The sequence below is a fragment of the Drosophila ficusphila genome, unplaced genomic scaffold (assembly GCF_018152265.1).
Source record: "Drosophila ficusphila isolate 14025-0441.05 unplaced genomic scaffold, ASM1815226v1 contig_412, whole genome shotgun sequence".
Taxonomy (NCBI): Eukaryota; Metazoa; Arthropoda; class Insecta; order Diptera; family Drosophilidae; genus Drosophila; species Drosophila ficusphila.
The window spans coordinates 3,741,855-3,883,599 of NW_025064326.1; the positions used below are offsets into that span (position 1 = coordinate 3,741,855).

General features: G+C 39.7%; 13 protein-coding genes and 1 non-coding gene across 18 annotated transcripts; 7 read left to right on the top strand and 7 right to left on the bottom strand.

Annotated features, from left to right (window-relative positions):
* Positions 1–14,287: 14,287 nt before the first annotated feature.
* On the top strand, positions 14,288–18,020 carry LOC108094110. The gene is made up of 3 exons (XR_006245446.1): positions 14,288–14,526; positions 17,681–17,815; positions 17,875–18,020. It is a non-coding gene; the product is annotated as an uncharacterized LOC108094110 (transcript).
* Positions 18,021–20,623: 2,603 nt separating this feature from the next.
* Positions 20,624–21,170, bottom strand: LOC108094123. The gene has a single exon (XM_017194545.1). It carries the CDS (start codon positions 21,102–21,104, stop codon positions 20,718–20,720), a length of 387 nt encoding a protein of 128 aa, XP_017050034.1. The 5' UTR covers positions 21,105–21,170; the 3' UTR covers positions 20,624–20,717.
* A 467-nt stretch (positions 21,171–21,637) lies between these two features.
* LOC108094161 (glucose-fructose oxidoreductase domain-containing protein 1) lies at positions 21,638–23,044 on the top strand. The gene has a single exon (XM_017194608.2). It carries the CDS (start codon positions 21,697–21,699, stop codon positions 22,849–22,851), a length of 1,155 nt encoding a protein of 384 aa, XP_017050097.1. The 5' UTR covers positions 21,638–21,696; the 3' UTR covers positions 22,852–23,044.
* A 245-nt stretch (positions 23,045–23,289) lies between these two features.
* LOC108094160 (ATP-binding cassette sub-family G member 1) lies at positions 23,290–41,496 on the bottom strand. 2 transcript variants are annotated; one of them, XM_017194606.2, is made up of 12 exons: positions 41,479–41,496; positions 32,209–32,622; positions 32,024–32,141; positions 30,713–30,908; positions 30,426–30,571; positions 29,162–29,400; positions 28,955–29,095; positions 28,319–28,605; positions 26,252–26,420; positions 25,123–25,223; positions 24,249–24,407; positions 23,290–24,183 (listed from the first exon to the last, which is right to left on the bottom strand). In XM_017194606.2, exons 2-12 carry the CDS (start codon positions 32,579–32,581, stop codon positions 23,839–23,841), a joined length of 2,274 nt encoding a protein of 757 aa, XP_017050095.1. In that variant the 5' UTR covers positions 32,582–32,622; positions 41,479–41,496; the 3' UTR covers positions 23,290–23,838. The 2 variants fall into 2 exon arrangements, with proteins under 2 accessions (XP_017050095.1, XP_017050094.1); XM_017194605.2 differs by lacking the exon at positions 41,479–41,496 and adding an exon at positions 36,120–36,659.
* Positions 41,497–41,845: 349 nt separating this feature from the next.
* Positions 41,846–42,821, top strand: LOC108094141 (rRNA-processing protein UTP23 homolog). Its single transcript, XM_017194573.2, has 3 exons — positions 41,846–42,024; positions 42,081–42,281; positions 42,351–42,821. The coding sequence occupies exons 1-3, from the start codon at positions 41,905–41,907 to the stop codon at positions 42,762–42,764; spliced, it is 735 nt and encodes a 244-aa protein (XP_017050062.1). The 5' UTR covers positions 41,846–41,904; the 3' UTR covers positions 42,765–42,821.
* Positions 42,822–43,115: 294 nt separating this feature from the next.
* Positions 43,116–44,355, bottom strand: LOC108094140 (dehydrogenase/reductase SDR family member 7). The gene has a single exon (XM_017194572.2). It carries the CDS (start codon positions 44,191–44,193, stop codon positions 43,228–43,230), a length of 966 nt encoding a protein of 321 aa, XP_017050061.1. The 5' UTR covers positions 44,194–44,355; the 3' UTR covers positions 43,116–43,227.
* A 294-nt stretch (positions 44,356–44,649) lies between these two features.
* LOC108094143 (exosome complex component RRP40) lies at positions 44,650–45,530 on the bottom strand. Its single transcript, XM_017194574.2, has one exon. The coding sequence runs from the start codon at positions 45,396–45,398 to the stop codon at positions 44,700–44,702; it is 699 nt and encodes a 232-aa protein (XP_017050063.1). The 5' UTR covers positions 45,399–45,530; the 3' UTR covers positions 44,650–44,699.
* Positions 45,531–46,549: 1,019 nt separating this feature from the next.
* Positions 46,550–49,413, top strand: LOC108094139 (enolase). Its single transcript, XM_017194571.2, has 2 exons — positions 46,550–46,682; positions 47,712–49,413. Exon 2 carries the CDS (start codon positions 47,725–47,727, stop codon positions 49,024–49,026), a length of 1,302 nt encoding a protein of 433 aa, XP_017050060.1. The 5' UTR covers positions 46,550–46,682; positions 47,712–47,724; the 3' UTR covers positions 49,027–49,413.
* Positions 49,414–50,140: 727 nt separating this feature from the next.
* LOC108094167 (mitochondrial carrier protein Rim2) lies at positions 50,141–59,159 on the top strand. Of its 4 annotated transcripts, none has more exons than XM_017194619.2 (7): positions 50,141–50,682; positions 56,090–56,315; positions 56,513–56,583; positions 56,658–56,789; positions 57,050–57,323; positions 57,387–57,604; positions 58,118–59,159. In XM_017194619.2, exons 1-7 carry the CDS (start codon positions 50,636–50,638, stop codon positions 58,242–58,244), a joined length of 1,095 nt encoding a protein of 364 aa, XP_017050108.1. In that variant the 5' UTR covers positions 50,141–50,635; the 3' UTR covers positions 58,245–59,159. The 4 variants fall into 4 exon arrangements, with proteins under 4 accessions (XP_017050108.1, XP_017050109.1, XP_017050110.1 ...); XM_017194620.2 differs by having other exon boundaries at positions 56,090–56,294; XM_017194621.2 differs by lacking the exon at positions 50,141–50,682 and having other exon boundaries at positions 56,095–56,250.
* A 464-nt stretch (positions 59,160–59,623) lies between these two features.
* Positions 59,624–63,978, top strand: LOC108094165 (WD repeat-containing and planar cell polarity effector protein fritz). Its single transcript, XM_017194617.2, has 7 exons — positions 59,624–60,341; positions 61,068–61,368; positions 61,421–62,371; positions 62,432–62,940; positions 63,004–63,401; positions 63,460–63,619; positions 63,677–63,978. Exons 1-7 carry the CDS (start codon positions 59,927–59,929, stop codon positions 63,790–63,792), a joined length of 2,850 nt encoding a protein of 949 aa, XP_017050106.1. The 5' UTR covers positions 59,624–59,926; the 3' UTR covers positions 63,793–63,978.
* Positions 63,888–64,733, bottom strand: LOC108094166 (39S ribosomal protein L48, mitochondrial). Its single transcript, XM_017194618.1, has 3 exons — positions 64,644–64,733; positions 64,484–64,582; positions 63,888–64,416 (listed from the first exon to the last, which is right to left on the bottom strand). The coding sequence occupies exons 1-3, from the start codon at positions 64,653–64,655 to the stop codon at positions 63,982–63,984; spliced, it is 546 nt and encodes a 181-aa protein (XP_017050107.1). The 5' UTR covers positions 64,656–64,733; the 3' UTR covers positions 63,888–63,981.
* Positions 64,734–64,945: 212 nt separating this feature from the next.
* On the top strand, positions 64,946–68,349 carry LOC108094111 (transmembrane protein 87A). Its single transcript, XM_043207928.1, has 10 exons — positions 64,946–65,150; positions 65,247–65,307; positions 65,381–65,466; positions 65,528–65,716; positions 66,107–66,259; positions 66,312–66,595; positions 66,731–66,946; positions 67,008–67,128; positions 67,202–67,355; positions 67,416–68,349. Exons 1-10 carry the CDS (start codon positions 65,043–65,045, stop codon positions 67,640–67,642), a joined length of 1,599 nt encoding a protein of 532 aa, XP_043063863.1. The 5' UTR covers positions 64,946–65,042; the 3' UTR covers positions 67,643–68,349.
* Positions 68,350–68,510: 161 nt separating this feature from the next.
* Positions 68,511–70,567, bottom strand: LOC108094164 (F-actin-capping protein subunit beta). The gene is made up of 2 exons (XM_017194616.2): positions 70,356–70,567; positions 68,511–70,091 (listed from the first exon to the last, which is right to left on the bottom strand). The coding sequence occupies exons 1-2, from the start codon at positions 70,356–70,358 to the stop codon at positions 69,264–69,266; spliced, it is 831 nt and encodes a 276-aa protein (XP_017050105.1). The 5' UTR covers positions 70,359–70,567; the 3' UTR covers positions 68,511–69,263.
* A 4,411-nt stretch (positions 70,568–74,978) lies between these two features.
* On the bottom strand, positions 74,979–119,196 carry LOC108094150 (zinc finger protein chinmo). The gene is given in 8 exon segments (XM_043207966.1): positions 74,979–79,929; positions 80,008–80,155; positions 80,648–81,495; positions 81,965–82,182; positions 85,981–86,668; positions 90,538–90,600; positions 116,719–117,753; positions 118,876–119,196. Coding segments are annotated over 5 exon segments (2,598 nt in total). The 5' UTR covers positions 86,099–86,668; positions 90,538–90,600; positions 116,719–117,753; positions 118,876–119,196; the 3' UTR covers positions 74,979–78,663.
* Between the last annotated feature and the right edge of the window lie 22,549 nt (positions 119,197–141,745).

Genomic DNA, 141,745 nt, shown 5'->3' on the forward strand with positions numbered 1-141,745 from the left:
TGGGAAACAAATTAGTTTTTTATGTGGCTTCACTTCCATGTTATGTTAGTTAACTTTAGTTCGAAGCAAAGTTTTCAAATGAAATTAAGTAAAGGTTAGAAATACCCGACAGTTTGAGGCACATCTCAGTCGAAAGGATAAAAGAAGTCTTTATGTAACGATAATTAATTTATAAATTTACTTTGTGGGCTTGCCAATCCATTGGCATTCCTCCTTGTCCACTGATAATTTACTTGATTTCTAATTTGTGTTTGCATTTCAATATTTCCATATTCCTTATTACTTTTTGCCTTGCTTTTGCCCATTTTGTCATCCGGTTTTGGCCCACATTCGGTAGCCAAGATTTTCGTTTACCCCCTTCTCCTAGTAAATATTGTAAATTATTTTGGCAAAAAGCCAGCCATCTGAATTTGGAATTCAGAAACGAATTAAATTGGCAAGCTCAATGGCTTGTCCTGCTTTTCTCCACTTCTGAAGGACATTCTCAGCCTTTGCCTTCTTTTAATTTCGTTGAAATGTCGCGTGCATCTCGACTCGGCTCTTCTTTCCCTCAGGGAAGAATCGACCATAATAAAGTCGCCTCAGTCTGGAGAAAGGCCTTTCTTTTTGGGTGAAAAGGGGGAAAATGCCGGAGGGGAGGAGCGTGGTTGTGGCATGCAAAATTTGTAGTTTCTGCCTGGTCTCGGTTTCGCTTCTTTTATCGCAGCTCTCGTTTTTTTTTTTTTTTTTTTGGCTCAAAATGGTTTACGGCTACGTGAGGAGAAAATTTGGGGAAGCGAGCATGTGTGTCTCTGTCTCCTTCTCTCTCGTATCCCCGTCTCTTTTCCACTCTTAGCATATTGACAGTGGGATTGGAAAATACGCATTCAAAATACGAGAGCGACACCAAATATTCACTTGGCGAATTGACTTAAGACCATTCTTCTCCGCTCGCTTTTCTCTTTTATCCTGCTCACGATTTTCCCGCTTGTGTTTGCTGACGTTTTCCGATTCCTTTGTTTTTCCAGCGTAGAGTTGCGGGAAATCGAGGGGGAGGAGAATGTATGGCATTGAGTCACGTGCCAATTCATCGATGAAGAGGATGTTGATGAAAAATCATCTTCATTGACGTCCTTGGGATTCCTTCGCACTCGTGAGTTGGGATACCAAATGCCCTAAAACTATTATTCAGAACTTAAAGAGATAACCAACACAAAACCATACGAGTAGAAGAAGTTAAAAGATGATAAAAGTCGTTCTTAAATTCATTCTCCTTTCGATTCAGTGGCTTACCGAATAATCGATTAAAAACAAACAAAACCCCCAGGCGAATTGGAAAATCGGCTAAGAATTGTGACAGGATATTGTCGGAATCGCATTGGTAAGCGTCGGAAAAACCTAGATGAAAAGCTGCCAAATATGCCAAAATGAAATCCGAGCAGTGACACTGAAATCGATCAATTTAAATTGAAGCCTGCGGCCAACGAAATTGGGCTTGCTTTCATTTGTCTCCGTCAAACAAAAAAAATCCACTGGATTCTAAACACAACACTAGTATTAAAGCTGTCATTTCTGTTTTCCACGTATCCATTTCAATTTCCATTTCCCAATGCCACGCCCTCACCCGCATCGCCGCCCGCAGTGTTTGTTCCTATAATTTGTTGATTAAATAGCTCAGTCGCGGATATAGGGGTATATATCATCGGGGAAAGGGGGCGATTCGGTGGGCGAGTGGTCGCTGCAGCAGGTTTAAATTATTTACCGATGGCCACAAATGAAATGTTCCTATTTCCCGGCTTTCCCTCCCTGTATCTCTGTATAATTTCTGCTGGTTTTTGGCATTTTCCAATTAATTCGGAAATTGTTTTTCCCATTTGTATCTGCACTCCTCTTCTCATTAACGTTACTTGTGTTTTGCAGCTGCATTTGTGTTTTGGCTTTTGTTTAATGTTGATTCTAAATGACCACTAATTTGTTTTTGGTTTGGTTTAACTACAAATAAAAGTTATAGAGTACAACCTGATTGTTTGCTGAGCTCATATATATTGTACTAGTTTTTTAAATGGTATTCCGGCAAAAGCATGTTTCTTTAATTTTATTTAAGGTAACTCCATGGAAGGTCTTGTCACTTACTTTTTGTGGTAAATTACAAACCAGACAGTGAATAATTTCCTACAATTTAAGGAGCGTTTCAGACATCCACCTACCTTTTATCATCCGCCTTTGCATTCCTTGACATTTAACTCTCGTCTGTTTCCATTCCATTTAACTTTTGTCTTTTTCCCAATTACAAATTCATAGACACCAAAGTTGATTGCTCCACCGGCCGAGTTTCCCCGCCTTTCACACCTGTCCTGCCTTTTTGGCCATGAATAATTCGAGGTTGTCCGCTGACAAATTGTTTGGCTCGTTAAATGTTGGCCACAAATTCGCAGCGAATTATGCAAATTTCAATGAAACGGACAACCATCCTGAAGACTCGTTGATTCCTTAAAGCCATCATAATTTCGCAGAACCTTTCGCCTTCACATTTTGGTTCTATATTTTAAGAACAGACTTCTTAAATTGTATCCCTGGCTTTCTGTTTCTACCGAATCGGCCACCATAAATAATTTTTAATGATGTGAAAATGTGCTCGCAACCACTTCTCCTATAATTAATGTTAACTTCCTGTTAAGGAAACGCAGGGTGAAAAGGAAAGAGGAAAACTCGATGGCAAGCCGCAAAGAAAATTAAAGTGGAAAGGCCGCTGAAAGGTGAGTAACAACATGTGTTTGAAACCTTTTCCGGAAATGAAAACAACTCTGAGGGAAAGCCTTTTTTTCTTTCCTTCTTCAACCATTTGAAATTTTATTTTTCCACCTGTTTGTATTTTCCGTTTTCTTGACACCAATTCAATCAGAGTCCCCACTGCAGTATTTCCTGCCTCCCAAAACCTCCAACATCCTTTCTACTTCTTAAATTACTTTGACATTTTCGCACTTTCTTTGGCTCTGCTACTTTTATTTAGAAATAATTTCCGCTGCATTTTTCGCAAAGAAAGAAACTGTCGAGGAAGCGGAGAGGTGATTGTGAGCGGGGTAATAAGTCCAAGGTGGAAGGGAAAACTCTAACGAGTAATGTGCATTCATTTGTATCCAGAACTCTGAGTAAATGGTAAGAAGTTCCCTTTGTCAGCGAACAGAATTTAATGCAATTGAAAGGGCAATTTCCGCGGAGGAAAGATGTTTGAAGCGAATTGAAAGGAACAATTCTTTCTGGAGCCTTGAACTTCACTTCAGTACTTCGCCTCCAAATTAACAGCTCTCCACGCTGCAATAATTTCTGAAACGATCCCGACGAGGACTACAAGTTCGAGTCCCTGTAGATCCACATCCTTATCCAGTTTCCATTAAGCATCCCCCAATGGGCAAAAGACCGCATTGCAGTTCGTGTCCGAGTTCCGTTTTTATGGCAGCTGGAAAAGGCGGAAAAGTGGGTGGGAAAAGGGTGGAGTGGAGGGTGGAGAAAGAAAGCGGAGAAAAGTGGAGGTGCTGGCACCTGCACATAGGTAAATTTGTCCAGCGGAGAACTAAATTCCAAACGGAAGTGACACTCTAATTGAGAGCAACGAGCCAACTGGGAGGTGTTTCTGGGTGGTGAAACTGGTGGAGAAGGGGAGCTTGAAGAGGGGAGAAAGTGGAGAGCGAGTGGAGGAGGATATGTCCACTTGATGCGGGTACTGGGAGTAGCACTAAAAAAAGTAAACTCGTTAATTGCTAAGTGCAAAACCATAAAACGGTTGTGAGGAGAAACACAGGACTCACAAGAGGTAAAGGAAAATTTGTTGGAGGGAAAACATTTTTGGTTTTTGGATAAAGAGGCCAAAATGAAAAAGAACTTGGCTTAATTATTCATAATGCGGGTTAGAAAAGGAGCAACCTTTAATTCGAGTTGAGAACTTAATGTTAAAGGCTAACAATAAAATTGATATTTATAATATAGATTGGTTACTTTAACATAAAGGTATATTCCTTGCCGCCTGACTTTAAGTCAATTGCATAACCCAAAGCCTCAGTAAAAATCTAGGAAATGTCTTTTATCTTTTTCGCTCCCAAGAAATGTTAAATTTCAAGCTGCCTTCGCAGAATTCTTGCTCGAAAAATCTGTAACCGCATATTTCTTTTCGACAAAACCTGAAATAAGATGGAAATGCGTTGCATATTTATGAATAATTCAGGAGGGAAGCTTCTACTCCTGTTTTCCTATTTGTTTTCCATAAATTGTCAGAATGTTGCCTGGATGACATCGGCACCACGTGTAAACCATTACCTCAACTATTTCCCTTCACATGCCACAAAGTTTGTCCAAAATTGGCCAATGGAATTTATTCATGTGGATGGGGATGTGGTTTCTGAAAGAAAAAGAAAGTAAAATAAAATGGAAAGCGTCATCATGCAAATCACTCACCCCCATCTCCCTATTTTCCTTCTCCCATGATTTTCCCAGTGGTCAGTTCGCAGCTGGAAAACTTCGCCCGGCGACAGCTGAAAAAATGAGTTCCATTTCATAATTATCGTGGGAGGTTGCCAAGGACCTCGGGGAAATTGAAAATGAGAATGAGAAGGTCCTTTCACACAGTTCAGCTGTGACATTTTTATTAAATTTCCTCCACTTTTCCTCTCAGCAGGATGTGGGTTTTCTCAGAGTTTTAATTAAAGAACAATCAGCGCGAGTTTGTTCCAAGTAATATATCAAAATTTCTTCTTGCTTCAATTGAATTTTGGGGTGTGATGAATGTGAAAAAGGAAAAGAGGAAGTGATTAATGAAGGGGAAATAGTAGCCAAAAGGTTGCTAAAATATTACTAAAACAAACCCGATGGAAAATGAAAAATAAACAACTTCAGTTTCTCTCGTAAACTTCATACATTTATTTTACTTTTAATAAATTTCGCCACACGAACCTCTTTTATTCCTGTCACACATCTCAAGATGAAACTCGTGTTTTCCCCGTTTTTATGATTTGTTGTTCAAAAGTTTATGACTCATCTTGTGATTTCACTCCGGCTTTCGAGTTTATTTACAATTTATGACAGAAGGTAAAGCCAAATCCGGTCCAAGGCTGCCAGAATCAGGACAACCAGTAATCAGAGATTAAAGGGGGAAGCAAGGGGAAAACCGGAAGGATTGCCCTTCGCCAAATCGTTTTGGTGGTTTAACTTTGGCTGAATTTTTAAACACTTCATCAGCAGAGTGCAATCACTTTGAAAATATTCTTCAAGCAGGAAGGAAATGAGATAAACTGAAGCAACAATTAACCCAACAGAACCACAACATCAAAGTCAAAAGAAAATGGAAAGAAAAGCTGGAGAAGAGAAAATTAATTATCAATTGAGGCTACGAAAATGCAATGAAAATGGATGAAAAACGGATTGCAGATACGTTTCTCTTTGAAAAAACAAATGTGCGACGCAATAAACATGAAAACCCAATCACAGAGCAATTTATTGGCAACAGAAATTTCTTTTAACCAAAGAAAGAAAATAATTTTGGACAGAAAGTGGTTAAAAGAAAGTCTAGCACAAGTTCTATAATTAACTTATGATGTTTAAATAAGTAAGAACAACTAGCTCGTGGACGGGGCTAGTGGGGCGTGGCTATCCGTTCTTGACGCAATTACCGAATCAGGCAAATTTAATTGCTGCTGCCTTGAAGATTAGAGCGAAGTCCTCGGAGGCAAGAGGAAACCGAGTAGGAAAACTGCGGCTGTTTACCAGTTGATTATCGTCCTTGTCGGCTGTCTCCGCTGCTTGTCCTGCTCCTGTTTGTGACGTGGATTGCTCGTGGTCGTCCTGGTTGGATGTCCTGTGGAAACTGCGGACTGGAAACTGGCCATTGTTAGTCAGTTTCTCCTCCACTCAGTTCCGTATTCAAGCTTTGAGTTTCTTCTTAAGTTAAGGAGAAAGAAATACAGCATTCAGCTTAATTTTCTTACGATTGAAATATAAAGTAATTCTTATAATAAACCTTATTTATAAAATTATGAATACGTTTTAAAATTAATAATAGCTTCAGCACAATGCTAGATAGAGTGTTCTGCTGATTTAACCATTGCTATCTACCCGAATCCTCTCTCACCTGATTCCAATTTGAGTGCAAAGCAAGCCCGCATGACATTTCATATATGGTATTCCCATATGGAGGCCTTCGTCCTTTGGCCCTGCTGTTTGCCAATTTGGTCAGAACTGTGCAGCTGGCCAAATGAAATCCGCAGGCACCTCTTCCCTTCACGCCTTTCCCCTTTAAGCCCCGACTAATTCCCGTTGCCGTGATTTGCAAACACTTTAAATATGCGAGCACAGGAAATAGGTGGGGAAATTCCAGAACACATTTCCCCCGTAATCCTTATGTGGTTGGGTCGGCTATTAACGCCGGGCAGTCAGGGATTATTGGTTCCCTAGCAGCAGGGATTAAAACAGTGGGGCAGGATCACTCCCACTCATAACTGTTTCAGCTTTTGCCCCGAATGTGGAAATGCTCGTAGCACAGTTCCACATCGAAGTGAATTGGGATATCAATTATTTATTCATACGAGGAAGTGCAGGAGGAACCCCGTTTCTCGGCTTTTCAATTTACAATACACTGCAGCCGCTGGTCACGCCCCCAATTTGTGCAGTAGGCGCAACATCCTTCCGCTCTCGAGGTCGGCCATCTGAACCGGAAGCACAATTGCGGGGGGAGGGGAAACGGAAATCGGAGAGGGGAAAATTGCGGTTGAGCAGCGATTTAAGCGCCTCAAATGCAATCGAGTGTTAATCCCACACTGATAATGGGAGATAATTAATAGGAGGAGCGGGTAAATTAAGCATATATGTTTGTAGTTCGATCTGATGCCCTTCAAGCGGTCTTTAGAGTTCGCCTTGGCCCACAATGGAAATGTTTAGCAAACTTTATTCAGCCATCAAACGGTTTCCGTGCCATTTCCCTTTTCCATTCGCTCTCGAGGATCTCAATCCGCCAAGCAGGTCAAGTGAAATGCGCTCTACAAACTTTTCTCCTTCTACAGGACCAGCCTTTTCCCACTTTTCTTTTCCACACACAACACATCAAACAGGGAACACAGAGAAACAAAGGAGTCCAAGTAGAGGGAAAGTGGAACTTGCGACCTGATTCTGGGCTTCTCCTACTTGGACACGTTCTGATGCAGATGTGTGTGTCTAAGGAATTATGCCACGCCTCCTACGCCCTTCTTTTAAGCCTAACCGCCACTCTCAAATTTATGCAGAACTTACCAGCATTATTGCTATGAAATATTTTGATAAATGCCGCCAATTAAGTGAAAGCTTGACAGGAAATGGATTTCCCAGGAAACTGAGAAAAAAAGTTGGAAAGGAGGGGAAGGGGGAGTTTCCCATATCGATTCTGATTCGGATTCAGCTATGGAGGATGTTGGTCTGCATTGGGGATTTGGCCTTTAATGCTCACCATTTATTTTAACACCCAGCGAGAGTCAAAGCCCAAAGCTCAAATGTATTGCGATTACATAGGGAGAAATAACTTTGTATAATGAACAAATTCGTACTTATGTACATTATATTGCTATTGAGTTTATTAATGAAAAGTTTTCATGGAAAAAAAAATGTTTATACTTTGTAGACCTGCAGTTAAAGTATTATTACAATTTTTATGTTGTTTTTGGTAAGTGTGGTATGTGTTTCTTTGGATATTTTTCTACTTTGAGCCACCGCCTGTGGCGTAAATATCTGATTAGGCTCAGCCCACAAAAACTGCTCCTCTTTGTTGTTTTCCTTCACAATTTTTCCTTTTCTAGGGACCCACTGAAAGCACAAAGAAAATGGTGAAAATAATCTTGGGAAACATCTGGAGGAAGGCGGGGGAAAACAGGAGAAGGCTGCTCCCTTTACGATTGAGGACAAGGTTAAGCATTCGGCAGTAAAATGGCAACTTATTGTTTGGAATTGCCAAGAAAGAGGGGGAAAGGTAGAAAATGCTTCATTCTTGGGGTTTTCCTTAGGGGAAATGCAGTGGAGAGAGGTAAAAACTGCTGTTTTCAGGAAATATTGAAAATGTTTGACCAATCACATCGATTATTCTGGAAATAGTCTGCACAATTAGTTGCCTTATTGATATCTGAGGTTTGCTGTTGGTTCAGCACTGTCTTCCCCAATTTGTCCTACGGTTTTCCTCTCCTCAAAGGATCCACTTGACCATGTCCTGTTTTCAGCATCCTCGTGCTGTGGTTTCTGTGGTCATCCTGCCACTTGGTTTCCATTCCTGACAGTCCACTTCTGTTGTGTTCCTGTAATTGTCCTTGTCTGTGTCAGTTATCCTTTGTCCTGGCTTGTTGCGTCTTTGTGTGGTTTTCTAATAGCTGATGGAAATAATTTGCTCATTTTATGCCAGTACTCCTCCGATGTGTTTGACACATCAAAGGGAACTATTTAATTCAATTAAATGATGCACAAACTGTATATCGGCAACTAGAATACATAATTGTTTAATTTTTATGCAAAATTTCTTACTTATTTCTGAATTTTCTTTAATGAGAATAAAGGTTGTAAATTAAACTCAGCCAAGTTCATTTTCCTGGGATGACAATTATTACTTTTTAATGAGCAATTTCCCTCCACGTGGCTGTCGTTAAGTTGGCCCCAAAAACCTGGCCCACGAGTCAGCAAAACTTGCAACACTTGCACAAACTTTTCAACAACTTCGAAATGAACTCGATAAAATGGCCAAATCATGGTGGAATTTGAGGACATCTTGGCAGGATTACCGCAGCAGTCATAAAGGCAAATGATGGCTAAATAAAAATGGTAAACTGCAGTTGCCAACTCACGAAAATGTCCTGTGGTGTCCTGTGCTGTCCTGTCTGCGTTTAAATTACGCCTCCATTTGGGCCTGAGGTCAGCGGTCCTGGGGAGGCTTTTCAGGATGAGCAAGTGCCACATGGCCGCAGAGTGGGCTCCAAGTCGAGCTGTGGTCTGCCCCTCAAGCAGTTTGTGCCGCAGACCGAAGACAAACTTAAACTTCAGGAAAACTTCGGTTTTTGCTAACATGTTGCGGCTGAGAAAATGTCGTCAGATGGAAAACTTGGCGAAATTTTGAGATGCACTTGACTCAAATGGAATATAACGAAAATTTAAAATCCTCCATCAGACTTTATTATACCCTTGCAGAGCAAAGGGTATTATAATTTCAGTCAGAAGTTTGCAACGCAGTGAAGGAGACACCTCAGACCCCATAAAGTATATATATTCTTGATCAGCATCACCATCTGAATCGAAATATGTATGTACGTCTGTCCGTCTGTCCGTCTGTCCGTCTGTCCGTCTGTCTGTCTGTCCTCCTGTCGGTTTCTATGTAAACTAGTCTCTCAGTTTTAAAGCTATCTCGCTGAAACTTTCCCAAAAGTTGTGTAGTTGTTGCACGCAGTATATATGTCGGAACGAGCCGGATCGGGCGACTATATCGGATAGCTCCCATACAAGAGAATGAAATAAAAAATGTTTACACCGTTGTTTTTGATCAGATCGACTTGACTCCTTCCAGATGGCGTTTTCTAACTGCTATTGAATTTCGGATTAAATTTTATCAAAATCGGATAACTCTATCATATAGCTGCCATAGGAGAGATCAAAAAATATATATATAAATAATGGAAAAAAATTATAATGTCGTTGTTTTTAATGCCACGAGCATGATTTTTGGAACATAAAGTTTTTTAAATACTCTTAAGTTGAGAAAAAATTTCATAAAAATCGGAGTACTATATCATAGAGCTGCCATAGGAAAGATCGAAAAATCTATATAGAAATAACGGAAATATAATTATAACCTCGTTGTTTTTCATCAGACAATAATGATTTTTGGAATATAGAGTTTTCTAATGAGTCTTGAGTTACAAATTAAATTTCATTAAAATCGGACGACTATATTATATAGCTGTCATATGAACAATATGGAAAATTAATAGAAAAATCCTCATAGCTTCGATGCTCTTTAGCTTTTATGTATTTTGTTCGGCATATTTAGTAACTGCAAGGGTATATAAGCTTCGGCTTGCCGAAGCTAGCTTCCTTTCTTGTTTTTAATATGAATTCGGAATGCTTAAAATATGAATATGAAATGGACTTCAAAATAGAAAATGGATTTTTTGCAAAAGAATAAGTAAATTTTCCATTATGCAAATATTTAATAATGCATCTTCGTCAAAAAGAAATCTCTAAGCAAATAATTTTTTTGTATTTGCAATATTCAATGGCTTGAATCCGATAGGATAAAATATTCCCATTCATTAAATCCCATAAAATCCTTAAAGCAAAACAACAATTTTTACAGTCTGCCAATTGAAAAATCTTTTTCAATAAAAGTATAGAATTTCCCTCCCTCTCTCATTTTCCTTTCAGCTGGAAGCGTTTCCAATAATCCTTTGTGCATACGCAAAGCAAACAAAACTTTTGATTGTTCTTTAATCTTTTACTTGCAAGCTGAGATTTTTGCGCCAAAAGAGAGTGGCGCATGAGTTAAGTCGCTAAATAAATCAGTTTATGCAACTGCAAATGGAGTTTGTAATGCAAGTCCGTTTGCCAAGTAAAAAGGATTTCGCAACAGCAGCCTTGGGCATGTTTATCCTTCACTTTTCTCCCGCTTCAACCATTTCGAAAAGCTAAAGAGACCGCGGGGAGAAATTAAGACAATTGTCGATCCGCTTCGATGCCTCGAGTCATTTCGTCGACGGAAAATCTTTTCTCATTTTCCCCATCCGAGACTTTGACATCGCCACTTGCATACGAAATGAAAATCTTGCTTTTTGCTAATTGGCGGATACAGAAACTTAAGTTTCACCAATGAGTTTAGCCAGGATCGGAGTTTTGAGTTTCGGCAACTTTTAATCTGAACTCTGAACTTATACAAGGCGTTTGCATTTTTTATAAAGCATTAAATGTTCATAACCAAGTTTGAAGAGCAAGAAACTGTTGACCGAAAAGTGGCTAGAGTATTTATGTTGTAAAAATGTTGAAGTGAAACTACCAAAAAATAGAAATAATTAAAGGGAAAATTATTACAAATCAATTTTTTTTTTGTCTCCTATATCCTAAGAGCTATCAGTTTATTTTTTCTATTTAAATGGTGTCCCAATTCCGTTTTGTTTATCCTTTTTAAATGGCTGAGGATTTGCCAATTTTGTTCTTAACCAGCAAAGTGCACAACGATTGGCGTCGCGTGACAGAATCTCCTTTTGGCCCGAAGGCAGTCGGCCAACTAATCCAATAAGTTCCACCAGCACTATCCTAATGAGCCATTCTATTTGCCAAGCCCCCAGTTGAGCTTGAGCCTCCCGATAGTTTCTCCAGCCGAAAGCAAAAGCTTCCACATCCTGTTGCTGGAGGATAAACTTTTCTACGCCGCCTTCCGACGGACTCAAAGTTACATTTAATGAACCATCAGGACACACCACTCCGGGCATCCTGCAGATTGAGAGGAAAAGGGGGAAAAGCGGGGAAGACAATCCCCAGAAGTTAACTTGCAATTTTGCATGTCGCGCAATTAGGCAAAAGTTAAATTGCTTGTCATAAATGTAAAATTTGCAACACAAAAATTGACTTAAGTGAGTGCAGAAGCTCCGGCTCGAAATAAATTTAAGCGGCTTTTGAATTTAAATTGCACTCATAAGCGTTGTAACTCCTTGAGCTGTAAAAAGCGCTGAGCCACGCCCCCTCCGCCCATAAAGATTATGAAAAGTCGTAAAAGGCCAAAAATATGAATGCGATAGTCGTAGTCAGAGCGGGTCCCGAAAATGGCTCAAATAAAATAAAACAGCAGACTCATGCAGAAAAGTCAGCGCCGCCGACATTTTGTGACATTTTCCGCTGTCAGCACGCGAAAATTTCTGGAGTGGCGATGTGGGCTCTGATGGGTGTTACACTTAAAGAAAAAAGGTGTAGTAACTAGAAGTTGTGTTCAAATTTCTGCGATATTCGAAGCTGGAGTTTATTGGGAGGAGAAATCATAAAATATTTGCATAAAACATCATATATTCCATTTTGTTCTGCCAGAATATCTAACCTTTATCTAATACTTTTCAAAGTGTTCTTGTGGTAGTTACCAAGCTCTGGAGGAAGGCTTAAAATATGCGCCGCTGGCTCAACATTTTGTCATATTTTCCTGCTTAGCCGCTACAAGAAGCTGGCTTCATTATGGAACAGCTTGAATCTCCCTGCATAAAGTATGAAATTAAAAAGCTGGCCAAAAAAGAAGTCAACGAGTGACAGCAAAAGTTGCAAAGCGTCGACAAAAGCGGAAAATAGAAGCCAGCAGAGAGCAACAATTTTTGTTGACTTGCTGGTGGCTCTGGTTTGGTGTATGTCTTCGGGGTCGATGGCAAGGGGTAATGGGTGTGGGGGGAAATGGGGGGAAATGGGAAACGGGGGCTTAGGTCACACCTGTGTCAGTGTGTTAGTGCTGTGTTCAAGTTGGAACTTAACGTGTTCAGCTTGTCCGGAGCATTTTGCAGCCCCAAAGTCATGGTTAGTTGAACTTTTCATTGTTGCCGTGAACAGTGGCTGCACTGTGGGAATTGTACATCACAAACTTTTTGCACAGGTACACAAGGAAAACTGCATACTAAATAAATTCATAAATAGTTCTATTATACAATACCTAATATCAGTGAAACTTATTGTCTTAGATTAATGCCCAAAGGCAATACATACTTTTTCCAAAAAAAATGTTTACTACAATAATAAAATTATGTTGATTCGCCTAACATTGTTTGAATTTTATTCATTGCCCAGATGAGCTATTCTATTGTTGTCTACAAATTTAAAGGACGAACCGCTATAGCTTCTGCTGGCCGAAATTTAAGGTGACATTTCCGAGATACACAACAAGGTGGTTTTATTTCTTCTAGACAAATAAACTTACGCACCGAATATGCAAGCGAAACAATCCACAGGCGGCAATAAAACTCCGAGAGGTAAAAACGCAAGGAGAAACATCAACAAACACGGTCAGCTTGTGGAAGGGGCTCGAATATCAGATGGTTTACAGCCTTTGTTTATTTATGATGGAACCAGAGAGCCTGCCATTCCGGCGCACCACTCAAATTAAAGGACCCGCAAAAAATGAGATTTTCGAACACAACATTCCCGGGGCGGCAGGAAAAGCTTTCACCTGCAATTTACTCGGTTGCACTTGCTATAAAACGAAAATTTCATGTGGCCTATCCAAAAAAATAAGAGCAGGGAAATAATAGAGCCGGAGTCCTTTCACTACGATTAGGGTTGCCGCCCATTTTACATTTTTTTTCCGTACTTGCTGGACGAATATTTGCCGTAAATTCCGAACCATTTCCATTTTGCACGAAAACGTGACTGAGTTTTCCGAACGCCGCCCCTCCGAAAATCCCCGCCCACTGGCTTCCGTTTTTCCGGAGCCTCCGGCATAGGAAACTGTAAATAAATTTTATTTTTCGGTCCACCAGCAAAGTGCATGGAAAGGTCCGGATTGCCGGGCAGAAAAGTGCGGGCCCAAAGCCTTAAAAACGAAACTTTATCTGCATTTAGTACATAAATAATCGAGAGCCTCGCAACGAGGATTTTGGAAGGTGAAAAGGCTTTTAGCAGGTTTCTGGTCGAGAGGGTCCTGCTAATTTGTTTTGGATTGATGGACTTGCATTTTGCATAAGTAAGTGTTGCGTTCCCGATTAATCGAAATCCCTCAGAAGGCCTTGAACTGGCAGTCCGGTCGATTACAAAAACTGAAAAGTAAGTTGTCTGTAAAGCTGTCACCTCGAGCGAAAATGAAGCGATTTGTGGATATCCATTTTACCGAAGAGTATTTACTAATCGAGGAGGAGTTCGCTGCGCTGGAGAACCCCAGTGATAAAACTAATGCAAGCAGCCCAAAAAAGAATCAGGTTAGTTTAAATTTCAGATATATTACCCATCAATACGTTGGATAGGATGACTTGCAAAAAGTCAAACAGGATATTGTAATAATATTTTAATTGTATTCATTATAGGAACAAGAAAATGAGTTAAGTGCATCCGAAAACATAGCAGAACCAACTAAATTAGACTCCTTCAACTTTAGTAACCTTTACGAGACTGAGGAAGATAATAGTGATTGCCTGGATTTTCATGACCTCAGTCTTTCGCTTCCGAATGTTTCCATTCGCGAGCAACGGCGACTGGCATCAGTGATCAGGAAAAAGAACCTTGGCTGGCAGAAACGCCATCAAAAGCGTCTTAAGAAAATCTGGCAAGACCAATTATCTGAAGAATCATCAAAAGATTAAAAGGTTTTTTAACCACTGCACTTCATTAAAATATTTTTGCCACACAGCACATAGCTTCATGGCGATAATAAATGTTGATGAAATAGAATAACCTCCAACTGAATAAAAATACCAATTACGCCGAAACTAAATTGATTTTATGAAATATTCTTAAATACCTTTAAAAATAATTGGCAATTCAACAAGAAATATGTGCAGACAATAGCCAACTATGTGTTACCCAATGCCAAATAATTGTTAACAGGTGAGTGCAGAACGTAATTGCAATTTGCGCAGCGTCATTCAGATAATTAAGTGAGTTTTAACTTGTGCACACACACAATATGTTCATGTCACATCGGCGATGTCAAACGAAAGGCAATGAAGCACTTTAAATGCAAAACTCACAATTGGCCGGTCAAGCCGGCAGAAATCATTTAACGAGCTTGCCAAATTGCCTTATGGAAAATGTTGGAAAAGCAAGGGGAAATGCATTCCCACAGACGAATGTCAGGATGTCCAGCTTGTGTCAGGATGCATTGATTTATGTCCTGCAGAAGGGTTGGCAAAGGGGGGGAAGTAACATGAATCTTCATTTGCGAATTGCATTTTATATGGATGTCCTGCCTGACATACCGTCAAGTATTTGTGCCTACAAAACAGGCACAGATTTACAGTCAGGGTCAAGAAAGTAGTTGTAAGTAGTAAAGGGAATCCAATAAATACAGTTTATGACTTATATTTCAATTTTATTTTATATTTTATTTTTACAGGTTGTCAAAATAACAAATTATAACTAGGAAATTAGATTTCCTCTATTTTCTTGACCACAGCTGTAGGTGAGCATTTCAATTAGTGCATCGGATCCAGACTCTTCATTCTGCTCCACCGAGGGGATCCCACCTTCTTCGAGCTCAGATAAAGCAAGTGGCCAGCTTTATTTATATATATGCGAATGCAAATACATGTTTTTGTGTGCACTTTGTAGGGTCGCTCCAGTGCAACTTAATATGCAGGACGAGATCCTTGCTAATGGGATTCCCTTAGACAATCCGGAACTCACCCGACTGTAAAATTTCTTGTTTTGATATGTTTATGTGTCTGTGTAAATAGAATTTTCCAGTTGCCAGCAAAAGGCACTGTATTTTGTCATAGACATTGGCTTCTCCACTCTCCCTTAATTATTTAATGGAGTTGTCTTCGGGAAATGTTTCCCAAATTTAATTAATTTTGCCTTGCAGAAGGGCAAACATTGTTAGGACTCATATTTTACGATTTATGGTAGTCCGATTTAACAAAAGGGCGTACACTAAACTGCCTGAGGTTAGTTCTAAGTGAAATTAGATTTATTTTTATTTTATTGACATAACTTTGTAGTTTTTGCCAAACAAGATAACCAAAAACTCCAGCGAGTACTTGAGTCAGTTACATGTATTAAATTATGGAGCTGTCTTTCAATTACATTGTAAAATCCAACCCTACAAAAATTGCATTCCTGGAGCTTGCAAAGCCAGATTCATGGGACTCGGTGAAATTTTCATGCAGTTAACTATGAAGGTAATGTCTTCATAACTTCGTGTTATTTGCTTAATGAAATTCCCCCCGACGGCAAGGCACAGCCTGTGCTCCACTCCTCTCGTCCTTAGACGAGTCTGAGCTTTGGCTTATTGAAATGCTGAACGCTGGGACCTCGACCACCCTCTCGGAAAAGCCTTTCTAAGCCCCAATCCACCCGCAGGCCCACTTAAGTCATCCCCTTTTCAGCTACAACAATGCAAATATTATTCCTTGACACCAGCTGTTGAAGAGGCGACTTCGCCAGCTGCTGTCACAGGATCCTGGCTGCGGAGGATGGTTGGGAGGCACTTCAATTTCGTTGCTAATAACTTGTTGCATAACCAGAAATCCCCAATGCCTGCCATGAAGCACTTAATCAAGCTAATAAAAATTGATGGCTGGCACGCAAACAATTTGTTTTTTGACTGCCAACAGGATGATGAGTCAAATCTGAGAGAAGCTTTCCTGGGACTTGTGAAATGTGCTGTCAATTTAAAACTTGCAATGAATTCGTTTAATTGAGAAAGATTTTGGTTGATGACATTTCAAAGGTTTGACAGTCAGATGTCAGATTATGAATTTGTTTTCAGAACATTTTTGAACAAAATCTTTGTTTGGAAAGTAGGTTTAATAATGTGAGCTCTTTTCAAAAATTAAGTATTACATAATTAATTATTATTTATTTATTATAATTTATTCTATTTAAACATACTTTTCTACTTCACCTGAAGTCGAATTGACTTTTGTTGACTTCAAATAAATGGAACATTTTTCACTGACACTTACCTTACCTAACTTCTATGTCAAATCGATAATTCAACACCGTTTTAATAACGCTAATGGGTCATTAAAGATAAGGACACCATCTCTTCTTTATTGCAGGACATTTGTTATCGTTGGACTCCATTGTCACTTTCCGTTGTTCACTTGTTGGTTTTATTTACATTAGTTGCATCGACAGGAGCTGTCCATTTTATATCGCCGGACAGTTGGAAATGTTTCGACCTCCTCGTGGTTTTTTTCCAAAGCTGACATGGCTTATCCTGAAGGCTTGTCTATTTGGATCTTGGATACTCGGAGTGTTTCCCTTTAGATTCGATTCTCGAAGAAAACAACTGCGGGCCTCCTGGTGGCTTTTTCACTACGGCTTAATTATTAAATGCGTATTTTTCTGCATGACGGTGTACAAACTTGTTCTATCTATAAAAGAGTTTACACATGATGCTTTTGACCGCAATCCGTTACTGAAACAGATATACCAACAGTTCGAACTAATCATACTTTTCGCGAACTGCGCGATATACTTTTTGAACTCTTGGAGGAGCAACGAGATGCTGGAGATCGACAACGAACTTTTAGGTTTGCAATGCAGAGATTTTGATGGTCGAAATATTAAAAACTGCCCCAAAATCAACTATTTCGTGATCGTAAAAACTTTCTCTGTGATATTCCAAGGTTGTACTCTCTTTTCAACCCGCTCTAAAACGCCAGGAAGTGTGTTCACAAAACTTATGTGTACGCTTTCTTCCCTTCCACTGGTGGGTCTTCAATTTATTGTAATGCATTTCCATTTAAATGTTCTGCTAATTTACCGATATGTGTGGCTGATTAACGGACAACTGAGAAAATTAGCTAACCAAACAAAAATAGACCTTGATGAAACATCTTTAAAAATTCGCAAACTTCTCACCGTGTACAACAAACTTTTACGGCTTTATCAAAAAATTGTATTAGCTTATGATATCCAGATTATAATCGTATTATCGGTTTACTCAATTTACAATATTGTAATAATATATTTTGTGATTGTACTTGCAATTAGTCTAGGTCGGATTAATACCTTTTTTGTGGCTTTTCCACAGTTGTTTATGAATATTTTGGATTTTTGGTTGAATATTGTCGTATTCGATCTCGCCGAAGAGGCTGGTAAAGAAACCTCAACCGCCTTGAAACTGTTTACTGATCTACATCACAGACATAAAGAACTTGAGAGAAGTGTGAGTATTAACACATCGACATGTATTTCTTAAATTCATTTTTTTACCATTTTCAACAGTTGAATGAATTTGCTTGGCTTTGCAGTCACCGTAAATTTGAGTTTCAATTATTTGGACTCTTTATGATAAACTATGACTTGGGCTTTGATATGGTCATCACCAGTTTTCTTTACTTGGTTTACTTGGTACAGTTTGATTATATGCATTTGTAAAACGAATATTCCTTTTATATAATACTATTGCTCAACTAGATATATAATCATAAATAATTACTAAGGTTATATGTTAAACTTTTGAATCTTTCCATAAAAAATATTTGTTCTCAACTGCTCAAGCGTGTTTTTTTCCAACTTCTTCACAACAATTTCCCATTTAGCGAAGGACTACGTGTGGTATGATTATTTGGCTGCCCGGATCGTGACATCCGCGTGACTGCCGCGACATATACTTTCCCCAATTCGTGAGTGATACGTGATTGGAAATAATTTAAGCTGCTGCGATAAACCAATTTGCGCAAATTTAAGATGAAAGAGGCGACGGACGGGCAACAGCCACGGCCACAGCGAACACACACATAAAATGGAAGCATTTTCACAACTGTCATTGAAATGTCAACATAAATCTACTGACATCCAGTGCCAGGTTCTCGCACTCGCACTCGCGCTCGTCCTGCTGCTCCTTTCTCCATTTCTCCGTCGCTTTCCCCAGCGACTTTTGCGCGCTGCGTGACGTAAATGCTGATGAATATTTCTCATCTGTTGGCTGCGGCTCTCCAGCTGAAGTGGGTGGCGAATGGGCTGGCTAGTGGTGCTGCTGGGGCTTCCCTGCAGTTTTGTTATATGTCCTGAAAATCCATAGCTCATCTGCACTTTGAAAAATATTATTTAAAATGGTTAAGGAACATCAGAAATAATTGCCATTACAAAAGCGAGGTTAAAAATGGATAATAAATCATAAACATGATCTGTCCCTATTTCAATCTTTAAATATAGTTAAGTAAGCTTATGCTGCAATCCTGAATTTTAGAAGATATCATATTTACCTTTATTACTTTTTGAATATAATACACACGATATTTTGGCAAGTGTAGGAGCATAGATGAAGAGGGGAGGCGGGTTGTGTCTCCCAGCAGCGAAATGGGCTTGTCAGTTTTGATGAACTATCTTTGGCTGCTCTGGTCGTCCTGTTTCGCTGCTAATGCTAATGCCTCTGACAGAGATCTATGTGCGGTCTGATTCATCCGAGTCCCAGTCTCAGTCTCAGTCTCGGTCTCAGTCTCAGTCGCAGACTCGGTTTCCTTTCGGGCTGCAGACCTCAAGATGAGGTCACGTACAACTGCGTCGACGTCCGCTTGTTTGGCTTATTAAATGTTTAGTTGTCCTGCCTCCGATTGCAGACATTTTCGGTCGTCGTCCTGCCCCTGCCTGCATTTAGTATTAATCTGGCTTAAATGTGATTAATGTCTGGTTTGCACAAAGGTTTCCTGCGTTTCCCTCAAGAGCCGTGCGGTCTGACAAAGCCTCAGATAAACTAAGCCGGGATCAGCAAGTGTAATCAATATTGCCATTAACATTCAGAATTCAATTAGGATTCGTGTCTGGGGGCCTTTTGGGCGTTTGGGACATGTATCTGATAACTTTTAACTGCTTAATGGTTTGTGGCTGCTTCCATTTATTGATAGCTTGCTGCAAGACGTTAATTACTAGGACAACGAAAATCGATTTAATTAGGTTTTAACTATCTGCCAGGGAAACTTTACATTAAGTGATAGTGACCCATTACGTTTGTATCTAAAATTTGGTAGTGTATTTATTTCAAGCCAAACATCTCCCCTTAATCAAATACTGAATCCCTCTGTGATGGAAAATAATCCAATAGCTGTCTCAATATTCCCCCATTGCCTCGGGTGAGTTTTACCCCCGCGCTGTGATTTCCCTGTCAAAGGAACCCCCTCGATTGCACCTTTAATGGCGCCATAACTTAGTGGCAATATCTTGTGCCCTGTGGCCACCGAGAGCAACATTCATTAGCTGTTCGCCGAAGCCGCTGGGTTTGCTTTAAAGTTGATTGTTTGCCAGCTGCTGCTGTGCACTTTGTGGTTTAATTAAAGCCCAAGAATTGGGCTTGAATCCGTGGAGTGTGGGGAGATGGCAGACAGGCGGCAGCTGCCTTAAACCAAATTACACTAATTGGGTTACCATATGACAGGGCAATGCGTCGACTGTGACATTTGTTTGCCATGGCTTGCCAATGCTTGCATTATGTCCGCCCACATCCTTCGCCCGCACAAACACGAGCACACAACAACACACACACAAATGCGCGGTAAAGGCAGACACTTGCCAAAAAAACTAATCTGAAAGCTAGAATAGTTCCTATGAAATATTTACTTTGACTCCAAATCCAAATTAATACGCGAAAAATATTATTAACTAAATGAAATGTTTTCAAACCTTTTTTAGTTTTTAATTGCGTAATTTTAGGGAATTTTTTTAAGTGTCACTTAAGCCCAGTCGTCAGTAAGTCCTTTACTCCACTGAGCGTTTGCATTCGCAGCTGCCAGCTTGTAATAAGCTGCAGAATCATTTTCCGCATGCCGGCTGCTTTGACAGCTGCAATAGCACACATGGCTCAAAGGGTCGAAAACGGCCCAAACCGGGGCAGGGGACCACGGGGAGTTGGCTAACTGTCGACCGCATTCCAAATGGAACCTAACGGAGTCTGGCTCACTTAATTTAGTGGACGGCGTTAGGTCTTTAAATGCCGGGTTTTATTTTGTTTAGTAGGATAACATCTGTTTCAGCCCAATTAGCTAGGGAAATCTGCAGTTTTCATTTATTTTATTCGAAAACATACTTCAAACGTCAATGGCTATTGAATTTAAACCCATTTAAGCCAATCATCAAACTTCAACTGCCGGCTCCATGGACAAGGACCTGCTGTTCACACTTTCTGCGGAGGACATTATGTCCTCCAGCATTCGATTGAGGGATTCGGAGCCCAGGGCGTAGTTTTGTTTATTGGCACTGCGATTGTGCATTGCATCTATGTAGACGTGACTGGAATCCGGTTCACTGCTAAAAATGTGCTGCAGGACATTGCAGATCCGTTCGGAGCCGAGAATCTTGGGTTCATCTATGGTCAATCCATCGATCACCGCCGTTTCCAAGTGCCCCGAAATCTTTGCAGGCGACTCCTCCTCGTTGACCCTCTTAAGAAACCAAATCGCCGGAGCGGATGCAAGGATACCCGCTGAAATCGTAGTCAGCCATTCGGTAAACACAATCATTGGATACGTGTTTCTATTGATTTTGATTCGAAACTTAATTTTGATTTGAAGTCTAGTCTTTAAAAGTTTGTTTCGAGTGCTTAGATTTGCTTAGGTTTTAAAAACTCAAAAAAAAAATCATGGTTTAATCTTCAGCATATTTTATTTCGTTGAAATGAAAAAGCGGCGAAATAAATTTTGGGCCACAGCGATAAAAAGTATTCCACAAAGAACTTTCAATTGTTACGTTCACTATAAAATATATTTGAATTTGGCGGTTATTAAAAGGAGTTGCCACATGGACACAAAATTATGTGTATTACAGTCCACCAAAAACCTAGACAAATTTATTTAAAAATATTTATTTAAATAATTTTGAGATATACATAAACAATTTATAGCATGAAATAAATACAAACAAATATTGCAAGCTATTTCAACGATAATCCATCCAACAGATACTTCCACCTTCAGTCAGCTGTTCAAAAAAGATGAAAATCAACCTGCGTGAGTATCGATAAAAACAAGCCAGATTTGGCTGAAAAAAAGCTAAGCTGGCAACCCTCAGATTGAGAAAATAAACATTCGTTTTTGATTCACCAAAACTTAAGAAATGCTGCCGGGAGTTGGTGTATTCGGAACTGGAGAGATAGCCAATGTGCTGGTGCCTCTGCTGCGGGAAAAAGGATTCGAGGTGCGGGCCATTTGGGGCAGGACCCTGAAAGAGGCCAAGGAGACGGCGTCCACGCAGAACGTGCAGTTCCACACGAACGTGATCGACGATGTCCTGCTCCGGAAGGACGTGGACCTGGTGTTCATCGTTTGCCAGCCCTTTTTGCACGCGGAGATCTCGGTGAAGGCTCTGGGAATCGGAAAGCATGTGGTGTGCGACAAGCCAGCTGGACTACACCAGCAGGATGCGCTGAAAATGGTGCGGGCCTCTCAGTATTATCCCACTCTGATTTCGCTGGTCAATCATCCGCTGCGGTTCCTGCCCGCCTTCACCCACATGCGTCGCTGCCTGCAGGAGGAGCTTATCGGCTCCATTGGCGACGTGGTGCTCATGGATGTGCGCGTCCAGATGGGCACTCTGTTCCCCGAGAAATACAACTGGATGTGCGACGCCCAAATGGGCGGTGGTGCCCTGAATCTGGTGGGATCCGTGGTGGATCTGGTCACTTTCCTGCTGCAACAGCAGGCCATTCGGGTCCATGGAGTTCTTCGTTCCTACACCAAAACCACTGCGGCCATAAATGGCATCAGGCAGATCACTGCGCCGGACTTCTGCAACTTCCAAATGGAGTTGGCCACTGGAACGCTGGTCACAGTGGCTCTGCACAGTCACACAGTGCCTGCGAAAGCCTTCTCCCAGGAGGTTCTCATCTACGGCAGCAAGGGACACCTGGTGGTTCGTGGCGGAGATCTATTCGTTCTGAAGGAGGGACAACCCAAGGAGGAAGCTGTCTACGTGGACGTTCAGGATCTGCACTTCGCCACCAACAACTCTTTGTTGCCGCGACCCTATATCAAGGGACTCTGCAAGATGGTGGGTGCTCTGAAGGAAGCCTTCGGCAGCAAGGAGTCCTCCTGGGTGAAGGCGCCCGTTTCAACAGCGGCCACCTTTGAAGACGGCCTGTATGTGCAGGCCGTGGTCGAGGCAATCCGGAAATCCAACGAAACCCGGCAGTGGCAACGGGTTCAGTTGTCCACCGACAGTCCCCTGAATCATGATCAAATCATTCGATATGCGCGCATGTCCACAATGTAAGGGAATCGGAGTTAAGTGCAATATCTAAAGGATTCCAATATATATTTTTTTATATAATGTACGTGTTTAGTCTGTAAGCATTTAACTGATTGGGGCTTTCAAGCCTGAATCACCACCATCAAGGTATTTAACTTATTTGTACGGCATTTTCATTCTGAAACTAATAAAATTGATTTATTTGTTAGGCTCGAAATGTGGTCATTTACTTAATTGTTTTTATATCCAGGTATACAAATGATAATTAAGAACTGCATTGGCAACTTGATTAATGCTTCACTTGTATAATTTGCACTTTTTGTGACAATATAAATTACATTTTAGTTTCGATTTGTACTATGTGTCAAGCGTATTAATATGTATAATGGTTATATGATACTTGGATTGATATCAGGAACTTTATAACCAGTCGAACGCCAAATGAAATCAAATTACAAATGATAAGTAATCAATTTAACCAGACAATTTATTACGAAATCAAGATAATCAAAAACTAAAGCATTTGCTACACGAACTAAACATTATGTTCCACATTGAAATAATTCGAACTTAGCACTAAAACTAAAACTAAGGAGACAAAACAAAATGTTGATCACAAATGTATCTTTGTTGCGGACTTATAAACGTATGGATGAATATTCAAGATTTGGCATAGCTGGAATTCTCCGCGGGATCGGGAACCCAGCTCAGTTGATGAAGTTTACTAGGCAAGATGATAACTGGGGGTTAAAATTGTGTGTTTGTGTTACGTTTCCTTCTTGTTTTTGGTATATCAGCACTTAAACTGGAGTAAACTACCCTAAAGCCTTCTTGCGTACAATGTTTCAGAGATTACATAAATAAATACCTTAGCTAACTTCGGATGGGTCAATCAATTAAAAAAATAAAAGGAAATTTTATAAATTCAGTGTCGATCTTAAAACTAGAGATTAAAAGACACCCGATTATTTACAGAAGGATTAAAACCTCGAGTAGAATATCCCAGGTATCCTATCGTCTGTTGAGCTTGTGCCACAATGTGATGAGGGTCAGGACGTGCATGACCCCGATCACGGTTCCCATCAGGATGAGGCAGTCGGACATGTGCACGTCCGAGATCATCATGTACTTGAGGAAGACCTTCGGGCTGCGGAAGTGGCAGTACATCGCCGTCTCGGGGCACTCCAGGAAGGGTCGATCCATGCCGTAGATGGCGTTCAGTGCCCCGTGGAATCCGGCTCGGAAGTAACTCAGGTGCCACATCCATCGGAAAAGGGGCGTTATGTCAATATAGCGTGTGCAGAATCCGAACACGGAGAACATCACAGCCAGAATGGGTCCCAGAAAAACGGCAAGCTAATGCAGGAAGATCAATCATAATTAATTTGCTTTGCGGTTGGCTGCTGGAGTGCTTAACCCACCTTAGTCGGCAGCGTGGCTCCCACGAAAAAGCCCCAGGCCTGGGCACTTAATGAGGCCATTATTCCCAGCAGCATGAAGTAGTAGATCCGGAATGAATCCACCACATCGTTGCCAGTGAGGTGTACGCTGATGACAATGTACATGGCGGTACAGAGACTCTGTAGTATATATAAAAAATATATTAGATAGTTAGCTCTGACAATTAAACTTGAATTATAAATATTTAATGTATCAATGCACATGAAAAATGGTATTGTACAAATTAAATAGCTTAAATAATTTATATTGATATAAATATAATAAATGAAAGTCATTATGTTGATAAATAATGATTAAATTTGTTTAACTTTTGATTTATGACACTTTAAAGCTAATTGATTGGAAACAAATCTTTTCGCGCTTATTTTAGGTTTATTGAACAATTGGGTATATCCAATTATGAGAGAGCTGCCTCTGAATTACCAGTGCTATTGGAATTTACAGCTTGAGATTTACAAAGAAATGTTTCCCTTTCATAACTCAATTTGCACAGCCATCAATCTCGAAAACAATAGAGCCCACAAAAGAAATGCTTTGTGGTATGCGCAGAAAAAATAGTAAAAATTTCTCTCTATATGTAGTACACCAGAATATTGGAACAATCGCTGCAAAATTACAGGTAGTCCTCAGCCGTCAAGCTTACGCGATTCTGTCACGCAAATGAAACGCAACTCGGACATCGGCGATTTCACATCGTTAATTTGACTTAATGACCGAACGGCAATTCATTTGAGCAGCCACCTATGAAAGCTTAGCTTTGAATGATGATTAATGATGCCACCGCTGAGTTCTGATCGGCTTAGTTAGTTATCCAATAATGATGGCAAGGCTTACCTGGAAGGGTATTTCGAAGGAGATCAGCGAGAGGAAGTAGGGACCCAGTTTGTACCAGCGGTTGAAGTGCTCCCGTGTCAGCATGTCAATTTCGAGCGGAACTGCGAATAAATTAATTGATAAACGCGACTTAGATTTAATTCGATGCGATGTGATGCCCGATCACGAAGGCGAGGGTATTATATTATACATATGTAGGTCAGGTCAGTAAACCGAAACCGGTAAAGCCGACTCCCCCGACTCCTCAGATGTCTCCTGTCTGCAGTAATTTATTGAAAAGCGCGTTGAGAATCGCCGGAGAACCGGTTTTATTATTCGATAATCTCAAGCCTGTGTCTCTTGACCGTATCTCTTGTATTTTATAATTATCTGCTTATTGGCTTTCAGGATCGCCTTTTTTTCGGGAGTGAGAAATTCAATTTTCGGTAATTTACATGGAAATTATAAATGACAAAGTGGTTCGAATAAGATCTGATATCGCCAAGCAAATTTTCAAGCCGGCCTTGTTGCTGAGGTTAATGTCTTCAATTATTTGTTTTAATTAAGTCAATTTTTGACGATTTTTTTTAATTTAAAAGGGGAATTAAATGTATATGAACTTTACAGGAGTCAACAGGCTTTTTGACCCACAATTACTCTGTTTAAAAACAAACATAAACGCAACAAGTTTTTAATAAGAATATTATAATTAAGCTTCCTAAAGTTATTATCACAAAAATCTCTAAGCGGTATTCTACAGACTAAGTCCAGCTAATTATCTTCTATCTAAGCTAGTAATCTTGTTTCCTTTTGGCCAATTAAGACCCGAAAAACTTTTGTTCAAATGCAAAAACTTATTGGCCAATCCGCATTCCACGAAAAAATAAATAGATAAAATAAAAGCCATTGGCAGGTTAGAATGCGGCAAGCCAGAGACAAAGCAAATAAATAGATATTGCACAAGAACAGCTGCAGCTTTTTTTTGCCAAATTTGGTGACAAATTTTTGCATAATTTTACCAGCCGCGAAAACTGTTGAATGAAAAAAGGAGAGGCCGAGGCACAGGCACTCGAAACCACTCGAGAACCACTTGGAAAAAAGCTCTGGGGTGAATTATCTTGGGGGTTCGAGTGGCCAAGCAGCTACTTACATGTCAAGACCACAGCCATTTTGCCGGTGTAGACCAAGAGCAGAGTGGAGCCGTAGAGATAGACGTAATTGCCCAGCACACTCTGGGCATTGTTGCCCACGTTCATGTACAGATATCCAAAGACGACTCCAATGAAAATGTGCGAGAATATGCGGGCCAGCAGCAAAAACTGAAAGAGATACGGGGCATTAAGATACAAGATACTAATCAGGTAAGTTATGCTTAGTAACTTGATTTTTTCTCTTTAATTGTAATAGTAATTTAATGAACAGTCAGTTTTTTTTTGTTACAGCCAGTTCCAAGAATTTTCGTTAGTGGCTTTTGTATGCCTTGTAAAACTTAAATAGTTTTTTTTCCCAAAGTAAGACAAAGATAAATGTTTTCACTTTAAATGACACGTTAAGGGCTGGTTTCTCAAGGTAGTGCTAAAATTTGCCATGTTGAAAAAATTACAAGTGTCAGAGTAAATGGTAGGCTTTTATTTACAAAACAGTAAAAGGAAAAGTGGGATGTTACGACTGTTTATTAATATAAGTATGCATTAGCATTGACATTCAGTACTTAAAATATCTTCTGAAGGTTCCCATTTATGATGGCTATTATTTTGACCAGTGCTGTTCCCTTGAGTGTGGGCAGCCGGCAAAGCAATAGAGAAACAAACGCTCGTGCAGTCGTGGATGTTGGCCATTAGAACACTCTAAAACAAAAATCTATGTGAAGGCTGCGTGGTGGTGGCATTACTTTTTGAGTTACGACCCGCTCGAGTGGGCCCAAAGATTCTCGATGTCGCCTTTTGGCCGGCTTCTGTGACACTAGCAAGTCAATATGGACTCGAGAGGTGCTAAACGATCCAACCACACACTTGAGGTCTTGAGTGCAGTGTGTATGCAGATCCACATTAATCGTGTGCAGTCACAGTCACATAAAGACGACTTAACTCGCTAATTGCTCGTCCCACAAACTGTTCAATTTCACATTTTAAGCGTATGCCAAGTGCTAATTGTGCACATTCAAATGATAAACGTCAGCCATCAATCTCAGTGGCACTTCTGATTACAAAGTAATTTATTTATTTATTTGTTATGGTAAATATTTGATCGCCTACTCTGACTCATTTGTTTTCTAATAGTGCCAAGAGGCAGATAAATATTTGGGAAGAGCTCAAAAACGTGACAACTACGAAACATGTTTAATGAAATATTTGCATATCAACTTAATACTCGCCTGGGCGAAGTATTGTTCAGTTGTGAAAAAGCGCTTTACACAATTGGAATTTCAGAGAAATCGTAACAATTATTTACATGAATTACTTGCAGAGCTCACAATTAAAACCTTACCTAATTTCCCACAAAAAACTATATTTATGATGATTATATGTTTAAGCATACAACTTTTGGAAACCCTCAGCCATCTCCATTTCAAAATGTAGTTAGTGCCCTATTATAAGCCACATGCATGATCTTATATCACCATTAAAGACATGCACAAGTGCCATTTTCTTGGGATCTTCTTTTTTTGTTTGCGAAATCCGAAAGCGTGGCAAAGCGGCGAACCTTCCCAAAAAAAAATGTTATAATACTTAATGTGTACTACGGCAACAAAATGGTAATGTTCAACTGGGCCGTAATTACTCACAAAAAAATTAAACAAAAAATAAAAAGCGGCTCTTTAGGAGATTAGCCATTAAGAATTACGCAGAAAACGAGATCAGCAGCAACTGGATTCACTTTTTTCGAGGACGCCGAACCAATTACCAAATCAACTTGACAGATCATCAACGCTTAACGCCACAGCCCTAACCGGCTTTAAAGCCTAATTGCTGCCCACTTAATGCATTCAGTTTGTTGCAGTGCACTCGGGCTCTTATAAGTTAAATTTTTAATATTTCGAAAAGCAGGGTAGCAAACGTTACTTTGTTAATATTAACTTTTATATAGGACTGGTTGAATTAAGCGTACATTTATTTAGCAATGCAATCAACTGATTTTGTTGTAGGACAAGGCTAGTGCGCGTCATTGAAGCCGGGGCTGTATTTTTTACTTTTATTACTATATTTTGTATACTCACGTAGCTGCGTTTGGCACAGATCAAGATGCGCTGCATCAGGAGGAGGTATTGCATGAGGAACGAGGCCGATCTGGTGGCATTCGACGGCTTGGCAAGCTCTTTTTCGTTGGCAAGTGGCTGCTGCAGTTGGTTTTTCTCCAGGTGATCTTGGTCCACCGGCTCCGTGGGACCGCTGAGTGCCTTGATCTCCTCCAGAGCCAATTCCTGCGGCGACGCTTTCACATAATCGTAGCTGGAGAATTGCGACAGCGCAACTGACTTTCCCAGCGTCTTGCCGCCAATCTTGTCTGCAATTCGCGGGAAAAGGGGAAGCGAAAATTAGAGAAAGTACATAATAGAGCATTTGCCATTTCCCTTGGACAAACTGTGTACCCAAGAAAACCACGAAGTAGATACAGAAAGATAGATACGAATAAAACCAAACCCGTGAAACACCTTAACTTTTACAAGGCAGACTTTGGTAGCCTCTGTAAAAATATTGGCATGTACATGAAGATGGTATCAGGCCGCTGACTATAAAATTATACCCGTAAAGTTTCATTCAAACTTTTAATTTAAGAACCGGTAGTAAGCACGCAAACTATTATATATGTATATAGTATAGCATATATAGCATGGCAACCGAACAGAACCTACCTGTAATTGTTGCCACGAGGCGAGTCATATCGGCACTGCTCATATAGCGATAGCGATCGACATCCTCGTAATACTTTTTATTGGCCGCGTGGATTAGTTCATTCAGATCACGTTGATGCTCGCCCACGGCCACTTCCAGCACTGAAATCCCGATGCAAATGGATTGTTATATAGGTATACAGATACAGATTTTTAATTCACACTTACGATAGTCCGCCGGGTTGTGATAACTCGGGCAGACGAGCTGCTGGTCGGCGAGGAAGGGAACCAACTCCCTGACAGGACCCTGGTACATGCAGTGGCCATCCACCACGGTGTAGAGCTTGTCGAACATCTCGAAGATCAGGGCACTCGGCTGGTGGATCGTACACACTATCGTGTGGCCCTGCGAGGCGAGTTTCTTCAGCAGAGCCACGCAGGAACTGCACGAGGAGCTGTCCAAGCCACTGGAATACCAAGATAAAACAACCAGAACGACCCAAAAATTAATTAAAGTTTTAGAGTGACTCAACGTGGTTTAATTGCCAGCAACCTAACCTTTGGAAAGTTAACGAACAAAACCCCCATTAAACAGTGAGTAAAAACCGAGAAAGACAAAAAGAACATTACGAATTGGGCAATCTGAAACTTTTATGGTAGGTGAGATTGCGTTGCTTGAACTTGAAACGAAATTAACTGAAAGTAGCAAACGAGTTTGTTCCCGAAATCCATTAACGGATGCAATTCAAGCGGCATTACACAGATTCGATCGACCTGCAGTATACAATTCATTAAACAAGATCAAAGAACGAGTTTAATTAGATATGATTGACAGGTCGAGTATTTCTTTTAAGAAAATTGCTTATTAATGTATACAAATGCCGTAATTTTGTTTGCTATGCAAATTTTCATTGCTTTTAAGATCAAGTCCATCGGTGCTTGGTACTTCCAGAAGCTGACTGAATCAAGAATTCATACAAGAACTTTATCCAAGTCGTTCTAGGTCACCATGTCACTTAATCCCCAGACGATGTTTGATATAAGTACGAAACCCTTAATTGCTGCAACAAACAATTAAAACAATCTCTGCTTGTTCCCATCAATAACCATTAAAACAATTTTCAACTAATGAACGACTCAATAGATTGCTTATTATATGCGATACAATTCAGTCATTAAAATAATAATCAATAGCAAGACACATTCCCTATTCAACAAATTTAAATAAAAACCCGCTTTCTGCTTACTGAAAGCCACCTAAATGGAAAATGGAAACTAATGTGCGGATCGAGTGGGCAATATAGACAATTGATAAGCCCTAATGTCATTTAGACGGGGACAAACTTGACTTGTGGGTCAGCCCTGAGTTTGCTATTATTTTTTGCTGAATTTCCGCTAGGCAAAGTTTGCTCATCATCCTCATTATCGCGATGATGACGATCATTATCACGGCTATTCTAATTACATAAGTCTGCTATATAGAGTCACTTACGTCGTCGGCTCGTCCAGATATAGTACGGGAGGATTACTTATCAGCTCCAGGGCAATGGCGAGTCGCTTCTTCTGTCCTCCGGAAAGCTTTCCCGTGGGCACATTATAGCGATGATCCAGACCCAGCAGCGATAAGATGTGTTTGATCTGGGAAAGATAGCAAAATATTCAAGATAAGGCAATTCTAAATAATAAATAATAAGGTAATTCTGTATAAAAAATAAAATTCCCTTCAAGCTGTTATCAAACCAAAACAAATGTATATAATATCAAAGAACGATCTCTTACCAGATCCATTTTGTACGCCTTGGTGACCTTGAAGCCCAACTTCAGATGGGCCGCCAGAAGCATTATCTCCCCCACCATGAGTTGGGGTCGCAGGAGATCGTCCTGGTGGATATAGCAGAGCATCTGGCGGAATCTCTCCGAGCTGGGCGACATTGGCTTTCCATTCACTCGTATATTGCCCGACACTCCAGTGGAACTTTAGAAAAAGCAACGAAGAGGTAAATAAAGAGTGAAAATGTGTCGAAGAAAAACGGAATGATAATCAGCAAACACAGCAATTAAAATAATTATAATAGCGTACACGAGTTCAACATACAATGGGGCTGAAAAAAAAATCTCAATAGGCGTCTGGAACGGCGAAGTGAACCGAACTATATATATAGTACATACTTTCAAGTTCATAGTTTACTGACCGATAACGTTTAGCAATAAATCTCGTGTGCCGCTGGAGAATTAAACTTTACCACCACATTCATTACTTTAATCATGGCAATTACACGAAAGCGGCAATTGCCAAGTTTTGTTTCAAAAACAAAATTAAAAAGTTTCCGCCCCTACATGTGCAGCTCGTATAGAAGCTAAATCAAGTCTAGAATGTTTATATACAAATGCTGTAATAACTGTCAGTTGGCCATCAAAAATCTTTGCGATTAAGTAGCTGCAAGTATTTCCTTTTAGATGCGGTCAGTGACTCAGACAATATTATATTTATTTCCACCCCGGTCTGAAGTCCTATTTATGCAATGGGTGAGAACTTGAACTGCCGGAGGAAGTGATGCGATTATGTCCGGGATGGAATGCCAATCGCAGAATAATTAAATCATGCGATTGTGATTCATATTTTAGAAATATGCACAGCAAAATAAACAACATTATTCACTCAAAGGGTTTTTAGATTGGAAAAGTAATATAAAATTATATTTTATCATCATCCTTTTAAAATAACCCCAAGTAATAGCCATTTTAATGAGAAGGTGAATAAGTGTGCATTGTATAAGTACGGTGATTGTAAAAAAGGTCAGGATTGAGTAAAATTCCGCAAATGAGACCCACTTAGGCCCTTTAATCTTTAGCCCACCTATATATAAACTAAATAATATAGTAACCAATTGCAGCTGTTTCACTTGCCGACACTTGAACAATGTGTTGATTGATTGAACGATCGCGACGTCTGCAGTTTATGTGAATACTCGATGTGTCCAATGTGTAATTAAACGGCATGAAACCAGCACTTGCACACTCAGCGATATAACCATAAATTAACCCGAAGCTGTCTGAGGAAAATTGATTTTTCGTAAAGGGGAGACTCACCTAAAACCGGACATCACATTCAAAAGCGTACTTTTGCCGGCTCCGGAAGGACCCATAATGGCAGTGAGTTCGCCTGAACGAAAGCTGCCATTGAGACCATGGAGGATTTCCTTGGTAACTGTAATAGTTAAAATAAAAATATTTATTTAAAAAGGTTTATTAGTTTGCTTGACTAAAGAGCCTACCAAATTTTCTTTCTGGAAAAGAGAACTTTCTCACAGTGTATCGCACGTCGGAGAACTCGATGTCCACTGGATCGCAGTGGTCGAAATTGGCATGAGCCACCGCCTGGTGATAGTTTGGCTTTTGGAATCCGTTCAGATCGTTCGTCACCTTGGTGGTCAGCTCTGAGGACCCTCTGGACGAGGTCGAAGAGGTCTCATCGATGGACAGCTCCGAGCTGGCGGCGGTGGTGCAACAGTTGATGCCCAGGCAACCGCTGTCGTGGCTATCATGATGACCTTTGTGGCTGCCCCCGGAACTGCTGCTTGCATCACTATTTGCACCACCGACACAGCAGGCGGCGTCCGAAGCCTTGATATCTGGCAAGAGTGTCATGTTTTCGCTGATTTCTCAATATTTCTGATTAGTAAAATACTCTGAAAGAAGAGACAAACAAAAAAGCATATTCAAATTTATTGCAAACTGAGCAAAGGTTCAAGAAACAAGGAAGATTAGTCTTATCACCGCAGACTCGTTTAAATGCGAGTAAATAAAACAAACTTTGAAATGCATCTTCTACTAAGTCTAATATTAATTGAAGTTCTTTCCTACTAGTTATTTGTTTTATCTGTATTCAGATTACACATCCGTAATTAAGGGCCTCTCAACAGTTTTCCCCGTGTGTAAAGAATTATAATAGCAGCTCTGGAATTAACGACCTGTTTGTTCGTTGGGGCGTTAACTTCATTTATAGTTGATATTTGCTTAACAACAATTTTGTTTGCAGCAAGCAAATTAATTTTTTGAGGGCGTTTACGCTTTTCGCAATTCAGTTAGACACTTTGTAGTCGTACTGCAGTTGCCCAACCAAAAAAACTTCTCAGATGCGTCACAAAACAACTTTATTCTTTTTACACATTATATTTTTTTCATTTTGCTCTTACTGAGAACTTCTCAGGGCTTTTGTTTAAGCCTGTCTCGAACAAAGAAAGTTGCTGTAATGTAAAAATAAATTATAAAAGATGAGTGTGCTTCGTTGAGTAAAGTCTGTCAGACTGATGGATAGACAATTTGTTGTAGACTGAGAGTCTGAAGAATTTCTCCATTAAAATGGGAATTATACATAAGGTATTCTGACGGGTGTATTTACAAACTGGGTTCAAAGACCAAGGAATGTAACCAAATTAAACTTTTGCTTGTCATCTTCCATAGTTTCTCTTCTTCGTCTCGATGACTCCACAATATGCAAAAATAGCCACTCAAAAGTGGAATAAAATTCAAAACTTACTATGAAAAAACGGTGCCAATAGCAAATATTGATGTTTAACTTGGATGAAATTAGAATTAATTTATAGTTGATTATTCTCTAGTTAGCTAATGTTTGCTAATTTTATGTACCCTTGACTTAGGTCAGTACTTTTCTGCCCGATTTAAGGTTTGCTAATTGGTTATTCAAACAAATAGAAAGGAATCGCCTAGAACGTTGTTTGCGTTTGGAAAGGTTCTAATAATAAAAGAGAATGTTTTGGGAATCATGTAAAATAAAAGTCATTGTCCCTTTTGTGGAATATATCTTACATTATCTCGAAACCTTGGCCCAAACTGGAATATCTAGGCTATGCAGCCTATTGTGTTTCCATATATGCACTCATGCAAATTAGCTTTACAAAGTTCTTTCGATTCGGAGACACTTCAAATGCTATTTTTTATTTACAACCAATAACTTCGGGCGGCTCTTTTTAGCCGAGTTGCCTATACATAGATTTTGCATTTGTGTTTGGCCAACAAGTTTCGAGTGGGTAACTGATATTGACTTTGATGTAAAGAGTTTGTGTCTGGCTTGTTAACTGAATGACAAACCAAACAAAATCGGAACCAAAGGAAACCAGTTTTTTACAAAAAGAATGGCACGAAAAAAACTGCAAACTCATTTTCAAGATTTTTCGCAGTCTTAAATTAGCCGAAAAAACTAAATCGGATCAAGTCTAGAGGCGCGGTCTGATCTTGGTGCAAAATAGAAGTTCAACTGGTTCTGTCTTGAGTGCGATTCCAGTGCAGTTTCATTGAGTTCACAATTTCCATCGATTGGGAGACGGCTTTCAATTGGGTTCAGCATATGGTCGCCAATTTATGAATTTGGTCGAATGCCATAATTATATACATAGACATTTTTGGCCTGGGCTTGTCAGTGCATACTTAATTCGAATCATTACAGTGTGGAATGCTTTGAATAAGCAATTGTTACTAACATATTTTAGCACTCTTATTTTAACATCATTAATTCAGTTTTCCTCTATGATTCACACATTAATTGCGTATGCACTTTAATACCTAAAGATCGTGACATAGCTTTATAAGCGGCTCAGAAGCACCGAAACGAAACTATGAGAATCCGGGTATCCATTTATTTTTTGGAAAGCTCCCGTCGCAAAGGTCGTTGGGACCTTTAGACACTCTGGCTGTTCATAACTCATTCAATGCAAATTGTTATTTTACTCGCCGACATGCAAATACATAAAACTCGAAAAAAATCGAAAAACGCTCGCCATTTCAATTAAAGTCACGAAACTGAGAAATCATGAACAACTTCAGTACAAAAATAAAAGTATAAGAGAACTACAATAGAATGAGGCAATTGATCGTTTTGGTTTGGTTACTGCAAAGCCCGGCGATAAAAAAAAAAAAAAAAAAAAAAACAGAACGAAGAAAAAACTGAGTCGCGCATTACGTATACGACCCCTGGAGCCACTATTGCCTTGCGATAAAGAAAAGTGACATCGCCAAGGCCAGCACGTGGTGAGCTAAATAATGTTAATGGATCAGGGTTTATCTCAGCCAGTAGTCTGGGGGAGTCTGTCAAACAAATGTGCAAAAGAATGAGTTCTATGGCAACGTCGCAGTAGCCGGCAAAATTTTAAGTTTGTTTTGATTTTCAATATTTGCTTTGCCTTTTCGAGCTTCATTTTTTATCTGGTTTCGAGTGTCAGTCAGCCAATGACCGCTATATTCGGTTTGTTTATAATTTACGAGTGCATTAGTTGACTTTTGTTTGTTCGTGAGTTGTTATACTGTTTTGTCTCCGTAATTGGGCGAAATTAAGACGATTGAATGGGAATTGGAAAGGGGAAAGCCCCTAGGGACTCAAAATACAAAATCAAACTGAGATTTTTAAGAGACAACAAATTACACCAACTGCTTTTCAAACAAATTAGAAACACATGGCAGATTAAACATAGAAGTGAATAAATTAGCATAACACAATTCCCGACTCGCCGACTGTTGCAACTTGAAATTCAATGCACAAGTCATGAATAAGTTTGCCGAAGCAGAGTGATATAACTAGAAAAGCAGCCGCTTGTAGGATCGCATAATCGAGTGGGAGTGGGTCGCACGATAAAGAAAACTCAGCCGATTAGAGTCGATTTTCGAGCGATGGCCTACATTTTCCAGTTTCAAGTTCTGTATGCGGCGATAGTGCAGTGATTTGGAAAGGCAAGCGAAGTATGCAGAGTAAGCGGGAAAGCTTTTGTTCCAAGAAAGGCGAACTAATTTATGCAGCTGATACACAAAGCGAAATCAGAACTTTGTTATCAAAACGTTACAATTTTAAAATAATAATGTTTAAAACATTTTAAATAGGGATGAGGCATACAAATTTTTTACCGAACACTAAATTTGTATAGCTCAAAAAATAATGTGATCTCGAAAACTGCACTTTCGTTAAAATAAACCTATGTATATATTTACAATATTATTTATTTGTGTAAGTGCTTCCAATTTTTTCTGAGTGTTAAAGAAACGTTTAGTATTCGTCTGTTCTTTTTCTACACAATTCTTCTGGTGATTCAACTCGCTCCTGCACTCCACTCTTCCCAAAGCTTTCTTTCTTTCTTCTTTTACTGGGTCAAAAGGTAATTTAGCGGTGTTAACGAACCTGTTGACTGCAAGTTCTTCAGTTGTTCTTTCTTCGATTTTGGATTTTTTAAGCTCCGCCTACTTTTCTATTTGCGGTTATAGTATACAAAGATTTTGGTTTCTGCTCGAGAACCGAGGTGATGCGACGTCAAATTGAACACAGAACAAACTTTATGAATGAAAACACATAATCAAACAACAATGTTTTTAGGTATTCGCAATCCAATTGTATCGCGGAATAATTGCAGTCCTCTTAATTAACCTTTCATTAACATATAAACGAACACGCGATGATTGTTTTATTGTTGTTAGGCGCACTTCTCGGTTTTTGTTTTTCTAATTTGATTTCGTTGCACTTTCTTCACATTTTTCCGTTCGGACTGCTTTTGCTCCGGCTTTTGCCTCTGCTTCCATTGAACTTATGCAGATGGGCAGCGACGCGTAAATTAATTTCAATTGCGTCTGCTATACATAATGTGCTTCGATTTTCTGTCTGCCTCGATTTTCCCCGATTCTGGCTATATGTACATATAGCTGCATGTGCGTCCGCGTCGCTCGCTGCCGATCAACTAAACGGCGGAGCGCTCTCCGCGAGGCTTTTATAAGACCCCCATTCCGAACCCGACTCAGCTGCTCCACCGCGCCAGCTGTTGATCGCTACCGATCTCTCTGTTTCCCCGGGAAACTCTCCTCTCTCTTGCCGGCTGCTTACGTTTCCTGTTACGTTACGGGATTACTCCCAACTCCAACACCTGGCATTCCAAAAAGCTTTTGGGTATATTCATTTTAACCTCACCAAAGAAAGTTATGGGTACAGAAATTACCTTTATCAATTCATTAGATACAAGATGACATTTATCAAGATAGTAATCATTTTAAAAGAATGTCTATAATTACATTAATGGTGATATAAGCCAGATTCAAATTACTTTTCATTAAACATACACATGTATTGCTAAAGAAAGGGTAATAAATAATTAAGGTAAATAACTTTCAATTAGTTTTTGCATATGATTATAGCATTAATGGTAATTAAACCGTGACCTCTATTACGATCCCGTTATGCTTTACGTACTACGTAAGAGGGGAATCGCTCTCTTGGGTAAATCTCCCGATTTCTTTCTGGTTTTTTCACCAAGCATTGTTGCGTGGTTTGCACAAGTCAAAGTCAAGTTTTTCCTATGACGCTGACTGCGTTTTAGTTCACAATAGCTTTTTTTTCTGTTAATCATTTTGCGGTATTGTTGATTTATGTAAAAATGTGGAAAATTGCGGTTTCTTTGGGACTTTGAGTTTAGTAAAATAGGGATCATGGTTATTTGGGTTTTATCGACCAACAATTAAAACTGGTACCCAGTATTTATAATCATTTATTGACATTAAAGTATTGATTTTGCAATTATTGGTTTTTGCAGGGCTAGCTTGTTCGTTTGGGGGATTTACGGGAGAAGATGGAGCTGGAAGCACTTAATTGGGTTCAGAATAGCTCACTTAATTGCTTAGCATTTATACAAGTTTTTACTGGGTTATTCTTATTCTATCAGAAAAACCTTGTTTAAACAATTTAAATACCTTAGGTTTAATTATTTGAATCAATAAAGTCTTTTAAAGAAAATTCTTTAATTGTCGGTACTTATTCGGATTATCAATTTGTGGTTGTTTTTTCAATTTTTATTGATTAAAGTCTTATTGAATGATGTATGTAGCTAGTGTGTCATTTAGTAGTACATTGTGTTTTATGAAGATTTGTATTCCCTCATAATACGATTGGAATACTGAATAGATTTTTATCTCCTAAGCCTACTTAATTTTCTGATCAGTCGGGCTCGAACTATTCCCTTAAATTGAACTGTGGGCACCCTTCATTATTAATAGATTCCGACACGATCCAGCCAAAGATCAAAGATCTGGCCCTACCTTTAAATCCCTAATCACCCCTCGTTTTTTGCTAATACATTGTTGTTTTATACAGATGCTAAGCTTGCAATTAAGCGAAGAAAATATTGTTAGTGGGTCATATGAAAATATCTTAAATTGAAGGGCTGGCATTTGATTGGGCCATAGATTTTAATTTTTTTATAATTGAGGTGATTTAACTGGGTTCGTGAACTTAGCTAGAAATTACTGGCCAACACTCGGATGAATTGCGCAGTTTTCTAGCTCCGCATAGTCAGTAATTAATATCGCCGAGATAAAGTACAAAGATAGCGATCCGAAGCTCTGATAATGCAGTTATTTGCCCTGCTTATCAGGACCCAATTATGTGGGTGTTTGTTACCGGCAATATTTGCTGATACTCTTGTTTTTGTGCATCCGCTGATTAGGCTACCAACTACGCCCAAAACAAAACACTTGCTGCACGTCCCACGAACTTTGGCCAGGTGGGAGCCCAGGTATACTATCATCCAACCCCCAGCTAATATACTCCATATGATGATTTATGCATCTGCAATGTGTGGATTCCCTCGGCATACGAATTAATTTGTAATTGGCAGCTCGTTATTTTCCCTTTCAGCGTGGGTTTGAGTAGCTTTACTCGAGATTTCGTTGAAGTTCAATGGTGAGTCAGATTGAATTAAAAGGGGTTACTACAAATAATCAAAACTTGATTGACACATTTATTTTGAATCAGTTTAATTTGGTATTCAAAATCAGAGGTAGCATTTTTTGACCAATTATTTGTTTATTATGTCTGGAAGTTGGTGATAAAGCTGCCTTATCAGTATGGCCCAACTTATAATTAAATATTTTGAAAGCTATCAAAATATGTATTTATATATTATATGAAGCAAACAAACAAAACAAAACAAAATTTAATATTTTAAACCAAAATTGTTTACAGTTTGTTTACATTTTTTACGACTTAAATTTGTAAACATTAAAGATTTTCCGTTAAGCAGTTGTTGATAAACAGCGAAACTATATTCACCCACTCGCATTATATTTATGAGCTAGTTTTCCATTCCCCTATTCTCGAACCATATTCGTAAACCCAAAACTTGTAATTTTCAAATGAGGCATTTCTGAATAATTTATCTCTTACCTTTTTTCTCAAGCTTTTTTAATGTGAAAAAGCGAATAAGCTTTAAACAAATTACGGTTTGTTGACAGTTTTTAAACTACGCAAGCAAGAGATCACGTTGAAGATGTTGATGACGATGATAATGTTGAATGGCGCTATATGTCCGCCGAACTGATTAGACATCGCGTGTCCCATGTGAGGGAAAACCTTTTGGGTGTAGTGAAAGATGTATATATTCTACACTTTTATTAAATATTTATATAAGACCACTATCCCTCAGAGGTGACACGATGCCAGAGCGTGCTTTTCATAAATGCTGCTCTCTTCCAGTACAAATCTTTCCAATTAAGGGTTCAATCTCGGTTCAAGATCAGCTACTTTTTGCAAAATAGGAAATAATCTGAGCGACACTTTTTTTTAGCTCAAAACAAAAACTCTTAGCTGATAGCGAAATTTGAATCGAAAACTGCGGACAGCAGACAATAAACAAGTGAACATGAGAAGTCTTTCCTTATGCCCGGCCAGAAATCGCAAGAAAATAAAATCGCATTATTAAAAGTCCACTTTGGACGCAAAATGTTTTTCTAATGAGAGGCATAAACCAAAATCCACTATAAATATTTATAGGTATTGGTATATAGCCAGAACAAAATCGGCTTACGTACCATATGCACAGCAAACACCATTTGGCAACTAATTAAGGTTCTGGCGGATCGAGGGGAATCGGAACCGAAAGTCTGGCTTTCTGTCTCTAAGCCTGATTGGCATGCATACACTGCAACAAAAGGGAGGCAGGGGATCCCGATTGGCGTGACGTTAGATGAATGTGGACATATCAATGAATGGATAAGTTTATTAAGAGACGGGGCTACTTGACATTTTGGTCTGCTCCAACTTGTCGGGATTGCGGATTCTCGGCGATCGTGACGATGGTAACGTAGTCCAAAGTTGAATGAATTATATGATCCGATGCTATATAGTTCAGTGCTTGGATGTGGGTGCGTTAATAGTTTATGGGAACGGATTTTAACGAACCGTAAATTATAATGCTATAATGGCAAAAATAGCGTAAAGCATTAATGCTTTATGGCCTTTGGGAGCCTTTCAGTTTCATAACATACCATGGTCATTAAATCATGTGTTATTTAAATAGTTTGATGAAGAAAATATAGTTTTTAATAAGAAATATGCAAATGCCTGTTAAAATAAGCACCACGACAAATCAATTTCTGTTAAGTGCTTCCCCAAGCCAAATTACAATAGATATTCCTATTAACCCAAACACGATGCAAATTGTGGGTTCTTTCCATAACCACCCAACCACCTCATATCACCTCCCCTCTGGGTTTCTTTATTATTATGCGTCACTTTCTTTCCAATCCACCAAAAAAACAAAAAAAAGAACTGCCGAAAACCCACCGGAAAGACAACGAAAAAAGGACTGAATTGAAATCAGAATTCCAGACACGCGAGGCATGACAGAACTTTATAATTAAGCCAAATTTTCTTATACCGAAAGGTGTATTCAAAAAGGAATATGAGTACGCAACCGATTTGCATATGAATATCAATATGCTTTTGGTCATTTCATTGTGTTTCACAACCAGAAAGTTGAATAAACTGCAGAGAAAAGGGAAGACGTGTAAGGCGATGATGATCCATCTCGAGAACCCTAGATCCCAGAGGTGGTTGCACCCACCACTCAACCTTCAACCGATGCCAGCTGTCAATGGCCCAACCTTCAGAGATTATTGCTGGAAAAGCGAGGAAAAACAATACTGGATCACACAGCTGCTGCAACCGGCTGCTTTATCGACATGACATTATAGGCAAACTTGACCAATATTCTTTATCGTGCACGGAGAAAAACCCATCAGTGATTTATATAATTTTTCGATATTAACTTTGAATCTAAACCCTAGATAAACCCTAGCACATGTACTAGTGTATTAAAGTTATTCATTAAGTTTAGTTTACACGTTTTTTTAAGTGCAAAAAAAAAACAGAAGCAGAAGCTTAAGACCCTCGGCTAAAACCAATCAGCATGATTAGCAAAAAAAAAGTCCATCAATTGAATGCCAATTGAGCAGATTAAAGAAAAACAAAAAGGAAAATGACCAAAGAGGAAAAACAACAGAGGGTGAGTATGGCAATAGAAAAAGTATAGGGTGAGAGGGAATCGCAGCTTGGAAAACTTTATATACGCCGTAAGCAAATACAAATAAAAGAAAATCGAAATATATATTGAAATTGTAAGCGACCGGTATTCCTATGAATAACCGAATTACGCATCAAGAAGTTCAAAAGTCTTTTTTCACAAAAACATATATATGTACATATATTGCTAGTTAATTACAAAAGTCATTAAGGTTTACTCGTTGCTCCACTGACTTGTTAGCTACTAATGACTTTCACATTTATTCAAACACTTTCAATATGCACTGCCACTTTGAATTATAAAAAGAGACGTTGAAAAAGGTTTCACTATAGCGCTACTTGATGCGCTTGTAACTGCAGCGGAAGAACAACTAACTATGTGAAAGGAAATGAAAACAAAACGAGAAGGGTGTGCAACTTTTTAAGAGGGTTGAAAATGCATTCTCTGATAACTTGTCAAAGGGCGCCAAATGTTAAAAAATTTGAATTTCGCTAACAGAACACTGTAAGTTAAAGTGTGCTGTTAGGCACGGTTGATTTGAAACAGCTGTCTTTTGACGCTGCGCAGCACTGTCATCCCACGCTGTTTTTGTTTTTATGGGCAAATTCGTAAAAAAATTGAAACATGAAAATATCACGTTTTAAGAAGTCCCACAAAACTCTGGTGTTTTTTGCCAGCAACTTCGACTATCGGGAACCGTACCAGGTTCTTATTGATGCCACTTTTTGTCAGGCTGCGTTGCAGGTGTGATTTACCGCATTAAAACTTGTTGATTTCTTAATGTATATTTTATTTTACAGCAAAAAATTGGCATAGATGAGCAGATAAAGAAGTACTTTCAGTGTGGAGTTAAGCTACTGACCACCCAGTGTGTTATCTTGGAGGCGGAGTCCCTCGGAGCTCCTCTCACTGGGGCCACTTCCATCGTCAAGCGATTCCATGTCCACAAATGCGGACACGAGGGAAAACCAGTGCCTGCTTCAGAATGCATTAAGACAATGGTAAATAATGCACTTAATGCCCAACTGTGGGGTACAATTAACTTAATAAATTACTCCCTTTTCCTTTAGACCAAGGACAATCGCTATGTAGTGGCTTCACAAGATCGTCAGTTGCAGGAGAGTCTTCGCAAGATTCCCGGACGTTGCCTTCTGTATCTGCACAAGGCCACTCCAGTTTTGGAAGCCCCATCTAAAGCCTCCAAAAAATGGGTGCAACGAAGAGCCAAGAACCTTATGCTGGGCAAGCAGGTCGAGAAAATCGATTACATGAAGGAAAAACAAGGTCTTAAGCCCGCTGATACTGCACCAAAACTCAAGAAGCACAAAGGACCGAAGAACCCCAATCCTTTATCCTGCAAAAAGAGCAAAAAGGAGAAAGCCGAACCAACACTTAAAGGAGTTCAGAACACCACAATAACGAAGGCGAAACGAAAACGAGTCAAGATTCCAGCTCATGTCAAGGCAGCGTTAGGAACAGATTAGATTAAAATTGGTTTAACAAGCAGATAAATATAAGATAAAAAAGTAAACTGCAGACTAGCACAAAAATTTTGAAATGTAAATGGTCATGAGGACAAGATTAGACTAATTGTCGATTCTATAATTGCAGAAAAATGGCTGTACTTAAACCAGTTTTATTATTGATTACCTACTAGTTAATTGAACTCAATTTAGTACTGAACTACAGATAGTTAGCTTACGATCTTAGAAGTAGAAAGAACAAAAATCTTGATTAGCTTACCATAATATCTCCCTCACTCTCCAATTGCATCAAAGAAACTGTTTGACTCCCACTGTGCCTGTCCAGATTATCGCAATTAAAGCGCACACCCATCTTAATCTCATGTTAATATATTCTTTATGTAGTTAAACATTGTACAGTAGTATAAAAGGTGACTGAGAACCATTTGGAGGAGGGAGAGGGCGAGGCGTCCGACGGATCCACTTACAGTTTACCCTCGCGAATCTTGTTCAGCGTCTTCTCTGTCATAAACTGAGCCAGGATCTTGGTCAGCGTTGGATTTCTGGCGCAGTAGGCCAATAGGTTCACCGGGAACAATCCACACCAGGTGAGATCCATCTTATTGGCCAAGGCCACAGCGAAAAGTTCGCCACATCTCTGAGCAGTCATGCGCTTCTGATTAGCGGTACTCTGGCCCACTTTTCCGCCCTGAGAACCCGTGAAGGCCTCCTGCAGGAAATCTGTGGCAATGGGCCCCGGTGCAAAGAGGGTTACATCCAGCTTACGCATCTCCACCTTCAGCGAAAGCAGGTAGGCATTCAGTGCGTGTTTGGCCGCACAATAAGTCGGTGAAAATGGAACTGGACTAAAGCCGGCGATGCTGGATGTGGCAGCCAAATGCCCTCTTCCGCCATTTTGTTCCACGAAGTACCGCACCACAAGCCGGCTAAGATGCACCACGGAGAAAACATCCAGTTCGAACAGTTCCCGATCCACCTCGATCTCGATTTCGGTCCAACTGGCTCGTTGGGATCTTCCGGCATTATTCACCAAAACATCCAGTCGATGAAAGTGGTTGAGCACCGTGTTAAGGTGTGTTTTGTGCTGATCCAGATCCAGCATGTCCATGGGAATAATAAGCACATCTTTGGTGGCCAGGAGGCCCCTAGCTGCAGCTAGACATTCCTCCTGCACCTCCTCTAATTTCTCCACTCTGCGGGCACTGAGCACCAACTTAACTCCATGTTTGGCCAAGCTGAGGGCTAATGTTCGGCCAATTCCGCTCGAGGCACCTGTTATCCAAACCACCTGTCCACGCATCGACGACAGGGAGACTCCAAAGCGAGATTTGTACCACAGGGCCACATTGCAGTCAAGCAGGATCCAGAGGAGCACATAGCCCACATAGTAGAGCACCAGCAGGAGCAGCAGAAATTCCAGAAAGGTCATTTCGACGGACTTTCGTGGCGCTGGTGGGTCGGAGAAACCTTTGTCCTCTGCCGCAACGGAGAACACTGAAAGCTGATTTTCACCCACAAAGAAATCGGTACTAAGTGGGTCCAAACGATCAGCTGCTCGCGGGCATCAGAGTTGGCGCAGTGAATCTGATAAGAAAAAGTTTCTAGCCTAAAAAATAAACTTAATTTTGCCATAAGCTTATAAGTTGTAATAAGCTTTAATAAAATGTAATTTCTAGGTATAAATATTAGCTCTTGAATTTAATATTATTTATTTAAATGTTTGTTTTTTAAGTATATATGTACATACACATTTCATGCATATGTGATTACCACCTGTCGTCAGCTCATCTCTGACGAAGACTGTTGAGAATCGTTTATGTAAACCAAATAAGTTTCCAACACTCCCCCTTTGCGGCATTAGTCTCATCAAAATTAAATCCAACACTTTGGCTATGTTTCTTTTAATATAAAATGTAAGTACACTAAGAACTAATCCTAAGCCTGCAGGAAGTCACCGAGGTTGTCGCATATTTTGTCGATTTCCGCACAGCCCGTTTGCTCCAGAGCCACAATGGCATTGGCCAGGGCAATGGTTTCCTTCAGGGAGTGGGCCTTCAGCCAGATCCTTCCATTGACTCCCACCGCGATCTCGTAGGGCAGTTCGCGGGTCAGAGCCGCGAGGACGGGGCAATTCTCCCGCAGAAGCATCCTGCCCAGATTCAAGCTGCACTTAAAAAAGAATCCCTCGGCGAGGACGCCCAGCTTGCCACGTTTGCCCACGGAGTTGACGCACACCAATTCCGGTTCTATATCTGCACTGGCATTCAGAACTCTTGCGTAGATTAAATCGCCGGGATTCAAGTCCGGACGGTTCTTCTTGGTAGCCGCTTCAAAGGCCAGGTAGGAAATGGAGGCCGTATCTGCTGCTCCGATATCCACGCGATACAGATCACCAGCCTTGGAACGAACTATGCCCAGGACCAGATCTCCTCGTGCTGGAATATATCTCCTCTGGTAGTTGTCCACCCAAAAAGTACTCGGTTCCTTGTGACGCAGAGGACCCGCTTTGCTGGCCACCACCGTTTCGTCCTGTCGGCGCAGTCCCGGTCCCAGGATCACCCGCTTGCTCTTGGCCAACTCCTCAATGGCCGTTATTCTTTCGCCGGGCATAACTATTGTGCTGGTTGTCGTCATTTTTATAGATATTTCTCCAAAACTTAGGAACTCCAAACAAAAAATCCGCGTGTGTCGTTCAAAACATATGGGCGGCAGAGGACAGACGTTAGCCAACACTGCAAGTAATTTTGGCAGCCCTGACTTAACAGGTTCTGGCAACAGCTGGTCTGTTAATGTTAACAACTTAAACAATGTAACGTTTGAAATTTAATCAACTTAAAAAAATTATGATAGTTTAATTTTTGTAAAAATAAGCCGAAGAATATTTTTTTTTTAAATAAAAAATCAAAAAGAATTTGTTAAGTATATGTTTTTATGATCTGCCAAAAGCTTTTAATTATAGCGCCAAATATATATTAAAAATCAAGCTGCATTTACGTTCTTTTTTTAAAATTTTAAAAGCGGCTATTGATACAAACACTTATAGAAATATCAGCTGTGCTGTTGTAAACATAATCATACGATTTTTTAGCATTAGCATTTATTTTTCCAAGTTATGGCATCTGAAACATAAATAACAGCACCGGTATGTGACTTTGAACGACCGGAGAGACCGAAATTTACTGAAAAATGAAATCCTACATAGAATTTTTCAATTACCCTTCAGCTGATTTTTATTAATTTATGCTTAATCGACGATTAACTTTGACATTATTTTGTACTCTCTTTTAAAAAGACATGCGATCCACAGATGTGTGTGGGAGCCGAAGCTTCTAACCTTGTGCGAAGGTCAATTTTCCCCAAAAAAATATAGGAAATGTTCTAATAAAAACAACAACTAAAGGAAAACGCACCCCCACATTCAGAACCGGCAAGCACCTGGAATCACATACATATAAAATCCGCTCTCCAATTTTTTCTAACGTTCTCCATAGAGGTGAGTTTTTTATATCGAAAACATCGATTCAGTTTTTGCCTTTAAATTTTATTTTACAGTACAGATACAACATAAATTGAGGCTATAAATTTTACCTTTATCAACCAAGGAGTTTTATAACTATCCTTAGTTTTGTATACTATTTTTTATTACAATTTTTTTCAGGTTTGTTAATTTTTTTTCCCTTTTTGTTTAAATAAAATAATCGGTCGTATTCCCAGCTCTAAATTCTCTCAGCCGCTCCCCAAGTTCCACACAATGGCGCAAGTTCTGACACTGCGTTGGGCTCTCCCCAAATTTTTTTCGTCGCGAACAGCAAAATCGGCGAGCGTTTTCTCAGCGGTTTCAGTCGCCCTCAGAACGAAATCAGCAGCCAGCCAGCTCTCATCTGGATTTAAATTTCTGCAGTTCAGCAAAAGTACTTGGTATGTATAATTAAGAGTTTGGAGTGTGCGTGGGTTTAGAGTAAAAAATATTTAATAATTTTATCTGCCGAGTGCATATAGAATAACGCTCATTGAAAGCCTTACAAATTAATCACTGCTCTTGCGAGCGATTTGTGCGCGATTATCTAACAAATTGTGGTGTGCAAATTTTCAAGTGGGTACATTTTTGTTCGTACTTTTCAAATCGATTTAATTGCACAAATCAAATAATGCCAATTGACAGCAAATTGTCATATCGCAACAAATAGATACTTTCCTTTTTTTGCAACATTTCCACGTATTCCGGCTTTACTGAGTGTCTCACTTTGGGTATGACCTTTAAAAGCAGCTTAGAGGTCATTCGGTTGTTCGCCGAGAGAAAACTGAAAACTCTCCCACAGCGATTTTATTTTCGCTTCTAAAAATGCCGCGAGTGTCAATGACTTTAAATAATTTTAGAAATATTTAATTGAATTCTGAAGACAAATTAAGCTTATAAAAGAAACAGAAACTTTCGAGAAAATTCCATGAGGAAAGTCATTCAGGAAAGTCAAGAATAAATAACCTTACACCATTCGCAGTAGATATTGCGTGCGAAAATGATGAAAGTTTCCAACAACACCTGCCTTAACAATGTTATGCCAATAAAGATTACTGTTTCTTCATAAAAACATATTTAAAATAATAATTTTTATTGATTTTTCAACATTTTTAAAAAGGGTTTTCCAAATTTTAGCGACAATTTCAAAATTTAAAATAGGGAATACCTTTCAAAAAGGAAACAAACGAAGATAGCTTTTGTTTATTGGCTATATTATTCTTGTTAAAAAAGAGCTTAAGTGACGTTTAGAAGAGTTTAAAAACCGAAACAATGTCAGGACTTTCGGGAATATTCTGGTCTGCGCCTAGGGTTGATCTTGAAACGTCTTATCTGCGGTTAGCTGAGGTTTCGCACATGACACCAAGCCTAGATTAAAACCATTGATGTTCAACGCTAATTTGCCTTCTTGTTGGACTTTGATTTTGCAGTGCCAGCGACGAGATGACCATCAAAGCTATCAAGGCCCGTCAGATCTACGACTCCCGTGGCAACCCCACCGTGGAGGTCGACCTCACCACCGAGCTGGGACTCTTCCGTGCCGCCGTGCCCTCTGGTGCCTCCACCGGAGTCCACGAGGCTCTGGAGCTGCGCGACAACGACAAGGCCAACTACCATGGCAAGTCGGTGCTGAAGGCTGTGGGCCATGTCAACGACACCCTGGGACCCGAGCTGATCAAGGCCAACCTGGACGTCGTCGACCAGGCTGCCATCGATAACTTCATGATCAAGCTGGACGGCACCGAGAACAAGAGCAAGTTCGGAGCCAACGCCATCCTGGGCGTTTCCCTGGCCGTCGCCAAGGCCGGAGCTGCCAAGAAGAACGTGCCGCTGTACAAACACATCGCCGATCTGGCCGGCAACAAGGACATCATCCTGCCCGTGCCTGCCTTCAACGTGATCAACGGCGGCAGCCATGCCGGCAACAAGCTGGCCATGCAGGAGTTCATGATCCTGCCCACTGGCGCCACCTCCTTCACCGAGGCCATGAAGATGGGTTCCGAGGTGTACCACCACCTGAAGAACGTGATCAAGGCCAAGTTCGGCCTCGATGCCACCGCCGTGGGCGATGAGGGCGGCTTCGCTCCCAACATCCAGTCCAACAAGGAGGCCCTGAACCTGATCAGCGACGCCATCGCCAAGGCCGGATACACCGGCAAGATCGAGATCGGCATGGACGTTGCCGCCTCCGAGTTCTACAAGGATGGCCAGTACGATCTGGACTTCAAGAACGAGAAGAGCGACAAGTCGCAGTGGCTGCCGGCCGACAAGCTGGCCAACCTGTACCAGGAGTTTATCAAGGACTTCCCCATCGTCTCGATCGAGGATCCCTTCGACCAGGACCACTGGGAGGCGTGGACCAACCTGACCGGCTCCACCCAGATCCAGATCGTGGGCGATGATCTGACCGTGACCAACCCCAAGCGCATTGCCACCGCCGTGGAGAAGAAGGCCTGCAACTGCCTACTGCTGAAGGTCAACCAGATCGGTACCGTCACCGAGTCGATCGCCGCCCATCTGCTGGCCAAGCAGAACGGCTGGGGCACCATGGTGTCTCACCGCTCCGGCGAGACCGAGGACTCGTTCATCGGCGACCTGGTCGTCGGCCTGTCCACCGGACAGATCAAGACCGGTGCTCCCTGCCGCTCGGAGCGTCTGGCCAAGTACAACCAGATCCTGCGCATCGAGGAGGAGATCGGCGCTGGCGTCAAGTTCGCCGGCAAGTCCTTCAGGAAGCCCCAGTAAGCGGGTGGGCCACTTCGAAATTCCAACCACACCAGCCCCTCGGATGAGATCTGGATCTTGGCGACGGAAGCTGCGCGTTGAAGATCCAAAAGAAGGCGGCGGCGGTGCACGTGTTCGTCAACCTTTACTTTCGGAATTTGTGTCTGGCGCACAAATGAATCAGAATTAAATTACCAAAACCGTTTGCTGTCTCTATGCTTCGTTATTAGACATTATTATTAATGTTATACCTTGATCTAATCATTATTTATAAAAAACAAAAACAAAACACTTCAAAATACACTATGTACAAGATGTTCGGTTAGTTTTCAGAAGCTTGGAATATCTTTACTGTAGTCGCTGTAATTCTTTTGAAATTATATATTGAGCTACACACAACCACCAAAACACAGATTCAATTCATAAACGGTTACTAAATTGTTGTTGAGACATAGAATTTAAGCAGAAAAACCTTAAAGTCATTTGCATCGAATACACGGTGTGAAATAGTCAGGATCCCACAGGAAGAACAATACACCAAAAATCAAACATATAAAGAATCGTACAAATATCCAATTTGTTAGTTGATGTGAAATAAAAATAAAATAAATCAATTTTGAATTTTACTTTGGCGTTACCAGATGAACAAAAAAAAATGATTACACATCTCGAAAACTTAAATGTAGAATGCTTCTAGGAACTGTAGGAGTGCGAAAAAGGGGAACTTTTCTTAAATTTCGTTAAGCTTAAGGATTTATTTTTTTGTAATCTTAAATATCTACATTAATTTATTTTTATTTAAAAGATCTTTTAATAAGTTTTCAATTTATATAAGTAACGGGGCTCGCATGTTATCGATGTATATCGCACAGATGCAATAACCGTTTAAAATAATTTGAAAAATATAAATAATATCTAATGGATCAAGTTGTAGACTGTTATACTTTGGCAAATCAAAAATAATTATTAAAATTCGTTTAAAAATTACCTAAGCGTCTGTTTTTGGATGTGACATGTGAGAATCCTCCATTGGAAAAGTAAGAGAGCGAGAAAAGAGAGAGCTCCAGTGTCCCCAAATCTGGGTGAAAGAAAAATACCACAAAAACGCAAAATACCAACGCAAAAAAACCTCTGACGAAAAAGAAATAAAAACAAAGTCAGAGAAATTCCAATTTTCAATCGGAGCGGTTGAACTTAGAGCAAATCGTCCAGATTAATAGTAAAAAATCGGAGATTGACTATACCGAACTTGTCGCAGTGCCCATAAGAACCATTATTTAAAATTTACGTCAATCAGTGAATTTAACTGCAGTTGCATAACTCATTGCCAAAAATCTAGGGGAAAAATTACCGAACCAAAGCAAAGTTCTTGTCGGAAGAAAGTTCAAAGGACAAAAGAAAGCGGAAAAGGAGAGGAGAGTGTCGTTAGTGGGTTAAAAGCCCCTCCTCCTGGGGCCCGCCATCCCCCGCCCCTCGTCGCCCGTCCACCGCCCACAACGTGCCTTAAATAAATACACAAGTCGTGTCTGTTTTTTGAGGAAAAAATCAAGTGCGCGTTAGTTGCAGCAAAGTTATTTGATAAAACTTATTAAATAAGAATACGATTGTGTGGAATTACGAAAAATTGAATATGGCCCAAAACACAGCAGACACTTTCATCCATTTGATTGCCGGCGGGTAAGTGAAGCCTATTAATTCTGGATTTTTTCCCTATTGCGTCTTATCGCAGGTCAGGCCATTAAAGCGAAACCGGTTTGCCCGTTTGATTTAATAGCAATTCCGAGGCAAAAACGTCGCAATTGCGATTAGATTTAGTTCACCAATGTGTATTGAACATTTTTGGCGCCATTGCCAAAACCAAAAAAAAAAATAGAGAAAGAAAGGCCGAAAAGAGCAGTAAAAAAATCAGGCTGATCTTCAGGAAACACGCTCTGTTCACGTGTTTTCTTTTTTATTGTACGGGAGCGACAGCTGGTGAAATCACAACCGAGATAAACGGAACAAGTAAAATATATAAATGCATTGCAACAAACAAACAAAAATAAACAAAGCAAATCAGGGGGTCTGTCCCTTTCTTTATTTCTTTCTCCACACATTCTCGGTTCATTTTCCCAGGCAGTGTCCAATTGGATTTTCAATATGCCTGACAAGCTTCAATTATTTTGTTGTTGTTTCTTTTATTACTTTTATGGTGGCTATTTTTAGACGCGTCGCATCTGAATTTATTTTTGTTTTTACCTGCACCCTACACACTCATCTTGCCGGCATATTAGTTATTCGTGAAACCTGTTTTGTTTTTGTCAGAGGAGGAATACAAATTTAAACGGAAGTCGAGCCTCTGGTCGTTCAGGAAATGTAAACTAAAGTACGATTACCATAAATTTGGGGGCCTGATTATGGTTGGTGGCGTGGCTATTCTGTTTGCTAAAAACCTCTTTGGTTCCAAGTTCTAGAACTTTGTTATTCAATTTCACCACTGTTGACAAATAGTATTTGTTATTATTATTATTATTAATTAAAAGCTTAATGAATATTTATAAATTGACAGTTCCTAATAAAGCTGTTATAAGCTTGCAGTGCCAATTGTGATAAACTTTCCGCACATGCACCTTGATAGAGGCCTTTTATATGACCTCCAAAGCATTTGGCCTCTCAATATTTGCACAGAATGCCAGTTTGAATCCCCCAAAACTTTTTGCAATCAAGACACTGGGCAATTTGCCGGCCGGCAGCTAAAGCCCACTTATCAACGGCAAAAAAATCGACAACAATGCAGTTTCAATGTGCACAAATTGTCGTAAGACGTCGTCCATCCATGTATAACCGTATCTATGTGAGTGGTTTACATACATACATACATATATGCGTAATATATACCTTAACTGGGGGGACATGGAAGGAAGGAACTGCACGTTGCAACTTGAGCTGGCTTAATACCCCAGTTGTTGTAGCTGCCTTCTTACATAGTTGTCGTTAGTTCTGGGGTATCTCGTGTTGGTACACGTTGGAAAAAAATAAAAACAACCTTGCCTGCCGCACATTGTTATCGCTATAAATAAGCCACAAAGCAAACAATTAACCGACATCCATCTAATCAAGTATCTGAAGCCTCCAAAGGCGGGTCTTACATAAGCAAAACAAAAAAAAAACAAAATACCAGGATTGTAATACACAAAAGAAAATAAGTTTAGAACAATAAGTTTATTTTTAGAGTTCGGGACAATATTTTTGTATGAGTTTTACGGTTTTAAATAATAATTTAAATTGTTGCTGACAAAGGGCAATTAGTACCAATTGCGAAACTGCTAAAGTGCTTTAGACAGCTGTGATCTATTCCCTATAAGTTCTCGATTTGGCACACCATATTGCACATTTCTCTGCTCACCTATATACTATATTGCATTGTTTTCTTGCCTACATATTTTGCTGTTATTTGTCGAGAAACAAATCTAAATTGAGCTTGGCAAGCGATTTCGAATTTGTTTTGGTTTTTCAACGAGACGACAGACCAGGCAAATAAACTTTTTCTGGCACACTGACTCAGTTGAAGGCGAGTGAATTGCAACAAACAACAGTGACCAAGGTGTTCAAAGGGGGTGTTGTGGGGTATTACGCGGACGACGGCTAAACAAACAATGTCAGCCAAGCTGCAAGTGCCCATTTCTTGTGCTGTTGCGCTTTCTTTTAAACTTGTATAGCCCTAATATGACGTATATTAGCTGGGATTTTTTATTATTTACCCAATCATACGCTTCCGAAGATCATAAATTAACTTATTTCATTGAAGTAAATGCATTCACCTTTACCATTTTCTTGTGGTTAATACTTTTTTAAGTCTCATACCTTTAAATAACATAATTTTCTGCACTTTCTACCGTTTTTCAAACGTGTCTCGCTGCACGTACGCTTATGTTTTTTGATTATTGGTTATGCATACATATATGAATTTTATTAATAGCATCAATAAGGTCAAAACAAGGCGGAAAGTGTTTTCCGTTTAAAGAAAAACTCAATTTGTGCGTCAACATTTAAAGTTAAAGAAAATATATATTAAAAATATATTTTTTTATTTATATTAAGTTATATTTATTTTCACAATTCAAAATAATCTTGCCAAAGCAATAATTGTGTCAAGGGCGCCTTGATTTTATTATACTCTTGATCTAGACACAAATTCTAAATATTGTGGATACCTACATATAAACCAATATATACAAAAACTGTGAGAAACAAGAATGAAAATATAGAAGGTCGCGTGCCAAGTTTTATTAGAAAATAATACGATTTTTAAAATCTTTTTACTAATCTAAGGAATGCTCTATCGTTATAATTGATTATCTTAATTGTTTAAACTTCCTCAGAGCCAATCTTATAGCTAAAAATAGTTCTCCTTTTCAACCTTCGGTTCCTTTGACCCATAAACAATAACGTTGAAAACTTTCCACGGATTTCGTAATCTAAAAAAGAAGCCAAAAGAAGCAGGAGCTGAAAAACGTGAAAATAAAAACGGCATTGATAAGATGGGAACTAAGGTCTGCGAAACGCAAAAGGCATTGAAATATGCGTAATATTGTTTGATAAGAAAGTCTCCCCGCCAAGACATCTTTATCAGCTGTAAAAGGTGAGGTGTGTGGGGGGATTCTTCCTCAAGCACCTGGACAAAAGTCACCCCAGCAGAGGCTGACGCATTTCCAATTGAAATTATCACACCAAATACATGCGGTCCACTTGCTTTCTTTTTATACCTTTTAAACACCGTCTGCGGGGTCTAAAATTTCCGCTCTTATCAGGCAACGCGTGTGTTTTTTCGGGAACAAAAGTACCCCAAACAATGTCAAAGAACAGATAAATCGCGCGTTAACCAGTTGCAAATAGCACGATTCTGGCACATGCGTCGCCAAAGGCCATCGATCGGGAATAGCAATGTATATAGCTATAAAAATCGGTACTCGGATGCACACGCAAATGTACTAATTGGGAATTTCACATGTCTCACACATGAGCAACACAGATTGCTTACTTTTTAAAGAAATTTATTTTGGGTGCTGGAATAATATTTTAACAAAATATTTCTTTAAAATTCAAGATACAATATATAATTTTAGGTTAAATCCTTAAAAAGCTAAATGGATTTTTGTTGATAGTAAAATGTATACCTTTATTACTCCCCTTGTTGTTACACTTGAGCTTTCAATTAATTTCTAACTCGCATTTATCACCCTTTAATTTTCTATTCATCAGTTCTAAGCTGACTGGACAACTCATTAATCACCTCGTTCCGAAGTCAGTAAACTGTTCCACTGAAGTCCGACTTATCCTTGGATTGTTTGTACAACCGTCTGTCTGAACTACTTTCTGTTGGTCTGGCGCACAGTTTGCTTGATTTTCGCGTGATGTGCCAGGCAGATGCTAATTGAAACTCAATAGTCGAGCTTCCCGTTAATGCATTGATTAAATGTGATTAATTTTAATTGCGCAGAGAAAGGGGTAAAAGTGTCTAGATTATATTACCAAAACACAGCATATGGTGGCGTGTTTTGGTGGCTTTGGGGCTCTTAACCAGCGATTGCGGAGCAATTATGTCACAATGGCATACCAGACTCGATGCGGATCGAGCAACCATAAAAGTACTATATGCCCTAATGGACGTGGCCCACTGATAGGCAAACCTAATGACTGATAAGCGGAGGCTGCTTCTGTCCGGTCATTGCAATTCATCCGCTGGCAGGCATCAAAGGTTATCGCAAATATAGCCGGGTCAATCCTGAACCAGCTTGGACCGGTTCTCTATAGCCTATCCCCACTGCAATCGCCGCCAGATTTGCGAAATCGACCGAGAGAAAAGTATTCCCCCCATTCGCTTGCCAGCTAGTTGATTAAATTTTGTTTTTTGTCTGGGATTAAGGGAGACATTCGTGTCTGTCCCCAAAGTATCTCACATCGATCAAACTTCTCGCCGGCTTTTCTCTGCCATATAATTTCCGCTTCTCTGTTCTCTTTGTTGCATAACCTTTTCCCCTTCGTGAGTTTATTGTCACCCGATTATAATAATTCCACTTTACGACTCTCGGTTGCCAACTGCCAATTTACAGGTTTCCGATCACGAGTTATGCTTCTGCACACATATTCCTAGATAACGAGGTTCCCATGTGTTGTTCATGTTGATAGAGGTAATCAGTGTTGGTTTTTGGGAAAGGTCGTGTATAATTAATTTTCGGAGCACTCTTGGTGCAGGTGTAAACAAATTGTTAATCTGAAACAAACTTAATGTCAAGGTTAAAAACTTCAAAGCGAAAGACGGCAGTTTAAAGGTATTCCAAAAAGGGTTGTGTAACTTATGAAATAAATTTAAGAACCTGACATAATTTATATAAATTCTTTTCGGGTTCCTCTTGACTGGCAGCGCCAAATGACTAAGCCATCTGCTTTAAGCTATTTCACATTTCAGTAAACAATCTTCTGACCTTGCTTTACATGCACTTGGAATGTGTAATGAAGTGAAATAGAAAATGCTCTATAATTTGCTTTGGATACTTGATGGACATCACACCCATTCCTCCTTCTTCCCTGATTTCCCCAACCACAACCCTTTCATTGCATTAAGTAAAATGCCATTCATTTCCAATGCAGCCAATCAAAAATGCCCGCCACTTAAAATCCAAATTGAAATGGAATGGGACATACTGCTCAAGTAGTTGGCTATACTATATGCACAGAATGGAAATACATTTTTAGCCGGCGGATTGCGCAAATCGAAGAAATACGAGTTTGGGAAATAGATATTTTTTCTGCGTGCTTGGTGATTTATTTTTGAGCTATTTCATAGTTGAATGTTTGCCATTGGTAGAGGGAAAAATAATGGCGTGACGTTTAATGCCTTAAAGCACTTTTATGTTCATAGAAATTTGTCTTGAACTTGAAAAACATAAGTTCTCAAAAATAATACATACTTTCTTCGCTATTCCTGTACCAATTAAAATAATAAAAGATTATTCCTGTAATATAAGTAGTACTACGATTTTTAAGTAGGGATTACGTGATGATTACATATTCTTATGTTATTCTTACGTTTTTGTTTCTGTAGATCGGCTGGCACAGTGGGTGCCGTGGTCACATGTCCCCTGGAAGTGGTGAAGACGCGTCTGCAGAGCTCTACGGCCTTTATGACGCCATCGCGTCTGGCGGAGAATGCCGGAGGACCGGCGAATGGTGGCCAGTCGGAGCTTTTGCGGCCGGAACAACGACGTAAGCTAAGCACAACGATATTACGTAACAGATCACAGCCACAGGTGATTGGGGGTGTGCGTAGGGTAGTACCAAATTCTTTTTACCTATTCTCTCATACCCATTTACACTGCCATCTGCATCCTAACTATTATAGCTTGAGTTCAAGCCCTAAACCCCCGCGCAAAAGAGCCGCCTTTAACATCTTCGATACCTTCATATCCATTGCCCCACAACTGGTTGAATGGTTTCACTAATCAAAGCTGTTTTTTCGCCCTTGCAGATCATGGCCATTTCGCATTGCGGCATCTCATCCACAACCCCCAAATCCATGAGCATCGTGCAGTGCCTGCGGTAAGTATTGATTTTCTTCTAAACGTAACCGTGGAAAATATATCTAATGGACTTTCTGCTTTCTGCTTTTGTAGACACATTGTCCAGAACGAGGGTCCCCGCGCTCTGTTCAAAGGCCTGGGTCCGAATCTCGTGGGCGTGGCCCCCTCCCGTGCCATTTACTTCTGCACCTACTCACAAACCAAGAACACGCTCAACAGTTTGGGGTAAGTGTCTTGTAACACGAAAGTGTCCTAAAGCACTTTTCCGACCGAATTGCAAATGAAAATCAAATTTCCATACCCCAGAAACCTCTTCAACTTTGAGTAAGGGTTTTTAAAACCACCGAAAAGAAAAGGATTCGAAAAGAGTTAATCAGTAAGGCACCGAACATTCTCTAAATTATTTATTTATCGACACATATTTATGGTACAGCCTTAAGAAGTCATTTACTAAGTACCCAACTAATCATTGACTTTTTCCTTAGCTTTGTTGAACGTGACTCTCCATTGGTGCACATTATGAGTGCAGCAAGTGCTGGCTTTGTCTCCTCCACGGCCACGAATCCCATCTGGTTTGTGAAGACCCGAATGCAGCTGGACTACAACTCCAAGGTTCAAATGACCGTGAGGCAGTGCATCGAGCGGGTCTACGCCCAAGGCGGAGTTGCCGCCTTCTACAAGGGCATCACGGCCAGCTATTTCGGAATCTGCGAGACAATGATTCACTTTGTCATCTACGAGTTCATCAAGTCCAAGTTGGTAAGTTTAAGTAATATAATTTTAGTTTGTTCTTCTTCTAAATTTACACTAATTTAATAATAGCTGGAGCAGCGGAATCAGAGGCATACTGACACAAAGGGCTCTCGAGACTTCCTGGAGTTCATGATGGCCGGGGCTGTTTCCAAAACAATTGCCTCCTGCATCGCTTATCCCCACGAAGTGGCTCGAACTCGTCTGCGGGAGGAGGGCAACAAGTACAACTCCTTCTGGCAGACCCTACACACTGTTTGGAAGGAGGAGGGCAGAGCAGGACTCTATAGGTGGGTGCAATAGATTTATTATATTTCTTTAATCATCAAAACAACCCAATTTAGACAAGGGGTGATAATAATTGTATTTCGCATTCCTTCTATAAAAATAATCATCTTCGTTGACCTATTAGATTAAAGTAAAAGTAAATCCCAGTTGAATCAAAGGGAATCCCACATATCGTCTACTCTGCACGTATTCCAAAATATATTTATATTTTATATATATATATATACATATTTTTTTTTTTAAATATAAACTTTAACAAACAAACACTTAACACGGATGTCGTATTTTCGCTTGCTCATAGCTAATGAATTATAATGCGCCACCCACGAATTCGTGGACGCCTCCTCATCGTAAAGTCTATTTAAATTCTTTTGCGTCGCATATTTTCGTTTGTTTACCTAAATTTGATTATCACTAGCGAGCGAGTTCGCTCGGGTTGTTTCCTATGATTACTGCTATTTGTCGAGTAATCCGTCCACTAATTATACCACCTGTTTTTACCATCCAACCCACAGAGGCTTGGCCACGCAGCTGGTGCGCCAGATTCCCAACACGGCGATCATGATGGCCACCTACGAGGCAGTCGTCTACGTTCTCACCCGGCGGTTCAACAACAAATCGAACGAGTTCTATGACTTTTAGAAAGTATCTTCTCGGAGAATCCCCATTATGGACTAGTTAACAAACGAGAAGGAGGAGGAACCCAATCTGTGCATATGTAGACGCGACTGCTGCAACTTAATTGTAATTGTAACCCTTTTTTAGACGATCCAAACCAACGAGCGCAAATTCTTAGTTAACTAGCTTCTAAGTCACTGAAAACGAACTCGATAGACTTAAGACGTTAGACGTTGAACGTTGGCCAATACTGCAAACACGCACCAGGATCGAACTGCACCACCCAAGAAAACAAAAAAACCGAAGAAAACCCAAAAATCCACATTGCTATTTGCTTTAGAAGGAGCTAAAACTGTGCGGAGGCCAAACGACGATGGATTCGCTGGAAAACGTTATCAAAATTTGAAAAGGCTGCTATTTAGTTAAAGATACAATATATATTGAGTGTATAAATGTGGTTGATATTTTGATATAGTCTGTAAATAGAATTCGATTCGCTCAGAGTGTATTGTAAATAGATGATGAGAGTCGACTGGCGTTGCAATATGGCTCCCCTAGTTTTGTTAGTTTTAAGCACAAAAATGTTGAATCGGCGCGCAGTTGCCAGTAGATGCCGCTATATAAATATATAGAGAACCGACCGATCCGATACGTAACTATAACCGTAATTTGCATACGTTTCCGTTAAGTTTCCTCAAATGCGATATACATTTTAGTTACCATTACTCTACCATTATGATTATGAATATTATTATTATTATTGCTGTTTATTTAGTCCGTTAGTAAGCTAGTTGGTAAGCTCCGCTGAGAGCCGTAGTGCCCCCAAAAATCGTATTTCATTGATAACGAGCAAAGAACGAAGAAAACTACTGTGAATAATTGATTGCAATCTGATTTGATGGTGAAATCAATAAATACAACAATTTTGTTTAAAAATAATCCAGTCGTTTATGGTTTAATGCCGGTCGACGGCTCGCCCGACTGAGTGGGTCTTTAATGTTCCTTAATCTAATCAACGCCGCAGTCTGCAGACCCTCGAACATAGTTCAACTTAGAATAGCAGACTGCGGCCAATAAAAACTGTGATGAGATAAGCCGATTTTGCCAAGATAGTAAGTTTCTGCCCAACTGAGATGAAGTGATTTATTAGTTTATAGCGGGTATATGCTAAAATTTTAAGCCACATTTATTAAATGACCAGCACTTCTTATGTGGGATAGTTTACTTATGTGAAAGATATTTTATACCTGTATCTTTCCACTAAGCCCGCTGAAGTTGAATTAACGCGGCTTGAGTCCAGGCTAAGGTCTTAGCAAGATTTCCTACCACCAAACCCGATCGATGATCTCAACTACAATCGTAACGTAATAAACTTCCACCCCTTAAAACGTAGCCAACTTCCATCTCTAAAAACAAGTTTGGACAAGCAACAAGTGGATTTAATTTTCATAAACAATGCTTGTTTATAGGTAAAAATCCGAGTTAGAGTGATGTTTTGTGACATATTTTGTGACCTTAGCTGGTAAACCGGTACTGAGGTGCTAAAGATCAGCGTAGTTAATCCGAATCGGAAGAAATTAGTGCAATTGGAGCACCTAAGAGGCACACGCCAACAAATCAAATCGAGATCGAGACTTAAGTTGACACCCATTCCGCGGCCATGCAAATCGATGCAATTGAGTTGAGCTGAAACCCGAGGCCTAAATATGCTGCTCAGCGAGACCCACTTCTGGACAACGCTGCGGGATGAGGTGCGGATCAAGAGCCAGGATCTGGGGGCGTTTCGCTACCTTCGCCAACGGGACAAGGATCAGGAGCAGCAGGACCTCACATTCCTGGCCAAGCGGGACTATACGGAACGCCGCAATGGATTGGCCGTGCTGAAAAACAGCAGTAGAAAGTCCGCTGGTCGACTCAAGGACAACCTCAAAAAGCTGGAGGATTTGCTTCGCCAGCACAAGATAATCCATTCCGAGTGGCAGGATGCAGCGCAGGTCCTTCTTCTATTCGCCCACGGTCTGATCGCCCACATCTGCGTGGACATCTACACCGGGGACATCCTGCGAATGGTCTTCGAGAAATACTTGGTTGGAAAACTAGCCTCCGAAGTCATCACCGATGGTGAGTCGTGGGATCTATCATACATGTGCACTCTTTTCACTCTTGAAATTCCAAGTAATTTGAGCCCTTTCATGTCTACCCTACCCATCGCCATATATCATCATTTCTGTATGTAAATCGCTGAGGAAAGCGCCTTAAATCTTAAAAAATTATTCTAAAACCGTACAAGTTTATTTAAGCATGTACCCTTTTTAGTGAAAATTCGCACAAGCACGCAACATTTAATGTGTATTCTAGGCATAATGTAATTAGAGGGCCTCCCATTTATCATTTGTGTGTGGAAAGTTTTAAATCTATGGTTACCTATGGAACAAAAAAAGCAAAGCCCTATTTTTAATGTGCCTCATCGTCCAGTAAACCTACCACTCCACCCCCATATAAACTCAAGAGTATATGCACTTCTACAAAGTGGACTCCGCATCGTGGCCTTGCACTTCAGACCGCTGCTTGTGCAGTTATGGAGAAATTTGCATTGGCAACAAGTGCGACTTGATTTGCACTTTCCCACACCAACACAGCCGCACGCACACATGCAGGGGCATGCAATTATTGTAATTTTTAATTAATCTGCTTGCTTGTTTTGTTGCCTGTAAATATGCGAACCCCGATCCCCGACCCCCCATCCGCTGCTGGCTTTCCATGTTTTGTTCGAGGCACTCATTCAGCTTTGTCGCTTGTGTCTTTACTTTTTTTTCCGCTGTGGTCTTGTCCGTGTGTGCTCGTCAGCTTTTTTCACCCGTTCCCACATCGTCTTGGCCTACAATACCAACCAGCTGACGGTGGTTCATCTGCAGCGGCCAAACGCGCGATCCCAGGGACCGGAGAAGATCGCCAACATGGATCCGCGGATCTTCCACGTGATCATACCGGGCGCCACGGAGCGCAAGCTATCCCGCCACCTCACAGTCAACAGCAGCTTCGACCTGTTCGTGGTCTGGACGCAGTCCTCGCAGAACGAGGTCTACCCATGGAGGCCAACGATCAGGGACCAGGATAGAGCAAACATTCATGTGTTCAAGATTAAAGGGTAGGTTTGGCTGATTATTGTTTGATTAAATGTCTAATATCTCTCTTAATAGTTTGCAACTGGAATCGATCGCCTACTGCTGGTCGGAGAACGATCCGCTGTGCGTTGACTTCCTGCGGAGCAGCGAGAGTCAGATCATCACCTTGGAACAGAAGGTTTCCCGCAAGGGCGACATAAGCGCCGAGATCTGCTCATATGAACTGGCTGCCGGCAAAATGCAGCGCACCGCCATTACCTCCATTCCAATGGGCGCCCAGATCTGCTCCTTTGCCTTTAGTCCCGATCAGGAGAAGCTCTTTCTGGGCAGCATCGATCGCAATATCTGTCTGCACGATCTAGTTCAGCAGTCGACGAAGTACGCCAACCAGATTGAGATCGTGCCCAACCAGTGCGCCTGGCACTGCGATTCCGCCATGCTTTGCGTGGCCAACGAGCGATCGGTACTGCAGTGCTTCGACCTGGCCCTGGCCACCATTGGTCATCAGCTGCTCAGTGAATGTGTGACCCCATCGAGCCTCTTGGACCTGTCCCACTACTTTGTGGCCCAGCCCACGTTGCTGAGCGTGGCTTTCAGTCGGAAGCCGGATCTTTCCAGTTTCAAGCACACCTACGCCCAAACGGACTGTCTGTTGCTGCTGATTTATGAACAGGGACCACTCGCCTGCATGCGCATCTTTGGCGGCACGGGAATGCGAGGGGACATCCACAATTCTGGACTTACTGCGGACGTTATTGCGGACAAATATCTGCGATTGCAGCAGCCGGATAGAGCTGTGAATGTCCTGGCCGCCCTCAACTGGGAGACTTACGGAGCCATGTGTTTAATCACGCTACACAAGATAGCTAACTACGTGTTCTTTGGCGGAGACCAGCGACGACCGCGCATCGAACTGATGGCCAGGGCACTGAAGACATTCGCAAGCACGCTTTCGGAGGAAACAAAGGATGAGTTCAGCGATCAGGTGTACGATCTGAAGCGACGCTTTTGCTTTTATCTTCTTCGGTGAGTTTAGTTTGAATTATAATGCGTTAAATATCGTACAAGCCAAATCTTCTTCCACAGTAAAAACCTCTTCGCCGAGGCCTTTGAAATCGCCCAAGATGTGGCCGACTATGACATCTTCATGGACCTGTACAACTTAACCAAGTGCATCTCCAGCCTCAGCGAATTCGCCCAGGTGGCGTTCAGTCAGGCAGCTGCCATAATTCATGAGGAAGATCGTGCCAACGGCAACCTTAGCCTGACCTGCGACCTGCGATCGGAGTCGGCTTGCTCGCTGTCCACCTGCTCGGATGTATTACGTGGCCAGGGAGCAGCAACAGGGCCACCCACGGGATTAGGTCCGGGCCAGGCTCAGAATCAGCAGGTCCTAAAGAACTATGTGCCACCGCTGCCCTCGTTCAAGTCGAAGGTGTTCAATGCCGAGATGATCAAGATCAACATACCCAAACCGGAACTGAGGCCTCCCCTTCCAAAGGTTTCGTTAGCACCTCCAACGAGCACACTGGCGAGTCTGTCCCTAAAAATTAATAGTACGCCACAGACCCCCATAAAGAGCTTAAGCTCGAATGGTAAGTAAAAATTAATCTTCTCTTTAATAAACTTTTTAACCTCATACATTTCTTAAATTTAAGGAAATGTATGGTCACAGGATGTTCCCGATCAAACAGTTGGTCTGCCAATGGCCAACAGTCCGCTTCCTCGTCTTCCGCCCCAAAACATTCCGGATCAAAGCCCTCAAATTGGCCATCATAACACAAGTCAAGTGTCGCCTCCACCGGCAGTCGCATATCAGCCCAAGTTTTACCAGCATCCGCTTGTCTCTGGGAATATACCCGCCATGTTGCCCTCAGTGACCAGCGAGGATTACCAGAAGCGGTTGCTGCTCAAAAAACCCACTGCTTCCATACTGTCCAATCCGGCCAATCCAACTCCGACGAATGGAGAGGCAGCCACGCCGACAGCCAAGTCACAAACGGCCGAGAAGAACAAAGTCAAATTCTCCGATACAATTCAAGTAGCTGTGGTGCCTGTGAGTCCTTTAAAAAAACAAGATTTAAACCTTACTTAATATTTATTTTTTCCAACAGGAGATTCCTCGCAAGGAGAAGCCAATGCCACCGAAGAGAAATGGTTACTCCAGACCAGCAGCACGGCATCTGACCAATCCTAAGAAAGAACTAGCCGACAGCCTGCCGCTTTGTCATCCAAATGACGAGTATCTGAAGGATTTCAATCCCATAACCACCAGTAAGTTATGATTTTAACTAATAATTCCCTTTTTACCCAAAAATGTTTTATTTTTAGATGTCACCAAGCCACCAATTCGACGTCGCGACGAGGAATCGAAGCAGAGCAGCAGCAAGAGCGCCAATTCGTCCTCCTCTTCGTCAATCAAAGTGGTCCACTTCGGTGTGGTCTAATAATTTATAGTGCAATTCCTTACTAATCACTATTTCGGTTTATTGCCGCGTCTTCCATTCGTTTGTAACTATTGCCGTCCCAGTTAGTGCAAAGCTTTAAATAGGAAAGTTTTTATTTATAGGTTCTCTATACACTTTACACAGGTTACTCATTAAAGCTTAGCATTAAATGTTTGCCAAATCGGATAGCTACTTCTTCTTGGTGCTAGTGGGACCCCCCATGCGCTCCAACTCGTCCTTAAGGTCGAGCAGTTCCTTATCAGGCACATAACGACGCTCCTCGCAGTCGTCGGTGTGTTCCTGGACCATCAGGCTCACTCCTTCGGGCAGGGCCGCCTGGGCGATGCGAAGGAACTGGGGATAGACCGGCGCATCCACGTTGTTTAGCTGCAGATTGCGCTCGTAAGTGGTCAGTTTGTACTCGGACTCGATGACCGTGGAGTTGGGCCTAAGCCGCTGAACTTGAGTCTGTTGCGGAGGAAGGGCGTAGCAGTCGGAGACGTCTAAGTCCAGGTACTCGGCGACTCCGTGGAGGAACCGCTGGTAGCTCTCCAACTGCGGATAGTCGTAGCCCTTGATCTGCACATTAAGGCTGTCGTATTGCGGGAACTTTGGTTTAAGCGACTGCAAGAGATAAAGGAATACAATGAATAACTAATTTTAAATACACAAAATGAAGAAGTAAAGTTACATCCAGATAATCCGGTTCATAAACACTGCCGCTGGTGTTCCTCACAGCTGCTAATGTTGTCTTCGGCACTTGCAGCGTTAATCGCAGACTCGGAACCAACTGAAATCCATAATTATATAGATTTTTATAAACAATTCCAAAGAATTAAATGTTTATTTACCCTGCGTAACATTTCGGTGTTTTCAATTGGAAATCAAAGTCAGGTTATATCATCAGCTGATGCCATGCGGCCACATTAAAGTGTACTTAAAATGCCCGCCAAATTTGCTTATCGGTCAAAACCGACAAAAAAAATTAAAGTTAAAAAAAGTTATCATAATTTATATAATCAATATGCAATTAACAAAAAATATAATTGATATTATATTTTCTCAATCTCGGAAATTCCTAGTCGAGACAGCTTATTTTGCCAGCCAATAAATGCAGCCACACGAAGGAGAGCGGTCTGGCAAATTTGTGGTGGCTAACCACGGTCACACTATTCCAGCTGGCCGAACAGAAGAGGAAATAATATTTGTATTTACTTAGTCCCTTTGTACGTAAAATCCACACAAGCAAAATGCAGGGGACGGCAACGGTATTGGTAGTTGCGCTGGCGCTCCTTTTCGGGCCCGAGAAAACAGCCGGAAAATCAGATCCCGGCATTGTGGACGTCCTGGTGACCACGGTAAGAACAAATATGTGTACACGGTTGTGACAACCGCTAACAACTATGGGGATCATCCTGTTTCCGGCTACGTAATCACTGTTTATACCCTTTCAGGACTTACCCACAGTCCGGGAACAGCGACCGCTTTTGGCCGACACAAAAATCTACGCTCAAAGTAAGTATAAGCAGAAAAAGCGTGACCAATTCTCCCGATTTACCCCTTTCCACACCCGTTTTATTGGTTTCAGTCAAAGGCTGTTCGTCCAATAAGGAGACCAATCTTACCATTACTTTTGAGCTATCGGAGCACCCCTGCATCTACGACGATCGTCTGGTAAGTAGATATGTTTCTCCTTTTATTGCATTCAATCTAATCCTTTTAATCTCCCCGGTAGTTGCAAGCTATCGCACAGGATAATGCCCTGCGTAATAATGCTAGCATTAACAAGGTCATTACCAAGATCACCAAGATGTATCCCTGCAACGGACTCATTGTCCTTTCGGTGGACAAGCCTGCTGAGGGAGCAACCCCGGGAACGCCGGAACCCAAACATCCCATGAAGGAAAACAAACATCCACTTTCGGTAAGTGCGTCATGACTCACAGAGAACATGAAGACAGCAATTACCACTGGGCAGGCCAAAACATTTGCAGCCTTATCAGTCACTGCTTATCGTTTCTCCTAATAGGGGGTACTTTATGGAGAAGTTGGGTAGACCGTTCGTTGCGGCTACTTTTAATATTTCCGGTCACTTGCTAAAATTCTATATATTTACATATGTTTACACAACCGAACCCAATCTACATTTGGCAATTTTCAAAATTATTTTACTTTATTTATCCAAAATAATTGGTATCGCGTGATCGACTTCCAGCTCTTTACGCGCTAAAAGTACTTACTTTTATGTAGGCAAGCCTAAATACTGATAAAACCCTAGCCACGCAGTAGTTAAACAACTACTTTTTCTTTTCAGCCCACGACCACTCCGATTTCGAGCGTTTCAGAGGATGGCATCTACGTGATCGAGGTGACCATCGCATCAAGCGAGCAGTTCACCGCCGTGGTTCACATCGAGTTCCTGGGACCGCATGGTTATATCTCGGCCATAGATTGGCCATTCCTGCCGGTAAGTGATGAGTACAGGTCATTGTTTATACTGAATGTTTGTTTCCCCACAGTTCTATTTAATCATGTGCATTGTTTACGTGATATTTGGCATAATTTGGCTGTTTGTTTCATTCGCCCAATGGCGGGATCTGTTGAGAATTCAGTTCTGGATCGGTGGCGTCATTCTGCTCGGTATGCTGGAGAAGGCCTTCTTCTATGCCGAATACCAAACGCTGACGAATAAGGGAGTGCCGGTTCAACATGCTGAGCTGGTCGCCGAATTTGTGTCCTGTGCGAAGCGCACTCTGGCCAGGATGCTGGTCATCATCATGAGTCTGGGCTTTGGAATTGTCAAGTGAGTGATAGATCGGGTATTTTCTGATTGGTAAAACATTCTACTTATACCTATACAATTTTGAAGAGGGGAAATCCCATGAAATTCATTATCAGTTTGGCACTTTCTCCTTATCGTTATTATAATCTTTTTAAGGCCGCGTTTGGGACCCATGTTGCATCGGGTTGTGGGCATGGGAACCCTATACTTTGTGCTGGCCTGCGTGGAGAGCTATTTGCGTATCACCAATGTGAAAACTGATCGCAGCGAGCTGCTGGTGGCAAGCATTCCCCTGGCGGTTCTGGACACTGGAATATGCTGGTGGATCTTCACCTCGCTCGTGCAGACCACTCGCACACTCAGACTAAGGAGGTGACTCACGCACACGCCAAAATCTTAAACACTTTCATCCAACAACGTGTCTGTATTTCAGAAATATGGTCAAGCTCTCGCTGTATAGGCACTTCACTAACACCCTGATCTTTGCTGTTATCGCCTCCGTCATCTTCATGCTCTTTGCGTTGCGTTTGCGTAGGATCGAGAATTGTACGCCTGTGAGTTGATTAGCATGAATTGATCTGCGAGCAGGTTTAAGTGTTCCCAAATCTCTTTTCACGCTTCATTTAGGGATGGCGTGACATTTGGATCGATACTGGCTTCTGGCACATTCTGTTTTCGGTGCTGCTGTTGGTGATTATGATACTATGGCGACCCACGAATAACAACCAGCGCTACGCCTTCACTCCGCTGCTCGATAATCCAGAAGATGAAGACGATGAGGGTAAAATAATAATCCTAACCTGCCAATAAAGTGAAACTAATTAAATTTCTAATTTTACAGAAGAGGAGGATCAGTTTGTGGCTGATGCCTATGGTGTGAAAATGCGCGGACAGAATGGTACGCCGAAGACGTCGACAACTTCGCGGAACGCCACGACGACCGAGGAGGACGACTTGCGCTGGGTGGAGGAGAACATTCCCTCCTCAATGGCGGACTCGGCTCTGCCCATCCTAGACTCGGATGAGGAAATCATCAACACCAAGTTCGAGGTGTCGAAAATGCAATAATCTGTGACTTTCGCTGGACCGAAGAGACTTTCTACGCATATTTTTGCACATTCACACATCCGTGTCATCCGCCAGCAGCAAAGCCCCAATATGCTATGTATTTTTTATTTCGATTCGCCATTAAGGAGGGAATTATTTACTGCTGGACACCATTGCTGTGCTGCGCTGACACTGATCTTCCAATTCGAGAACTGTTTGTCCAGCCACGCATTCTGAAACCGTGTAAAATATTGTATCTAATCGTAGCTCCTTCTACGCGCACTTCCTCCCCTCTAATAAATCTAACTTATTCATAATACCTAGCCTAAGTTGTAGATATCTATGCGACGAACCGTAAACTTAATTTATAAACCTCGATTTCGATTCTAATGTTGAACCCCTAGTACACTCGCTAATGTGTATAAGCGAGTAAGTTGTTGTCGCCTCATTGTATATAGCTGGTAACACAAACAAAAAAAAAAAAAAACAATCTATAAAAATGTATAAGTATTCTGTAATAACTACGATAAAACGCAACCACGCAATGTCGGGGAAAACTTTAACTTGAACTACTGCTGATAACTGAGAAGATTAAAAAGGAATTAAATTTGTAAGCACACGATCACTTGCGTCACACACCTCAACGTATTTAAATATATTTTTAATCAAACGGTTTAAGATTTTCATAAATAAATGCAATCGTATCTTAAAGGTAGCAATGAACCAAACTGATTATTGTTTTCTTTGAGGACTTATCTAGTTTCATTTGCTATTTGTCGAGCCCGATAACGCGAGTTTGTTATATCCCAATGACAACACAAACAAGTTCTCAGAAATAGTTCTATCAATATTTATTAATTGCGCCCCACCCAAGTTTAAAGACCAAAGATATAGTTTAATATTTATTAGTTTTCTCTTTGTATAAAATTTCTCTGCCTTCCGAATTTTAGTTAAAAAAATATTAAGTAAAGATGATAAGGTAATGTGCATTTCTTCAGATAATACAATCACAAAGCGATTTCAGTTAATATTTTTGCTTCGAGCTCCTTACTGTTAGAGTACACATAAACACAAAGCCACAATTAATAAACACAATATTTATTCGCGGAAGAATTAAGGACGAAACTCAAGTGCCTCGACTTCGGTACAAAATATGCATTATTACAAATAAGATACAAATACTTATGGATACTAGATCTTGAGGGGCGGCGAAGTTGGCATTTTCGGCTGAACTGCGGATGAAGCGCGACTCTAAATTGCAACAATATGGGAGGACAGTTGAAACGGGCGGGCAAATTTACATTAATATGTTTCTCGTGGTGTAACAATTTTCTCGTGTAACAAATTTACTGCCTAGAAATGCGTATTTAATATTTTAGTCTGCTTTAATCGAGGCTAAGCGAAGTCCTTCTCTGTTCGATAAAGAGTGAATATTGGGGAATTGGCTGGATGCAGCCCAAATATTATGGAAATGATTCGAGTTCGTAGCGGCTTTCATTGGAATAATATTTGGATGGCTGCAGCGCCTGGCAATTCGCATAATATTACACTCTTCTGGGGCACAGTCGTGTTTGAAGGACCTCCTCATAGTCTAGATCTGTGGTTGTTTATTGTGGAAATTCAGCCTTTAGCCGCTCAGTGCTCAGTTCGATTCGGGCTTGACATTGCGTCGCAGGATGGCCGCTGCCAGGTCCTGTTTCATGGCTGCCTGCTGGCGCTGGTCGGCCAGCGACTGCGTGCTCCTTAGTCCGTTCACAATGTCCTTGGTCTTGCCAAAGTAGATCTCGTTGAGGGTGTTCCGGATCTTGTTCTCCATCTCCTCGACCATTTTGCCAATGTTGGCAATGTGCGGCGAGGACTCACTGACGTTGGCATCCTGTTCCTGCTGTCGGGTCAGCGATCCGCCCAGGTTCATGGTGCCCGAGCCCTGTTTGTTGGTCTGCAGCCACAGCATTGCCGTGGAGGTGAGCTTGTAGTGGGCCGTTCTGCCCGTGGTCTTCTCCTGGACTTCCACCACGTGAATGGAGTCCCAGCAGCCGCGGATCATCTTGCTGCCATCGCCCGCCTTTTTGATCAGGATAACAGCGGCGAAGCCGTGATCCAGGTCCCACAAGTACACCGAGGATACCCCTCCCTCGTAGTACATCTCCCTGTACTGATCGAACGCGTAGTTGGCCTCGATTTCCAGCTTTCGCAGTCGTTCCGAGGGCATTTGGCCGTCCTCCAACGGGGGATAGTACGAGTTGGACCAGGGAGATCTGTAGGAGTCCCCGTCCCGATTGTAGTCGCACAGCAGGTAATCCTTGCCGTGCTCCTTGTCCTTTGCAATCTTCAGGGGCTGATCCACCGAGGACAGCAGGTCCTCGCACAAATCGGGTGCCAAATCTATCAAGTCAATCAGGTTCTTCTCGATTTGCTGGGGAGGCAGGCGCCGCATCAGATCCAAAGCACAATCCATTTGCATTTCCGACTGAAATAGATATTCGAAATTGAGTCACTGCAGCGATAAGAAAAGAGCCCCCAAATCCCTCGTTTTTGGTCACTGTCACCCGGCAAAAGGGATTACCATATATGGGCATTATTTAAGGTCACAGGCCGCCGCCCCTATCAAAAGTATTTTCCTTTTAATATGATTATAAAACTTAGTTTTACTTCAGCATGGGCGACACCGATACAAAAACACCGTTTGTTGGCCTGTTTTTTTTTCTGTTACCATTCATATACTATTACTCACCATTTTGATACTTTTGCTTTCCTTTGTTTAGATGGGGTTTTTACTGTTATAAGGTCGGGCTTCCGTTCGCAAGGACAAGCCAATCTTAACTCTACCTAGGATTTGGGTTTTTATTGCAAGTAATTGCACTAAATTGACTCTTTACTATATTTTATTATTACAATTTTTTTTAATATTTTTGCTATGTTGCTCTGGTGTGACCAGCTGCGCAAATGTGCAAGAAACCATTCGCACCAATAAAAATACCAAGATACCAATGCTTATCCGAGAAACAAACCCACTGGGCTGAATACTTTTTAAAACAATCTGCATTGGTCAGATTCAACGGCTTTTTAAATTCAAAGTCGATAAAACGTCTGGCTACTGTAATTCCAAAATTGCCCAAATAAAACTTTTCGAAAATGTTGTTTTTATTATATTTTAGCAACAAGTTTATTGAATTTAGTTTCGTTCATATACTTTTATGCTTAATTCCATTCTGGTTGCCCATTTCCTTTCCGTGTGAGTTGTGTGAGTTTCTGTTACAATGCGTTTGGTTTTCTGTGACTGTTGTTTGTTTTAGCTTACTCGTAGTTTTTAATATGTTACACAAAAATGTATGGCATAATCGTAAATTTTTTATCCGAGTTCGTGTTTAAAATATAGTTAAGCTGCCTCGCTGGCTCATTCTTCAGATATACATACATACATATTTAGAAATCAAATGCCTGCTCCGAAAATGTGGTACATTCACTTCCTTCTGTCTCAATCCGTGGACTTCTTGATTTTTTACAATAACTTTAGCCAAATACATATGCGTGTGGATTTTTGCTTCGTTAGTAAGTAGTTCAATAAACTTAATTAATCGTTTTTGGTTTTAGATTCCCGTGTCAAATACGTTTTTTAGGTGTATACTTCGACCATATACATAAATGTAAAATCTCAGACTTTAATTTTTAACTAAGGTGCACTACATACAGAAATCGTTCAGAGAAATGCGAACTAAATCGAAAGTTTGTCGCAGCTCAAGTTTTAGCCTGGGTAAACTGTTACAGGTGTTCGTAAAATAAGGGCAGGTTTAACTAGTCTCGAATAACTTAGATAATTATAATTTGTATTTCTTAGTTGTTCTTTTGAAGTTTAATATTTCGGCTAATTAAATATTTATTTACTTATGCTCTGTCGTATTCTTAGACATTGTGCCAATACTCGAAATCAAAAGCGGCTTCAGATAATAATACATAACTCCATTTTCAATCGTATTTCGTATTTCTTTCGCTCAATTAATTATGCAACATTCGCTTATCAACGCTTCGACAATCAAATGTAATCACAGTTTTATGTTTTCCTTCTTTATATAAACTCATTTTCATTTAGCTATTTATTTCACTATTTTCGCATTTCGCGTTGAGTATGTGTGTGTGTTTCTGTGAGTGTGTTTATATGTTCGTTTCTTGTTGTTGTTGTTGTTGTTCTTGTGGTTCTTGACTTTGTGTGGGTGGTACAAATAAAATACTAAAGGAGTGATAAGTACATGCCTAGTCCTCATGTGCTTCAAAAACTCACCTAACCTTCCAATCATCTCCTCTCGATCTCTCGATCTCTCTATCTTTATCTCAATCTCCATCTATATCTCATTCCATTCGGATCCATGCTTATGAACATCTCAACTCACTGATCCTGCGCTTTCGCTTTCCATGATCGCTTTTTATTAGATTATTAATACTATTACGTATTTAGAAAACTTTAAGAATATTGCACAACTTGTGAAAATGCTGACTTGACTGCCGTTCTCATTTCGTTATAAGTTTTTAAAAATATTTCATTTAATATTTAATACCTGAGTTGTTCATAATCGTTTCGCATGATTATTACATCCGTTTTCGGTTGTTTATATTATTATTATTTTAATCGTAATACATATCGAAAAAAGTTTTTTTTTGTTTGTATTAAATGCATGTATACATCGTCGTGAGTCTTGATAATGCCCTGAGTTTGCTCCAAATGGATTTGCGTTTTTTTAAAACTATTTTTTTTTTGTTTAACCTTTTACATTTACATATACATATTCACGTAAAGTACATTTCAATACACATTCGCATGCATACCGAACTTTTTCTCAAGTGAACCGTTGCCTTCATTGAATTTAAGTGGTTAAAATTTCGTTTGGGTAATTCGAAAACTTTTCAGTTCAGAACAAAGTAAATCGAATGGTTTTTCTTGGTAGTTTCATGTGTAACTCAAGTTCAGTTGCATTCAGATTTCAAATCAAAAACCCAAAATTAAGGAAAAACCAAATAGGGTGAACCTTATTGGAACTTAACTTCAACACTCAATCGTAAAAGTCACACCAACTGTCCTTTTTCCGAACGACAGCTTCCCTTAAAATTTTAACTTTATACTTTACGCCGAAAAATTTGTACGATTTTTTCTTCATCGATACCTCGCCTATATATATATTTAATTAATTTTAATTTATCTGCTAAATTTTGTTTGTTTTTCCTGAAATTTTGTACTCGTCATTGTTCCAAAAGTTTTTGTATGTTTTCAAGTGTGACCTTTATAATTTAAATTCGAAAACTAAACTCAGGGAGTACGAAATAAAAAACAATTAAAATGCACACATACATTAAATATAATTTGTACTTGCTTCGATTTATCGTGATAGACAAATTTACAACAACTTGATTTACACATTGAGAGGGCAGAGACGTGGGGAATGCGTTATATATGGGGGATATACAGCCATATCGAATGCACATATAACTAATTTCATTAAGCATTTTCCTCCTCAAATTTCGCATTGAACTGAACTGTAAAGTTGCTTAGGCCTAAACACATTATTTTCTTTAAATTACTTTCGATAGTCGTAAACTTTAGTATACATATTTTCGTTACAATTACTTTTTGGGGAGACAGTGAGTGGGGGCATAATCGATCGGGTCCAAAAAAAGTTGTCAGTACTGAAGGGGTAAAATTTTGTTTGTGTTATGTTTTTAAATTTAGTAAACCAATAAAAATTGCCAATTATGAGAGGTTTTGTGTTTTTTTTCTGGGGTTTAACATTTATTTAGTTGCATTTTGTTTTTAGCATTTACGTGTGTATATATTATAAATTTAGATTTTATCATATAATTGTTACAAATTAGAAAAAATGTGTAAACAAGCCAATTTGTTGCGATCGAACAGAACATGACGAAAACTGTTACAAATTATACAAAACATATATTACATTCTTTTGCCTCTTAAACTAAAACTGGGGTTGGTGCATGCAGTTTTCGCTTTTCTCCTTTCATTATTTTATAGTTATTTGAAATAACTTAGGTAAAGTAAGCATAATAGTGTTTCGTGGTTGGGGGATTGAGGGGAATTGGTTCTGTTTAAAAAATGTCACAAAATTATATTAAAAGTGAAAAGTAATCGTAAGTACAATTGGCTTGTTGAGGGGGATTTTCGTGTTATTTTGCTTCTTGACATTTCGCGCTAAATATTAATAGAAAAACAATTACTAACAAAAATATATAACAAAAATTACATCGATTCTCTTACAAAATGTTCGGTGCACTAATTTTCACATTAAATTGAACTTAAATTTTGTTTTGTACCTGTGCACACTATTATTATTTATATCGTTACATTTATTATATTTGTATTCTTGTTACAGTTTCAATTTTGTTTTATGGATTTGCTTATTAATTAATTTATACAACTCAAGGGTTAAGGTAACTAAAAATTACAGAAAAATTACGAGTATACAATACACAGAATTCTTCTTTTTGTTTAATTTATTTTATGTACAATAATTTGATTTCGTGACAATTGAAGTCGACGTTTTGTGTGCTTTACTGTACTGTACGCTCTAAATGCAAAATGGCGACATTTGTTTTTTACGTTTAGATTAAGTTAATTACGCTCTCTGGGATTTTTGTTTGCAAACATATTTTACAAAGAAATTATTTTACGCCGCTTGTCGAAAAGTTGGGCCTAAAATCTGATTACAGATAAAAGTATTTTTGCTTTTTCTTTTTTTAAATAAATATTTATGTATAATTGATGCACGTACAAGAGGTTTTGCTTGTGCCTAATATTTGTTATAATTTTATTTTTTTCTTTAGCCAAAAGTTAAGCCTAAAATGTTTGTTTTGTTGTAAAGTTTGCTTATTTACGCAAGTTTCTTTTAGAAAATTTTTCTCCTCGTTTAGCAAAATGTTTTTTTCTCATTTTTTAGTTTTTATAACCTTTAGGTTTTTCTTGAATTTAATTTATTTTTCTTTGCTCAAAAAGTTTTTTTACGGCCATTGGACTTGGCTCAAGCAAAAGTATACCATTTACTGGGATCATTTCTTATATTTTTTTGTGGATTTTTCATTCCTTTTTGGGGTAAATTTTGTAGCCTTAAATAATTTCTTTGTATTTTTGTTTATAGTTAGATTATAAAGAGTTACGTTTGTTTTCTCTTCTGTTTTGTTTGGTTTGCCTCATTTAGTTGCTTTGCCGAAATTGATGTATACAAATGATCTTAATCCTGGTCTACATCTGCTCTCTACACATACATAGTAAAAGATTTGGATATTTTTCGTATAATTAGAGTTTAGCCAAAAGTATATTCTTGTAGTTTTACATTAAATGTGTTTTTGTTTTTTCTGAATTTCGTGGGCTCTGTGTGTTCAGCGCATATTTACATGAAAACGTTCGTTAAAGAAAAACTGTAAGGGGGTTTTCAACCGATCTATCCCTTCTCAAATACCAAAGGTTGTTCAGTGTGTGGGTTCGAGTGCTTCTGTATGTGTCACCATTTTACAAAAAGAAGAAAATCAAGTGGGAACTGGGAAATTTATAGTTATATCATGCTCATCTCGTTACTGCGCAGTCTATGGCTAATTGAGGTAGTTCAGTTTACTATTGCAGTTCGATCTGGTCTTGGTATCCCAATATTATTGCTATTGTGTTGCGTTGCGTTGTGTGTTCATGTGTGATTGTGTCTTTTACATTTAAAATTAGTCCTCACTAAACATAATTGCTAGCCACTAACTAACCGATAATCGAACTAAGAACTAAAGCTTTCCTTGATAGCATCTTCGATTACAACAAAACATTTTGTGTTTCTCCTCTCGCGTCCTTTCGTTTGTTTGTTTGTTTGTCCCATGCGAAACCAAAAATTATAATCGTAATAATAATAATAATAGTAGTAATAAAAATAGTTCAAACAAGATTAAAAACACAAGGAGGTAGGTTCTTTCCTGAGGTATATGAGTTCCTGAGTTTGATTAGACTCTAATTGTAAGACGAAACGAATACCGAAACTAACAACTAAGGTGGCGTAAACTAAACGTAAAGTTAATGATTAAAGTATGGTTATTCGTAATAACCCCTGGTTACTAAATAGTATATTGTTTGATTGATTCACTGACTGACGGATTGAATTACTGACTGATGGCTTGCCCCGGCCCGGATCCCCGAATCTGGTCCCCGTCATCGTACTTAAAAATAAAATGTAATTCAGACTCCAGCGAACGTTGACGGGGAGCCAGAAAAAAAGGATCGGCAACCGAGGGTTAAACTGTATGGGTGCGAAGAGGTAGTTTGGTTTTAAATATTGCCAGACTTTAATGGTTTAATATTGCTATTGCTTTTGCGGTTGTCTTGCTGCTGCTTTTCTGTTTCTGTTTCAGAATCTGATTGTGGTTTTCCTGCTCAACACGAATGGTAAATAAAATTCGAGTTGTCGTCTCTTGATCAGGACAAATAATTGATAAAACGGAAAAGAACTAAACGAAAAAAATAAACGCTTTTCTCGTTTGCAACTTCAAAACGATATATCACAGAACAAACTGGGGGTCGGGGTGACATTGGTAATTGGTAATCTGCATCTTCTATGGGTAAAAAGACCTATTTTAACTCGGCTTTGTGTCTCGTGTGTGTGCGGGTGTGTATTGTGGGGTCAACAGTTAATAAAAGTAGTTCAATATTCAACATTTTGGCTATTTTCTATGGATTCTATGGATTCTGGATCACCCTTTGTGGCTTTCATCGGATTTCCTCTATTGCCTTGCTAACGGAAAACGTTAAAATGAAGACAGTGTTTCACAATTGAAATTCAGTTAGCTTCTAATCAAATAAAACCCTTCTTCTCTCTGTTGGCGAGCCTAATGTGTTCCTACATATGCGCTTAGTGGTTTATGTTTACAGGTATTTATATATATATATATTAGATCTAGGCTTTATCATTATACAACTGAGGCCGCGCATATATATGCTATGGATATATATGCGGTAATAATTATTGTATTTACAGTCCAAGGATTCGTTTTTTTTTGCCTTGGCTCTGCCCTTCGCATGCTGGCAGACATTTTCTCAATATTTTCCATTGCATTTTCCTTAGGTTTCCATTCTAGTTTCTTCTCTTTTGCTTACAACAAAATTGTTACTCTTTCGTTTAGTATTTTACAGCTTTTTTTTGCGGGGTTTGGTTTTCTATCGCATGGGGATTCCCCCAGTTGATGTAGCCATCGAAATTATAAGAGCCGAAAAAATGAATTTTGAATTTTTGTTGGTTGGATTTTTGTTGAATTTTCTTCTGTTCGAAAAATGTTTTCCAAAGGTGTGCCAAAAGTTTGATTTTGAATTTCGCTTTCTTTTCTGTAATTATTGCTGTTTGCTTGTTGTTGCTTTTTGTTGTTGCCTTCAAGTTTTTGAGAACGTTTTTGAGTGGTTTTTGCTTAATATTTTCGTTTGTTAATTAACATGTTTCACACTTGGCTAGAATTATTCAATTAAAAAATAATTATATTTACTTTACGTTTTCTTTGCTATTTGCTTTTCTCTCACATCTTTAAATATACTTTTCTTTTTGTTTTTTATAAAATTTTACTAGTAGTCATTTAATTATATATTTCTTATAGGCACCCAATTTACCAATTGTTTTTTTTCTTCATTAGAAACTTCTGAATTCGGAATTGAATTTGTGTTTTTACGTTTTTGTAGCCGAAAAGCAGTTGTATTGAATTTTGAGGCCTAAACTTGTGGGAATAAATCATAAAACAATACGAGAAATCACAAAACAAAAATGTTACTTGGTTAAAGCAAATTGTTGAGCGCAGATCCTGGAATCCTTGAATCCTTGGAAAGGGGGACTCATCACCTTCCCCACTCTCTGCCCAAGTTGCCTATTCGTATTGTTAATTTAATAAAATTATTTACAAAAAAACCGGACAAAAGGGCAGAAGTTCGGGGAAGCGAGGACCCACTTTCCAAATTGGATGGTCAAGGATCCTGGAGTCCTGGCTCCTCCTTAGTTTTTACTCAGCGTTTCTCTTCTATTCTGTATTTTGTTTCTTTTGTTTATACTATTTTATTATTGCAGGTACTTGTGGTTGCGGTTTTGTTGTTGCTATTGTTGCTTTGTAGTTTGTTTGTTGCAGCTATTTGTTTTGCAGTGTTTTTACTTTTAGTATTTCACGTTTTGTTAAATTCAGTTTTCAGTTTTCAGTTTACTTTCATTTTAGCATTATCGTTTCGTTTGATTTGAGGCAACTTGCAGTTCTTGTGACGTTTCTATAGGAAATCAAAAATATATGCGACAATAATCTAATCATCGATCTCCTCCTTTACTTTTTTTAACACACACGAATAAACAAATTTGTTTTTGTTTTGCTTTTTTTCTTTTTGCTATGCTTGCTACACTTTTTAGGCGGTACCAATCAAAAACGTTCAAACTTTTTGCATTTACTATTTCGTTTAGTTTAGTTTAAGTTTTAATTTGTTTTTCATTGCATTGGTTGCGAGTGTTCTTGTTTGATTAGCACCCTGAAAACGATTTTTCAGCCGGATTGCATTTGTTTCTATGTTCTGTTTGCTGCTAATGTTTGAGTTTCTTATAGTTTGTGCTTGCTGCATTGACTTGGTTTCTTTGTTTGATTGATTTGTTGGTGGAGAGTGGCGTTAAACACAAATTTGTAATGAAAATTCTGCAAAAAGTTGGACATCTAGTGTCTGTTGTGTCTTCTTCGTGTGGTAAATCTTATCGTATCATCGTAGTAATTCCTTGCTTTTTAGGTATTATATGGTTATCAATAGACCCAGTTAGTTGTGGGTCTTATTTTCATGCTTGTTGGTCTCCGAGGGCAACAGCAGTTGCATCAGTAGTCATCATCATCTATAGCTTTCTATATCTTTCTTGCGCGCGCGTAAATCTTGTTTTGTAAATCACTCATCCTTCGCTTTCATCGATTCTTAGCCTAAATTTAAGCAGCTTCTTTGGGGGGCATCTTATGGGGCATCTCCTCTTAATCTCCTTCTCGTACTCCTCCTCCTTCTGGTTCTCCTCATCCTATTGCTCCACATTGACCTTGGGCGTGGAGGTCAGAGTGGGCGGCTCGTTGGGCGGTATTATGTGTGGGGGGCTGGTGGGCGTGTTCGGCATGTGATCGTAGATGGCCTCGGCCTGGATATCCGCATCCGGTTCGGACATGTGCAGTCGGTCCTCCTCCTCGTCCTCCGACTCCGACAGCACCTCGATCTTCGGCTCCACCACGAGCAGCTCCGAGCCCGGCTGCGGTTCCGGCGGCTGCATCTCCTCCTCCTCCTCCTCCTCGTCCACCTCCATGGGCCGGTCGCTGCCATCGCTGGCCTCCGCATCGCTGCACCCGTCGCTGGTGGTGCCGCCGGTGGTGTTCGTCGTGGTGGTGGTGGTGGTCGTGGTATTGGTTGTCGTCGTCGCTGTGGTGTTCATCGTCGAGTCCATCTCCCTGGCCGCCTGCTCCGCCGCCATGGCTGCGCGGATCTGTTGCGTCAGCTCGTGATGCATCCGCTGGCGATGCTCAAAGGCAATCGGTTCGTTGCCCACCGAACCTGCCGCCTCCCTCTGCCGTTCCTCCGCTCCTGCCCCTCCTGATTCTCCTCCTGCTCCTGTTCCTGCTCCTGCCTTCCCCTCTCCTTCCCCCTCTTCTCCTCCCCCTCCGGTGGTGCTAACGGTGGCCTCCGCCACCATCGCACTCTGCCGCTGCATGCACTTCTCGAGTGCCATCTTGAGTGATTTACGTTTGCGCTGCTTGGCCGCCTCCTTGGTGGCATTGATGACTACTGACGCCGCTGCTGTTGCGGCCGCTTCCTATGGTGAATGATTGTTGGCCGCCGCTGCCGCCGCCGCTGCTGCCACATGCGCTGGGGCAATGGTTGCCCCCGCCGCCAGTCCGATCTCCTGCTTGTGCTCCCGGGCGATGTGGCGCCGCACCGTGTTGTTCCGCGTGAAGGTGCGCTCGCAGAAGGGGCACGGCACCCGGATGCCCTGATGGCGCTGCCTGATGTGCGCCCGCAGGTTCGTCTCGTAGCCGTACAAGCGATCGCAGTACAGACACTTCAGCTTCTTGCCGTCGGCGGTGTTCACGCTGTTCTTGTTGTTCATCTTGGTGGCGTTCCACACGTTCAACATGTCCGCCGGGGCAATCGAGGCGGCCAGATTGCTCGAGAGCGTTCCGTCCGCCTTTAAATTCTCCAGCAGGGCATTCGGCGTGGTCGACGAGGTGTTCGAGTTCGGCGGCGGTGGCGGCGAGTACTTCAAGTTCTCCAGCTTCACGCGCAGATCCTCAGCTCCATTCTAATTATTTTATTTATAAAATATAATGTTTATTAAATTAAAATATATTATAAAAAAATATATATAGTAGGTACTCACATCTGTCGACTCATCCATAAGCTCGCGGTCGTCGTCGTTCGCCTCGTTGGCACTGCCATTGTTGCGCTCCGATTTCACTATGCGGTCCAGGCCACTAGTGGCGTTTCCATTTCCCGCTGTGGTGCTGGGACTGTGGTTCTCGTAGCGACTAAAAATACAAAAAAATGGTTAAATAAAGCAAGTAATAAATAGTTTATATAGATAAAAAAATGTGTTCATTTAAAACCATTTTTCAAAATTTCAATATTTAAATAAACATTCCAAAACCATTTTTAAATATTCCATCACAATCATAAAATCTTACATCTTTTAATAAAGTAATTTAAATTTTTAATATATCAAAAAAAGTGTTTATTTAATATTTAAATCAATTTTTTAAAAAGGTATTTTAAAATATTTAAATAAACTAAAACCATTCATATTCCATTACAATCGTAAATCATACATCTTTCAATACATAAGATTAAAACTTATTTTAAAATATTTAAGCAACTTAATGAATTGAAAACAACATTGCAGTAATGTTTCTAAGCATTCAATTTTGTTTCTAGAATTAAATTTTTAGAAAATGCAGATATTATATTATGTAAGAAAATGTATTTAAAATATACCCCCTTCTAGGCGATTCTATTAAACTCACCTGGACTGTGGCGATGCGCGCTCGGAGTGCATGGTGTCCGCCTCGGTGGGCGCCGTCGAGGAGGCGCTGGAGGAGGGGCGGTGGTACGGCGGCTTGTTGATGGGGCTGGGGCACTCGGAGGACTTGGAGCCGTCGCGCAGCACGGAGCCGCGCAGCTCCTGCTCGGGATAGGGACTGCGGAGCGGTCGCTTGCGGAGCGGCTCGTAGGAGCTGGGTCGGTAGATGGGTGGCACGTAGCCCATGCCGGAGGAGCAGCTGCTGCTGCCGGGGTGCATCAGCGAGTCGCACTCCTGCTTCAGGCTGCCGGTGGATCCGCCCAGGTGGTGAGCAGCGCCAGCGCCGCTTCCCAGGCTGATGGGTCCGTTGTTGCCCCCGCTGCCGACTCCATTACCGCCGACTCCCACTCCTCCTCCGCCCACTCCGCCTCCGTTTCCGCCACTGCCCGCTCCCCCTCCCAGGGAACCTCCTCCACCGCCCGCCGCTGTGCCGCCGATGATGTTGCCACCGGCACTGCCGCATCTGTCCAGGGCATTCGCACTGGCCGCCAGGGCACTCAGCCCGCTGGCCGCCACACTGGCAGCCGCCGCCATTCCTCCGGCCGCGGCCATCCCGGCGAGACTCAGCCCGTTGCCGATGCCCAGGCCGCCCGGTATCGATCCCGACCCGGATCCGCCGCCCAGACCGATGCCGATCCCTGCGCCGCCGGCCACGATGCTGCTGCTCCCGCCGCTCAGACTGTTCCGTATGCTCCGCCTGCCCGTCGGCGAGTCCAGTGGCGAGGAGTCGCCCATGTGTTGTTGCGCCTGCTGCGCCGCCAGACGCCCGGTTTCGGTGGACAGGCCTTTGACCTGGTGAAAAATGGGGTATAAAATTAATTAAATATGTATATATTTTTTAATTTATCAAGGTTACATTAAGGGTTGAGACTGGTAGGCAACAATGGAAAAACGTATCAGAAATTAAAAAAATACATAATTTAAAAAATATTAAAACTATTTGTATCACAACAAATGTAAATTATTTTGGAGAACGTAACATTTACTTTTAAGGTTGAGTATCGGAAATTAAGAAATAATAAAAAAAAATATATTAATAATATTTTATATCACAAAAATCAAAATTACTTTAGAAAAAGTTACATTTAGAGATATAATATAAGGTCAAGAAAAAAAAAAACCAAATTTAAAAAAAAAAAGGGGGTATAGAAATAAAAATAAAAAAAAAAAAAAAAAAATTGAAGTTTATTTTCTTTTAATTCATAAGATACATATATCAATTTGTTGAAATACTTTGATTAGCATTTAAAGAGTTACCCACCTGCAAACTCTCGGCTGACTTGAGGAAACTGTTGAGTGCCTCCTGGGAGACGTGGACCTCGCCCTTGTACATGAACTCCAGGAGAGCGGCCATGTTATCCGGCGTGGTCGCCTCCAGGATGATGACGCACTGGCCATTTGTGGGGGTGTTCTCGAACAGATCGGCGAACTTCTTCGAGCAGGCCGCCAATATAAGTTTGTGTGCTTTGAATACTGCGCCTGAAATTGAGGAAAAATAAATAAAAGGTTAAAATATATTACTTAATTCAGTTTATTTTGTCTAATTAGATATAATCTACTTTAAAAGTTACTCTTGCAAAAGTATGCAAAAGGACGCTCCCTTTAATTGCTGGCAAATGGTTTTTGGGACAGGGCCAGGCCACTTTCCCATCCCTTGGCTCTTCCAAGGGTTTTCCGATTAAAGCATCCCAGTTTGGGGCAGAGACCGACCCATAAAAGGTTGCCAACAGGTGGCGTGGAAACGCCAACCGAGACCTTGAACTCATAAAAAATCATGTCAAATATATACGAGCGGCACTCGCACATAAACACGTACACGGAGGACAATAAAAGCCGCAGCAAGGAAATGATTTCCTCGCTCCTGACTACACAGACACAAAAGGCAAACGGAGCTTTTCATCTGCGATTCGCTCTCATTTTCGGTATTTTCCTATGTGTGTTCCTCTCGTCTGAGTTATTATTCAACATCAATGTCGTCTTGCCTTTGGTCTTGGTCCTTGGTCCTTGTCTTGGGTCCTGGCGGCAGTCCTTTGTGTCCTTTGCTCGCTCTACCTGACACACAAAACCCACCCGGCGTATACGCAATGTGCGAAAAGTGTGGGCGGAAAAGCCATCCTCAGCCGAAACTAAGTGTATTTTGATGTGCTCTCTGGTGGTGGTGTATGTATATAATCGTTTCGCTACAATTTTTCACGCTTTTCCTGTCTCTCTTTTGGCTTTTCTTTTACATCTTTTTTTTTTTTTTTGGTGGGAAGAGAGTGGGAGGGAGTGGTGTTTCACAGAAGTTATGTCTTTTCCTTTATGGGGCACTTGTTGTGTTAGCAGCGAGCATTACTTAAGCCAAATTGAAACGACGCTGGCACAGCGGTGTTTTGGGATACAAATACAAAATACAAAAAAATGTAGAGCGAAGAGAGACGGGCTAATATTTACCGGCGACATTGTTCATAAATATATCTCAAGTTTGACACTTTTTCACGCTGCCACTTTGTGAAATTTCTGTAGCAGCTGAAGCGCAAATGCATTAAGACATTTCCTCACTCAAACATTTCGGGGTTATTTCTTTTTTTTTGGCAGGCTTATCGCGCAGTGCAGTCCGTTTCTGTATGGAATTCAACAGAATTGTGTCAATTCTTGCCTCGGCTGATAAGAGCTGATAAGGCAGCGCGATTCGTGGGGCAAGACAAGTGAAAACAAATCGACATCCAAGGTCAAAACGAAACGCGCTGCACGATCCCCGAAACTGAATCAGTCAACGCGGCGGCGTCATCGCTGATTAGCTCTCGCAAAAATATGTATTATATAATCGCTTGATTAATACATATAGCATATAGACCATACGGACTACGCAAATTGCATTCGACATGTGCCGCAAAAAAAAACACACTCAACTTTTGCCCAAATAACTTTTACTCGTTCTCGCGATTATGTTTCGGTATCAGGCGTGTTTTTTTCTTTTTTTTTTTTTTGTTATTTGGATGGCTGGATTTTCTAACACTTGATACAACAGAAATTGGGTCACAATCACCACAAAGGAAACGCAAAAATAAAGCACATATTGCTATACAAATTCACTCCGATATGTCTGTATGGACTGGCCTTGATAAAGAAATGACATATGCGTATATACCTATATATAATATATATACTTCTCTGCTGCTTCGTTGTTTACGTTCTGCGTTTGCGTTCGTTTTTTTGTATTTACTCCGCAATTTGTTTTGATTTTGGGTTTTTTTTCGGGGCTTGGTATTATGCAGTTTGGCAATAACATCGCCTCAAGTACTTTCTGTTTTTATGGTCAATTATGGATTACAATCTAATCAAATGACTATTTGCCACGTCTATTCAACAAACAACAAGTGCCTTTGAAGGTATATTAAATATATCTCAAACAAATTCACATATCCTTGAGTTCTAGAAAAGAATTACAACCCCTAAAAGATTATAACCCTCTCTCGTGAAACCCATTAAAAACATGGCTTAAGGCCAAGTAAATGTTCATTGGGATAAAAATGCTCATTTCTCAAGTGTTGAATATTCCCCAAAAACCCAATCCAAAACTCCACGAATGCATCCTTTTCAATCACAACAAAAAAAGGGATATTGTATAAAAAAAAAGCGAGCAAAATACCCACATGAATATTAAAAACAATAAAAAACATACGTTATTTGCTTTGTTTTCGCAGACGGACAAATATTTAATGCTTCATTTCCAAATGGACAAAAGGAGCGGAGCAGAGCCAAATCAAACATAACAAATGCAGAATGCGAATGGACTCCATCTAAAACCTCTCAACCCCACGGAGAATTATTAAAAACCACAATTAAAAACAGTCAAAGCAAAGGGTTGAAAGGGGGAAGGAGGGGGAGGGAGGGGGGAGTGTGTATATGTGTGTGTGCTGGGGTGTAACGTTGAAAATTTTAATCAAAAGTAGTACCACTTCCATTGATATGAATGACAACGGAAACTGAGGAACAGGAAGCCAAAAGGGTTCCAGGATTTGTCTAGTCTTTTTTTTTTTTTTTTTTGGGGAAACTGTCTGCGTATTTTCCCCCAATCCTTATACTTCAGATATACCCCCTAATAATCCCAGGCAGTCGCTGCTATTCCCACTCATTCAATCAATGGATAAATCCATGTTTACGCACACATGGCGTATGCACAATTTTCGATGCGGAAATGCCCAAAACTCGCTCAGAGTTTTAAATTTAAAGCGAAAAGCAAGCTGATAACGAAGTGATTTAAAGGCAAGGTTAAGCTACAAAGAACATATATAAAGTTAGGGAGAGCATAAAATGCTTCACATACTCTACATAATAATCATAAAAATAAGACAAGATGCTCCGACACATAAACACCCAAGCAACTGGCGAAGGAAATATTTAAACCCGAATCAAAAGAGAACAAAAATAAGGTTAACAAGGGTCCCAAAACACACAACACACACACACACACACACACACACATAGACACTTACAGCCCCAAAGGAGCTACCAAATAACTGACCTCAGTCAAAGCCTGAATAAATATATACCAAACATACAAATAAAAGTATATATACGTATGTATTGTATATGTGAGGCTGCTATATAGGTTTGCCAGCATTTATTCGCCATTTAATAAGCCGGCATAAAAACTGTAGTAAAAGGCCGTAAATGAACTAGCAGACAGATCCAGACTGGGCTAGAAACAAGAAGGGGGAGGGAGTGGGAGGGTGAGGTTGAGTTGGCTGACAGACAAGGACGAGACAAGCCATAAAAGCCACTTCGCGTCTCCCATCAAACACAAAACCGGCGAGGGCAAAAAGAAATCAATGTCTGACTCTCCGCCGCACCGGCTTATTAGCGAAAAATAAAAATAAACATGAGCAGTTGGCAAAAAGGGAAATAAAGGAAACCGACTCGTAGGTAAATAAGAATAACTCAATTGTACGAAGGTTTATCATCGCCCATTGTTTGGGATCTTTCGCACAGAACTTCTGTTTATTATTTTGGTTGGTTTATTAACATTTTATGTAGTAGTATTTAGTTACCTTTAAGGTCTAATACCTTATATAAATATATTTTTTTTCAAAGACTTTTGTCAGTTGAATCAAATTTAACATTAAATAAATAAATATAAATATGCTCAGCTTTCTATATGGTTAATCATATTCCTTGCTTTGTGTTTTTTATGTCACATGCAAAGATCCGTCTAATAACCATTAATTAACTTGTGAATGAAGTATATATCTATCTTATATTATATATTAAATATAGAAAATTTCTTTTACTCACCATCGCAGGATAATGTGACATCGGCCAGCAGATCCGATTTGAACAGATTAGAGAATGTTATTGCCAAGTTCGACGAATAACTGTTCCACTTGAGGCAGAACTGCTGCTGTGGATCCATTTTGCCAGCAGTTTTGCGTCCACCGTCGCCGCGCCTATATCTATAGCTTTATCCCGATCCGTGGCCGTATCCGTATCCGTGGTGTCCGTTTCCGTTTCCGTATCGGTGTGCCTAACTTTCAGGATCCAAGTGCCGCTTCGAATGGCGCCAGAACGACGACAAAGTTGTTTACGATTTCTGCTAATAATTTTCAGTTGTTGCTGCTCTTCTTTTTGTTGAGTGGTGCTGCAAATTGATTTGTTGTTGTTGTTTGATTTCGTGGTGTTGCCAAAATGGAATTTCGTGGAATTTTGTAGCTGCCAGCAGAGCATAAAAGCAATTCGGCCGCTGCAAATCCTTAGCCAAAGGGAATTTTGCAATTGTTTAGTTAATTTCTTGTGTGTCGTTCTCGTCACTATCTCGTTACTCCGGGCGAATCGTTTCGGTTTTCTTATGATTTCCGCTGTTGCTGCTTTCGTTGCTTTCGATCCGTTTTTTATTGGCCTTGGCATAGAAATTCAACCAGAAACTTGTATGTGAGAGCACCGAATCTCAAACTGAATCTGAATCCGAATCCGAACACGACAAATGCTGCAACGAGAATGACGAAAAAAGTATTCGACGATTAGATTCGGTTTCGATGCGTTTGACAGAAAACTTGATGCCTGCTTGTTGCTAGCTTTCGATTACCCCCCTCATAAAAAATAACTAATAAAAATGGGGAGAAGGGGATGCAGGTTGCAAGGGGCAAGAAGAACACCCAGCCATCCAAGTAGTTCCGAGAAATAAGTTCTCCACACACCAAACTCAAATTTCAAAAGCTGAAACTGCATTGCGCTTGTGTTGGTAACTCTATCTTTGGCCTGCAGCATTTCCGACCAATTTATTAGAAATTAATCGAGCATTTAGAAAGAAGCGAGAACAGCCCGGCCGAATCAAAAATCACAAGATATACGATTCGGTTCTGGGAATTCTGTTTTGGCCAGCTCAAAAAAATGCCGCCGCTTCCAAAAGGTTTTTGATGCAACGCGCGAGCAGCCAACTTTCTGATTTCTGATTCCTGACTCCTCTAACTCCTCTGATTCCTCTGACTTTGTAGCCCCGTCTACGGTTTCTGCCCCCCTCCATTATCCTTTCTCGATTCCTGGATTCCTGGAAACTGCAGGTGAGGCTGCTCTGCGTTGCATGGGATGCGTTTGTTTTCTTCGAATTTGTTTAATCGTTAGAAAAATGCGGCCCGCAACTTTTGTGGAAGCTGCCAGGCCAGGGAGCTCACTTCACTGTTTTTTCTCTGCTCCCTTTTCTTGACCATCAAAATCAACGGTTTCGCTTCGAGCCATAATAAAAGGGGGGATAAAAAAGATATCGGTAAAAAGCTATTAAGAAATTCCTGGGAAGTTTGCAGTTTTTGAGTCCGGCAACTGGAATTCACTCGCAGGGGAAAAAGACTTAAAGGATGCCCTTGGGGGATAGGAATGATTTAAAGATTGGGAGAAATCGATCGAAATGATTCACTGTTTGAGGGGAAATACAGAAACAAATTTGGCATTTGATAAAAATATTCAAGAGTTGCTGCATTAAGTCAATGACATATTTCCATGATAATTCAGACTAGTATTGATGTTAATGCATATTTTGTAAAAAGTTAAGGTGTTAATTTTTTTATTTATAAGAAAGTAAATGAAGAATTAGTTAGGCAACAGTAAACCTATTCTTTCTTTGATTTATAAGGAATTGAACGAATCCAGGGGAACCTACCCCATCTCCCCTTTCCGAAATAAATCATTCGAAAAACTTTTACCACCTCTGTCATTGGGAACCACCTTTACCTTTCCCCTTCCCTCACTCCAGAGCAACCCCAACATGCCGCTTACAAATCCTCGTGAAAAACTTCTTTATTCCTGCACTTGGTTAGCTTCTGGCTTCGAGAGCTTTTAGCTCGACTGTACTGCAAAATCCTCTACTTATCCTTACGCTCCCATTGTTGTTGTTGTCAAAAGGGAATACGCAATGAAATTTACGCAGCTGCATTTGAAATGCTTTTTCAATTACACCAAATGCCCAACCATTGCCAAAGCAGAATAAAAGAAAAAAAAAAACGAAAGCCGAAAAAATAGATCAAAAATAGGATATACCCGTCTCGTTTTCAGAGCAGAGAACTCCGAGATGTACACACATTATGTACAGAAAACGCACCTGAATGGAGTCTCAAGGCGAAATCATAGCTCGGGTATCTGGTAACCTATCTGCCTCCAAACAAACATCAACAAAAGACGGAGATATGTGCGAAATGTACAGGAAAAACAAGGCGTAAATCCTTTTCACAAACACATTCACATTTCGATATGCGTTCCAGGAACAACGCACACACAAACGAAATAAAAGCAGCTTTTTTTTCGCTCCTTCAGTTGTCTTTGTGCTGGGCAGGAAGAATAGGTATATAGGGAATTTGGATCGGGAACTTTTAACCTGAGGGGAGGTTGAGGGTTGATCCTCGAGATCAGTAAAAAACAGCAACGCACTTTCAGTGAAAAAAATCTAGATTTGCGCAACAAATGATTTCAAAAGTGCAGTGATAAAAAGAAAAATGTTTCAAAGCAATCCATTATATTGAAAGATATATACTATATATTGTATATACAGTTTTTACCTCCCTCAACTAAATAAATCTGGCACAAAGCAATCAGCATTGAATTGCCATCAAAGCCATCGCACAATTAATTGTTATATTTTGTTGATGGCATTTCAACTAATTGACCTTGTGCACTATTTAGACAAAACGTCAATTCAATTCCGTGATTCACATTTTTTCTGTGTGCTCAGTCCGGTTGAGTGCAGTTGGGCAGCATATCTCAAGTGGTCAGCTGCGGATACAAAGATACATTCGGAATCGACACGCTACTTCGTATCTTTTTTCGACATTCTTGTTCGCTTTGAGCGGCAATTAATTCATACAAATGACGCATATTGTTATGAAATCTCTTTGTCTTTTTTTAAAAAAATAATTAGCAGTTTTTTTTGTATGTTTATTAAAAACTTTTTAAACTGGAAACTGCTTAAAATCATTCCTTCTACTGGGAATCCTGAAGATGCCCGTTTGGAGAAATAGAATTAATAAAAGCAACGCCAAAATCACAATCCAGAATAGCGTCAAGAATCGGCTTAGACTATCTTGCAGGTTTCGGAAATCATGACTTTTTTGGTCCAATTCATCATCAATATAGAAAAACATTTTTGTTTCGAACGAATTTGATTAAAATTGCAAGACCTATTTAGGTAGAATTTTTTTTTAACCTATTTGGTAGCTATTTATATGAAAATAATGTAAACCACTGCAATTAAAATGCCACCAAAAATAGCAATTTGGTAACATTACGGCATCGCATTGCAAAAGTTACTCAAGACATCTCGTTTGCAGAGTTGAGAAAACTCGTTCGCAGCACTTTGCCACTCCCCCTTTTTGTTTTCGAGGACCTGTCGCTGGCAGCTTCCAAACTGGGGGTTCAGGAAGGGAATGGGCCTCCTTCGACGACCAAAATATTACACATGTCCGCATAATGGCAAAAACGCCGGCAGATGTGCAGTCGGGAGATCCAAGAATAAATGTCGCATAATCCACAGCGCCAGTTTTGGGGAAATTGTGAAATACCTCGCCACGGGGAGGCGGCGAACTTCAAAGCGATGTCTTGTGAATTGCATAAAGAAGTGTGAGTTGCGTGGAAAGGGGGCGTGGCAGGTGGAGGGGGGAGAGGGTTATCTGAGTTATGACATATCGTAACAGCCCGCTGAGATGATAACCAACTCAATGGGCGGCAATCAGGTGCATCTGGCAAATAGCGCAATTGAGTAATTTCCCTGACATTTCGGCGGTTATTTCATTCATAATTGCAGTGGGAAAAGCTTGCTACATTTCCCGGACTCTCACATTTATTGTAACAATTTAATTTGGATTTTAGTTTGACTTTTTAAGCAGATCAGTAAATATACAACAAAGCCTGTCATCTTTAAAAGACTTGATTGAATTTCTACTGGTAATTACCACCACATTTTTCAAAGATTTCACCCACTTTCCACAGCGGAAAGTCAAGTGTGGCAGAGGTAATTAGCTATGCACGCAAATGCAACCAACTCGAAATGCAGCCCCATGAATAACAAATGAGTTGCCATCAAAGAGGCAAGAAAAAGCAGTTAACAAAAATACGGTTGACAGTTAGGTTAATATGCTTCGCTGAGCAGACGGGAAAAAAAATGTTGTGTTAATGCACTGCAAGTACAAAAAAAATGAGTATGTATCTTCAAGATACGCTTGCCTTGTCGCAATTACAAATTGTAATTTTTTGGATACATTTCTTTACTTTTTTGGTAGATTTCAAACCTCAAAAAGTTCATATAGGTCCCCAAATTAATTGTTCAAGAAACATAATTAGGTGAAGGGAGCTTATATTCTTTTCTGGACTTACAATGCCATGATAACTTTGACCCCGAATAATGAACGCTTGGTCGATCATAGAAAACATAGTTACCTGCAAGTAGAAAAAGAGAAGAATTGTAAATTAGTTAATGAATTTTATATAATAATTAAAGAATTGATTTAAAGCCAAAGAATAATTGAGTGGCTTATACATAAAGAATTTTATTTATTATGTTCTTTGGAATTTTCCCTTAATAGACGGCTAAGTTACGTTTGAAATCGAACCTCGGATTTGGCAGGCAGTCAATCATGGGGAACAAGGCTCGGCGGACAAGCGTAAAGTGGCAGGAACTGTCGGCCGTGTGGCACCATCCTTTAACCCCTTGGTGGCGCACTGCTCAAACCCAATTAAAAATGTCAAAAAAGCGGCGAATACCTGTAGGTAGTTAGCAGTTAGCGCACGCAGTAAATATTCATCACGCCGAGCCAACAAAGGGTTAAGGGGAAGGGGAGGGGGAGGGTGGTAGAGGGGGAGGAGGGGGTGCGGCTACGCAGAAGGATGTTTTGGGTTTTGGTTTTCTCGGGGAAGTCGAATCAAACATCCTGGCTGCGGAGCTCCATCTCCCGCATTTCCATCGCGTCACACAGTTTAACTTTTCATTTGGCGTTGCCTGTTTTTTTTTTTTTGGAAAGGGGCTCGAAACCCCCTTTACTGGGAGCCACTGCTTATCAGCATGAGACGCACACATGTCAGGACACACAAAAACCAGGAGCCACAGGAGGAGCAGCCGAACATCCACATCCGCAGAGTGACTGGAATGCATTGTGGACGTTGGAACAATTGCGTTTTGTATGTTTTCGTGCCTCGTCAGCAAAATTAAAAAATAGATACGCAAACGTTGGCCCCAAAAATACAAAAAAAAAAAAAGAGAGAGAGGGGAAAGGTGGGTGAGTCGTTTGAGCCGCCAAAGTTATATGAAAGAAAAGTCCAACCCCCCAGAGTTTGACCCCCCAAACGTTTTCCACTTTTCTCTCTGCCGAATTCAAATGTCACACAAGGATCGAAAGGTACGCATGGCCAGCTCTCCACTCTCCATTCTCCATTCTCCACTGCCCCACTCTCCACGTGCCTTGGTTTATTGCAAAAAATACACAACAAGCTGAGGGGGTGGGGTACACACAGAAAAAGTGGTGGGGGTTATGGGCAGGTCCAAACAACAGCTGCTTGGGCAGTTTTCCCTTCTCTTTTATTTTTTGCTTCCTTTTTTTTTTTTTTTTTTTGGGAGGCACAGGGAAAATCTAATAGAAGTAACACACAGGAGCTGGCCAGAAATGTCACTGGTCCAGGCCGATAACTATGGCCCTGCCACGCCCCCTTCGACCCCCCATACCACCCACTTCAGGCCAGAAGCAGACACCAACAGACCCACAGGATGAATGGTCACTGCCTCCTCCTTCTTTTCTCTCCTCCTCCTTTTTTTTTGGGTGGTTTTTTGTCTCAGAGTCTGGCCGAAAAAGCATCCCCCTTTGCAGCATTGCGTGTGTATTTTTATTGTATATATCATTGATGAATTCGCCGATAACAAATCTCAATCAAATGTCAAAAAGGTAACTGGCAGGAACGTCCGAACGATGGACAGAATACCAAACCCAACCACCCACCAACCCCCTCCCCTCTATTAAATCCAAGCCCCTCATTTTCCTACACGATGTAATGTTGCAATTTTCACGCAGGCCACGCGTCGTATGCGCAATTGTTTTAAGCAATTCTGCAGATAGATCGAAGTGCGGCGGAGAGTGGGGAAAGGCGATGGCTTCAGGCTGACAGCTGCAGGTGGGCAATGGGCAATGGGCGATAGAAGAATTGACCTCTACCCCCACTTAGGCCCCAACCATTTGCTCCCCTTGCGTGTGACAGCTCAAATTGTCATCTTGAATTCGAAAAGTGTCAAACTTTTGCGGAAACATTTCAAGTTGCGCCTGTCAAGAGGGGAAAACTGATGGGCAGAGATTTAAGAGAAAATGCATTCACATGGTGTTAATATTTTATAGGCTTTACTTTACTGGCAGCATTTTTAAGTTATTAAACCAAATAAATTTACTTTATTAAAATAATATTGTATTTAACCAACCATAAATTCTCTTAACCAATCTAGAATCAAACCATTTTTTAAGCCCTTCTTTTATTGCCTTTCCCCTCCCCTTTTCCCCTGTTGTTTTATTCGCATCATCACCAAATTAAATAAAGCTCAATGACAAACTTCATTAGCCGAAAGATCAACTGGCCAAATGGCGAGCAACAAAAACAACAATTTGCCTACCCCTCGCAGTAAATCCGTAAATACCAAGACCCCTTTCCCAACCATTTTATTCACGGAGTAAAAACCCCTTTTAGCCGGACTCTGGCCGGCGGTCAGAAATGGCAGGCAAACGTTATGCCAGAAACTAAATTAAGATTGAAATGTAAAACTGAAAGCGTTTTACACAATTATTGAACGCTCGACGAGGATGGATTGGAAATTTCAGAGAGGGGTTGTCGAAACAGGGAAAACCACTCTAGAAAAAAAAGGCGAGCGGGGAAATTCCGCCTGTCGCGACATTTGACAGACAATCCGCAGTGCGAGAACCATTCGAGTGCATAACTTACAATTCCGTAAATATAAATTTTCGATTCCCTGACAAAAAAAAAAAGAAAAAGAAAAAAAATAGAAGAGTGAGGCGGACAAAGTGTACGCGGTCTAATGAAGGTTGTCCGGGCCTCAAACTGCCGACTTGGAATTATCACTCCAGCATGCATTTTCTAAATGAAAATGGGCAGAGGAAAGGCGGTGGAAAAACAAAAAGAGAGAACGACGACTTCAATGTATGGAAATTTCTGTTCAATCACAAATCCAATGATGTTCGCTTCGACGCATTTTGACATTTGGTTGGAGGAGGATGTCCTTCGTCCTTCGCTTCCTGGTTTGAGTCGCTTTGATGAATTTCACTGTGGCCCCAACGATTGTTGTTTGTTCGAAAGGCTTCGTTTCGTTTCGGTCCGTTGTCCTGCCGTCTGGCACCCCTTCAAATATATAAATTCTGGACCTCCCCATTTCGAATCTATGCCTGCCGATTCCCTAGTCCTCTCTTTTAAAAAATTTTTTTTTTTTTTTTGAGGCCGATCCTTTGTCCCTCGCAGTGCATTGATTAGAATGTTTGGACTTGAGTACGTAAATATTTTTGCTTGCTTGTCAATTAGTACGTTAAGCTGCTGTTGTTTTGTACTCGTAAAAAAAGGGGATTGGATTGGAATTAAAAGGAGAAATACAGAAGAGGCTTGGGCTTTTGAAGGATTGGGTTTTTTCAATGAAGAAATTGTGGGAAATGCAACTGAAACTGCCTAAAAAAAAAGACCAAAAGTAACTTGCATCAATCAGGAAGAGATTTCATGTAAGATTCTCAAACCATTTTAAAGTAATTACATAAGGTTTTTGTTATCTATAAATATATTTTGTTTATTCTTAGAAAAAGCCAAGCTTGGTAATTTAAAAATGATTTCCCGAAATCAATAACCTCTTTCTTGGAAACTTTTTAGGCCTGCCTTTTATTTACAAAATTTCCTTTTTCTCCCTTCGCACCTGAGCTCAAATTCTCCACCCCAGGGGACTACTCAAAAAGTCATTACTTTAATCGAATTCGCATTTCCCGAAATGAGCGCCTGCCGCAGGACTCGACTGCAACGCCTCCTGCGCGCGAAGGATAACAGCGGAAGAGCTCTCATAAAACTCAGAGGATAAGCGAGGGTGCGAGGGTCAATGCAAAATGTCTGACAAACATGCAATTAAGTCGTTAATACTTCATCGATTTAATACACGCGGACAGGAGCAGGACACGGGTTACGGGATACGGTAGCTGGCCGCAGCAAGGATTAAAGCATTAGCGAGCCGAGGATGAGCTGTCCTTCGAAAAATAAAAAGTGAAAAATAAAAAGGAAAGAAAAAACGGAAGCGGAAGTGGCGATAGGACGTCGGCAGACATTTGATTAGTTTGTTTGGCCACCCATCTCTCTCTCTCTCTCTTTCTCTTTTTTTCGAGATATGCAATTACGATATAAAGTTAAACAAACCCTGGGATATATACCAGCCTATTCGAGATCCGATCCGATGCGCAGCGATATGCGTTCAGCATTTGAACATTTGATTAAAAACGCAAATAGATTTTGCAGCTCACCCCGCCATAATCCCCTATGTGCATAAAAAATTAAGCAACAACGATGCTCGAAAATACAAAAAAAAATAGAAATGAGAAACTGAAAAGCGCGGAAATTTTTTAGGCAAATACGTGGCACCAACAATTCATCAGAGGAACGACGTCATTTTTTGTTTTTGTTTGTATCATCCTTGTGCTCAACTCATCTCCCACCTGTAATAAAAATCATAACCGGGAGGCGTGGCACCAGACACCGACGCACATATTGAACTAACGACCAGGGGGATATATAGGGGGATAAAGGGGGAGGAGGAGGGGTAGGGGGGAGGGTCCACCGCCCGCATGTCTGTGTAAAAAGGTAAAAACCAATCAAGAGCATCAATAAAAGGCACGTCAATCAGCGTGTGGCATGGTAGGCTCTAGCCATTTTCCTCCTCCTCCTCCTCGGGAAAACTGCTGCTCAACAAGCACGAAAAAATCATATTTCCTGGTCCTGGCCATGCGTGGGTTTTCCCTTTTCCCCCTTTTTGTTTTCCATACCCGCTTCCCATTTTTTTTTTTTTGTAGCTCCTTGTGTGTTTTGGCCTTTTGTCTAGCATTGGCAACGCGGTTTTAGTTCAGTCAAGCTGTCATATCGACGCTTTTGCATGCCAGACCAGCCTCAGACTCAAAAACTGGGAATCAAACTCAAGCTTGGGAGTTGGGAGAAATTCAGCGACCCAGGCTCACTGGAAATCCCTCCTTTTGGAAAACCCACCTCCTGCGGTTATGCGATGGTTACATATCATGATTTTTCAATAAATTCAACGTCCATGCGGCACTTTGCTCATTGAATTTTGAACAGCGATCCCGACGAGTTGGGGGCTAAATGATGGGGAAACTGGGGAGTCGGAAAGCTGGAGCCACGGACCACAAAGCTAGGCCTAAAGTAGAAAACAAACAATGGTAATGGATGTTGAAGGAGTTTGCAGAATGCCTACCAAACATCCCAAAAAGGGGTAAGATACGTTAAGAAATATTAAAGCCAATCGCAATTAACAATTTCTATGAATAACATGTTATGCAAACCCATTAACGTAAAACAAAGCATTTCCGTTAATCAATCTCTCGAAAAAAAACCCCTAAAAATGGGTAATAAATAATTTTCTACTCTTTGTCGCATATCAAAGACTGGCAAATCCCAAGAAGGACACCCCATAATATTCTATATAGCAAGTCTGGCCACCAAAAACTCCCTTTTCCCAACTTAGTTCTTTGCTTACGCATTGCTGCATTAATGCGTATGGAAAACAATTTTTTATGTTCTCCAACATTTTTTAATGAATCTCGTTTGGGGTTGCTGCAGTCTGTGATGTGTGAGTTTGTGAGTTGGGTCTACCATTTTACCATTTTGTAAAGAAGTTCGCCAAATGCGCGAATCGCGGATCGAGGAACCTTTCACTTTTCGGTAAGCCGCATTCTGCGTGTCTCACTTGACGCCCCAAAAAAAACCAAACAGAAAAAAAAAACCACGAACGGCCACAAAAAAATTTATGAAATTCAACAATGTAAAAAGGGTTCAAATATGATGGCTGTGTAAGCCAAGTATCAGATGCATATATGCTCGCCCATTCAACTCCATAAACTCCAACTTTCCCCCTTCCAAGTGCGTCTGCTGCCAATTTTATTAATGAAAAGTCAAGTGATTTTCATTCGGCGAGTGGGCGTGGCAAGCACACGCACAACTCGTTAAGGGTTGTCCGAACCGAAAAAAAATTATTTATTTGAAATATTGAATACAAAAAAGCTTTGAATAAAAATATCCCTGTAGGTTTTTTTTTAACGAAAATGTAATGAATGCTTAAAGAGTTATACATAAATTTAATGAAAAGGTATTGAATCTCCGAGAAGATAAAAACATTATTTAATGGGTTTAAGTTAGCAAAAAAAACTATTTCTTTCTAGGAAAAGTGGTGAATTTACTTTAAATAGTTAAGCAACAAACTGTTTAGTTCTTCCTTTCCATAAATCTAGAATTTTTTCTCCAAAAACAATTGCCCATTTGGAGTCCCTTTTCCAACCTGCAAATGCTGCTGCAAATCACCTCGACTAAAAGTGTCAAAACAATACCGAAAGCGCACAGGCGCAGTGTCCTGCCCCTCACCCCTTAGCCCCCCTTTAGCCACCCCTCTTCTTCACTCAGAAAAACACGCACATAATTTATGCCTATGTACAAGGACCCCAAGGAGATGAACCGAACAGGATCCAGAGCCCAAAAAGCACTCGCAGGACGCCCAAAAAGGAGCGCACATAAAACGCAGACTGCAGCCAGAAAACGGGAAAACTGCGGAAAAATCAATTTTCTTGCGAGCCCAAAATTTCGAGCTAAGGGTGGGATGTTGTTATACGATGTGTATGTTGTTGTGCGTTGTGCGTTTTTCGGGGGTTGCACACGGACACGCACACCAGCGCACGCACTCCTTGTCACGCACTTGTGCAGCGAATTGTCACCCAGTTTTGGCCAGCAAAAAAAGTGGTCCTAAATCCAACGAGAAAGAGAAAGTTGTGAGCACGAGATGGTCGAAAAAAGTTGGCTCCCGCCGTCTTTGAAGTGCAAAATGCAGCATAATTTTGGGCTAACGCAATTAGGCAATTATTAGAAAGTAAGTCTGTGTGGGAGAGCTTTATGTGGGGGAGTAGGTGTATGTGTGTGTGTGTGTGTATCCTGCAGAGTGTCCTGCGTCTGCTAATTACTCATGCCGCACGCATTTGCCGCGGGGCACTGAGGCGTATACACAATCATTTTCATTGGACGTGCATTGAATGAGGAGAGGAACAAAAAGGCGGAGAGGAAAGCACAAAAAACGAAGGACGAGGGAGGAGGAAGAAGAGAAGATCCTTGGGGAGGTGGGTACACTTGGAGAAAGGTGTGGGGACTTTTAAATGCTTTTAAAAGGGGATAACAATCAAAACAAAATTACGCCAATGGAGACTTGAATGTTTGAATTGAAAATGTTTTCTTTAATCAAGAATTCTCTTCTTACCCTAATAATGTCGTCTTTTATTCTTGTTTTTCATTAAACAGGCCTTCAACAAAATGTCATTAAATGACTTTTTCCTGGACCTTCTCCTTTCCCCAAAACCCTCTACAAAAAAGTCACGCACTTGCAAAAAAAAAAAAATGGCATTTCCAATGACGTAAGCAACAAAAGTTAAATTCTCTTTCTCTGCGCTAATAAAAAAGTCCAGGACTTTTTATTGTTGTTGTTGTTGTGTGGAAATTGAGCACAGGCGGCAACGAAATGTTGCAGCAAAGTTTTCCCCGAAAAAAAACACCAACGCACTTCTTCAGGCCACAAAGGCGTGACTCTTTCTTCTTCGGCTTTTCCTCGCTATTTTCCTCCTTTTCTTGTACATAGGCATCAGGATAAATGTTTTTCCTTTTCTTCCTTGCCTTTTTCCCCTTGCAGATTGATGGGGGAGCTGCAGCAGGAGATGGGAAAACTGGGGGAAAAAGGATCCCAGAGGGTGACTATTGAAAATGTGTCAAATTGAGGCAGCAACATTTCGAGTCGATTCGACAGGATTGCTTTTGGTCATTTTCGGTTCTGGGCAAAAACACAACAACAATAAAAGGGAAGGAAAAGGACACGTTGGACATGACAACAAATTATTTGAAACTTGATAAATTTGCGGAAAAGGAAAAAAATTCAGGTGTTAAATTGGTAGGTTGTAAGGAAAGCTCATATTTTTTGTTTATATCATAGATTTACAATTTTATTGACTACATTCTTGATGAGAACATTACAAATACCATTAATCCCCGAATCAGTTTGCCATTAGTTTGTAACCCTGTAATCCTTTAATAGAAAATGCCATGTTACAAAGTATGTTCTCACATTTTCCCAACCACAAAAACAAATCCCAGCTCAAAGCAACTTTGTACAGTGGACACAATAGAAGGGAATGGAAGGGAAACCCGTTTTCCGCAAACCCCACTCCAATATCCTTTCATTTTTTTCGACTTCCTGAATAGGAACTGCAATTAGTTGCGAGGCGGCACACGCGCAGCGCCTGTCACACCGATCCTTGCAACCCTTAACGAAAAATATCCTGGCAATTGCAACAAAGACGCAACGCTTAATTAACCCAGGCCGAAAATTGTTGCAGTTGCACTCAAGGGTTGGGCGCCGCCGAATCGAAATCGAAATCCTTTGATGCAGCAGCAGCAGCTGGGCTGCAGTCAGCGGATTAGGACCAAGGACCGAGGACCAAGGACTAAGAGCTACCCCTAAAACAAAACTTTTCAGAGGGTTGTGCATGCACCCAAAAGACCGGCTTCATTATCAGCACGTGCCCGAAAAATGTTTTTCCTCTTTTTCCGGCCGAGATTTGGGAATTGCATTTTTGTTTTGGTTGCAGGCGGCATCCCAACAAACTCTGGGGGAAGTTTCGCCGAGTGGGTGTGGCACACAACTCGCTTTCGGTGGTGGCTTAAAGTTTCCATCTCCATCTGCTCAGATGATGGATCTGGTTTTGGAAAGTAATGGTGGGGGATGGTTTTGCTCAAATTGGTTAACGCACTTCGGACTACGGAATTGTTTGGCCATGACGTGGCAGGTCTTGTGTGCAACTGAGGCATGACTAGCAATAGATGCCAAAGATATTGTATCTATCCTTGGGTGAGGCAACTTACTTAGGGTGGGTATTTGAGGTTGGTCCAACTGGAGGAAAATATTTACCTGGAAAGATAAAGAAAGAAAAAGAATCATTAATGTTGTGCTTTAATATTCAAAGAAATAAATTAATGATAATTAATTTTGTGTAAGGGGAAGCCTAATAAGAACTCTTATTTTTGCACACAACTGCATTGCAACTGCGTTCTCCAATAGGAATAATTCGGATACGAACAGCTGGAACAAAAACAACCTTTCCGATCACGAAGTCACTTCGTGAAATGCAAAAAACAACCAGCCGACGAATTAAAATTCAGTGCACGAAGCCGAAAGCGCATGCGAATAAAAATTGCAGTTAAAAAGCAATCAACGAAGAGGAACCGAACAAAAAATTACAAGAAAAACGATTGCAGTGCGAAAGAGAAGTGTGCAACGATCGTGCATTCATCTCCTTCACTCAAAATGAATGCACTCTGATTGGATGCGCGCAAATGGCGAATCTAAGTTAATTTTGCACACTCCAATAAGAAAACAAGTACTCTTGGCCTTAACGAATTTGTTTACCACTCGCAGTTAGTTAATTACTTTAAAACAGAACACTTCTGTCTTTATCACCTGTTTGCAGCTGATTCCATATCATTAGTCATCCAGTTGGACTATCTTACTCGCCTCTTCGCTCATATATTGCATAATCCACACATACACTGGTAAAAATTAAATACAGAACATCATTGGCAAGAACAACAACCACGCTTTATTTGTTGGCTTGTGTGTGTGCGCTATCTGAACACGTATCTGTTTTGCTTTGTTTTTGCTTTATAGCTATTTTATATTTTTATACCATGCACACAAACAAACTTATACTTTGTGTATATGTCTGCCCTCGTCGCAATTTCCGTAAATTTAACCTACATTTTGATTTCGCTTCTTTTTGTTTTTGGCAAAGCAACAAGAATCAGCAAAACAAAATTGCACGTTGAACGAAGAAGAGCGGGAGAGATATGAGTCCGAATTTCAGAAATTTCCCATTTTGGGGGGATTTTTAATGAGTATTATATATTTTTTCTGAGTGCTCATGATTTCTATGCCATGCGCAGCGGAATTAAAAGTAAATAATAGAAACTCAAAAATAAAATAGAAACTAAAGTATAATGTATTTTATTTAATGTGCAAGATCCCCAAACATATTATTTAATACACTTTTGCCCATCTTTATAACCGATTTTTTAACTCTTTCTGTCTCTATTCCCCTTTTTCGTGCGCAGCGAAAATTCGAAGCAAAGCAAACAAGCCGAAAAATTCAACAATATGAATTCGCATGCACACAGCACGCTATCGCCTTCTCTTTCTGGCTCATATGTACATATAATCGTGTGTGTGTATATATCTTGTTTGTTCTAAGCTAACGCATACAAAGGCAGATCGAAACAAGGTCAAATGCAGTTATTTGCTGAACAGCAAGATGAAAAAAAGCGGATCAAACTGTTTATTGCCAGCTTTTTCGCTCTCTTTTTCGGTTCGTATCTTTTTATTTTTTTTTTTTTTTTTCGATTGCATTTGTGAGTGTGTTTGGCTACTTTTTGATTTATCTTTTCCGTTTTAGTTGGGTTTTTTTTTTCGTTGTTGTTGCAGCCTGCGACTGCGCCGGCAGCTTTGCTTGATTTTTTTGTTGGTTTTTTATTCCTTTGCCTTTGCCTTTTTCAAGGATATTCGGCGCCATTTCTTGTCTTTTGTATTCTGCGCGTGTGAGAACAACAACTTTTGGGTTAGTCAGTCAAAGGAATTCCAGGAATTAGTCGCGCATGCATGAAAGGTGAGAATAATACTCTGGAGATCTCAGCGAATTTGGATCTGAATATATGGGAGGGTGTGTTTGCGTGTGTGTGTGTGTTCAAGTGTTTGGCAGTGAATACGAAATTGAGTGAATTGAATAAAATGTGAATCAATTAAGCAATTAATGCACAAGATGTAGGCATAACGATGGGAAAAGTTTCGGAACAGCAATGATCACGAGGATGTGGGAACATTTGACGAGGAAGTGGAAAAGTTTACCGATTTCGGGTTTTTAATTGTAAAAGGCAAATGTGAGATAACATTTGGACGCCATTTACACTGACCTGCTAGCCGCCATTGCGAAAATTACCATCAAGATTGAACATTACATCACATAATTTATTGAGAAACTAAACCGATCTTATTGATTGATCGGAGCACAAATAACTGGCGAATAATGATTGTGATACGACGGCACCTGCGCGCTCCACAACTGCTGAACTGCAAAAACTTTTTCACCACTTGACAAACTCGACGCGGATTTGAAACTCTTGTCGAATTCGCACTCGCAGAACGACAATGCACAAATAAATTCAACTAAAATAAAAAACAGCGAACATTCAGTGTACATAAGGCGGATCTATGTGTGGGGACTGACGTCGAACACCCCCGAACGCCCCCCGACAAAAATTGCCAGTCAAACAAATTATTTACTTTGTACGCCAAACCCAAAGAGTCAGCGAAGGAAAAATAAAGAACGCATTTCGGCTCCACCTCTCTCTGTCGCACCTCTCGCTATTTCGCTCCCTCTCACTCTGTCTGCATGTGGAGATCTCCAACTGGTACAAATATATGGAGAGAACAGCGCATTTTGCTGTTATTCATCATTGACCTTGGTTGCAATCTTTGTGTGTATTTGTTTGCAAACCAAAAAAAAAATTCAGTTTTTTGTGCGATTTTTTTTTTTGGTATTTTTGCTTGCGCATTTCCAGTTTCGGGTATATAAAAAACACACATATTTGTTGCTCTTTCTTGCATTTCAAGTTATACAAAGAATAGATGTTTCACTGCGATATAATGCAACGGGAGCGTATGAGTAATCCGACAAAAAATATTAATCATACGCCACATAGGACGAGTGGAAACTTACTGCAAAGTCAAGTGCAATTCAGTCAAAATATTTACCCAAGCAATTAATACAAACAAAATTTGTGATACGGCGGATAAAAATGAAAAGAAATTGTTCCGTTTGACATTGACGAACACGCGCAAAAAAAACCCGGCAGCGTTGAAAGAGAGAAGAAACTAACAGTTGGGAGACTCTTTGCACTGAAAGAAAGCCGAGAAAAGGGGAAGCAAACAGTGAAGAGTCGCCAAAAATATTTGAAACAGACACAACAACAATTCCGCTCGCACTGCACACAAGTGTCCCAATTCCACGAATCTCTCATTCCACGCTGCTTCCACAAGCAAATAAAATAAAAAACAGCGCGGCGGGTAAATAATAATGCTAATACATAATAATAAGAGGCGAGCAAAAGCTGCAAAAAAGCAAGCGTCGACGGCAACTGCCAACAAACAGTTAGACCGCAGATACAGATACAAATATAGATAGGGATACAATGGAAAAGATACAGATACAATTGCTTACCAAGTTAAGTACTTTGGCAAGGAACTTAACGGAACATTTAAAATCTTTTAGAAACAAAGTATTTTTGTATCTTAAATGAATATACAAATATTCATATAGATTTCAAAGTTTCCTTGCAATTGTATTTAAATTTTTTATTGTCTCGCTTTTAAGCACATTTTTTTCATTACTGTCACCTTATTTTATTTATGAACTTGCATTCGACTTCATTAATCCCGCCAGAGAGAAGTATTTTTTTTTCTTTTTTTAACCACATACAAAATACATATATATTTAAGTATATACATATATTTGCTCTATTATGTCACTTTATTCGCCTTTTATACGTACATTTATATATCCACAATTCATTTGACTTATCTGATGACGTCGAATTTGCGGTTGGATTTTTGTTTATTTACGGAAGCGTTGTGATTTTGTTGTTGCCTTGATTGCCTCTACGATATTTGACATTTAATAATGAATGCATTAGTTGATTTTAATTGATACTGGTTTGGAATTTAGTAGATAGATAGATATACTCAATTAATACTTTAGAAATAATTTTCTATTTATAATTTGCACAGACAGCTTGGAAACTAATTAAAAAAAATAAATCAAGCACGTGCTCACAATTTTTTTTGTGCTCAAAACTCATATTTTATCTAATTAAACTTGGCCATGTCATTTTAATTAAAGTTCGCCTAATGACACGAGCTTCCACTCAAATTCGCGCCTAACTTTATTCTCTCATTGCAACAACTTTTTGCACATGCATTATCCACTTATATTTGTCCGATCCCCAGACGTTTGTTTGTGTATTAAAATACATTCCGTATGTACTCTCAGTTATTTTTATCCACAATTCAGTTGCGGGGTCTGTTTGTCACGATTAACTTTTTTTTTTTACCAATTTTTTGTTTTAGCGATTATCTCATTAAAACACATTTTGTGTGCATTCAATGTTCTTTTGCGCAGTTAACCCCCTCAAAAATATTCCCCCTTTGCAAAAATTCAAGTTATAATTATCACTTGTTATTGCAGTTTGCGTCGTTTCAAAGTCGCAAAAATATATTTGCTGACTTTGAGCCAGCTGACATTCACAAGCGGACCTAATAAAAATAATAAAATCAAATTATATAAAAAAGTTATCTTTATTTTGAAATAAAAAATGCTTTGCAGCTGCAATTGTCGATGGCATATGCTTTGTAAGCCCGTATAATCTTTAAAATGTTTATATGGATATTAATGCACTTTTCCACATCATCTGAATACGAAAGTATATACAAACAAAATAATTTATATCTTCATTATCAACATCAACAGTAAATTTTAAACAAAGATTCAACGCCAACAAAGGCCATAAAACGTTGAACATTGTCGACCGTCTTCGATGTCTTCATTTTCATTTTTCAAGTTCAAGTTCAAGACAAATTTGATTTCATTTCACTTTTTTTTTGGCTTTTTCTTTCTCCGTCTTGCTCTTTCTTTTATTTTACTTTTTACATGACTCACAGACACAGATACTGGGAGATTTCTCGCTCTGTGTGTGTGTGTGTGCGTATCTGGGTTTGCATAAAATTATTTTCATTCAGATAAAAGCGAGTTAAATAAAAGAGAGGAAGAGTTTTCTTTAAATTTATGGATGTCGTCAACGATTATCTCTTTAAAGAAAGCCATTTTAAAGTAAAATTCACCGAATTAGTTGTTAAAAAATATGCTTCAATATTATGTATTTTATTATGAATCAAATTTGTAATACTTTACTGTATTAATCATAAGCCACAAGTAATTATAGAAATATGCAAACAACTTTCATCAAAGCCAAGCCCCCGCACTTAAATCTCCTTATTTTTATCGTGACCATTACACATCGCCCACCTAAAGATGGAAATAAAAACACAGCCACCATATTAATTTACCAACAAAATGTCAAATGGTTATAAAAACAATTGACAAACAACAAAAATAAGCTAAGAAACAATCGAGTGAGAGAAAGAGGCTTGAAGAAATTGAATTTCTTTTGCACTTCAACACGCCCACAACAAAGAGGTTTACTTATAGTATATAGTATGCTATATATACAATGTGTGCACAAAGTCGCACTCAAATTGTGGCAGACAACTCTTGTTTGTTTGTCACGACGTTGACAGCCGTACAAAAGGGGCAAAATGATACGAAAACCAAAAAAAAAAAAAAAAAGAAAAACCAATGTGAAACGTCGCATGCAATTTACTGCAAAAAATTTGTTTTGTCGCATGACTTTTACTTTTATTTCTCTATGGTTTTTTGCTACACTCTACTTGGCTGCCAGTCTGCACATTTTATATATTGTATTATTGTCGCCGGTTGCGTGCAACAACTTGGAAATGCGAAAAACCCGCGACTCCGACTCGAGACTCAGACTGGGTCGCAATCGGAATCTCGCAGTGGAATCGCTGAATGTCTGGGGTTAAAATCGCGGCCCAAACGAAAGCGAAAGTTATGACATTTTGGCAGCCAAATCGAAAGTGTTTAGAGTGGGTGGGCTTTGGGTGTTTGGGCGTGTGGGTGGCGCACTGCCCCCGAGTCACCTTTCGTTGCCCTCTTTCGCTTTGGCAGAGTGTCTCGAGTGAATCGCCTTGAGATTCGTATCTGCAAATTGCAGGTGGCATAACCGAAATTGAACACAACAAATGCGAGTTAAGTTGGGAAAATGTGAGTCAATTAAGATCTTGCGATAGTAACTAAAATCCTTATTTTATGATATTTGTTACATGAAATTTAATATAATGTAAATCAACAGGAAGAAATTTAATCTTCATCTCCTTCTAGATTTAACCCCTTTTATCACTTAGATTTCCAATTAATGAATGCAATATACCAATACACGTATCTCCCATTCTGTTGATGATTTATCCTTTTTCTTTATTTCCCCTTTTTTTTCCTCCTCTGCTGGTCAATGCAGCAAATCACGCAAATTAACTAGAGAAAACTGCCGCAGGATAGCATAGAAATCCTAATGAAAAAAAAGGGGAGGGATAAGAAAATTCATTTGAGTTCAAGTTGTGCAAGCCGCAAAAAACAAAAAAACACACAAATCAAGAGCAGAAAAAAAAAGAAAAAGAAAAGTGGAGGAGCCAACCATTGACAAGGATGATGTTCCAGCAATAAATTGCTCAAATGGAGAAAGCGGAGGGGAAGGCCGGCGAAATGCAGGCAAATTATAGCCACAACCGGGCTGAATGTGTCAAGCCAAGAAACTCTGGCCGTAGTAAAATGTTGAAAATAGAGAAAATACTATAAAATACTACTACGCGAATGAAAAGAGAGAGAAAGAGGGTGTGGGGGTGAGGGTGTTGCAGGCTGAAATGAATTTTCACTCATTTCCTTATCGTCTGTGATTTCCTTGCCAGACTTTTCGACCAGACGCAGACAAGCCAAATGAATTTTCTCTATGCAGGCAAAACACACTCACCACCTCCCGTTTCCCCTTTCCCATTTTCCATTTTCCGTTTTCCCAACCCCTTTTTTTACCACCCACTGTCTGTCGCATTGTCTGCAGGCGGCGCACAAAAAAATGCATTTTGTTGCTTGGAAAAAACTTTTCCTGGGTGGAATGAAAGAGGAGCAATCAAAAAAGGAAAAGAACGAAGGATGGGGCAAAAAAAGAGGAAAATCAATGAACAACAACATTTATTGTATCCCCTGCAAGGAACGTGATTATCATCATCATCATCATCAGGTTGTTCATCATGATGGGGCAGCATCAGGAGCTCTCGGGCTGTCATCATTATGAAACATACAACAACCCTCGACTGCAGCACACTTGGCCCAAAAAAAGGGGGGTGTGCAACCCCCAAACAAAGTGCAGAGCACACAAAAAACCCCCTTTTCACCCACTCTCTCTCTAGCTCTCTCACTCTTTTTCTCCGTGGCTCTCTTTCTCTCTCGCTCTCTTCTGCAGGAACACACAAAAAGGAGCAGCACAAACTTTCACTTTTTTGCATGGGCCACGAGGAAATCCAAAAGGGGGTAACCAAAAAAAAAAAAGAAAACCCGAAAAGTGGGCGGTTTGGGGGCCGCCGTCATGCGGCATTTCATTTATAGTCGGTTAGTGCAATGCGCCAAAAAGCAGACAACACATATGTACATATAAGCCATAAAACAGAGACGGAACGTGCGAAAGAGTAGGAAACTCATGACGAGAAAGAGATAGCTATAGCCAGAGCGAGGGAGAGAGAAGAGCCAAGTGCAGTTGCAACCCTTTTTCAGCTCGATGCAGCAATAATTCTCAAACAAATAAGAAAAAAGCCGAAAAAGAAAGCAATTTGAGCCAAAATGCAACTCTGCAAAAACAAAACTTGGGAAAAGTGAGCGAAGAGGAAGAGAAAATGCAGGGTGCTGAGCTCTGAGGGGTGGTGGTGGTGGTGAAAAACTGCCGCAGAGGGTTGGAACAAACTCCAAAGCTTGGAAAAACTTTTGCAGCTGACTTTGGCAATTTCCATTGCAGGCTACGTGCACGAGTGTAGATAAAAATATTTTAATTTATTTCACATTCGCCTGCGACTGCAGTTGGGAGTGAGTGAGACAGAACGGGGAAGCAACAGAGCGAGAGAGAGAGAGAGACAGAGACGGAGAGAGGAAGAGTGAGTGAGAAGGGAGGCAGACTATCACCACCCCCTGTTTGCATACACACTGCACATTGGCTTTCAGTTGAGAGGCTTTCCTTCGCTTTTCCCAACCTTTGCCCATCCATCCATCCAACCATCCTCGCACACATATGCTGCCGAGCCTGGGTTTTCCCATTTCCATTTCCTTTTTTGCCTGCATTTGTCGCATGCAGCTTTTCCCAACCCTCCACCCACTGGTTTTTCATTTTATTTATCTTTGATAAAAGGTTTTAGTTTTCTGTCTGTGCGAGTTCGGGTTTCCATCAATAGTTGCTCTGACTAAAAGGTTTTTTTGTTTCAGCACATGTATGGGAAATCTATAAGTTTTTAAGGACTTTGATTGAGTGAGCACTTGGTTACGTCGATTGCAAATGCAATTATACATAAGAAAAAATCTATTATCGATTTGGGCATATTTTGAAATTGTTTTGAAATCAAACTCCCCTTTTAACTACCCTTAAATAACTTTAAAATATTGTTAATATTAATTATTTGTACAAAGGTATAGTCATAATGTTAAGGACTATTATATATCATGGACTAAAATTCATTTAAACACCCAACCATTTACCAAACCATTTTCCCAACCAAATTAATATGCATCCAATCTAAAATTCCATTTGTGGAAAAAATCCCCTTTGGCATAGCACACAAATAGACTTTAGTTTTTAGATAAAAACCCATACTGACATGTGGATTTTCCATTTAGATTTTCATATACGCTTGGCAGCATCGTTTTTTTTTCTGGGCTGGCCAGAATGCAACTCAATCCCCAAAGGGCAGCATACGAAACTCCCCAATGCATTGATGATTTATTTATGCAGCAGAGCTGAGTACACACAAAGGGTAAAAATTGATTTCTGCATTCAGAAAATTTATCGCTTAAAAATTTATTTATCAACAAAACTTTGGCGCAACTCGCAAAGCAAACAAAGTGCCTCCCCGATATTCCCCGGTGGTCCGAAAAGTATTAATGGAATATTGCCGAAAATTCTGCAGAAAAGCGCATGCAAACAAACAGACACAAGCAAAAACATCCTGCACACACACACACACACATGGCCTAAGAAAAATCGGCAAACAAAAACTTTCAAAGAGGAAATACAACAGCAAAAAACGGGAATTAAATTTTTGCTCCTTTTATTATTTTATGCTGCTGCTGCAGTTTGCTGATTGTTTATCTAACGAGGAGGGGGAGGGGGAAGGGGGAACTGCAGTACTTTGTGCCACGCCCCAGAAGCGGAGGAAATGAAGTTTTGGGGCAGCACTCACATGAGCACCGAGTGGCTTGCAACACGGTTGAAAAATCGGAATTATATTAGAACAGAAACAAAAACAGAAACGGAAATGGAAATGGAAATGGCACTGGACAAAAAGTGTACATAGGCAGAGGTGGAGCATATAGAAAGATACATATAGAAAGATACATCCAGCAGATAAATTCTGAGGGAGGAAGGACGAAGAGGAAGTAAGATTAATGAATGGCCAATGCCCATAGAAACGGCTAAAACAAAAAGGGAGGTAAAAGAGCAAAAGGCTATAATCCAAATGCAGAATGCAGATGAAAAACCTGAGAATTAGAATTGCAAGGAACGATTGAAAAGTCGAGTAAGATGAGAGCTAATTGGCTAAAAAATAGTTGCAGAATAATTTCAACTAAAGTTGAGTACTAAAAGTAGATGCACAACAAAATGTATCTCCCAGATAGAAATATAAATCAGGATCTCTACACTTTAGAAACCGATTTTCGCCCGAAAGAATGCAACTAGATTCCCCGGCAGAAAAGCCAGCATTTGAACTATTCTCTATAAACAATTTGCGAAAGTTTTCCTCGGCCGGCTCTTCAGCACATGCACCGGTGGTTTTCCGAGCCCAAAAGTGGGTGGCACTGAGTGGCTGCAGTGGTGCAAAAAGGAGGAGGAAAACTGGGTGGTTGCCACAGCCATGCGGGTGGCACAAAAGGAAAACCCCGACAAACGGAGGCTCGGACTAGGGTCGTGTCTAAATTAAACTTCATCATCGTCACAACACACACAAAACAAAAGGAAAAGTGGGTTTGGGCTTGGGTTCGGGTTGGGTTTCCAGTTTGGTTTGGAATTTTTGTAAAAATTGCATAGCTTTCTCGCCCGGCCAGGCCAACTATACTCGATATTGCCTTCTCTTTCGCTTTTACGCTAGCGTGGACTGCAGAAATTGGCAGCAAAAATATAAAATGGGAACGGCGCAGCAAAATGAAAAAAAAAGGAGAAAAGAAATCAGAAATTATTGTAGATTGCAGAGGACCTGGACTCTGGGACTCTAGGACCTGGGAGCCAGAGTCTGACCAGCATGCAACCACCCAAAAAGTGGGAGGTGGGTGGTGGGAGGAACTCGGTGGGTTGGGCTAAAAAAGAGAGCAAGTGAAGTGCATAAATGGATTTTATAACGTTCCGAGAGCCTGGGCTAAAGTAAATTTATGCTTTTTAATGCAATTGCAGGACGAGCAGACCGTAAGTGGGTGGTGGTGGGTGGTTGCTGTGTGCCGAGTGGGTTTTTTGGGTGGGTTTGCTCAGCCCGTTCAGAGGCCATGCCATGCTCCGCTGGTCCGGGCTAAAAGCATTCAACCAGCTCTCCGTTTCTGGCCACCCAGAAATAAAAATAAAAAGGAGTTGCACCCACCCAACTCTGCCCCCCGTTTTCTGGAAAATGGTTGCAACGGTCGGTCGGATGTCGTCGACTACGTCGCCATCGGCCAGACAAAGTGACATTTGTCGTTAATTGCAAAATTTATGGTCAGGAATCCCGGAGAAAAGCGAGGCGGGTGGGGAAAAGCCCCGGCAAATGGAAAAACGCCTCAAGGGGTGCTGGACTTAAATGCAAAACAAAAGCGACAAAAATAAGTGCGCCATAGAAATGAGAAATTTTTATGCAATTACGTCGTGGGAGCAACTTACGTTTAGCCATAAGACGGCCTAATTAGTTCGAACAAAGGCACAAGTGCTTACCTGCAAAAAATAGAGAAAACATCAAATTATTATACATTTAATAAGGTAATTTAAAGCAGAAGATATTATAAAGAAATTTATGTAGAAGATCATATTATTAACCCTGTCTTTTCGCTAACATTTCCCCAATCAATTTTCTTATTTATATTTCTTTTTAGAAAAACCACTTTGTATTTTCTAGCCACCAATCAGCGGAAATACCAAAAAAGTGCAGCTCGACGAGGCAACTGTTTTTTATACTCACTTCTAATGAACTTGGACCCTCTATACAGTGAAAAAAATGGAAGAAAATAGAAGAACCCTACGTTGTTGCCGCTTTGCAAATGCGACGTTGCCCTGGCTGCATTTTGCCTTAATTAGTGTGGGTAACTAGGTGGCCCGTCGGTTGTGATGGCCCCAACACCTCGGCCCGAAACCCCAACCCATTCCACTGTTTTTTTTTTTTTTTTGTGGGCCTGTCTATCAGCCGTGCAGCCATGTGTGCAGTTAACCCTTTTTCGGGCCCATCCACTGACATCGAGTGCACTTCAAAGTAGCAATTCAATTTCATGGTTTCGCCCCCTCCGACAAAAAAAAAAAACAAGAGAAAAAAATCTACTCTTTTTGGTGGCTTGTTCCTGTGTAAATCACGTCCATAAAATGTTGCACTCGAGTTGGTGCATTTTAATTAGACCAAGGAAAGGAAAAGAGAGATATTCCACACTGCAGGAGGCGGTCGGTTTTAAATGTGTTTTATCAGCGGTCATCGCAATGTGAATGAAACACCTTGGCCAAGAGTCGAGGGAACGAGAATCACCCACGCATGACGCCAAATGAAGAGCCCCCAAAAAAAGGTCTGAGAAAATCCATAAATTAAGCTCGGCCAACAACATAATCATCATCGTTGGATGGACAAGTGCAAGACTTGCGTAAATGCATTGTTACATTGTTTGAAAAAGATGTTCGAGCTGGGGAAAACCCATATACAAAAGTGTGACTTACAACGCATGTGATTCAGCGAAGCGTGTGGCAAAAGACAAAGTTTTTGGGTTTTTTTTAGAGGGTGGAAACCCTGCTTGAGTGCACTTTATAAAGGGAATAAGCCATTGCAGTGTTGCATTCAAAAACTTCAAAAAGATTATACATTTTAATGGCGACTTTACTAGATTAAAAATATGTATTATATATTTGATTTTGATATTATTTCATTATAATTCGCTTTACAAGTACTCTAGACTTTTCCCCTTCTTGAACCCCTTTTTTTTTTTTAATTACCGATAGAATTTCCGTAACTCCCACTTGACAGCAAATTACCTTGCCCCACCGCCGATTACTTTCCCATGGATCCAAGTGCATCATCATACCATTCAAAGTTCTGCATATTAAACGAAGCAGAAACAGCGAAAGAAGCAACAAAAAAACACACACAAAAAGTACAAAAAGAAAACACGACAGCCAAGTCAGAAAAAAAAAAAATTAACCACAAGAATGGGGAGGAAGAAAGAACGCCCTCGAAGGGCTCTAACGGTAAATGCTGCATATGTGTTCTTCTCTCGTTCTCTCCTTTCGGTAACCCTTTTTTATTCGCTTTCTTTGTTCCTTCTTCCACTTGAATTCGCTTTGTTTTAACGGAAGCTGGCGCTGTTGTTGTTTTTATGCTTTTTAATTTCCTTAACCATTTTTCTTTTGTGCCTTTTTGTTCCACTTCTCGCTTTTTTCTACCGCCGAGTGCACTCTTCAAGATTCTTTTCGGGAGAGAGGGGGGAAGGGAAGAAAACCCGGGAGGTAGGAAAATCCAGAGGAAGTGGAAGCATCGAAGGTGGAAACGCATCGAAAAAAAACTGTCCCAATGGGGGAAAAAGCCAAGAAAGGGGTAAAAGAGAGAGGAGAAATACATCAAATTATAACAAACAAACATCTCGTGTGACAGGGACAGTAACAGATTTTACAGATTGCGGCAATTTAAGGGAATTATGTATGGTTGCATGTGCTTGAAGTGCTTTTTCTGAAGTGTTTGCGTGTATTATACTTGACATAATTAGCTGTTATTAAAAAGAAATTGGGGACCAAAGGTTCTCCAATTAAATAATCATTTCTGTTCCGTTCTCTCGGTTCTTTCTTTTGGGGTTAAAGGGAGATGGAAATTGTGTCACCGATGCATTTAAATTGGTATAGAAGTTAATGCAGTCGGAAGATCTGATTTTGAATATGATTTTTTTTTGGTTGTGAACAGGAAGTGTTTAAATTTGAATTAAGCTTAATCTATTCGGGATGTCGGTTATGTTTGCGTTATCTTCTTGACTGTATCTGCACATTGAAACGATCGTCTGCACCCAAGTTTAAAAAGTTACCCATACTTATGCAAAAATTCCGATCGTATTGTGTCAAAATGAAGACCTTATCAATTAGAACTAATAATTTCGTCGATCCCAAAAGTATCTGTATCTGCTACTGATCATCGCATTGAAAAGCTTCAATCTTAATAAGCGTGGCGCCTAGAAAAGCTTTGAAAAGTGCGTGCTAAAGCTCCAAAACTGTACCCATCTCCCTTGCTCTCATTGCATTAGATTAGGCCTACGAACCACGGGTTTTTGTTGGTGCTGCTGAAACCATTTTTAGACTTCCTTGTTTTGTTGTTGGATTTGCAGTGGAGCTTTTTTGATTTCACGATTTTTTATTCGGCTGGGCTGGTATAGTCTGATATTTATTGCGCGTGAATGTCATTTGTGAAGCGGGAAAAGCTCTACGCACTGCAAAAGTTTGAGAGTGTTAGTGCGCGTTTTTTTAGTTGGGGGCCTATCATTGTGTGCGTATACGCACATTTTTAATTATGTTGTGCCAGCTCAAGGTTTTTTCTATCGCTGCTGCTGTTTTATTTCGGTTTTTGTTCGTAGTTTTATTTTTGTTGCTGTGCAGGCTGCCCCTTACGCACTTTGAGCCAATTTAATTGTAGGCCACGCCATATTTTTTGTCGTTTTTTTTCATTCGGATGCGACTTGTGAATTTTTTTGCGTTGCGTTCGCAAAAGGGAAGGAAAAAGAGAGGGAGCATTGGGGGAAAAGAGATGGCAAAGGCACTCCTACATGGCCTGACAAGTGTGTACATAGGCCTATGAGTTTATTTCTTTGTTTGCTATTTTACATAGCTCAAAGTGGCAAGTGGAATTGCTAGTGTTTTTATGTATAGTTCTGTCTACATTTTTTGTATTTTATTTATTTGTTGCGCCCTTCTGCACGCGTGTCTGTGTGATTGTGCGCGTTCTTATGCTTTTAGAATTATCAGCATTCGCTTCTGAATTGTGATGTAAGAGGTTTTAATTGACAAATTTGCTCTTGTTTTCGTCACCAGTTAGATTTCAAATTTTTGTAGGGAATTGAAATTATTAAGTGTTGGCCAGTCCCTATTTTATATTTTTTAAGAAAATAAAACTTTTAAGAAATAAAACAAATGATCAATTATGCTACTTGAAGCGCAGAAACTCACAATTACTCTTATTTGCAATATTGCAATTTTTATGACAAACCCTGTTTTTTTTCCTTTGCAATCGACCATTTCCTTTATGTTTCATCCATTTCATGTGCGCCATTTTATGAGTCTCCCACACACACACACACACATTTAGAAATGGCAATGAAACTTTACACATTCCAACTGTTCGATGCAGATAAACCAAAGCTCAAAAAAGTAGAAACGAGAGGGTACGAGAGGGGGAGAGAGTGTGTGCGAAAGAGGGGGAAAGATAGAGGGCGAAAGATGTCCGCCCATGAAATGCGTTTTCTATTTGTGCAAACTATTGCGGCAGCCATATTCACACACACACACACACAAGCATTCGTGTAGATAACACCCACACAAAGCAGTCGCTTGCATGCAAAAGTTTAGTTTTTTATTGCGTGTGTGAGTTAGTATGAGTGTATGTGCGTGTGGCGAAGTGGAGCAAAAGGCAACTGGCAATTAGCAACTGGGGAATGGCCAGAAAAAACCTCAAAAAACTAGCGAAAAACGGTAGAAAAAACACGAATTGGGTTTGCCAAACTCCAATAAACATTGCACATACAGCAGCGCTCAGAATAATAGTGGCAATATTTCAGGGTTAACCATATAGCAACACACATTTGGATTTAAAATAATTTCTTATTCGTATTGTAATTTATTTGCAAATGGTTTGAAATAAATAATATTTTTTATAAGAAAAGTGTACATTTTTTGTCGCAGTTGTTAGTTTCCAAAAAAAATGTTGTTGGGCCTATGCTTTTTCTGTCCCTATGAATAGTCAACATTTGAGTGCCATGGAAACACACAAAGAGGAAAAAATTGTCACTCTACTGTCACAGACAGGTTTCTAGTTCGCCACGCCCCCTGCGCCTCCTTAGCTAGTTGATAGCCCTGCCTTCTACCACATTTTGCAGCCAAGAAACACTATGCATACTTTTTTTTTGATAAGCCTAATTAGCAGTTCATAAAAGCGATTATTTCATATGAATCTTTATGGTCAAGTCTCGTGTAAGTTTCATTTTTTCCTACAGCTTTTTGAGTTTATTGCAGCCCTTGGCAGAGGTAAGTGCGTGTCTTGGCCTTAATGGTTCATAAAATTAAAAAAAAATGTTGAGCTTTACAACTAGTAGACTATTGTGATGATTAGAGGATTACGATAGATTAAATATTAAGGCGTTGTGAGTCTTAAAAAAAAAGAAAGTTAAGCATATACGAACTGAAATAAAATATTTATACGTATGTAGGTAAATCTCTTTTAATCATAGACTTCTTAAGTTCTGAATCTAATTACCTTAAAAATGCAGTTGGGACATCTTAACCTTTTGGCCCACCCCTTGAAAACGCCGAATATAAGAACTGTAATCAGGCAACTGACAATTTCTTGCAACGCTGTTGTTGGTAATCGGTCGCATTAAAATTCAAGCAACTGCAGTGGCAAGTCATAAAATTAAAACAATTTGGAGAAGAGAACCGAAATGCGTTTGCCTTTGTGGAAAAGTGAGAGGTTATTGCGGGGGGTTAGGAGCATATCATAGACACTTTGCGCAAGTGCCGACAACAACAGCAAATAAAAAAAAAAATAATGAAGTCGGTTGCATTGCGTCAGTTACAACACAGCCAGCTGAAGAAGAAGAAGAAGAGGGAGAAGCCGCGTAGTCTGCTCCAAAGACAAGTTATTCTTAGAAAAAAACTTAACGATTGTGCAAATGCACGTGAGAAGGCAAAGAAAAGTGGAAAGAGCGGGACAATGCCGCACTTCCGACAAGGGAAAATGCAGTAGACAAAAAACTAAAACAAAAGGCCAAGAAAATTGTACACAGATAGAAATGCGAAATATGTTTTAATATATTTCTGAAAAATTATAATATACAACTAATATGAAAGCACCACAATATAAGTAAATAAATTAGCTTTAAAAAGAAAAATAAATTTTCAATTGTAACTTTTAGTTTCCTTTAAAAGTAAAACAAGTACATATGTGTTATAAATTATATTTGGTCAAAACTAAAAGTATCTCTATGATTTTCTATGATTTAAAAATTAGCTATTTAAGATACATAGTTTAATCAATGGTTAAGCACTTCAAACAATTATTTACCGTGTAAAAGCTTGAAAAAGACTAGGGAAAAAACTGTTGTGCATTTAATTAAATGCGGAAGACCCCAAGCAACCAAAACCGAAACTACAATTTCAAGCGCACGCAACGCCAGTCCAACCCCATCGAGTGCGAGCGAGAGGGGGCGAGTGCGAGAGCGAGAGGGGGCGAGCGGTACAAAAAAGTACACAACGCACAAAATTTGGAACACGCTGCGTTTGCTAAGTAGGTCAAAGTGGCAGCGGCGCCGGCAGCGCAGCCAAAAAATATTGCGTGTCAACTGCGACGCGTTTTTCTCTTGTGTGCAGTGGCAAGAAGCAGAAATAATATATTTTTAATTTATGCACAACCCTAAAAAGTATCTACACCCCTTTGGAGTGTGTATGTGTGTATCTACACATGTAGAAATGTCAAGCAAGCAACTTTTGCTTTTTTTTCGTTATTAATATGCAACGCCAAGTTTTGAGTGTCATAAATCATACGCAAAGTGCGTAGACAATTTTTTCTCTTGACCAAATAATGTTTTCCTTCTTTTTGTTGGCATAAATTATAATTGTAATTAGAGGCGGAGTTTGTTTTTTTTCGAGCGCTTGCCAGTAATTGTTTGCAAATGTTTGTGGACACTTTCTAAAAAAACATTTTTCATTTTTACGCACTTTTTCGTGCGTGGGGAAATTTGAAGCAGCCATTGCAGAAAGTTATTAAAAAGTAAGTCTTGGCATTTTGCAAAACGTAATTAGTTAGTTTTAGTATTAGATCTTGGCTTAAACGAAACTCACCTTAATATCCAATTGCAAATTTTCGTATTAATCCAAATCCAGAATCCTCAGTTGTAAAACTAATTACAAATGTTAATTTTGAATTTATCAGTTCTTTTATGTTTTATCTCACTGCACTTTTTGCACTTTTGCCAAACGTTTTTGATTTCTTCAGTTTTCTTGCTTATTACTTAAGTTTATACTCAATTTGTTTATCAAAAATTGTTTACCAAATATTTTCCGATATAATTCGTAAGCATAGATATATGTATAGGTATATTATTTTATAAATACATGTATTACGATTGGTAACTTTTTATTTTGTTAAATATTTTTGCTTTGCTTTTGATCGAAACGAAATTTTTATGCAAACTAACACACACGTTTTTTTTGCTGCTTCTGTTGCGGTTGCTTTTACTGTAGTGATCACTGTAGTAGATGCGGTTGATGTTGTGTTGCTGTGTTTAGTATTGCGTATGTCCGAACCAATAATTTTGAAGAGTTTACCAATTTGGTGGCTTAAATTTTTGCGGTTTTTTGCGTTTGTTCTAAAAAGATTTTCCTTGGCCTTCTAACTGATTTTGGGCTGGTTTTTGCTGACGGTTTTGGTTTGTTCTTTTGTTTGGTTTAAAAATTTACATTGATTTATATTTTATTCTTAGTTGAAAAACATTTGCACGTGTGGACGTTTGAAAAAATTTGTATTTGTTATTTTACTTGATGTTTTGTTGCACGTAGCGTTGCCAAAAATCGTTTTTGAAGATATATTTTTGTTGAATTTGATTTGGGACCAAAAGTTATGTTGCCAATTTTGAAATTTTGCGTTGTTTTTCGAAAATGTTTTTAGTTTCAGTTCATTTTTTTAAGTGAATTATTTTTATTATAATTTTAATGGTATTTTGGTATTAATATTTAGATAGTTAAATGTTCAAAAACTGTTGCTTGATTCGCATTTTGTAGAATTCGCCGGTTTTGTCGTCGTTGAATGTTTTTCTTGATGTTGCTAAAATTTGTGTTGTGATTTGCTCGTCGAGACATTTTCACAGTGACATTTGGCTGCAAATACAAAAGCGGGGGAAGATTGTTATTAGAAATGAAATTAAATTTCGAAGAATGAAAAATGGAAAAAAGTATTCTCTTAAAATGTATCCATAGTTATTAGTTTCAATATTAATGAATACATTTTAGGTGCAATATAGTTTTATTTTCAAAGTTTTCCAAAATTCTTGTTTGTGGCACTTTTTCCTTATCAACAAGACTCGTAAAATGAATTGCATAAATGGATTTTTTATCGCAGCATATATTTCATTTTCTCGTTTTCGGATTTTAATTCCCACTTGGCTTCTGGCAAATATCTTTTATTCCACACAGGCTCCCAAAAACGCTTTATTTGGCGTTGGGAATTGTAGTTTTTTGGGGATGAGAGAACATGTGTGAGCTAATCAGTGGAAAAAACAATTTTCATATGTTAAATATGATTTGTTTTCTGTGTTTGATAACTTTTTGGAAAAATCCTTAAGCACTCTATTTTGTTTTCTGTTATTTTAAGGAAAAGAAAATTTTTTTTTATATATTTTTTTAAATATTTTCAGATATTTTTAATAGATTATAGTTTTTCACTTTTCTCCCTTGGACAAGTGTCCTGTCGATTAATTGCATTTCATTTTCCTCATTGCACTTCTTGCACTTTCATCCATTCTCCCTTAAAGGCTCTTTCTCCTGCACACACACAATTACACAAACACACAGTGCAAAAAAGGGGTTCAGTTCACTGGGATTGCGCCTTGTTTATTTTCAGGGGGAGGCGGAAAACGGGGAGGGTTGTTTATTGTTCCCTGTTCATCTTGTTGTTGTTGTTATTGCGTTTGCTTATTTTTCTATTGTTGTTGCTTGATTAAAAATGCAGACGTTTGCGTTATGCATAAAAGTTTTTACTTCACTTTTTCGCAGTTTGCTTTTGCGTTTTCGGGTTTTTGCCTGCTCGATCGCACTTTTTGCTGCGCTTTTGTACCGTTCGAAATTCGAGTTGCAAACGCACACACACACCCCAAATTTCAAGAGAGTTTTGGAAAAATCAAGTATACACGCACACTTGCATTTGTCCTCTTGGGCTTTTTGTTTCAGTTTAAAAATGTTGCAATTTATTTGGTATGAATATTTATTTTATTCATGTATTACCTTCAATCACTGGTCGAAAAAACCGTTTTGCAAAACTCACGATGCTCAAACACTTTTAACACACACTGGACAGTTACTTTGTGCATTTGCTCGACGAAACACAAACAAAACGTAAATAATAATTAAAAAAGTTTTCAATGCGGCAAACTTTTTGCACTTCTCGGCTTTTTGCACTTCATCCGCTGCAGTTTTCCGTATGAAAATATATGAGAATTACTGTTTTTCAAGCGGTTTCGTGTGCGTTTCTTCGGATTTGATTTTGAAATTTTAGGGTTTTAGTTTCCTCGAGCTGCGAGCACCACCGAAACCTAGGGCCGAATAGACGAGCGTTGTGTTCCAAAATTTCGTTTATGGCCCAGCCGGCGGACAGCGACGTCGGCAGCGGCAGCGACAGAGGCGCAACGGAGAGTAATCGCATTGTGGAGCCACCACCAATACACATGCAAAAGCAAAAAGCAAAAGCAAAGCAACAGTCGGAGGAAAAAGATAGAGAGAGCGCAAAAACGCAGCGCTGCTCTCTGCACGGTGGTACAAAGCTAAAATCTAATAAAATAGAGTAAAAAAAATTCAAAACAGTATATTTATGTACATAATTTCCTTCCTTATAACTTTTTTTGAGTCAAATTGTGTAACGCTAATGTTTTATTTATTTTCTAAACTAACTAGCAATATGCATCGTTGTATTTATCCTCTTCTAGTCCCACTGTGAATTGAATGGCGCTGGCGCTGCCGTCGCAGTTGCTGCCGCTGAGAGTGCGCCCATTTTGCATTGGTTCGTCGTCGCCCCCGCCGCATAAAAGTATGCTTGTGTGAGTGAGTGCTTTTGTTTTTGATTTGCCTTTGCGGCTCCATTGCAAATGCAAAAGTTTGCACTGTGTGCGCGTGAGACAGAGAGAGAAGAGAGAGAGAGAGAGAGAGCGCCATGCTCTCCCGCTCTCCGAGAGAGGCAACCACTTGCGGTTCTTGCTTCTTTTTGCGCTATTAATCCAATTGGAATGCAGGCGAGCTACTTGCAACTGTCAAATTGGAGAGATCCAATAGGTATAAAAGGATTTCAATGAAGGACCTTTAACAAAATTTTAATATTCTTGTTTAGCGATCTTTTGGTTAACAATGTACGTAGTTTAGTGAAGATAATCCTCTGGTGCAATTGCCTTTTTTTGCATTCTTTTTCTGTGTGTATGCACTGCCGCCCCAGGATAAAATTACATACATCCTCATAATCCGAGGGTGAGTTTCTCTCGCCCTTTCTCCGCTCTCCGTGTCGCTCTCGTTTGCAGGCGTAATTGCATAAGGCAAAGGACATGAGGTAATTTAGAGAACCTCCGCTCAAGTGGAAAATGTTTAGGGAAATCTCGTACAGAAATATAAAAAGCAAACCCAAACTTGGTCTTAACCTATTCGCCCAGCGGGAGATTTCCATCCAGGTGGTCTTGAAATACTAGATGCAGCAGTAATTGGGTTCTCATGAGCCGATATATAATAGAAAACCCACTTTAAGATCGGCATAGACAACCAATTAAGTTAGTTAAGATAGAAACAAAAAAAAGGGTTTTATGGATAAGAATTTTGGGCTGAACTTCCGAAAAGGACTCGACCTCTAATAGCTCTAATTTCTCATATATGTATGTATTTTAATGGGGAAAACTGCAGAGCTGCAGATAAAAACGTAGTTCTGAGAAGTGGGTGAAAAAATCAAGGGGTTTTAAACCTTTCCTCGTTATTACTTTCAGTTCAAAATCTTTCTTAATTAGCAGTTCAAAAATTTCCTTTGTACTTCATTTTTTTTAAGCTAGGATCAATTTCTGACATATTTGCATATTTCCCACAAAACCTTAAAAACCGAAACAAAAGCCCTCAAAATAGTTCACAATTTTTACCCAAAAACTTCCCTTATTCCCACAAGTGTCACTATACCCTTTTTTGATTGCATTTTCCAATCTAAAATATCAAATTCCTGCACAGTGAAAACAATTACAAATTAATTTAACCGAAATATGAAAAAAACTATTCAAAAACTATTCTTTTATTTCTATCAATTAAAAGTTGATTCTTAACTGGCGACAAAGCCAAAAAACAACTCAACAAAATCTCAAAGAACGGAGAGCGCATGTGGTTCTCTCTCTTTCGCTATCTTTGTCTCTCGCTCTCTTACTGAATGAGCGGCTGCTTTTGTTGCTTTTGGATCAAAAAGGGGGGCAGGGGGAAAACGAAAAATTTACGCAATCCAAGAAACACGTGGAGTACCGACTGCGCTGTCGACGTCGTTGCTTTTATGCTGCTGCCCAAAAATCCAAAGAGCAAGAGCTTTTGCTTTGCGTTTGCCTTTGCCGCACACCAATGCAACGCTTATGTGCATGCACGCGTGTGTGTGTGTGCTTGCGAGAGTGCGTGTATTGCGTATTTTTGGCAGCATTCAATGGCCGCTCTGCCGACGCCGACTAAGACGCCGGCAGCGACGCATATCGCAGGGCCGGAATTCCGATTGCAGGGCAATTAATAACGAAATTGATTGCGGCGGATTCTAAGCCGCGGGCGTCCATTAAATTAATTACCAATATGAACTTCTTGTGAGAAATTTTAGGTGAACACTGGAAGTAGGCTTCTTAAGAAGGGAAGCCCATGACATAGGTTTTTCAAAACATCAGAAGTTTGTTATAAAAAAAAGTAGTATTTAATAAACTTTTAAATTAAAAAATCATGAATGAAATTGTTGGTTTTATTTTCTTAACACAACAGCGAAAGTTTGAATATCATCTAAAATTGATTCAAAAAAGTCCTTCTTGGAATATTAGATAGAACTTTCCGTAAGCTAACACTCTTCCTTTCAACGAGAATTCACTGCATTCTTTTGGTTGGGCGCCATCGAACCACCCCCACCCCTTAATCCACCCCTGACTCATTTGTTGTTGTTGCTTCTCTTTTGGCTCTCCGTTTGCTTTTGCAGTACTGCACGCACTTTTGGGCCTATCTTGTCCCCCTTCTCTTTGTCACTCAACTTTTTGCTTAGCTACACAACTTTTTGTTCGGAACACTGAAAAAAATGTGTATAACTTTTAATAATAGTACCTAAAATGTTGCACCTATTGTTAAACTTTCATAAAAACTTAATTGATTTGAACTATGAATATTGTAACACCAAAATGAAGAATTGATCTACCTACAGATTTATTTATTAACTAAACTGAAATTAAAAGTAGAAATATTAGATTTTATTATAAGCTTTATTTTCAGTGCATAATTTGGGGTGGTGGATAAGAGGGGGCTTCGGGGGTGGCTGAAGGGCGTGGGGAGTGGGTGGTTCTGCGTTATATGCTCCACTTTTTGGGCCTCCGAACCACAGCCCAAAATTCTGTTTTCGAACGCACTTTTGCAGCTTGCGTTTGTATGCTTTTGTATACACACTGTGTACGTGTGTTTGTGTGGGGCGCGTGCGTTGCGGTCGTGTGCGTGAGTGCGAGTGTTTGCATTGGTGTGCGCGCATTTTTGGGTGTGCGTTTTTTGGTATTTCGTGAAATTTTAGCATTTATTTGTTATGTACTCAAACTGACGTCGCTGCAAAGTTGCCTTTGCTGCTGCTCTGCTGCTTTTTCCTCATCTTTCTCTTTCTCTCTCTTTCTCTCCAGCTTTTGTGTGTGAGCGTGAGTGCGTAGGCTCGCCTATGTACACTATTTGGCAATTACATTCGGCTATATATTTATATGTATGTACACTTGCACGGCTATATTTGTTTGTTTGTTTGTGTATTTTGAACATAAATATATTTGCTTGTTTGTGCTTTTCGCTTTTGCTTTGGGCCGCCAAAAAACACACACTGTTTTATGTGTGTATACTGCATTTTTATGCCCATGCAAAGGATATTACTTTTCGGAGCTATGCGATGATTGCATAGGCGCAAAAGTCCTTTCCTAGAAAGGGTTTTCAACGAACTCTTCCTAAACATTGCGTTGCATCTATTTTACTCAGAAATTTAGTGTTCTTTGGACCCAAAAAGCCATAAAAACCGATAATAGTTAGAAAAGGCTCATGGAAAATTAAATTAAGAAATTGGGATAAAGTTCGGTGCTCATTAAAAAGCATATGTTGAATGCAATTCAGTATCAGTAGGCTGGGAGAGTGAAATTTGCACTTGATTTCAATGATCTGGAACATCTATCAGAGCATTACTTTATTGTTAACTGGGACATTTCGGTTTTCCCAAAATTGCACAAAAAGAAAATGTTTTGTTTGACATTTGGCTTGGCATTTCTGTTTGTAATGCCTGTCAATGTGCACACGAAAACAAACAAACCCTGCAAGCCTTTTCTATCGCGGAAGACACTTCTGAGTGACTTCTGGAAGATAAAACTATCTTCCGCGACTATCGCTTTCGGATCGCGGAAGTGACGTCCGTCGGGAAGAACTGTGACACTTCTGCGTCACCCCCAGAAGAGACTTCCGCGACACTTCCAGAAGTGACTTCTGCGTCACCCCCCAGAAGAGACTTCTGCGACACTTCCAGAAGTGTCTTCCGCGACACTTCCAGAAGTGACTTCTGCGTCACCCCCCAGAAGAGACTTCTGCGACACTTCCAGAAGTGTCTTCCGCGACACTTCTAGAAGTGACTTCCGCGACACTTCCAGAAGTTACCCAGAAGAATATTCCCAATTGGAAAAAAATAATAGAATATATTTTTACTATATTTATTAAAAATTTAATTTTTTTTAAATATAATAACTTATATGTTAATATATTTTTTTAATATAATTTTGTATATTTTCGACGCTTGTACACCCGATGAACTGTTGATGGAAGATTTTTTGATTTTTCAGCTCTGAATCATCCAGAAATTTAACAAATGTAAACTCTAAAAGAAAACAAACAAATAATATTATTATAATGAAAAGCATATTTAGAAACTGATGTGCATTACCTTTATATAAAAAAATAGTTGATCTTAACATGTGCTGCATTTTTTCCGGCATTGTACGCGTTGTTAGACGCAATAATATCTTTAAACACTTAACAATTTTCAGACTTGCACTGGCAAGTCAGCAATCTAGAAACTAACTGACGCTTTGCAGCAAAATCAGTACGCAGGTCAAAGGAAAATACAAAAAAATGTTCAGTAAAACCAGAATATCGGTAAATTTTTGGGACCTTTGCTTTACTATCTTCCTATCAACTTCCAGAAGTGAATTGGGAGATAGTTTTTTTTTTGTATATTTGTTGTTGTAAAATGTGTGCTATCGTCTTTCTATCTTCCAGAAGTGACTCAGAAGTGTCTTCTTCGGGATAGATGTGTATTTTGTTTTTGTAAAATGTGTTCTATCGTCTTTCTATCTTCCAGAAGTGACTTATAAGTGACTTCTAGGCGATAAAAAACTCTTCTTTTTTTCAAAAATTTCTATCGTCTTTCTATCTTCCAGAAGTGTCTAAGAAGTGACTTCTAGGCGATAGATGTGTATTTTGTTTTTGTAAAATGTGTTCTATCGTCTTTCTATCTTCCAGAAGTGACTAAGAAGTGTCTTCTAGACGATAGGGGATAAATTTATCTTCCAAAGGCTTGCAGGGAATGCTCACACATTCGCCTCGCTTCTCATGGACATCCCACCCACTTGAGAACCCCACCCCCTTTGACACCCACCACCCCTCGAACCCCCTCCCCCTTTTCACCACATCGATGTTGTTGCGTTTTCAGATAAGATGATATCATTTGTTTTTGTAGAATTGCCAGCACATTCAATTCGCTTGAGTGAGTGTATGTATGTAAATGTTTTGTTTGTGGTAGTGTGTTTGCTTTTTTAGGTTATTATTTTTTATGTTGGGGCTGGTGGTTCTCAGTTTTTTGGCGACTGCATCGATTGCGTTGTATGCTCTATATTTCCGATTTCGATTTCAATTCATTGGAACATATTTTATGGGGAAACTTAAGAATTGAGCTTGAAAAGTTAAGAAGTGCAATGCGGCTTTATTAAGAAATCTCAGAATTTTAAGTAGAACTCAAATTCCAAGTTACTTTGCTGCTGTTGTTTAGAAATTTATCAAATAAACATAAATGGTATATCAATACAGGAAGCATCTACAACGAATGGCATTTTAGAGGAAGTAGAAAACTGTGTCGCAGTCCCAGAAAATATTGCGTATTTAAGCTCGTCCTTATTGAATCCTCTTATTCATTCAAAAGTAAGGCGAAAATAAGCGAAGGAAAACAAACAATGCGGCGATAGGAAGACAGACAACAAAAAGATAAAAAAGGGTTTCAAGGACATTTTACACATAATTTTTACTACCTTACACGACGGCCACGGGGAAAAGGAAAAGCCCCGGCTAATGTAATAATTTTTGCGCTCGGCTTTTGTCGAGGGGGAACTCCTGTTGCTCTTGTCCTGATTTTGGGACCAAGTTGAATGCTCTATTACCCGCAATCGGCGAGAACTCGAGTAGTAAAAAAAGGGGACGTCGAAGGGATGGAGGCGCTAAAATGCTGAAAAGGAACGAGGATGTAAGGCCAAGTTCTGGGACGACGACATTGATTGCCTTTTCACCTTCGACTCTTACCTTACCATTTATTGTAAAGGTTTCCCTTCTTATAGCCGTTCTTTTCCCACCTCATTTGTTTACCCTGCGCGACCCGGTGAATCGATTATTATGATTTGGGTGAATGAACTTGAGTGGGTTGACAACAATCATTTGCATGTGAGGAATGCCTTAGCTGCCTAAAAATAAAATATCAAAAAAATAGCTAAGGTATTTTACAAGGAATGTAATAAAACAATATGCAAATTGGTATAGTTTTTAATCTATTATTTTATTGTATAAATTGTAAATGTGTAAGAAACCCATATGATTTTATTTAATTATACGATTTCAAAGCTTAACATTGTTTTTATTTCTTTCCAATTCAAACCAAAGCAGTGATTAGATCTTGTCCACTTCGAGTTAGGCACTTTACAATGTAATACAATACCGAACCCCATTAATAATACATTCCATCTATTGTGGCGAGGAGAACACCCAATATGTTCGAAATTCGCTGAATGAAACACAGGGCTATGTGAATTAGAGCAAACAGCGGGTGGATGGATCCCAAAAAGGCAGGGGTAATGTAATTTAATGATGAGCGGCAGGGAAAACTGGGTCACTCACGCATGTTGTCGCCGCTGCAGCCGAACACACGCGCACTCCAACCAGATGAAGAGATACGCCACACGTTCAGATACACATCATCAGCAGTGCCAAACTAGCGAACTACCAGACCGCCGAACTAAAGCCAACCCAAAAGAAACCCAGACAATGCGACGCGAGTGTGGAAAGCGGGGAAAAGCGGTGCAGAGCTGATGGTTCAACGGTGGTGCATGCAAAATAGATTTCAGGTACAGTGAGCTATCACTATGAGCAAGGAAGCTAAAGAAAAACTAATCTTATGGTCGTATTAGAAATACATACTCAAGGAACTAATTACTTATATTAATTATAATAAAGATTTTTCAAGAACTCCCCAATTTATTAACAATTAAATACAATTCAGCCACTTTTAACCTTTCAGTTTTATTTTTAACCCTAGGTAAGCATTCATTTTAATCCACTGTACCTCAAATTTGACCGCTTGTCGCTGCTGCAGTCCCCTTGTGCCACCTTTCCCACTTCCTTCCCTCGTTGAAATGCAATTCTAACGCACAACTCGAACAACAAATTTGTAGTTCGCTTCTGGTTTTTTGTGTTGATGTCGTTTTTGGTGAGCGGAAAATTGGGTCACTGCATATAATCCACATTGTGTTTCTCTGTGGATGTTGCAACGATGGCGCTGCCTCAGCTGCCTCAGCTGCTTTTGCTGCTGATGTTACTGTTCGTTCGGCTGATGTTGCTGCTGTTCTCCCTTTGATCTTCGCTGCGAGTGTTGTTTTTCCCTTTGGGGTTGCCCTTGCCTCCCACTGGGCGAATTGGGAAACATTCTGAATGCAATCTATCAATCGCTGGTGATTGTGCCGCTGTGTGCAACCACCGAGCGAGTTATGTAAGCTCATTACTTCAGCGGGAAAACAGCTTTCAATGGATGTGTTAATGGTACTTGGCAGCGAAATCATCCCAATCAAAATGTTGATTGAAACAAATAGATGTACTATAGTAGAAAATATAACATTTTACATTTACTTTTACATAATATGTAGTTATACATGCATGAAATCATGCATGAAAATCTGTAGGGACTGTGATTTTCCTTCATGTTTTCACTTCATATAAAAAGACATTTTCGACTGCCTAAAAGCAATAGCAAAAATCCTCTCAGGCTTGTCACATCATAACGAAATCACATTAAGTGGCCAAAAACAAGGACCTCTAACCCAATTAACCATAAATTAAATTAACTAAAAACGCAGAGAGGCCGAAAAAATTATGGAAGGCCAGCGAATAAGCCCATAAGCAATTTAGGCAGCCACAATTGTCAAAGGTTTTCCACTTTTCCTTGCGCTTGTTTTTGCTTTTTCGCCTTTTCTCTCCTTTATTTATATTTATTTTATGCAGAGGAAAAGTTAAAAAAGACTTGCACAATTTAATGGGCAGAAAAGGCAGCACAACAGCAAAGGAAAACAGAAATTCCGAATCAAAGACAGCGACACACAAATGTTCATAGGCAATTCTCAACATTTTCTTTATTTGTTTATTATGCATGAATTGTAAATGTTGAGCCAAATTGCTGGGTCTAAAGACTCGTCGAGGGGGTGGATGACGTAAAGTTTTGTGCTTGCAACAGCAACCGGAAGAATTCAATTGTGTGTCAGATGTTTAAGATATTGGCGCGGGGTTTTGGGTAGAAATGAGCTTCATTTCGGGGAAGGGCGGCAATCTGAAGCCAAAAGGCAATTGTGAATATTAAAATCTGTGCGGGAAGATATTATTTGCATGCCCTTACGCAAAAGAGGAAGATAAAATAAATATGAGTTCCTAGATATTTTAATTTACAACCAGTGCAAAACCAAAATATATGCATAATATAATGAAGCAAAAAACCACTTGAATAACGCAAAAAACGCCTAAATGCTAATCTCACTTTAAGCTGTAATCAGTAAGGCAAACCTATTCGAAAAGCAAATGGTAAATGACTTCCACTTTATGGCAAGTTAAACGCAGCCTACTGAGCAAATTGTTTTATTAATTTTTCAGGCACTATATGATTAACAAATTTCTACTGTGCTCGCCGTTGAGCGCGGCTCATTTTAATATTTTCTGGGGTGGAGACCCCCGAAGATTCACTAAAAGTTTCGCCGCGACTGGGGAAAATCGCAGGCAATTTCGATTCCCACGCGTGCACAGTTTACGCCTGCGAACTAATTGCAAATTAATGACTTTTGGCGAACGCAGAACTATGAGATACATATACATATTTGCGCATCTTGAAGATGCTATAGCCCTTGGGCTCTGGTTAATCAATCATTTTGTCTATTACATGCCTCGAGTAAGACAAAAAAAATGTATTTCTATCATATGTCTGTCAATTTGTAGTTAATTACTTTGGTTATTCTTTTCAGAACGATCTTCAAGCGGCAGAAAGGGATGGCGATACAGGCCAGTGAAATTGCAATTTCTTTTTTTGCACAAGCTGGCTATCTCTTTCTGCCCCTCTTATCTCTGACAGAATTGCATTTGTATTTTTTGTATTGATCGAGAGTGTGTTGGTGTGCTGGTGCCTCTGTGTGAGAACAAGCTTTTTGCAAGCTCAAGCAACAACAAGTGATTCTCATTGGATGCGCAAAAATGGCGATGAAACACATTGCGAAAATATGCAAAGAAAATATCAACGGGTAAAGGCAATCGAATTTTTCTGTTATACAAAACTATTAATTAGCACTACTGTTTAAAGTTAATATGATAGCTAATAAAATTAATACAATGTATTATATGCTATTTATAATCTTTGCGAATTAATAGGCTGTTGAGTAAATACTAAAAATACCTTGGATCTCTGATCTTAAACCTGCAAAAATTTACAACTTAATCGGTTAAGCAAATTAGTGCCTCATCTATAGGCCTATTAAAAACCCAATATTTAAAAATCATTTATCACAAACTTTATTGAGATTTCGATCGTGCAAACAAAAAATAGAATATTTAATGAGGCGATGGCCAAAAACATAAAGTTTAAACAGAATTTCCCGCAATGCAAAAATAGTGTTGATGCCCAAAAGAAACAACAAAATAAAACAAACACGTTTTCGACATTGTAGAAAAATAAAATCTTGGAAATTGTTGTAGCCGCTTGTTTCTATTTTTGTTGCTTTTTGGTTAATCTTTGTCGACGAGCCGCGTGGACATGAAATTTATGGGATGTCAAAGGGCCATATAATCTGCTGGGGAGCGAGCGGGATGGGGCGAATGGGGGGAAAAGAGAGGGTGCGTTGGATTTTTGGCGCGTGCAACCAGAGCCGCACTCTTTCACGCACTCACTCTCCCGCTCGCACACACACATACGCACACGCACGCACTTTGCCGATTACCTCATCGCAGCGAATGTCAGCGCAAAAGCAAAGGCAAAAGCAATGGCAGCACAAAGCACAAAGCAGAATAGCAACAGCAGCAAAGCTTGGAATGCGTGCGCATTAAATTTGGGCTGCGGGAGGGGGGCGGGGTGTGGTGGTGCCCGGGAGGTGGGGGGATTTTATGCTCAAAGGCCATGCTCACAGCGCTGCACATAGTTTTAGAAGCATTTATCTTTTTCAATGTATAATTATTTGTATATATGTATGTAGTTTAATTGATAATAAAAATAAGGAGGTATAAACCATTACCAATACAATGATTTTTCGACCCTCATATTTTTCAACTATTTGACCTATTTGTCCTCCCTTAACTGTATTTTCTGCCTGCTGCGATCTCCATGTTGCTGGCTTCTGCGTTTTGCGCTTTGTTTTCTGGCTTTGTTGTAAGTCTTGGAGCCCAAGAACTGGTCCAGGCAGCATTTGAATTAATGATCCATTGTTGTTGCCGCCGCGGCTTCTAGTTCTTTATCATTTTGTGCCAGTTCATGATGTTTTTTTTCGCTTTTTGGGTTATGGGGTAGGTCATTCTGCCTGCCTTGTAAATGCCGGAAATGTAGCCAGCTTGTTCTTGCGGCTTTAGTTTTGTAATTTTTTTGATTACAAGTCGGAGTTCCACAATTAAAATCGCCAGGGCTCGACCATTTTGCATTTAACTACTTCTGGTTGCTTTTGCGGTTGAGTGGCAATTAATCAAAAGTGCTCCAAGGCATAGAAATCCCATAAATCACACAACAAAAACAGGGTGTGTGCTAACCTGCTGCACTCCTCGGCACCTTTCATCAGGTCCTCTTTTTGGTGTTTTTCACGCAACGTGAAAGTATAACATAATTATACTAATTTGCATTTCTAGGATGGTGGATTATGAAATGTGGAAAATGTGCGTAAAAACTATTGTAATAATAAATCAAACAAGTGGGGACAAATCATGGGCAGATCACAGGGATCGAATTTTAATTACTCATGGAAAGGGTATGTTTAAAAATAATGGATAAAAAATTTGGATATTAGTGTGACTCATTTTAGAACGCAATAAGAATCATAAAAAATATTTTTGTAAACCAACACAATATGCTTAGTTAATTATCTTTTTAATGCTTACAATTACAATGCCTTCAAAACATTCGATAATGGAAATTTGTTCCCCTTTTTGGAATAATCAACCTACCCATTATAAACCCTATAATGCGTAAAAAATCTACACACATAAAAAATCATATAACAACCATTCAGCAAAAGGTTTTTCTAGTACGTGCACATATGTAGCTGCGCCCACAAAAAAAAAAAACACACAAAACTATAATCAAAACTCCAACAAAATAAAACCAAGGCGGCGTATACGTAATATAGTTCTTTTTTTGAGCACGCAGGTCACCTGCTGCTGCAGGACACCCACATCCTGCCCCTTTCTCCGTTTGTCCGTATTATTAGTTAATGGCCAAATGGCATTCAAAATCATGGCACACATACGCCATGTGGGACGCCGGCCAGCCCACGGAAAATTTCCTTTTCATTTTATTATTTTCACATAAATTTTTGTGCTACTGGCCGTAGTTAGTTTGTCCTTTTAAGCTACCTTCCTGTTTTTTATTGCATTTTAATGGAAATTTTTGGGGTAACATGCATGAAGTAATTCGCCATTTCAGTTGCCTCCTTCTGCGTTAATGCGCACAAGTGAAATAAAAATTCATTACAAAAATTAAATAATTTAATTATTTGGCTGCGTTTCCCGAGGCTTGGCTCGGACTCAATGGATGTTTTTATAGGAAAATTGCGTTTTCGTTTATTATTTTTTGTGGCCGTGTCTCATCAATTTATGTTGAAGGAGGTGTGGCATTGCGATAATGGTAGTTTTAGTGGTTTACCGTCTGCTCAAAGGGAAATAGTTCGAAAAGCTGAAAGACAGTATTAAAGTGGCACATTTGTTGACACTTTATCGTCGAAGGTAATCGAAATTAGATTTTAATCGGTTAATTGATAAGATATGAGGTGAGTTTAATTGAATTGTCTGGTAAGTAGAGCTCATTTAAACTTTGTTTTAAGTTATATTCTGCTGTATTTTTAACTAGTACAATTTTTTACTATAAATAGCTTTTATAGCTTCCACTTTCATAGTTTTATAGGTTCCTCCCTTGCTGTTCCGGCTTCCAAATTTGAACATTTAACGATTATAACAGCTTCTTCCCGCACCAAAACTCGCCAAACGAAAATATGATAATAAAGTTAAGAAAAAATGCTATATTTATGCCGGAGCGAAAAAAATTCATTCAAATTAGTTCGAATAGGGGGAGCTGGAAAACAAGCAAATGATGTGAAAAACAAGCCGGCGAAAGGGAAAGGAAGTGGCAGGCAATCCGGGCCAAAAGCCGAACCAGAAACCAATCCAATCAGACGGAATGAAATGTGCAAGTGAAGGCGAAAACCGCTGACTTGGAGGAAACCCAGGGAAAATACCGGGGAGCTGAACTATCGGGCCTAGGAAGCTAGGAAGCAGGAATCCTGGCGCCTACTGACGGCCCATAAAAATAACACAGCACAAATCTCATCTATATAGTTTATATACATTTCTGTGTGTGTATTTTTTCATGCGCTTGTTTTTAATCTTTGACTTGTTTTTCGCCTACTTTTCTGGGCCCCAGACAATGTTATTGCATTCTGGCGACGCCGACAGCTTTTGGGGCTTGGGGTCCGGGGTTTAATGGTTAACCCACGGCCTAAAATAAAATATATATGAACATATACGGATGTATATCTGTGTCTGTGGTGCACTGTGTCCTCTGACATTGCCCTCGAATTCTGTTTGTGACATTTGTGGGAGAATCCTTAGTTTCTGGCGCTTTGTTTTGGGCCTGCCCCCGCTGACGCCAGTTGGCCATTAAATTGATAAGCGAAGGGCCAAAACAAAAAAAATATATACAGCGAAGGCAGGAATTTGTCTTGGGCCAACTGCATGGTGGGGTCGCGAAAAAAAAGAGGGGGAACTCGATGCCAGTCGACTGATAGAGCCACCAGCCTGATTTCGAAGGAAATCCTAAGAGGGGTGCAAATGGGGACTGGAACTAAAGGGAGAAAATAAGTTGGGTGAAAATGAAAGTCACACTATTTCAAGTACTTTCACCAGAATTTAAGCAGGAGAAAATTGCAGTAAAACAATGAAAGCAGGCAAACATTTAAATTCTATTTATTCTTAAGTACAGATTATAAATTTCTTAAATTCTGCAAAACAATCAACTGAAGTGGGAAAGCAAACCTCCCCGATTGGATTTTTTCCGGAAAGTTTTCATTCGGCGGGGGGACACTTCAAAAAACAACTTGCCAATAAATGTCAAAAATATAAAATGGCAATAAAACAAGGCTGTCAGAGACAAAAGTTGTACTGACAGCTCCAAAGAGTCCTAGCAGAGTCCTGGCAGAAATCGCACAAAGACATTAACATGTGGCACACATTTCCCAGTGACCGCCGAAGGCAGGAAGCGAAAGTCAATGACAAAATAAACCAGAGGGATACAAAGGACTTTATTTCAATTGAGAAAATTCTGTTCTGTTTGGGTGGGCGGAAATGTGGGAGGGGCGGAGTTATGGTAGCCAATACATTAAGTACTTTCTGGACTAACTTGGCCCCATTCTCGCGTCCATTCGCTCACAAATTGTCGCCTTAATAATGCCAATGACAACTACAAACAACGAGGACAATTGACAGAAACTTATCGTCCTCAAAAAAGGAAGAAATGTCAGCTGATCAATAAGGATAATGAATTCTTGGTTGGAGGAAGGGAAATTTTATTAAACTGAGAGGTTCTAGCCAAGAATTTTGATTTTAATTATGCTTTTAAAAAGTTTCAAAATATATACTTTTTAAACTTAAAACGTATAGTTTAAATTGACTTTTGAATTAGTTTATCAACTGCCAAAATCTCTTATTTGGCTAATTAAGAGAGAAGAACGCAAAACAGTCAAAGAGTGCAGCAGCTTTCGTTGAGTTCAACGAAATCAAAAGTGCGCTGCGCATTCGTCAAGTTGGTTTGCAGCTTGAATAAGTTTTCGAGACGTTGGCAATTCAAAACTTTTCAGTGGCAATTATTTGCAAAAAAGGGTAAAGTTTCAAATTAACATTGTAAATTGTTGGCCAATTGAAACGCGGAAATGCCGGGAGATTTATGTGCTGATGATGTATCTTTTAGAGATTTTCTCAGGCCCAAAAGTTTGCAGCGCACAGTCATAGACAACTTGATAAATGCGTGTGTGTATATTTTGCCACATAATTACCGGTTATTGTATGCTGAAGCTGCGTCGACCTTACGCACAAAATGCGTGTTGTGTTAACAAAAAAAAATACAAATACAAAGCTAAAACTTCAAGCCCACATAAAGCCAACTGATTTCAGGCCTCTCACATAGACAAGCTCACTGACGCTTGGCAACAAAAATGTTTGAACAAAAACTGAATTTCTGGTTTTTGGAGCTCTAGTATTTTGGGCCTACAACTTAAGGCCCAGGTCGAACAAACAGCTAGAAGAGGAAGACTTTTGGGCCCGAGGAGCAGCAGAAACCGCACGCAGAATTTTATGCGCTCGGCAAAAGATTTCGATTTCGTTGTCCCCTCGTCTTCGGTCTTTTGTCTTCTGTTTTCTGTTTTCTGCCCCCTCGTCATTCGCATTTCGCTTTTCGCTTGCTTTTCGTAGATCTAGCTATAGGCTTCTATTCCAAAAAAGTCGGCTTTGGGGTTTGATAAGTGAGCTACTTTAAGGGAATCTTATACAAATGTTACCAATTGTAAGACATAATTCTAAATATCAATTTTAAACACTGAAAACTTTTCACCTTGTAATTAAATATAGAATTTATAGATTTTTTTTTGAAAACGTATATTTTAGTATCTTCTATGTATAAATATAAATATCACATAAATATCATGAAGCGTATTTAACCAGGCTATAGGACCGCAAACAAAAAGCTCCATCGACGCATAATTTTTGGGGCTTTGTTGTTGTTAGTATTTTTTGCTGCCTTCGAGTGTATCTGTGTGTGCGATTCGCCTCTATCTCATAGTTGAGTGCACGCGTATTTGTGTGCGTTGCTCATGTGCGTAACGCATTTTTCACTCGCCATCCCGCTCTAACGCATTTCGTTCGACCGAAGCTCGAAAATTTATGAAAAAAAATTAACGAATCTTTAAATAAAAAGAGCAACAACACCTACAACTACACACAAACATGGGTTAACCCAACTCAAGGTTATGTTCAGGGCTATACGCATCGCATCGACAAATGAATTTCAGTCGGTTTTTTTCGTTAGCAGTCGGACTTTTGGTTAGTGCGTTAACGCATTTATTTCGTTGACTTTTGCTCGCACATATATAATTTGGCTTTTTGTTGTGTAGTTTTTGCAGCTGCTAATCAAAATGCCTAATGCTCGTTTTTTTTGCTGTTGGCAAGTTCCCAGCGACACGCATTATTTACGCAACTGATTCGTATTTGCAGTGCAAACTATATACATTAAAATTGGGAGTACCTAAGAATGTACCTAAAACCAAACACATGTCGGATGTTATATGCCTAAAGCATAACCAATTAGCTCTACATTTAATATGCTCATTTATTAACTCACAATTGGAAACACATATGTTGGGGTTAAGTACATTTCTGACTTTTAATTGGAACATAAGAAATATGAGCATTCAGGTCTGGCATTCAATTAAAAATTCTAATTACATTGAATTTAAAGCTATGAATTACAAATCCAAAGATTGTTTGCTGGAATGTAGAATTCAAAAATGGAATTGATAACTTTACTGGCATTAATTTTGGTGCTTCCTGGATTCAAACACCAAATTATTTACCCAACTCAAACCCTAACTTCCTATAACCCCCTCCAAATCCGTCGTATTTCCCCCACTTAATTTCTCTAACACGAACCTTAAACAGTTTTCCGATACTCTAATTTCCGACTAAAGCTTACAGCCGTAATTACGGTAATTAAAATCTTGTTTATCTGACCCCGCTATTTATTGAATATTTGATGGGGGTTTATGGCTGCCTTCCTCGATCATAAATCGAGTTTCAAATCATCGCGTAATGAAATGCATGAGACCATAAAACTAAACTCAACAAAAGCTTCAGTTAATCGAATGGCGTTTTAAGATAGATTTGGATATAGATAGCAGGTTGGAAGGAAAAGACTCACGTGCATCGGACATTCCAACGGTTTTTCAATGGCCCTGCATCGCCAGAGGTCACAAACCGAAACCAAAAGCCATCAAGAGGCCAATCGAATGCCAACCTTGAAAACAGCCGACAGGTTACAAGTTTACGGCTCAATTTAAATATTTTAACAGCTCAGGAAACGCAGGGTCGCCGCTTCAAAAATCATTACACGCTACAAATTTTGGTAACAGACAAACCAAGTATTTTTGAGGCGTCACCCCAGTCAGCTGCTGACACTCTCAGGCTCCCAGGAAAATTATGGGAAATTCTTTACTTTCCTAATTGAACACATCTATTTATAATGCTGAACATATTAAAGGGGAATATGAAAATTTAAGGGCTTAGTAAATAATTAAAAATTGAGTAGTTAAAGTTAAATAAAAGAAGGTTTCTAACAAACATTTTCTATTAAAGTTAACCCTTAATTTATTTTCATTGGGAATTTGTATCGTTTTATATATTATAATATTCCATAAATACTATATCAAGCACAACTGCAATAACTCAACCTAATTACACCCATATTTGATTCAGATTTTTTTAAAATACTGTAGATAACTTTCAGTTTGATTAATTTCAGCCTTGACAAGTTCAACGATTTCTTTGTTAGGCACTTTTCCAACTAAAGCCTACCGAAATTATTAAATATTGTGTTGATAATTTTTCAACGGCTCTAATCTCGCCCAACAAAAAGATCGTGTTCGAAAACGTGTTCGTTGCCGAGTGCGGAAATGAGTAGGTTCGAAAGAAAACACACGCTTTATTGAAGGGCTAAGGTCTCCAGCACCTACAACAATAAATTTAATTGATATACGCATTGATAGCAAGCCAGCAACAACAACCACACCGAGTTGTCGATTGTTTCTGTTGATTTTTTCGTTGTTCAGCTTCGATGTGAAGGGCATTTTTATATGGCTTTCGTGAGCGAGAACGAGAGGGCGCGATACGGGGGGCCCTTAAGAAAAATGCCCGTGTCTATATGTTTGAGCTTGTGCGCTGGACTTCAAGGTCACTCCATTGTCGATTTGTTGTTCGTTTTCCATTTCTAGCTGCGTTTACGTCGACGTTACGAACAAACACAAAGGCAATAGGCAGAATCAAGAAAAACTTGCAGCGCAAACATCGATGAAGTCATTTTTACAACTTTTATTGTATAAAAGGTCTCCGAAACTTGTTTCTCAGAATCGTTTTGAGATCATTAAGATCAGTTGTAATTTTGAATGATTATGATTATCACAATCTATTACAGATTCAATCTAAATTTTTGAAGGCAGCTAATTAATGTTTGTAATCGCATCCCAAAAGAAAATGCATTCAAAACTTGCCATTTTCTGATTTTTCATTTGGTCGATTGATGGTCGATTTTTTGATTAGCTTATTATTATTTATTCATTCAAAAAAAACTTTTAATAAATTTTTTTAAAAATGTATTAACTTGAATTAATATTTTTACCTTAAAAATTCCTTATCTCACCCTTAACACCTTTTAATTTTCGTGTGATTATAATGATTACCACCCCTCAACGGAAAGCTAATCTAGAATCTCGAACTCAGAACCCTCCTTTTTCGCGACTCCATCACGACTGTCAACTGTAAATCAAAATCCCATAACTCACGCAGACACTCGACCCTTAATTAGTGGGCCCGTAATTAAGCTGTAAACAAAAGCCGAGAGCAAGGGGCCAAAACAATGCAGTTGGCCCGGTCAAGACACGAAGGTCCCGGGTGCTAAAGAAATCTGCCCACGCACATGAATATAAATATGAGCATATATATTCGTACAATTTGTCACCATTAAATGTCGTTGTTCAAAGCGGAGCTCAACAAATCAAAGTCAAAATGAAGTAGCCGCAAACAGAAGCTCAAAAGTTGGGATTCACGAACTGACAAAAGGGAAAAAATTAAGAAAATCGCGTGCTTGTCACACCTACAAAAATATGCAAAGCAAAAGCCAAAGAGAAGTGTGAATGTGTAATTAAATTTTATGAAATGTTCGTGTGTGTATGTGTGTAATTCCACCCACATATCTTCCCCCTTTCTCCAGAAACATTTTTCAATTTGTTCCGAGTCTTTTGGCACGCCCGCCGAAGTTTACCATTACCAAGGAGATATACGATTGCAGGTTTAATAAGTTTTAATGAGCATCTACCATTTGATTTATTTACAATTACAGTAAAAAATGTACTACAAAATCCTATATTAGAATTTGGTTTTCATTTATGTTTTACAGTTTTATAAATGACTTCTATTTAAATGCTGTTTATTACTAATGATTCAGAAAGATGATTTTTTTTACTTGTTTTAAACAGTTTATCCAAATAACTGAATCTTTCACAACACAAAAAAAAGAGCATCAGCTTCTTGACAAATTTTCTAATATAAATCACGGACACATTTATAAAAAAATCACTGCAGACCACCCGAGAGACAAATTCCATCCACCTTTTGTCACTTGTGTCTGCCACTTAGGCAGTTCACTAAAAATACGCATTTCAAAAATACACAACATAATATTGCAAAATTAGAAGGAAGGCGAAATGAAAACGTTAAAATGAAAGGCATTAATCAAAAACCAAAACTTACCAAAACGTTTGACAGCTGTCATTCGAGACACGCATTTGTGTCTTCTTTTTCCCTTCCTGTTTTTTGTGCAGCTTACGCACTTTGCAAACTGTATTGGAAAACCTAACTAAACGAGTTTGTCATTCACAAAAGCATTTTAAAAAAGAAAACATTAAAGTAATATGTATTTAATTATTATTTAAGGTTCAATTTAATGAACAATTTGACTATAACATACTTTAATTGCACTTTACAAATCGTTCATATGTGAGTTATTCGATTGTTTTCTCATATCCGCTTCTAATTTCCAACTACTTCTAACATAAAAAACCAGAAATACATGCGATGTATGTACATATGTACACACATACATGCAAAGTTTGGCAACCCGCTGCGTTCCATTATCAAAACAGCAGCGAAACACACGCGGATCATGGATCGCACGCACTTTAGCCTCGGCTCGGTTGGTCGGTCCCTCATAGAACGACACTCAAGGTTAGAGGGTTACTGACTTTGAAAATGCGATAGAGGCAATTTCATTCTTTTTTATACATTTTTATTTGAATTTTGTTGCTGCCTTCTGTCAGCAGCCACCGAAATAACAACAATTTAATTGAGTCTTTTCGCATTTTTCGATTCTTCAGTCGCAGTGCGTGGAGAACAGTCGAAAGCAACAACAAAAAAATCCAACAAAATGTCATAGAGCAACAGAAAGACACGCAGAATGGGAGAGAATCTAGCGAAATGAAGGGAAACTACTGAAAGGAGATTGAATAGATTGGATCGGGTGCTCGAATCTGAAGTACCTCAGATATGAGATTATATTTTAATAATATTTACCAAGGTTTATATTGTGATTACATATTTTTGGATGAGTAATATGTTGGTAAAGTATTCTATTCTTGAAATGTAAACCAACTGGTTGGTTTTGAATTAACTCTTTACCACAAGTTCTATTTTTTTTATTGACAATCGATATGCCCCACCATTAAAGGGTAGCCAAAATCAGGCGCAAATAATAATGACAGGTAGTTTGTCTATGAGGTTTTGCAAAGGTGTGTGTGCGTGTGTGAGTGTGTGTGTGTGGGACGCTGCAGGTAGCAGACAGAGCTTTGTTCCCCGCAACAGTTGTTGTTTACTGGAATAATTCTCATTGCCCTGCCTTCACACGCACTTTCGTAAACAACTTTGGAGCCAGATTTGGGTATTGCTTTTTTTGTAGTTTGTGTAGTGCAAAATGGTTGCCGAGTTCTAACTCTATGTATGTGCAAGGGAACGAAAAAAAGAGGGGGAACCATTACTTTTTTGCTGGGCATCATGTGACGGTGATGAATGCGTGCGGCCAAAAATGAATCGGTGTGAGATCACTTTTAAAGCATTGTGCCATGTTTTATGCGCTTACTGCCAGCTGGCAAAATGTATGTGGCAAGAGTTCTAGGAAATATGTGTACATGGCATGAATGGAATAAAACTATAATTTAAACTAAAACCTTTAAGAAAAAAGGTTACAAATTAGTAATACGGTGTTAGATTCATTCTAGATAAACTATTGCAACACATGTCGTATGAGCAATGCACAAAAAATAACGCATACGACATGATTAAGGGGAAATATTGTTAAAAATTTATAAGTGATGTAGATTATATATTTCCTTGTTTTAAAAAAACTGATGTTATTGTACACTTACCCTGTTTGACCAAGAGCTTTCAAATCGAACTACACAAAGTACCCATTAGAATATTACTCATACGCCGCGTTGGCTGCACACACAAATTAGCGAAATATAGTAAAAAATAACAAACCACTCGGACAAATGTCAAGCGTTGACTGCTCGAGTCTGGGGGAATTTCGCCGCGAGGTTATTGCACTTTCTAATGCTCGAAAAAAATACAACAATAAGGTATAGAACAATCAGGAAAAAGGCAAAAAAAAAGCAAGCAGAAAGTCAGTAGGCGACGCAGCGCAATTAAGCGCGGCAAAAGTTCTTCGTCTGTGTTGGTGCAAAATGTATGAAAAAAATTCCACCCATGATCAGCATAAATACGCAACACGCGTACGCACACAAACACACGTGTTGGGCAGAACAAAAAAAAAAAAATAAATAAAAACAGCAAAAGCGCAACGAAAAACGCACGAAGCCGAAGTCTTTTTTTTGCCGAATGACGAACGCCTTCGGCAAAGTTCTAGGTTTTCTGTGTGAGTGAGCGTTTCGCATATTTCGTGGTGTGTGTGAGTTTGTTTTTCTAAATTTGATGATGCAATACACGCATTTCGCCGACGCCATGCCGCCAGCAACAAAGTTAGCAGTACAGTGGAGCTTCGTTAAAATGCAAAAAAATATTAATGCATTAATTCTAAAGTGTTAATGGGGTCCTAGTAAATATGTTTTTGTTTAAATACTTAATGCATTCCGAACATACAATACTAAAACAATCTATAGATTTTTTTTAATTTAAATTAATATTTACTATACTTGATATATTATGTGTGCTTTACATCTTCTCATACACACACCTTCACCTCTTGATGTTCTCCACTTGTTTATCGCCTTTTTTTTGCTGGCTTTCTGGCACGCACTCTGCACTTTGGTTTCATCGACTTGGGTTTTTTATTTCATGCCTCCGAATTTCCAGTTCGCAGCGAAAAATGTGGGATTGGACTTAGGAAATGTGGGAGGAAATAAAAGGGAGGCGGAGTTCGGGGGACTGGTTAGCATGAATAATAGCCGTGATGGGCAGCGAACGCACTAGAAATTATAGCGATTCATCAAAGTCCGAGTTGAACAAGTTTTTTGCATTTGAAAGACACACACAATTAAATCAAGAAACTTTTCAACAAAATGGCGAGAGAAATCAGAATGGGTTCTAAAAACCGTAAGAAAATTTAGATGCGGGTAATTTGCAAGTCCTAAATATCATCATCATCTGCTAAGTCTATTAATAAAAGATTTCTTTTAATATCTAGCCAAATATTTTCCAGTCAAAACTAATTTTTAATAGGCCTGCTGTGTAGATCGAAAATGATTTAATGCTTGACAAGTTCCTCCTCCCATGACCTTGAGAAATCATGGAGGCCCCCCGAATTCTATGTTGAGGTAGCAGTAGAAAGAAAGAGTGTGATAAAAAGGGGGAAAAGAGGGGGAGGGGGCGAAGGAGAATGTATAAGAAATAGAAAACAACTTTTACTCGGGTTCTTTGTTATGATTAGCCATTCGCGGCGTACGCACATAAATTCTAATTTTACTTTTCGCACGCACACAAAACACACCGAATATATAAAAAAGATCTATAAGTATGTTTATATCTAAGACAGCTAAACGAGTATTTTTACATTTTGTTTAGAACTCTTTTTTTTGGGCCATGAAAAATGAAAAGCATAACACTACTGTCACTTTTCATTCAGCTTCGAATGCCCACTACCAATTTATACAAATTCATAGATTTATAGACTAGTTGTACCTAAAGTTTAATAGGTGTTTTGTATCTGTTTGACTTGTCTGCTATTAATTGAAATTTATTGTCTCCCACGCTCGTGTCAAAATATTAATTTATGTTGATCATTGTTATTGCTGTGTCATCAGTCAATGCACTG

Excerpts from the sequence above, each read along its gene's own strand:
- LOC108094139 (XM_017194571.2), top strand. The coding sequence starts at position 47,725 with ATGACCATCAAAGCTATCAAGGCCCGTCAGATCTACGACTCCCGTGGC.
- LOC108094160 (XM_017194606.2), bottom strand. The coding sequence starts at position 32,581 with ATGACACTCTTGCCAGATATCAAGGCTTCGGACGCCGCCTGCTGTGTC. Across the intron at positions 24,408-25,122 it reads CCTTCGAAATACCCTTCCAG|AGTCTCTGTACCGCCATGTA; the intron begins GTAAGCCTTGCC and ends TATATACTACAG. Across the intron at positions 24,184-24,248 it reads GAGCCACGCTGCCGACTAAG|CTTGCCGTTTTTCTGGGACC; the intron begins GTGGGTTAAGCA and ends TTCCTGCATTAG.
- LOC108094167 (XM_017194619.2), top strand. The coding sequence starts at position 50,636 with ATGGCCCAAAACACAGCAGACACTTTCATCCATTTGATTGCCGGCGG. Across the intron at positions 50,683-56,089 it reads ATCCATTTGATTGCCGGCGG|ATCGGCTGGCACAGTGGGTG; the intron begins GTAAGTGAAGCC and ends TTGTTTCTGTAG. Across the intron at positions 56,316-56,512 it reads TGATTGGGGGTGTGCGTAGG|ATCATGGCCATTTCGCATTG; the intron begins GTAGTACCAAAT and ends TCGCCCTTGCAG.
- LOC108094123 (XM_017194545.1), bottom strand. The coding sequence starts at position 21,104 with ATGATTGTGTTTACCGAATGGCTGACTACGATTTCAGCGGGTATCCTT.
- LOC108094141 (XM_017194573.2), top strand. The coding sequence starts at position 41,905 with ATGAAAATATCACGTTTTAAGAAGTCCCACAAAACTCTGGTGTTTTTT. Across the intron at positions 42,025-42,080 it reads TTTGTCAGGCTGCGTTGCAG|CAAAAAATTGGCATAGATGA; the intron begins GTGTGATTTACC and ends TTTATTTTACAG. Across the intron at positions 42,282-42,350 it reads CAGAATGCATTAAGACAATG|ACCAAGGACAATCGCTATGT; the intron begins GTAAATAATGCA and ends CTTTTCCTTTAG.
- LOC108094143 (XM_017194574.2), bottom strand. The coding sequence starts at position 45,398 with ATGACGACAACCAGCACAATAGTTATGCCCGGCGAAAGAATAACGGCC.
- LOC108094166 (XM_017194618.1), bottom strand. Across the intron at positions 64,417-64,483 it reads ATGAACCGGATTATCTGGAT|TCGCTTAAACCAAAGTTCCC; the intron begins GTAACTTTACTT and ends TATCTCTTGCAG.
- LOC108094140 (XM_017194572.2), bottom strand. The coding sequence starts at position 44,193 with ATGACCTTTCTGGAATTTCTGCTGCTCCTGCTGGTGCTCTACTATGTG.
- LOC108094111 (XM_043207928.1), top strand. The coding sequence starts at position 65,043 with ATGCAGGGGACGGCAACGGTATTGGTAGTTGCGCTGGCGCTCCTTTTC. Across the intron at positions 65,308-65,380 it reads CACAAAAATCTACGCTCAAA|TCAAAGGCTGTTCGTCCAAT; the intron begins GTAAGTATAAGC and ends TATTGGTTTCAG. Across the intron at positions 66,596-66,730 it reads CTGGGCTTTGGAATTGTCAA|GCCGCGTTTGGGACCCATGT; the intron begins GTGAGTGATAGA and ends AATCTTTTTAAG.
- LOC108094165 (XM_017194617.2), top strand. The coding sequence starts at position 59,927 with ATGCTGCTCAGCGAGACCCACTTCTGGACAACGCTGCGGGATGAGGTG. Across the intron at positions 62,372-62,431 it reads TTTTGCTTTTATCTTCTTCG|TAAAAACCTCTTCGCCGAGG; the intron begins GTGAGTTTAGTT and ends CTTCTTCCACAG. Across the intron at positions 63,620-63,676 it reads TTTCAATCCCATAACCACCA|ATGTCACCAAGCCACCAATT; the intron begins GTAAGTTATGAT and ends TTTTATTTTTAG.
- LOC108094161 (XM_017194608.2), top strand. The coding sequence starts at position 21,697 with ATGCTGCCGGGAGTTGGTGTATTCGGAACTGGAGAGATAGCCAATGTG.